General features: G+C 46.3%; 1 protein-coding gene and 2 long non-coding RNA genes across 7 annotated transcripts; 1 reads left to right on the plus strand and 2 right to left on the minus strand.

Annotated features, from left to right (window-relative positions):
• Positions 1-29,045: 29,045 nt before the first annotated feature.
• PMEPA1 (prostate transmembrane protein, androgen induced 1) lies at positions 29,046-81,235 on the minus strand. Of its 3 annotated transcripts, none has more exons than XM_032982499.2 (5): positions 80,699-81,235; positions 64,265-64,303; positions 41,144-41,298; positions 34,550-34,603; positions 29,046-34,408 (listed from the first exon to the last, which is right to left on the minus strand). In XM_032982499.2, the coding sequence occupies exons 1-5, from the start codon at positions 80,799-80,801 to the stop codon at positions 33,860-33,862; spliced, it is 900 nt and encodes a 299-aa protein (XP_032838390.2). In that variant the 5' UTR covers positions 80,802-81,235; the 3' UTR covers positions 29,046-33,859. The 3 variants fall into 3 exon arrangements, with proteins under 3 accessions (XP_032838390.2, XP_032838391.2, XP_032838392.2); XM_032982500.2 differs by having other exon boundaries at positions 29,046-34,405; positions 80,699-81,232; XM_032982501.2 differs by lacking the exon at positions 64,265-64,303 and having other exon boundaries at positions 80,699-81,232.
• Positions 81,236-81,346: 111 nt separating this feature from the next.
• Positions 81,347-84,116, plus strand: LOC116959018. 3 transcript variants are annotated; one of them, XR_006166103.1, is made up of 3 exons: positions 81,347-81,457; positions 82,345-83,563; positions 83,665-84,116. It is a non-coding gene; the product is annotated as an uncharacterized LOC116959018 (long non-coding RNA). The 3 variants fall into 3 exon arrangements; XR_006166104.1 differs by having other exon boundaries at positions 82,345-82,829; positions 83,307-84,116; XR_006166102.1 differs by having other exon boundaries at positions 82,345-84,116.
• LOC116959020 lies at positions 83,244-86,855 on the minus strand. Its single transcript, XR_004405603.2, has 3 exons — positions 86,646-86,855; positions 85,299-85,418; positions 83,244-84,079 (listed from the first exon to the last, which is right to left on the minus strand). It is a non-coding gene; the product is annotated as an uncharacterized LOC116959020 (long non-coding RNA).
• Positions 86,856-144,179: the final 57,324 nt, after the last annotated feature.

Here is a 144,179-nt window from a genome sequence, read left to right on the forward strand (position 1 = left end):
ATGATAATCTTTACTGGCAATCTCCCAGACCTACTAGGCTGCCTCACTCCAATTATTCCAAAGGTAGAATCCAGGCAGAGGGGGCTGGCAAGGCTGGAAGAGCAGAACCCCATGTCCTGCAATGCCAGGGACATGCCAAAGGACCATGGGCTACACCTGGGGAGGTTTGGGTTGAACATCAGGAAAGTTTCTCCTAGAGAGTTGGTGCAACGTAGTGAGGCTGCCCGAGAGGCCAAGGCATCTCTGTCCTTGGAGGTTTCCAGGCCAAGACACAGATGACCCAAACCAGCCCTAGCAACATCTCAGAGACCAAACCAGAGCCCTCCTGAGGTCCCTCTTGACCAACACTGAGCATGAAGGGAATCAGTGCAAAAGGAGGTGAACGCAAAATTAACCACAAAAATACAGCCAGCAGGTACAGAAAAGAAGCAGCTCTAAAATAGGTGGATTTATTCCTGTGTGTTAATTTACACTGAACCTGATAAAGCCTAACTACACATTTGTTTTAAGAGAAGGGGCATTTGGCAGCTCCCCCATCGGCTCCTCTATCCCAGGGACACCCACGCCAGGCAAAAACACTCAGGAATGCAGCTCCAGCTCACCCGCTGGCGTAACGTGTTTGTTCTCCGATGTGTTGGATTCCTGCTTGCAGCCGACTGCATTGGCTGTACTTTGGTCCAGGAACATTTCACCTGCATATATGAACCTCACGCTACAGCCACCAGGGTAAACACTGTATTTTCAGAGGGCAACACTCAGACCACTTTGTTCAGTAAACCAATGGACATATCGACTTTATTTGTGTTCAGCCTTTTTGGCAAATTACTAGGGCAGACTGTGCCAGTTTTGCAGAAATTGCAGGGATCGTGCTGGCATGGGGGGCTTTGCTGTGTGAGGAGGGGGCTGGCAGAGCAGTTATGGGGAAGCTGGAGGCCCAAAGGATCACAGCAGCCCAGGCCACCAGGCTTATGGGCTCCTACTCCCACAGAAACAAAACTAGTTGATTTTTGTGGTGGTCTGAGTTTGGAGGAAGCAGAGGAGAAGGGAAGAGGCAGGCCTGTGGTTAGCAGGGGCAGGCAGCCCAGGCTCTAAGCACAGTTTGATTCTTGGGAAGAAAGAAATCTGACCAGAGCCTGCAAGCATGGATTACAGTCTACACACTTAAGACACATTGGGAAATAATTCCTAGCCTACCACATCCTTCCCAGGGTTGTGGCCTATGAGCAGAGGGGTGGTACAGACCTCAGGGAGGGCGGCCCCAAAGGAAACCTGATCCAAATACCTGCACAACACTGCCACAGGTGTGTTTGGTGGTGCACAGGAGCATGCAGGATTTCAGGAAAGCTGCAAGGAGGTACATGCCTCCAGCAGAGACCAAAAGCACCCCATGCCCCAGGCCAGTGCTTCAGGGCTGGGATCAGGACAGGGAGGTTAATGCACCAGCTGCTTTGCTGGCTGATTCACATCTCCCAGTTACCCCACACTGCACTGCCCATATGACACCTTCTCTGCCCAAACCAGCTCCCTGGTGCTAAGGAAACCAGCCCTTAAGAGCCAGGCTGCTCTCTCCTACCCAGGGCCTCCATTAATACCGGCCACGGGTTGGTTGTGACACAGACCCCATCCTGCACAAAACAGCACAAAGTCCTTTCACAGGAGGCTGGGTGCCCACTCAGCTGAGACAGGCTGTTGCACGACCAGAGGGCAGGCTGCCTTGGGTCACTTAATCTCAGCACTGCATGAAAGAAAGCAGGATTTGGGGTTTTTGTAACTGGATGTTTTGTTTGTTTTAAAAGTACATCTTGTTTCAGAGAGTGTTTCAGGTAACTGCTAAAGGAAAATTCAACAATATTGGTGCAAAAAGTCCCCCCCCAATGAATACAGAAGTGTGCACTGGTTTAGGAGGGAGCATGCTGCCAGGATTTAGGTTGCCCCACTCTCAGCTGAACTGCAGTCCCAGGCCACAAACATGCTTTTAGCACAGACTGCCTAAACCTCTTTCACAGGAGTCTAAACTATCCCAGCACCCATGCTGAGGACCAACAGGCCAGTTTCTGTGGCTCAGCTAACATTACCACTGAGCTACAGTGCCTTGCCCATGCATTGGAGTCCTTTACTACAATCAATGTTTAACCCCAGTAACCTAAAATGACTCAGAAAGGTGCTTCACATCTGGATACCTGCCAGAGTTTAGAGCAGCCTGAACAAACTTCACCTCCAATGGCAAGGTGAAGCTGGCAGCATCTACTCTCCTAGTCAGGGATCTCCCCCCCACCCAGGCACTCTCCCAAGATAAAGCTTCTGTCCCAGCCTGGACCAATATTACCCCATATTGTCTGACTGTTAAGATAATATGGTGCTTGTCTTCATATACAAATAGAGAGTGCAGGGCAAAATAACCCGTCTCTCTAGTTGCCTCCTATCTTAAAAGGACAAAGTAGCCATTGCACTAAAAATAATAACAATAAAAAAAATCAGGATACTCCAGACTACCACAAATTGTAACTACTCAAACAGGTCTGCAGGTCAAAGCACTAATGGAGGAGTGCTAGCTGTGCGTATATTAGATTACTAATTCCCATTACAAAACAGCTGTCATAACCACCCTCATTTTTCTCAATAGCGTAGTAAAGTAATTGCTGCGATATTGAAAGGTAAGGGGGCTCGGATGCCCATCCCGTGCTGCACTGCCAGGATGGGGTTCTGGAGGTTGCAGTGCTGAACACGCGCCCGGTCCTTTCCCAGCACCCGGGCCAGGTTTCGCCTCCAAACCGCAGCCGTGCAAATGCCCACCCCGATCAGCAGCACCAGGGAAGCGTTTAGACAGCTCACATACAAATTCTGCGGGTGCACATATTTAACAAAAAGCACTTTTTGTTCCCGCAGACATCTTTCCCAGTGGAGGTGTGAGCTGGTTGTTGCTGCAGCAGAAATAGCCAGGGGGAAGGAGCTTAGCTGCCCCTTTTGCAAACTAGGGCAGAGAGGAACCTCTCCCACCCTGCATCACAAGGGACAGGCTGGTTTGGGGCTGGCCCAAGCCCTCCCACCAGGTCAAATCCCCCAGGAAAAGATCCACAGCCCAGCAGAGGATGGGGCTCTGTGCAGGAACAGGAGCAGAGCACCCAGAGGGTAGGGCAGGAGGCAGCCACAGCGATCTGATTGCTTGAGAGGAATAGAACCAGCTGAGCAAGACTTCAGCCCTGCTGCTCATCATCATCATCACCACCCCCACCACCACCATCACCCTTCAGAGCCTCCCCCCCTGCAACTTGCCTTCGTGCAGCCACATTCTTCCACCCAGCCCAGGCGAGGGGCTGCCCGCTGCCCCCAGCAGCACCTCGGGGCCGGGCCCTGCCCCTCCGCTCCTTTTTGTGGGGCCTCCCCCCTGCCCCCGGTGCCCCTCATCAGCGCCAGCGGGACTGCCGTTAACCCCCTCCTGCCCTGGCCCTGCTCCCGCTCATCCCGGCTGCCGGGGAGGTGGGGAAGCGACGGGTTATCCCGGCGGTAACAGGGATCGAGAGGGGAAGCGGGGAGGCAGCGTGGAGATGCAGCGTGGGTACAAGCGGCCACGGGACACGCCGCGATGTACTCCCAGATCCTGCTGGGATCATTTCAAGAATCCTTATTCTTACCCAGCCTGTCCGTGGGTGTCCCCATACTTGTTCCCCGCCCTCCTGTCATCCCTTGCTACGGAAAATCACGCCGAGGTAGCCCACGCAGCCGAGAGCGGAGCACCTTCCCCTCGGACAGCCCGCGAAGAGGCTCCTTCGCTCGCCATCTCGCGGTGGCAGCAGGCAGCCTGCCACGGCCCACGGCCCACGGCCCACGGCCCCACATCCCCCAGCCCCTCGCCAGGTGCCCAGATCACGCTGGGGACGGGGCAAGGTGAGGGCACATCTGTGTCGCGGGGTGCTGGGGACCTGCAGCACCCATCTGAGCTAGAGACTGCCCAGGTCCCACCTTGCTTGTCCCAAATCAAGCGTGACCGACCCCAGTGGTGTCAGTGGGTTTACACCCGCGTAACCAGGGCACGGATTTGACCCCGCACCTTCAGGTCCTCTCTGTGGAGTCACTTGCACTCAGGGCTCAGTCATACCCCAGAAATTTCCCCCAACTTCGATAGGAGATGAACCAGGAGATCAACACGATGGGGGTGATGATGTGTCGGCCACGCGGAGATGTCTTGTAACGGATTTTAAAAACTCATCTCTTCATGCCACCAGCACACCCGGTCTGGGGGGCCCACCCCTGGGGAGTCCCAAACTGCTGTGGGTGTCAGGGGTCGAGCAGCCTCGCATCTGCCCACAATGGGAAGGGACGTGCCACAAGAGCCTCTCCGTGACGAGAGGACTGTCAGGGCAGCGGGTGGGTATGCACTGGCACTGTACAATGCAGGGTGGTTGCAAAGCTCCAAAGGCAAAGCTCCTGCCTCAAACCCTTTTAGCATTTTTTTTTTCCAGGCCACCAATGCAGGACCCAGTATTGTCCCTTCAGCCTGCGCGGCCCCGGGGCTGGTGGTTGACCCCAGCAAGCTCTGCCACGGTGCCACCCCATGCCGGGCTGCGCCACTGCTGTGCACACACTCCAATTGCAGGCTCAGCCAAATGGTTTTCATTAAACCTACAAAGAGAAATTCGCCCCAGAAAGAGCAGATGCCTGGAAGCTTTTCCAGGCCTGGATACCAAAGCAATGGGCTTCTGCAATGTGCCCCCTCGGGCAGGGTCCTCCAGGACCTGCTGTGCAGCCCCAGCCCCTCCTCCAGCGTCCCTCACCCTTCCCGCCCCTGCAGTACTCCCAGTCCCCCCACCAGACTTACCCTTTTTCTGGTTTTCCCCTCTAATTTGGAATGAACAGCACAAAAGGAGCAATTTTGCTCTCCACCCCCCTTCCCATCCTCCCTCCTCCCCTGTCTGGCAGGTCTGTGTTATTATTAAGACACTTGAGATTATGGTTGTCTGAAAGTTGAAGAATGACAGCAAAGAACCAGATGCTGTACACTGATAAATTACAAGGGCATTATGCAGAGGCAGCTGTACCATATAAAAGCCTGGGTTTTATACCACACCATGATTTTCCATGTGGCATCGTATGGTTCCAGCATCTGGGCGTCACCGTCAATGTCTCCCGTATATTTTGCTGAGCACTGTCATTATGATAATGAAGAAATTGCAGCAGACGTTAATTGCAGTTCCCGCTGGCTATTGCAAGAACTCGAAGGCATCAGAGCAGGCTGGCAGGGCCTGTCTCATCTCATCTCATGGGGGGTTTCTTCACTATGTTGGCAGTGGGCGGGAGGGGTTTGGATGGCTCCGGGTGCTGTGAGCAGCATCCAGGCCCTGCTGTCCCAGTGGCTGGCCCTGACTGGGACAGGCTGTTACTGGTCAGCATGCTGAGATGAAGTCAGCAGGTCTCTGTTCACTTCCCACTGCAGAGATTTGTAAATTCACTTCCCCTCATCTGGTTTTCTCATTAATCTTAAGAGAGAGTAGCCATGGATTGCGTGTGGGAAGGAGGTCCCCATGCCCCCTTGTCTGTGTCCCCTTGCCGGGCAGTGCACAGCGGGGAGACACAGTGGAGGAGCAGGGCTGAAGCTCACGGCTCTTGGCTCATGTCTGGATGCAGCCCCACAGCAGCTAATCAGTTCAGACCCTGGAGCGAAGGCAAAAAAGGACTTTTAAAAGTTTATTCTCCATCTCTCTGTCGTGCACTTAGGGATGTCAAGGCCCCAGGGCTGGCAGTGCTGCGGGATGGGATCCCCTGGCAGTGCAGACCTCCGGCTGCAGTGGTGAGATCGCAGTGGCAGCAGCTTCGTTGCTCATGGTGGGGCGGTGGGTCTTGTGCTCAAAAATGCAGCTGTAAGGTACACAGGTATCCAGGGATCTACTGGCAGGATAAAACATCTTCATTTTTCTAATTAGTTCTGAGTTCAGAAACATTCAAATTCTGGTCTTCTTTGGGCCTAAATACCAAGGCTCACCTCTGTCTTCCTCCCCAGCCCCTTGCACTCTAGTGAACTCCAGCTGCATGAAAAGCTACTCATTTTCCAGACATTGCTATAGGATGTATGGAAACAATATGCCCCAAAATGCCCATAACATTACAAGGGCTTCAACAGGGACCAGGAACACTTGCTGCTTTGATGAGAAATTGCCTTTGTACTTGAGTTAATCCCTTTGCAGGACTGGCCTTGCCTGCCAGTGCTCGCCAGGGGCCACGAGACCCGCCCTGTCTTGGGCTTTGGTCTTTGAGCATCACGGTGATTCCTCAAACCAGGCGGGATCTCGGTGCTGTAACCACACAGCAGGTGACACCGGTGGCATGTTGGAGGGCAGCTATTGAGAGGCCCAGGGAGCACAGGGGCAGGAAGATTTGAGCCTCTGGTTTGTCACCCTATTGCTCGGTTCTCTGCACGCAGTGGCTGGCAGAGCCATCCTATGGGTGGTCCAGCCCTGGGCATGGGGACGCGGGACAACGTGACAACCCCTCACACCCTGGGCTGATTCACAGTGACAACCATCTCTGGGCGATGGTTTTGGTGTCATGCTGGGGGAGTCACGGGGAGGGTGGCACGCAAAGCCTCAGGAACCCACCACAGGTATGTCCTCGCTCGGCAGCAGCAGGGTGAGGGTGGGCAGAATTTCTGCCCTGTGAGTCACTGCAATAACCACTGGCAGACACGAAACCTTCCTGCTTTCTTGCTCCGCTGCCCAGTGGAACAGGGGCTTGTCTCACTGGTGTGACTCATGGCAGGGAGCAGGGTCTCGGGGTTTATTGCACCGGTATCACCAGCTCTGGTACCTGCCTCCTGTTTGCTCTGGTGAACATCAAGGGCAAGTAAAGCATTGCACCCGCCAAAAAGAGCTGCAGCAAGGTGGGGAGAGGAGGCAGCTCCTGCGCCCTGGAGCCAGTGAGTTGGATCAGGACAGTCTCAAAGCCTTCCCCCAGAACTCCAACAAAGCTTTTACGAGTTTCCAAAGCCCATAAAACCAGGTACCTCCACTTTCCCCTTCTCGACCCCTGCCAGACACATGTGTTTCTTTCCAAACAGCTCTGTAAATTCACAGGTGGGATTGATGCTCTGCCAGGGCGTTGCTGGTCTGACCAGCAGTAGCAAAGCCTGGGAAATCCTCACGTGTTTCACTTCCAGCTCTTGGCTGAGAAGCAGGAGCTGTGGCAGCAGTGTGTGCCTGGTGCTGTGCCTCCTGCCAGGGCCCGGCACCCCTGGGATGTCACCATCAACTGGGAGAGCTGACCTCTCATACAGCCAAAGAGGTGATATGAGAAATGAGCTCATTCTCTTTCTCATTGCTCACTGTGCCCCATGGCTTCACAAACCATCCCTTGGGGCAGCCCTGGGGCAGGAGGAGCTTCCTGCAGCACCCTCCACCTCGCTTGTGCCCAGGAAGATCTTTGCTTGCAAGCAACATCCAGACACACTGATGCAGCATTAAACCTCTACCTCTCTGAGGGCAGCGCTGGCAGTCGTAACACTAACATCTTTTTTTCCAATGGGCAGCGGAAAATATGATGAGTAAATGTATATGGCTGCAGCTTCAATGGAAAACTACTTTGGGTGCTTGTGCCTGGTCGGCAGGCTGTCCCATGAGATGGAGTGTGCCAGACTTTAACATAAACAAGGAGGATGTGGAATGACTCAAGCAGGTTGTAAAAAGAGGTGATTTTTTCCCTGTGAGGGGTATGATTTAGCTGCCTGCCAGCCAGAGCGCATGGCTCTGGGTATGTGGGCAGATGGGGATGGCAGGGAGGCACGTCGAGGTCTGGTACCAGCACCTAGACTGCACAGCATGGAAATCACCATCTCTGCAAGGGCAGGATGTCAGGCTCCAGATGGAAACCACCCTGGGGTGCAGTTTTCAGCAGGGGAGGGTACCAGTCAGGGATAACCTGAAGAGCTGATTGAAAGAGCACGAAATTACAAAGGATCCAAGAGGTGCCGTGAGTTTGTTGGGAAAGAGATGCAGGACTGTCATGTGCTACTGATACTGCCATAAAATAAGGGGAGGGAAGTGTCATGGAGCTTAAGCGAGCAGGGAACTTTGTTCACTAGACTCAAAAGCATTTAATATTACACTGAAACAAAAAAATAAAAACTTCTGTTAAGATCAAACAGCATTCATACCAGTTATTGTCAAACCCCACCTACCAGGAAAGGAGTAAAAAAATGAGATGACCACCAGGCATTAAACCCATGGAGAGTCAGAGCAGAACAAGCAGGAACCCTCCCGCGGGGGAGTGACGCTGACCCAGTGCTGCTGGGGAATTAGCTCACTGCTCAGGTATGGCTCAGCCACAAACCTTCCCCCGGCTGCTGCAGGCAAGGAGCCACAATTAGCAGCGATGCTCCAGCAGCTGCCTTGGGCGTGTCTCCGCGGGGTGGGACGAGGGTCTCGGTAACACGGGGTCTGACCGCCCAGCCCTCCCTCTGCCCCAGCACACGGGGCCTTCGGAGGTGCCATGGGCTGGTCCTTGGTGACTGGCACAGCTTCTACCTCTGGGCTGGAGGTCCCTGTCCCGGGGAGGGTGTCCACAGAACTTTCTCTGAAATTTGCTTTTTTCCTCTTTGCTGTAGGTCATAATGGGCTCCCACCAGAAACTTACCATTCAGCAGCACTGGCAGCATTAGAAATGGGCAATACTATGGGCATTCGTCTTTAAAAACTCCCCCACCCACATTAAATTAAATAAGACAGCTCCTCACTCAGCTTTCCCTTTCCACAGAGAGGAACTCTCGCTGGGGGAGGTGCAGCATCCCACCCTTCGAGCATCCAGAGCAGCGGCTGTGGGGGTCACCCACGGTCCCAGCACTGCCTGTGTGCCTCGGCACGGTTGGGGAGCACACAGCAGCCCCCATGGCACGGCTTCCTGCCTTAGCTGTGGGCACACAGAGGGGTGCCATGGGCAGCTCTGCAAGGATGGGTACTGCTGGGTGTGGGGAGCTCGAGCAATGCCAGGCCAGCAGCCCTGCACGGGGGCTCAGTACCCAGCAGTGCCAGGAGCCAGCCACACTGCCCATCGCGTGGGGCAGGCGCTTCCCACAGCCCCCGACAGAGACCTGCCACAGAACCATCGGCACGGGCCCCTTCTCATTCATGGCAGATGTCTTCAGCAGAAATAAAAGGCCTGGGGGTTTCAGGGGAGATTTTCCTGCATGGGGGAGGAAAAAAAAAAAAAAAAAAAAAAAAAAATAGAAAAAGAGAAAGAAGAAAGAGGGAGGCTGCCCATCTCGGCTCATTGCTGCCTGGCACCTGTGTCCCAGGGCAGGCGTCCAAGCGCGCCGAGAGCAGGCGCGGTGCCATCGCAGCAGATGGGCACGAAGGCAGGCAGCCCCGAGCCCGCAATCCTGCCGCAGCTCGGGGAGGGGGGCGGCTGTTTAGGGCAAATTTCCCAGCTGAGAATGTCAAAACAGCTGCCAGTCTGGAGTTTATACACCTATAATTAAGGGGGTATGTGATTACTAATCCAGCTCAAACGGAGCTGGATTAATTGGCAAACCTAAAAATAGCATCCGTGACCATGTAAGGCAAGCTTTTGTGTGCAGTTTAAATTAGGAAAGTGGGCTCTGGCTGTTTGGAGTGAGCTGAGAGAGACAGAGACATCCTTCTGCCTTTAGTCAGCCCACGGGGGCCTGATCCTGCTGAGAGACAGGAGATGCCCACAGTGCACCATGCTACTCAAGAGTAACAGCCTGGAGCCAGCTGGAGCCAGGGCAGGAAGGCAGCACCCTTGCCCCCACAGAGATGTGTCCCAGGGGACTGGGAGACTGCTCCCCTCAGTGCTGACCCCTTGGCAGACTCAGATGGAGCTGCTCTGCTTCCCCTCCCCACCTGCCAAAGACCCAACTGCTCACCCTTCTATCCTATTTAGAAGAGTCCACTGCAAGTTTGCCCACTCAGTTTGTGATTCCCAGCAGCTCTGCATGGTGGAAAGGGACTTTCTGAATTACTGGGTCCTCCCTATCCCGCACTCCCTGAGCCACCTCTGCTTTTCCATACTGCTCCAGGCCCGCTTTGCACCAATGCAGCCAACGGCAGAACCACCCCCATTGACTTGTGCTCTGTGATCCGCTCCCGTTCTCAAACACTCATCTACCCAAAGCCAGACTGCAAGGTTAAATTGCTTTTAATTTTTGTTTAATTATCTGCAGTGGCACAAATAACTAACAGCATAGATTTGAACTTGGCACACAAAGGCAGGTTCCAAATGGCAAAGCATATTATGAGATAGAATTATTAAACGTAGCTAATGAGAAAAATAATGATGTGGTGCCAAGCTATAAAAGGTTAGACTTTAAAGTTGTCACAGTTCATGAGCAAGAAAGATTTAATCGCATTCTTAATCAAATATTTATATGATAATGTGTTTTAATCAAAATAATAGCAATTAATTTGGAAAGCAATATATTGTACACTTCCTGTTCTTGCTTTACGGAGTTTTTTTGCAGTGGGGTTACAAAGCACATATTTCCTCATTCAATAATAAATCCTTCCCAGTTACAAGGTATTCCAGCTCTCTGTGCCTGGGGGACATGCTGGTGGGGCAACAAACTGCAGGAGCCATTCAAGACCTCCAGGTGCCCTTCACCCTGCACGGAGCCTCATTCCCTCCAGGGTCCCTTCATGGGGTCGGTGCTGGGTCCTGCTCCATCCTGCCATGGGGGTGGGCAACGCATGGGGCAGCGGGACCCACACTGGCACCCGCCAGTGAGCCAGGGCCCCTTGCTATGCCTTTGAAGCACTTAAAATTCACAAATGATTTAGCTGCTACCTCTTTCCCTCTGAATCCTGCCAAATCTCATAAGTCTCCTTGGCAGCTGATGCTATCGCAATGATTTCCAGCTGTGCAAGAAGCAGCTTAAAATGGCTGCTGTGCTGGAGCACCGATCCTCTCCTTCCCCTTCCTCCTCTTCTGGGCAGGGAGGCAAGGGGATGTGTGACCAGCGCTCACCCACTCCCATTCCTTCTCTGGGGCCCTGCAGCCCCCCTGCCCTGCTTGGCAGAGCTCAGGTCTGCAGCTGGATGCTGAGCACCAAGATGCAGTGAGTTTTGCTCTGGAATTTTAGTCTGATGTGGTAAAAATATAAAAATGGGCAATTTAAAGAAGCAACAGCCCCCACCAACACCAGGGTTCAATTCCAAGTGTCTGCAAAGTGTGCAGGTGACTGTCCTGTCCGTCCCCTTGCTGAGATACCACGTGTGAATGCTATGAAGGAAGGGCCATGGAGGATGAAGAGGTTGGACATGCGTAAACCTGACAGTTTAGGAAAAAAATATACATCTAAAACTTTGCACAAAAACTCAAAATGAAACTTGTTTGAAATTTAAAAAAGCCTGGAGGACAATTTCTAGCAGGCACTGCAACAGCCAGAACACCATGAGAAAACATCACCTCTTAAGGAATGAGGAGTGCATCAAAGTCCTTCCAACACAATTTGCTGAGGGAAGCATCCACACTATTCCAATATTTCCTTTAATGGAACCTTCAAACAACCAGCATTCACTAAACGTGGGGAAAGAGCCTCAAAACACCATGCCAAGCAAAACAGAGCCCACTGAAAAGGAGCATCACTTGCCCCAAACACTCGATAAGGATATTCCATTACTCTGTGCCTCGCTCCAATGAAACTTTTGAAAAGGAGGATTGAGACAAGGACCGTCAGGACCGCAGTAACCTTCCAGACAGCTCCTGCAGACCAGCCACGAGCTGCCCTCACAGCCCCACCGGCCCTATGGCCCCCAGAGGTGGGGGCACAGGGAGCAGCCGGTGCAGGAGGCACCGCTGGACGCGGGTACCAGGGCCTGGCAAGGCACCGTTCCGTGATCGGCCTTTGCAATAACGTGTCAGTCTTGGAGCCACACGGTTGCTGGGAATTCAATCAAAAACACTGTGACAGTGTCAAAACACTGGCCCTGAGACTGGGCCCTTGGCACACACCTCTGCGTATGCACAGCCCAATATTTTCTCTCCTCCTCCATTTAGCCTCTTGTGCTGGGTGGATGTATATATGCTTTTCACTGTCTGACTTTCTAACACTTCATCAGAAAGCTGGAATTTTTTTTTTTTTTTTTTTTTTAAGTGCTAAGTTTGCCGTTTCTGTTGGAGGGAAGATGAAAAGCTTTCAATGAACCACCTTTGATTGGAATCACTTCTGTCACCTTCAGTTTGGCCAGATGTTTCCTAATTACTTATCTGTCAAGCTTTATTTTTTTTTTTTTTTTTTTAAATGCACAGACATTTCCTTTAAGTGAGAAATAGTGTAAGGTTCTTGTTTAGTGTCTTTGCTGGAGTGAAATAAGCCAGGCTAAGCTTCATCATCAAGGCTGGATTTTATGCTTGAACATGCAACTTAACATCAAAAGCTTGATCATTTTTATTATTCAGTGCAGCCTTTTTAGACCAACTTCAGCAGGAGCCAAATGGCACATCATAACTTGGGATTTAAAACTTTTATTTTTAAAGCTAGATCTGAGTCATGCAGCTTTCTCCTGAGCTTGAGATGGTTTTGTGTAATAACTCAGGGCCAGAATCTGCCACCATCACTCACATCAGTGAAGGCTTACTTACATGAATAGACTTATTGAACTAGTGTTACTTGGGGTGAGTAATGGTTACAGAATCAGGTCTGATCCTTTTCGCATCAAAAAGTATTCCCACTGATTTGAGTCAATCGCTGGGTCCTGCAAGGATGTCCTGTCCATGACTCATGCAGCAATTACATTAGAGGTAGAAAGACAAAGGAGGGAACCTTGAAGACTTTATTTCCCCAAATTGTGCACTGCTAGCAGTGCAAGCCCACCTGGCAGAGAGCAGTGATCTGATCTAACGAGGCAGATGTCATTATGTGTCAGACATTTGAGACATTTGGCATCGATTTGCTATTTCGCTGCTGTCAGAAGTCTTTTACTTTGGGTAAGTGTCCCAAGGACCCCGACATTACCACAAAAAGAAAGGGGAAAACCATCAGAACTGAGCCCGGAACAACTCTGTGGGTGCTTTAAAGGTTTTGTTCTCTTCCATCTCCATTAAGAGAAAACAAAAATCCAGTGCCTGTCAAAGTGTCTGTGGATAATGTACCAATACACCATAAGGGGACTGAATTAACCAAAAATAAATCCATATAACAATTTTTCAATAGCTTTAGCTGTCTTCAAAGCCAAGTAGCATTCTTTAATGAAAGTAGGATCAGACCAGTAAAGCTTTAAGAGTTTAAAGTTATTTGATAGCTAGTTATTTTTCTTCAAAAGGGACTAAAGTAAACCTCTGCCTGTAGCCTTCATCACTCCACCAGAAACGCTTTGTCAGTGTATTTGTGACAAATTAATTATAGTGATGAAAAATCTCAGTAGAAATGAATATTCAAAAAAAAATTTTTTAGGCTGTTGACTTCAGGGAATGCACTACTGTTTCTAAAGATGTGTGTTTTCCTCATTAGCTTTCTCCCTTCCCCAGTTCTTTTCAGAAACTTTCAGAAGTGATTAGAAAGGGTTTTATTTTCAGCTCGCCTAGGGAATGGCATTAACAGTGGAACAAACCAATGACGTTAGTGTCTCGCTGCCAACAAGAAATGGCCCATCAGCAAACTTTTCAGAGAAAACATCCTGAAATTACCATATCAGTCCTGACTACCTGATGCTAACATGCAGTAGGATGCTTGCATGGGGCGCTCTCACAAAGCTTTAACACTGGGGGATCTTGTCTTCCCAGCTCTGGGGAGACACAGGAGCACAGCTTCATCCTCTAATAAATCCTGGCCTGATTCTCCAAACAGAAGAAGGAGCAGAGCTGGAGCAGACCACAGGTAGCTTTAAGTTACTGGAAAGAGATATGTGGCTCTTGCTCACTGCAAAGGCTCCTGTGAAGCAGAGGGCTCCTGTTTGTCTCTCGCTCTAGTTATCATCTGGAAATTGCAGATCTTTGTCTTGGGCAGAAGTCATTCCAAGAAGCAAAATTCCCATTTGTGAATCTCATTAAGGCTGACAAAAGCAGGAGGCCACCACTGCCTGTCACCTCATACACCTCCAAGTCATCTTCCTTACCTTCATCCCATGGTCATGTTGGTCCTGTCCCAACGCTTATGCAGCTTAGTCCTGCGTGAACCACTGAAATATTGGTCTGCAAGACCTGGAGTCTCTTCTTGACAGGTTGCTTGGGGCTGACAACAGGAATAAACAAGAATAAAGCTTCTCCCAAGCGGTCACTGCACAAACCAGTTCAGGAAGCTCCCATGACTGACTGCCCCACAAGGAGCCGTGTTCCTGACTCTGCCTCAGGAACCAGGCAGAGATCCTCCTCCCCTATCCTCAACTCTCCCTCCTCCCCCCCCAACAATTCAATTAACAAGCTGTCTCATTAGTGTCCTATACTTAATTAACAAGTTGAATTAAGAAATAGCCTGGGCTGCCGAATTAATAATTAATTAATCCTTAGTTAATAAGGACATCAGGAACTAGTTCATAAGGGAATTATTTCAATAGATTAAGGTGAAATAAGAATCTAAGGAGAAGGTGTTGAATGTCTGCATGGGGCTGGTATGGATCCCACCCTGAGACCAGGTGTCCCTCCCTGAGTCCAGCTGTGGGGTGCCACCTCACCTTGGAGGCTCGTCTGCCTCCTCTAGCCCCAAATCCAGGTTGAAAATGTCCAAAATGCTCATTTGGGTCTCATTTCCACTGATGATGTTCTCCAGAGCTACTCTTTGGTGGCTTCTCCCCAGGAGGTCCCTGTTCCTGCTGAAAAGGAGGAGCTGGGGCAGGCATCTCACCCACTGGCACTGCAGCAGTGCAGAATGGTGGTGTTACTTGAAATGACTGACAAAAAAAGGAGGGATAAGCACAAAATATAATCTAAACCATCCTTTCCCTGACACGCAATAGTACATTATTTTCCAGGGAAGGACTGTGAATGCATTTCAGTAGTTGAAGTATAAAGCTGCTCTGGACCAACCAACCAAAATTTTCTGGGGCTGGGTGAGAGACCTCACCAAGCCCTTGCCCAGGGTCCTCAAGCACAGGGAGGTGTGAGTGGTGCTGAGGGTCCTGGTTCCAGGAGGAATCACTGTTCCCTTGGGTTCAGGCAGCACTCAGCTCAATCAAACCCAACTCAATATGTTGCCCACAGTTTGACAACATAAAACATTTGGTATTTTTCAGTAGGAAAGCTGAAGAATTATGTTGATGTTTCCTTCTCATTTTGATACAGTGTCTTGTTTTCATATTAACATTGATCTCAAGGTGTACATACATATCTATACATACACACACTGCATTAAAAACACTCATATTATCATGTAACATTTCAAATTTAGCTAAATAGAAGCAGTTGATTTTTTCTGATGGTATTGGTTTGAAATTTCCCATCCACAAATCATTTTGAAATCCCAAACAAAACAAAAATCAGAGTTATTTCCCACACAACAGATGCAGTGCAACAATCTCTAGGAAAATGAATTTTTAGTGTATTGTTGCTTACGGTGACTTCTGTTCATGGCTCGTTTCAAAGATATTAGGTGTAGCAAAAAGCCATCTTTGCAGAGAGGTAATTGCCATTATTTTCAATTATAACGTTGTCATTTCTGTTCCAAGTATTTCAAGACTGGGAAATACAAACATTGTTATTGCCACATTGATAAATTATGTTGTTGGTTTATTCTGAGAACAACAATTAATGGTGTCCAGTTTTGTTCCAAAATTTGTTGGACAGCCTGAAATAAAACACAACATAAATTTGTTACTAACAATCACAGCAAGGAGGGGGTTGGGGAAAGGTATTTATTGACAAAACACTCCAGACACAGAATCTGTAAGCAAAATTGAACTGGAAATTCACCTTCCCAGTAGAAAGATGTGATAAGGTATTGTACTACTTTATATAGAGGACATCAGTGCTCCTCACACTTCTTCTTTAGCTCTTTTTGCTGTCTAATGTTTCACTAATGTCTTGGACTACCATTTGCCCAAGAATCAGTAGGAAGGAGCTGAAAGCAAGTGCAGCTTATCTGATGACAGAAGGAAGTTCTAGTTAATTTTGGAATCTTTTTTGACACAAATCTGTATTTTCATCATGTCTCATCCCTATATAGAGCAAAAAATGCATGGTGTCTCAGACTTAGCCCTGTTTTACAAAGGGTGGAAAGGAGGAGGAGCTCAGTGGTTTTTCAATCTCCTTTTACCCACTGTTGTCTTCCCTGACCCAGCCTCCCCACTCCTGACCATAAAGGTTAAAGATAAATCCAGCGATAACCATTATCATCAATAACTCAAGAAAAGCATCAGAAAACTGAAGAGTAGTCAGTGGTCTCTAGCCCAAAGAGAACTGCTAGGGAACTTTTTGTTGGCTAATTGAAAATATCAACAATCAAAAAGACAAAGTTCCTTTAAGCGTTACCCAACACAATGTAAGAAAAAATAAATCTTGGAACAATACCTTCTGCACAGTCATTAACTGGCTTCTTTGCACTTGATCAGAAGTCAAGACTCTTTCTTTGCACTTTGTATAACATGGGTTGTCATCCTTCTGCATTGTCTTTCCAGCAAGCAGCCCCTAAAGCCCTCTGAGGACTGTTTTAATGCAAAGGCACAGGCAGTTATTTTACCGGAGAAACAACATGAAGGTTATTGACTTCCAGAGCTTGACAATACAGCATAGACCCTGTTCCAGCAGATACAGGTCATGGTATGCTAGTATTCTATTGGCTTGAAACCATTCAGGGTTGACAACACTTTATAAATGGTAACTGAGTCATGATCCCTAACGAGCTTCATGTGACTGGGATGTAGCGCATGAATGTCTTCCATCACTTTCAAAATATGAGAAAGACCTGTGAAGCTCCTTGCTCAAGGTTTCTAGCGGGCCAGTAGCAAAGCAGACGTGCAGCCTATCCAGCAGGACATCTCTAATGCAGGACTCCACTGCTGGCTGTGGCTCTACAGAGCCCAAAAGGGGTTTCTGCTTCTTCTGCAGATCCCCCAAGACACTGTTAGGGCAAAACATGTCAAATGCAGAATGGGGTTTGTGCCTTTGTCATGTTTCAGCTCTTCATACACCAAGCAAGAAAGGACGGTAAGAAGAAAGAGGAAGAAAGAGACAATGGACTTCACCCCCACTGGACTCCAAATAACAAATGCAACTAATTGAGGTCAAGGACTCGTCAAGTCAGCATCACGGTTACAGTCTTGAGAACAAAAGCCTGCTCCTAGGTGCTTCTCACAGCCAATGTTGCAGTAACAACTTGGAAAGGTTTTTGAAGCATTTACCAGTTGCTGTGTCTATTGCCTGGCATGGAAGTTCCCACTCGGTTGTCTGCACAAATTCACTTGTGTTTCTCCGCTTGCTTTACCTGCTTTTCACTACATAGCATGTTTAATACTGTGCACTTCTGGCTTTGCAATGCAAACAGCAGTAGCAATCTGGATGGTCTTTGGGGAAGTTTTGACTATTCTCGGACAGTCCAAAATCCAGCAGTGATGTTAAAGACAAACAAAAAGCTATCTAATCCTCAAGGCAATTTAACAATATTTTTCTGTAGTGATTATTGCAGCCAGAGATTCTCCTGTTTCCTAATCACCCTCATCCTGAGTTTTGCCTTTGTGTAGTCATATAACAATGATTACAGATTTGGGAGGGAGCTGTAGTCAGGAGAAGCATAAAGTAGAGACTATGCACCACTCCCATCCCTCTGAGCAGCTGGGAATTGCAAGCATAACTACAGATTCCTGTCCAGTGAAAATTTATTTACTCATCCAAAACAAATTGATGTACGTTACCACTGCCAAGGGATCTTAGTCTTATTTTGGACCACAATGGACCACACTGATTCATATGCCTCCTAGGTCCCTAGCCAGAAGACTGGGCTTGCTGTGCATGACTGGCTCTGGCCTTGCAAAGTCTCAAGCTGCCTTAATTTCAAAGAGCAAGCAGGAAACTTGGCACATGTTCAGGAGGGAAGCCCTGAGCCTCCTGGCTGGTGCTGCGCCACGAGAAGGCCCAGAATTGCAGCTCCATCTCCCGTCAGTGACCTGCTCCCACAGGTCAGCACTATCACATGAAAACAAACCAGGAAAGGACCAGATGTCCCAGGTCTTCCTGAAAAAAACCCTCTTCCGGAACATGATATGCTATGTGGTCACACTATCTTGTGCAAGCTATATCAGCTTTGAAGCTGGGGACACACAGAAGAAGATTCTATCCTGTTTTCCATTGCTGAGCTCTGTCTGTTCCCTGTGGCAGTGGATGGACCTGCCTGGAGCTGCCAGCTCTCCTCTGGCAGCTGGATTTCATGTGATCAGCAACAATGCAGGAACTTTTGCTAGTGAATCCCTGTATCAACACATCCCCTCTGAGGTTGGAGTCCCTGATCCCAAGACTCCTGCCTTTGGGCCAGACATGGTGTGTTTTATCCAAATTTAACCTCCCCCTGGTGCAGCAGGGCATGCAGTGAAGCCTACAGATTGATTTTTAATCTTCTTGTCCTTCCTAGGCCTGTCTTAACACTTTTTTTTCCCCTCTTATTTTTCATGAAATCCAGGCCAGCAAGGAGGAAGAGAGAGTTCAGTGCATCTGTTCACCACCAACATTGACAAATAGCACAGAAAAGCTTTGCTAACCTGAAATGTATTGGCATATCTAACCAAAACGCACTTGATTTCCCCTGGAAAGCAAAAGCTGTGAAAGGCCATTACTAGCAGGTTGCCCTTGCATGTAAAGTAATTGAATCAGGAAATGGGAAATGTGAGGTGGGAGAGCTTAGCTGTCATTTTACAAAAACAATTAAATGCATGAAATGTATCTTAATGATATAATTAAGGCAAAATTCCAATCTGCCATTAGAAGTGGCATTAATTATTGCAAGCACATTACATTCAGTATTGCTGGAATGATGAAATCCTTTGTTATGCAGCTTTATTAACAGAAAAAACACCAACCCCCCCCCCCCCCAGATTATCTGCTCCTCAAGAGAAACACTAATGCAAAACTACTTTTGAACAAACCTTGATTACTTTTGTCTGTTCAAACTGATAGTAAGAGAAGTCAAAACAACAAGGGGCAAACTACAGTAAAATACTAAACAACTGCTAGAATCCGTCACGGACTGCTACTGAAGGTATACAGTGAGAAAGTTGTATGAAGCAAAGTTGACTAGTGCCATCATGGACATGGTAAGCTGTTGCCATACACTTGCAAGAGGTATATCCATCCCATGCATAGCCTGGGATGCTGGACAGCTGTCAGCACAACGCGCAGCCCAGTTTGCAAGCCCTCCCTGCCTGCAGCCACCAGATAGCTGGGACACTCACCCCGAGCCACCCCAGGCTGTGGTCTCGCTTTTCCCCATACTCCTGGATTTCAGCATTTCCAAGGCTCAGACATCAGAGATCAATGGCTGAGAAGTTGCTCCATGTAATCCCCAGCTTTCAAAGAAGCCAAAAACTGTGCATAGTCAATCCTGGTGCAAGCCAAGTCCCATAATCTCATGGCCACTTACAAAACTCATATGGATAGAATTTGACCCTCGAGCAGCCACTAAATATAATCATGTCATCCAGTGCTCCATCCCATCTAAGTACGCTTTCAGCAGCCTCTTAATTCCTGGATTTCACAGCACCTTTCACCAAGGGCCCCAAACATCTTGTAACCTTTTCCATCACACAAGAAGTTAAACCTAGGCTCATGTAAACAGCTGACTTCCCCAGTTGCAAACCCTGCTTTCCAAATTGCACTGGCCAGGTGCCATTCTGGTGGGGTGTTTTTTTGCTACAAGACCCTTTGGAAGGGCCAAGCCATCCGCTCAGCTCCCCGGGAGCTGCTGCTCCCCCTCCTGCAGGGAAATGTCAAAGCCAATTTGCTCCTTTTGACTCAGCTCCCTCCCCAGCCAGGCTTTCCTGCTTTTCCCTCTGCGTTTACAGACTGCAAAATGAAGCATAGTTCTTGCATTTTGACCATTTACTACACTTCCTAGAGGAAACCCCTCTCTGCTGGCAGGAGAGCTTCAAGCACTGCTGGGATAAGGCACTCAAAACAGCAAAGGGAGGCATGGGATGCTCCTGGATGGGACACTGACCCTGCAGCTCTCCTTTAACACACAAATTTACACATCAGCTATGTGCAGAACTTGCTTTTACCCTCCTAAAGCAACTGAAATCTGTTGTCACCTTCAAGACCTGGTTTGCAGCAGGGCAAGATCTCACCTGCATCATATGGGAGGCAATGAATTGCAACTTTTTAGGTTTACAACTTATTTTACACTTATTTTGCTCTCACTCACTCAGTCTGCCAGTTCTCTATGTTAGGTTTCTGGGGTTTTGGGGCAGTTGGTTTGGCACAGCAGCAGCAAGGGCTTTGGAGAAGAGTCCCTTCACTGCAGATGAGCCATTGATCAGTTGCTAAAACACCACTGGATGTTGCTCAAAACTGTTTTACACGTTGGGACAAATGGTGGAATTATTGATCTCAGAGGTGTGAAGACATCAAATACACCTTTCCAACCAAGAGAGGAAGCCATCAATAACATTCACCCTACAGGTACACTTATTTGCGACTATGAGCAAACTTAGACATGGAACCCTGCTTATAGTGATTTCCAACACTTAATTCAGATCAAGAAACAAAAATTAGAAAAATTAACCCCCTCCAGACAGCCATGCAGCTCCTAGGTGATAAGTGCCAGAGGACAAGCAAACACATCAGTTGAGTGATTATGTGGATACCTGCTGAAAGAGGGGGATTTTCAATTATGCATGGTTGGTTTTCTACACGTACATCTCCCATTATACAGGGAAAATCAATTAGCAGGAGTCATTTGTTTCCAAATGCATTGGTTGGAAAGAAACATTAGTTCAGAAACATTAATTTCTGGACAACTGCTTACAATTAAAATGCAATTTTGATTCCACTCAAGTCCTATACTACTACTCTGTATCTCAGCCAGATCTGGAGAAGAAACAAGCATCTCCAGTAAAGGCAGATTGGGGTCACAGTGGTGGCAAGTGCCACCCGTCAGTTTGCTGTGAGGATGTTGAAATGCACCAAAGGACAAGGCTGGGGGACAGGGCTGTTTCTGCAGCTGAACCTTGTTCCTCAAGTCATGAGCAAGTCCTGGGTTAATGGGAACCCAGAAGCAGAGAGGAGGACAGCACACACACATAGCACGTAGGGATGGAAGACAACATGATACAGTCCCTTAGGGTTTGGGTTTTTCTCTGTGTAGGACTGATAATGCATAATTTCTTTAAAAGCAACAGGTACCTGTGCTGGATGACATTTGTGCCATTTGCCCAAGTCCTAGAGTCAGTACAGAAGCTGAAGACCAAGACAGAAAGTGAGCAATGGGCATAGTCTTCTGGGGGTGGCAGAAACTCCCCCCCCATCCCGGCAGGATATGCAGAAGTAGCAACTCATGGCTGTGCTTTTACCCACACATGGTGATGAAAGCCAGAGCAGGAAAGTGAAACCAAGGCCTTTTCCCATAAACTAAAATTTTAAGAGAAAAGACAAAACCCATTTTCCAAACTCACAGTTGGTTCCAGCAATTACTCACAACTAGTTACATTTGCTCATGACTCACTCTGAGAAGACCTCGATTCAGGGCAGAAACCTCACTGAGGAGTTGGGCATTTTCTGACAAATCGGAAGAGTTGAGTCAACTTGAATAAATTTTTTAAAGTTGGTCTACTTCCTTAAAGCTCTGCCTCATACTGTGCTTTTCTATACCGCAAGGAGTCTCAATTATATTCCTTGATACTGTCCCTTTGTTCTCTAACACAGCTACTCAAACACCACGCACCCCGAAACGGAAGTTTCCTTTGAAGCATTGCCAGGCTATAAGCAATGGCAACCACATCCTTACATGCACATAAAGAGTGAGTGTGATGAAGGTGCCGTGCCTTCCTCAAGATCTGTTGCACATAAAGCACCTGCCTGCATCACCTTCCGTAGGTGTTTTCTTCAATAAATGTTGCTCTTCTGCCACAGGTTACTCATCGGATCCAAATTCTTAGCAGCCGGGTGCAAGTGCATCCGGGCACTGTGTAAGTTTGCAAAAATTGTATATATAAGTAGCACATCTACAATAAAATCTGGCCTGAAGAGGGTAAACAGAGTTCCAGTTTCATGCCACTCTTACAACATTACTATAAATCTAGTCATATTTAGCATTTTTTCCTTCAAGTGCAAGAATTATACACCCAGCTGACCTTGCACTGGCACAGGAGGAAAGGAAGCTTTCCAGACCTCCTGTTTGCAAAGCAATAAAACATAACAGGGCTCAGAGATCAGAGGGAAAATAAACAGATTCTCTCACTCACCCTCCCCCACTCCACTTTTCTCCCCCCCTCCTCAGCTTATATTTAGCTCCAGATCTTCCATGCCCACGGGAGGACGGCCCTGGGAGCGGGGAGGCAGGGCATCAGGGCCAGACTCTTGGGGAACTTCAAGCTTTCCTCCTCAGAACAGAAAATTTACAGACCTGCTCAGAACAGAGGGAAATAGCAGCTCTCAAGAAAAAAAGAGATGAGAAAAAGAAAGCAGTAGGGCCCATCAGGGTTGTGCATCTTTTGGCTTTTAACCTGATTGTGCTCATCTGAACCTTGCAGAGCCTTGATTTGAGATTCAAGGGAAAAAAATAAGTGTGCACTGTGATGGACAAGTATATTAATAAGTTGTCTGGAGTGAACATGTGCTTACAGCTAGTCATCTTCCCTGAGAAAGCCATCGGTGTGCACTCACCCCAAGTTAGAACCCAGCCCAGCTCCCTCCTCACACTCACACCAGCTCTGCTGACTACCCCAGACCTACACAGACTCTCCACAAAACACCACAGAGCATCCCAAAGGAGGTGGTCTTGCATGACTGCGTGCTTGCATGACTGTTTTAGAGCTCCTTAAGTGTTTTGGATGCCTAATTCTTATACATCTTAATGGCACCAAGTACCAAAACACTGCAAACATCTCTTGCAAAAAAGTATCTGACTGCACTTGGTACTGAAGATATTAATGCCACAATATAGGAGCAGGACCTGTGGCTGCAGCCTGTTCTCTGTTGGTAACACAACGGGGACACAGCGTGGCAAATTGAGAATACCTACCTGTGATACTACAGTGACTGTCTGGGACTTACAGCCACTGGCACATCCTGCTGATGAGAGACTCAGCAGAGCTGCTGCGGTCCCCAGGACAGCACAGCCATTCCCCTCCCTGGGTCAGGTATATCCATCTTAAAGGTCTTTTGAAGTAGCCCAGTAGCTTCTGCAGTATCAGAACCAAGATAGGACATCTGTGCCAATCTTCCAAATGCAGCAAAAGGCACCTTTTTCTTTCCATTTATGCCTTGACAATAGCAAGGGCACAGCAGAAAGGAGGAGGTGGGAGCCTGGTGCAAAGCCACCTGCCTTGGTGCAGAGCGTTGCTTGGTGAGCAATGTGGTAGAGGTGTTTTATACTGAAGTCTCCATTCTCTCTATTTTAAAGCCAGGTTCCTTATTAGCAATACACATCAATGCCAAAGCAAGAGCTTTGTACTTCAGAGTTACTCTCTTAATCAAATGCAACTTCACAGAGCCACGCTGATCTAATTGTTCAATGTCCAGCTTTCTTGCCTTCACAAGAGATAAATACTCTGAGGAGCTGCATTTTGACTGGCATCCAAAACTCACCACTGGCTGCTGTGATTGTGATTTATTGCTGCTGCTAACAATCAGTCTCAAGGCAACCGTAGGCATTTGAACTGAGTCAGGACTGCACAAGGTGGGGAACAAACACCCACCAAGAGCTGACAGCTGATGAATCCTGACCAGAAGTCAGTGCTCTCCCACATTTCTGCATTGCAAAACCCACTTCAAGCACACAGCATAGAGTGCTTCATGTCACCTCTCTTCTGCCTAGTCCAGAGCCATCAGTCTGATCAGCCAGAGTGCTAAATTTCATTTATGCACCTAATCTTACCTGACAGCAGGGTCTCCATCTGCAGATCCAGGGAGCAATCTGGGGAGCAGTACAGCCACCAACCCACCCTGCTGGGCAACACAGCCCAGCAGACAAGGGATGCTCTCCAGCAGGCAGCAAGCCCTGCTCACACAGGAAGCAACGGGTCATGTTCCCCCAGGGAGAAGGCCCCAGAGTTGCAGGGATCAATGCACTTTCAGCCACAAAAAGCATACCTGCAGCATGTGGCTGCAGGACCCCTTGAAACCCAGTTTTGGGTACCCTAAAATTGCCATAAAACTCAATCTTACCTCAAAAAGAGTAAGCACTGAAGTGGTAGAGTATTTGTCTTTCCTTCACATCACCCAGGCAGCTTGAGAAACCTGGGGCATCACTGAACCAAAACCCAGTCTCACCTCATGCAACCGTAAAAGGTGGTCAGTAAACACCCTCTTCAAAACCTCCTTTAATTCCCACTCAGCAGAATAGCACAGAAATCCTCACAACCAGCCCCCACCCTCCCTGGAGCTGCTTACATTTGCCTCCTGGGCCATGGCAGGATTGTGCCCACCTGGGTCAAAGCCTCCAGCTGCCCCTTCCCACCTGCTCACTGAGAAAAACCTGTAAATCTTCCTGTGCTGTGTTCAAAGGACAGGGATGAGCTGTCTGCAGAGCTCCGGAGAAGGGGAAAGAGGGAGAGGGAAGCACTTTTGACCCCATCAGACCTTAAATGAAATGAATCTTGAGCAGTGCTTTTCCAGCCTGATCATGTCTAGGAGCACAAAGCAGGAACTATTTTCTCTTTTCTCCTGTCCAGTCTTTTGCTTTTGCTACTAGCAGTGTTACACAGTCCTTTTTTATGTCAAAGCAGTAGTAATTTCTAGACCCTTTTTTTAAAGAAAAAACCCAAGGATAGCAATAAGTGTTTGGAGTAAATTCCCATTACAGCCAGGATAGTCAACAGCAAGGATTCCTGTGAGAGCACATTGCTTTCTTAATAAATCTCAGTGTAATGCATCAACTGTGACACTCACCATGAGGGAGAATTTGTATTTCCAGCCACCTCACTCTGGGGTTTCTGTCCCTGTTTGAGGCTTCCCCTCCCTCAACAGTAGTCTCAGCCTGTGCAGGGGTTTTGGGGCCAGCAGCATAGAGAAGAAACCCTCCAATAAATCAACTTGAGGGAAAAGCAGCCTAAGCGGGTTAAAAAGCAAGAGTCTGATTCCAGGTTTCACACTTTCCCCACCCCAAAGCACCCCAAGCCATCTCCTTCATCTTTACTGGGAGGGAATCATCTGTTGGGGGGAGCAGGAGCAAGGATTAATGTGGCTCCTGAGGAGGGTGATGGCAGAGAGGAGGCACTGGCAGAGAGAGGGGAAGAGTTTGGGCTAGAACAAGCAGATAAAATATGGAGACAAAAAGCAGAAAAAAACCCCAAACAAACAAACAAACAAGCAAAAACAAAACAAAAAAAAAAGCTGCTGTGAAGTTCAGATACTTTGAAGTTGGAATTTACGCCTTCCAGAGAGCACAGCCAGGGAGGACCAGAAGTGCTGCAAAAAAGGTTTCGATGCTAGATGCACAGGAGAAAGCTGAATCTGATTTTAAAAATCCTGTTCAATTTGCAGCACAGAAATCTGTTTAAAATGAAAGGCTGGATCAATGGGCCAAGGCCAATTGTACAAGGTTCAACAAGACTGAGTGCCGGGTCCTGTATGTGGGTCACAACAACCCCATACAGTGTTATAGGCTTGGGGCAGAGTGGCTGGAAAGCTGCCCAGAGGAAAAGGACCTGGGGGTGGTGGTCGACAGCCAGATGAATAGGAGCCAGCAGTGTGCCCAGGTGGCCAAGGAGGCCAATGGCATCCTGGCTTGTATCAGAAATAGTGTGGCCAGCAGGTCTAGGGGAGGGAATGTCCCCCTGTACCCGGCACTGGTGAGGCTGCACCTCGAATACTGTGTTCAGTTTTGGGCCCCTCGCTGCAAGAAAGACATTGAGGTGCTGGAGCGTGTCCAGAGAAGGGCAATGGAGCTGGTGAAGGGTCTGGAGCACAAGTCTGATGAGGAGCAGCTGAGGGAACTGGGGGTGCTTAGCCTGGAGAAAAGGAGGCTCAGGGGAGACCTAATCGCTCTCTACAACTACCTGAAGGGAGGGTGTAGCGAGGTGGGGGTCAGTCTCTTCTCCCAAGTAACAAGTGATAGGATGAGAGGAAATGGCGTCAAGCTGTGCCAGGGGAAAGTTTAGGTTGGATATTAGGAAAAATTTCTTCACCAAAAGGGTTATCAAATGTTGGAACAGGCTGCCCAGGGAGATGGTTGAGTCATCATCCCTGGAGGTATTTAAAAGACCCATAGATGTGGTGCTTAGGGACATGGTTTAGTGGTGGACTTGGCAGTGCGAGGTTAATAGTTGCACCTGACGATCTTAAAGGTCTTTTCCAACCTAAACGATTCTATGATTCTTTGCCATTTGTGGTTTCCAAAAGTCACAAAATTGTTTCTTCCACTGAGTTGCAAAAAGAAAAAAAGAGTTAAAAATAATCTTTTGCCAATCAGCTGTGCTGCAGTGTCCCCAGATCACCTCATTAGCGGTGGAAAGGTAGCTTAGTAACAATATTTCTCTGCCCATTCCCATACACTGAGCTGGTTGAACTTGGCTTTTTTTTTTTTTTTTTTTTTTTTTTTTTTTTTTTTAATTTAAAAAAAATCCCCTTTGGAAAATGTGGTTTCAGCTGAGTTTCCATTTTCTGTGGGAGGATGTTGGTTTCAGCCCTGAATCTGAAAATTAAAAATGTAATTTTGAAATAGTGATTCAAACCAAACCCTGCCCTTTCCCCCTCCTCGCCATGCCTGGAGCCAGGTGCATGTTTCCCACTTGGATACTTGTGATCCTGAGGCTGAGGCAGCGGCATTGCCCTGCTCTCAGAAATGTAGCATTTTGGTGTTTCTTTGCATGTGGGATAGGAAATCGGGTTTGGATCTGCTCGAGCCAAGGCTGGGGCCATCGGCATCCCACCATGGCCACCGAGCCCCTCACAGCCCATGGCGTTGCGTTCAGCAATCAAAGCACTGTGTTGGTAAAGCAAATCAACTCATCCCCGCTGTGGCTATTCGCCTTGTTTCTTCCTGCCAGCCCTGATCCCACAGTAACTCCTGTGCTCAGGCTTACACTGAGTAAGCCATATGAATTTTTATCTGTGTTATTTACAGGGCATAAAATGAGACATCTGTGTCTTTTCAGGATGGAGCCCTTGGTTTCCCCTAGCCGTGTCTGCTCATGGGAAGCTCCCACTATATCAAGGGTTATTCCTGGCCATGCTTGTACACGTGTGGAAGCTGAGGCAGTAGCAGGGCTAATGAAGATCACATTGAAGACAAAAACTCACCTCATTACCAGCTCGAACACGTGCATCAAGGGGAGTCACTTATTTTGTTCCAGGTACTCAGGCTGAAATGAAGATTTTTGCTTCCTAAAAGCTATCCCATAGCACAGCCCCCTGCCCTGGAGCTGCCACCAGCCACCTCGCAAGCCTTCTTGAGCTGCTAAGGTACCATCCCAACAAGAAATCCAGCCCTGGAGAGCCAAGCTTTGGGACAAATATCACTCTTGATTGCAAATGGGTTAAAAATTTTAGCTCCAAACATTCATTTGAAAGTTGGTCAGTCACTAAAATGGAGTGAGCAGGATTCTGCTCATTTAAAACATGATTTAGAGGTAAAAAGGCTTCCTGTCTGACAGCTGCTGGTTTGTAAATGGACTGGAAGGCACCGAATGCTGGTAGCACAGAGCAGCACTGCATATAGCAGTCTAAATGCAGAAGGGCTCCACACTGGACTCGGTTGGGTATTTGGCCCGTCAGAGCCTGTGATCAGTTACTGGTGAGCATTCTCTGAAGCCAGGAGAGCCTCACCAACGAGCCAGGCAACGGCACAGCGTTTAAAGCAGTCAACTGCTTACCATGGAGAAAAGTTCAAGTGTTCAAACCCAGGCCAGCTACTTTCCAGTGTTGTTATCACCCCACGTCATCTTTCCAGCAGCAATGCGCAGAGGACACCAGGAATCCCACAAAATAAACTGCAATTGGCAGGCAAGCGTCAGAGTTTCAGGATCAGAGCTGGAAGGTTGCATTTGGGTTTCTCCTTCCTGGGCTGCAATTAAGCTGCTTTCAGCCATTACTAGTGATATTTTCCCAACTGGCCATCAGCTCAGGACTGTGCTGCAAGTAACTGGCCATGCAGAGCATCCAGGCATCCCACTGAAGTCCACAGGAGCTCCTCGCGCTCATGGCTCCCACAAATTAAAGCCAAGTGTCCACTTGCCCATCCAACTCAGCTGGAGGGGACGTTTGCAAAAGCCAGGGACCACTTTCAAAAATGCTGCTACCTTATGCAGAGGTTTGTGGTCAGCCAGAGAGAAGGGCTGGGGAGACTGAGGGCTTAGGCAGAGCTGACAGCCTTCAGGCAAAACCTGGGGATTAATGACTACACACTCCTTACTCCCAAGAGGAAACCCAAGGTCTGGGTGAATCTACAGGACACCCTTCAGAAACACAAAAAGAAAACCCCCTGCAAACGGTTAAGTTTTCAATCATTTTAATGTGATCACTGCAATTTGACCACAGTCTCAGAAAGGAAAAAGTCACACAAATTATCTGTGCTTAGGATTTGAGTCAATCTACACAGTTCTTGTTGATTGACGGTTATTCAAGTTAAGACCTTCTGACCATCAGTGATGTTCTTGGCTGAAAGGCAGGATCGCAAGTGTTGGACATATTGGTGCAAACCAGGAATGCTTCTTCTGGGATTAAAGCTGCGACACCTGATCTACTCAAAAGAAAACAGAATTGTACACACACACACGCACACACGGACCGAGCATGCAAATACACTGGGAACCAGCTACAGCTTCACGGGAAAAAACACGTTGTGGCAATACAGAGGTTGGCCTGTTATTCAAGAAGGCTACTTAACAAGGAAGGGGGGAAACCCACACAAATATAAAAATCTGAAAATATTAATTTTCCAATATTCAAAAATAAAATAGGAAGAGCTTTTGAAATTACATTGTGTTGGCAAACTCTGATTTTTGGGTAACAAAGCAAAAGGTGAAGGCAAATTTTCCAAAGTATTGTAAAATTTATTGTATAAGTATTGCAGCTTTTAGAATGACATATAATTGCCACTATCGGTTACTGTTACACAATAAGCGTTTACAACAGATTTTTGTAAATTGGCATCAGAGTACATATTCATACTAAAACAGCAAAATATAGATAAGTACTGCATTGCATGTGCTGTCAATAGTTTACATAAGTTTAAACTTGAACAGAACTCAGGATACAGGACTGCCTATAACAAACTCCAAAGCCAAAGCAATGCAACTGGAAGTTTAAGAAAATATTAATACAATGAAATGTGTCTATAAGGCAGGCAAATTAGGACTTTAATGTTGTCCTTCATGAGCTTCTATAGTACAGCAAAAATTTGAAGCACGGTTTCTGGAAAACTTTTTTTTTTTGTTGCTTTGTGTTGTACATAGAAAATCTCTGAGCAATACAGAGACAGAAGAGATTAAAAATTCATTCTGTTCTCACCTAGCACTGTTGATGCTACACATCTGGATTCAGTCTTTTCCCGATCCTTAGTAAAAATGTTGGGCTTTTATTTATTTTTTAATATAGCAGTTAGTGCAATTTTATAGTTCAATACACATACAAAAGGGTGATTCTCCAGAAAAAAATTGAATTTCCTTATACCCCCACTTAAGATAGAATGAATTTCATAACACTTATGGAAACAACACACTAGATTAGTAAAGCTGAATCTTCAAACTGGTGAAATAGAAGGTTGTGAAGGGAACGCAAGTTTTACCAGTGTCAGCCCCAAATGAAATCGACCCTTCCTCACCATCCTGGTTGACAAAGCCACGTTCCCACTCTAGGCCATTAAGATTTGGGGGTACTTTAAGGATGCTGTTTGCCGTACTGTAAGCTAAGAAACTCTGTAAGATTAACAACCCCTTTAAAGCTAACGTGACTCTTAAAACTTTGAGCAAAAAGGCAGGCTAGGACAAGAGGTTGCTAAGCATTAGCAATGCCTTGTTTCTTCTGTATTTGTTTAAAAATAAATCATACTTAAGGGGCCTGAATCTCTCTGCTGGCAGCTGCAAGACGCTAGACTCCTATGGAGCAGGACTGCAGTGCAGCTTCTAGTACAGTTCTCTCCTGAGCTGCATGAAGGCCAGAAGGAAACGAGTAGAGACGTCAGCAAGGGTGTGCAAAGCAAATTCTCTGCCTTGGTGGCAATACAGGACACGGGAATTGGGAAGAAATGGACCCCGAGGCAAAAAAGTAATATTAAATAGTAATAATAATAATAACAATAACAACAACAACAACAATAATAATAAAAAAGAACAGACCATTATTTCTAAACACCCATTCAGAACTTGGAGTTGATCTGGGCCCCAGATCTGGTATCTGCACTTGAAATACACAGTTCTTGGGACTGCAAAGCAGAGGGATGGACAGAAGACAAAAGGTGACAACTTGGCTCCGCTGAGGTGAACTCGAGTTGCACCCACTGCCTGGGACTTGGGGCTCCCCTCCCCGGGGCTGCAGCTGCTCCCCAGGGACCTCCACTGGCAGTGGGAAAGGTGGCAGCTTGGTTTTTGTTTGTGCATGGCATGGGCTGAAAGGCATCATTTGCAATAGAATTTTGGTGTTGATGAGCCACCCCGTTTCACACTCATTAAGTTCCCCGAACTAGAGAAAGAGGTAAATGAAATTGGACCCAGGAACTCAACAAACTGATCACTCAACTGCAAATGCTTGGGGTGATGCTTGAGAAACAAAAGCTCACACTGGGAGTGGATGGGGGAAGAGCGAAAAAAAATAGGGAAAAAACCCAGAGAATTGGCTGAAATTTTGAGGACTTCAAAGCATGAGAGCTGGGTTCAATTGCACTGCATTTTTAGACCCACTCCCACTACCTCTCCGCGCCTTTCCAGACCCTACCCGCCTCCCTGACCTCCCTACGGGGTTTGGTGGCCAGGTGACACCACACGACAAGACAATCCTGTTACTTAACAACCTCCGATCCCCACACCACCTCCTCTGTCACTGCTCAGTTTTAAATGTGTGATGCATATTCCACCCAAAACCTGCTGAGGTAACCAGTTTTTTTGTAGCAAACAAACTAGTTCAGATCACAGAACAACACCCTCCCCTCCCACCCCCACCCCCCCAAAAAAACCCCCAAACAACAAACCCCAACACTATTCACGCATTTTGGCTCAAGAGGGCAGTAGATATTATATTTCAGTTTCTCTTTTGGTTGGTATCTCATTTACAATATCCACCACAGTTTCCTACCTCCCCGGGTAGGATAATGTGCATAAACGTGTTCAAGTTCCCTTACAGACAGTGGGGGAAGAGCAGCGGCAGCGGGAGCAGCCGGCGCTGCCCGGAAAGGAGGGACTGGAAAATGAATGCAAGGTCCAAAGGAGCAAAAGACCAGACGCTGGTTACTTGTGACGTTAAGGATGATTTTGTTTTCCCCTCTCTAAAAAGGGAGGGTCACTGTTTCTTTAATAAGGCACTAAATAGACATGTTACATAAAGGAAAGATACATTTTAAAAACTCGTATAAATTCATCAGTTTTGTACCTTTCATGACAAACTAGATTTATTCCTTTGCATTACCTTTTTTTTTTTTTGTGGCTTTTTTTTTTTTTTTAGGTCATCAAAATTTAGGTTACATGACTGTAAAGCTATGAAGATTTAAAGAGCTGTGGAAAAGCAGTTTGAAATATTGAGAAGGTACAGGACTATTTCTAGGCAAAAATTAAAAAAAAAAAGGCAAATAATAATGATCAAACTTCAAGTTCAGCTATTCATCGTCTTCTTTAAAATATATATAAATATTGTTCAAATGGTCAGAACTTCAAAACCGTTCTCATGGTGGTTTTTTTTTCAAGTAATAGAAAAGTTGCTTAAAAACAATAGTTATTGCCTTTATATCTTTCATTTATGTCACTCTACTAGATAGCATCCTGCAGAAAATGAAATCACACCTCCTTGTAAAATCTTCGCTCTCTGTGGTTCCCCTACCGACCCCTCCTTGCGCTCAGAGAGATGCTCTCCCAGCTGGGGAGACGGGACCCAGAACAGGTTTTTTCCCTTTTGCTTTCTCTCTCGCGCTCTCAGGTTTCTCACGCGCTCACTCCGTCACATACAAATTCACCGCGAGGGTAAAACACCTACCAGACACCTACGCAGTATAAAATTGTAAACAATAGCATAGTAAGACAAAATGCTTCCGAAACCAAGATAAATTAAAGACACACAACACCCGGCGAGCGGGAGGGCAGGTGGGACCGTGCTGCTGTGGATGAGGACATCTTCAGAAGAGGTAAAGGGGGTTTGCTTCTAAAGCATTACGCGTATTTCTTTAGCCGTTAATTAATACATCACAGGAGTAGATTAATTTCCATCTACTGTACCTGATGCCTCTTTAGCTAGGATAATAAAGTAAAACATAGCAATGACCAAAGGCAGCCTGGGGGACAGCGGAGCTGCGAGACACGGCTGCACCTGCTTATCCCACATAGAGGTTTGGGAGGTTAATACAAAAGGAAAACGGCTTTCACCACCACCACACTTCTCAGCTCCTACTTTCAATGAGATACTTAAACCCCAGCTGAAAGGCAGCCAGGGGTTACGTTACCATTTACTCACATAAACTTCCATAATCACCGCTTTAGCTCCAAATAGGGCCCTTCAGTTGAACATTGAAAGAAATAAACCAAAAAACACTTTGTTCCTTCAGACACAGAAGTTTATTCTCATCCCCACCACCCCCCTCCAAAAAAGTTAGAGGTTGTCCAAAAAAAAAAAAAAAAAAAAAAAAACCAAGTAATTTTTGTCTGCTTCAGTCATTACTGACTCTCAGAAGCAGGGATTTTTTAGTTTACCTTTTTACTCCAATAATCCTACTGGATGACATACAAACACACACCAACTCCTCTTGCTTTGTAGGGAATGTATAAAGCCGTGACTGTCGGCGGCCACGCGCAGGGACTCTGGAAATTAAGGATTTGCATAAGATGCAGTCTCGCTCACCGCTCCTCCCAGGGCTGGCATCTCCACTTCAGCGTTTTTCCACCCCCTTCCAGCTACTTTGTTCTTCACTTCAACATATATCCCTTAACAGGTTCATGGTAGACACGATAGAGGCTTTGACCAACACAAGCACTGACATATTTATATTAAAAAATAGTGCAAAATTTCAACATTTATATAAATAACTCTAAACCCCTGCTTTTGATTTTTTTTTGTTTTTTGTTTTTTTACAATGTAATACACGCTTTTTGAGTTGGCACTCAAAAAATTGCCATTTTTCTTCTAGTTCAGAAAACAACTTTTTTTTTTTTGAATAGGCCTCTTCTAATACAAAAATACTCCTGCTCCTTACACATACACTTTCTCTTATTTTTAATATATATTTATATATTTATATTGCAGATCTTTAAACAAAATGTTTTTTGTGCAAATATTTTGTCTTTAAAGATAAGTGAAATAATCAAACAAAAAAAAGCATTCACACACAGCTCAACTAGAAACAAAAAAAAAAAATGGGACTACAGTTGATTTTTTTTTTTTTTCCTTTTTAAACATCTAGACACAGCTCAATAAAGAAATGTTTTTGCAAGCTTGGTAGGCTTGTGCATTCAGACCAGACATAACAAGTAAATATTTATACATGGAGAGATGGGGAAGGGCTTTTTTTTTTTTTTCTTTGCTCATCTTCCTCAACTCTCTCTCTCCTTTTTCTTTTAACGAGAAGTGCAGAGTGTTCTTTACTTTCTTGCTTTTTTCTTTTTTTTTTTTTTTTTTCATTTTCTTTTTTTGATTTTTTAAATTTTTTTTTTTAAAAGGGGTGCCCTTTTTGTTTCTCTTTCTCTTTGTTCCACGCAGTTGTGCTCTCAAGGCCATTGATTTGTGAATGATGGAGTCTGCTGCCCTCCAAGATGGAGGGCATCCCGTTGTTGTTCTGCTGGTGCTGGTAAAACGTCGACCCGGGGTAGTGCCCTATCACCTCGCTGTACGTCGGCGGTGGTCCCTCCATCCTACCATTGCTCCCGTAGCAGGTCGCGCTGATGCCAGAGTTACTGCTGGGGGGGCACGGCCCCCCGTACACGGAGTTATCTATCAAGTCACTGTCGAAGATGGTTCTGTTGGGGGGTGCCCGGACCGACTCTCTGTTGAGCTCCATTTGCTGCTCGGGGTCTCGCAGCTGCAGCGTGCAGGGTCCCTGGTACGGGGGGGGCTCCTCGCCGTCCGACAGTGAGATGGTGGGTGGCAGGTCGATCTCGTGCTGCATGTAAGGGTAGGTTGGCTGGAATCTGTTAAAGCGGTCCCTCTGCAGAAAAGATGGCACTGCCAGGCGGTCGCTGGGTCTCGGGGTGTAGATTTGCTGCTGAAAGGGAGGTTTAAAAAAAAAGAAAAAAAAAAAAAAAAAAAAAAAAAAGAGGGAGAGAGAAAGATGGCGAGAAATGTGAGACGCTGCAGCCCGGGACAGCAGTAAAGGCAGCAGCACCCGCACCCGCGTCGCTCTCACCTCTGTTATTCCGTTCCCCGACACGGTGCTTTCCGAAGGCCACAGGCTTCCCTCCTGCATTGGAAAGGAGAAGAGAGCGTGGGGTGAGTCTGGCTGCCAGCGGTGCTAAACCTCCTCCCGTGAACGGCTCCTGCCAGTTCATCCTGCGCCAGAGCCCAGGTGAGTTGCGGCCGTCCACGCGTCCCTGCCCCAGCTGCAGAACGCACAGCGCGCACCCCCTTCTAAGCAGGACACCAGCTCCAGGAGGGCACGAGCGATCCTCATATGTGCTGGGCATCATATGGGTATACATGCTAAGGGTATTAGCATATTACCACTGAAAACAACACTTCTGATTGAAATTTCCCTCCATTTTCACCTCCATTTATATTTAATAGATCACTTGCAGAATGAATGATGAGAACGACACCAGCAAACAACGCTCTCCCATTTGCAGACTTCCCCCCTCCCACCCACACCCACCCAGCATGTTTCTCTCCCTGGTTCAAACATGCCAGAGGAGTATTTTTCAATTTGTGATCCATAAGCCGTGGGTGATTCACAAGACATCAGAAAATGCTCCATGAAATAATGACAGGATTTTTTTAAAAAGAAAAACCTCACACCCACATTCTGATGCACACAATCAAGGAAATCATGGGAAAATAAAGATAATAAGTGAATAACCAAATGTTAAGCCTAATTTTGATTCGGCTAAAAAAATTTAAAAAAAAATCTGTAGCAACAGGATAATTCTAGAGTATTTTTCCCCCAAAAGGATAAGTCATCCTTGGCTTAGACTGAGGAACTGTGGTCTAGAGGCTTCCTTACACTGCAAGCATCACCCTGATCCTGCAATCTGAACCCAGGCGCCAGCAACCCCAGGCATGATAAAGCCACAAGCCAATTTCCCCCAAACCATAAGATTAGTTTACAATTCATGATCAAAACAAACAAACAAAGGTTCTTCTAATTTTCTGGTGATACTCTGAACGTACACAGTTCACCCTAGACACTTTTGCCTTAAGAACTAAAATATTTAAATATTGCTAATATTCACACATAGCAACATCCATCCGGCAGGCAGGACTGGAGGAAAACAAGCCAGAAGGCTCATAATTATAACCTGGAATAGCTGGTACTTCTCAGTTCCTTGCAGGTGAATCTTCAGTTCTGGCACTAACAAGTTAGGCACAGGCGGAAGTATTTACCACCAGTAGAAGAAAAAAATGCCTAGTGGGTTTTTTTTCTGACCTTTTTCCCTTTAAGATGCCCCATCCAAAGGCCATTCTTGGGCGCAGCCTCTGCAGCAAGGCTCTCCAGATGAGCAAACCACAAGCTTTCCTACTATGAAAATACCTATTTCTAGAATAACTGCAGTGGTGGTCCGGGCAACCCAGTGCCACGGTGAAAGCCTGTAAAAAGCTGCAATGGCACCGCAGCAGCACAGACACCTTCGCTGATCAAGTTTGAAGGGATTTTGCCTGTCTGATGGTCCCTGGACCTCTGCCAGCTGTGAAGCACATCTGGCCTTATACCAGGCTGCAGCATGCAAGGGAAAACGTTGCTGCATACCTCTGCAGCTACCCCAGCAAGCGGCTGAGCAGCATCTCCGCTCCTGCGGGCTCAGAGCGACCAGGAACCCGGCCCCAAACCCTGCGCAGGAGCCGCAGCACCCGGCCATCCCGCAGCACACATCCGACTGCCCCAAATGCAGCACCAGTGTCGTGTTAAAATCTCCAAAGCAGCCACCCACTATATTCCTCCCTGCCTCTTCCCGCCCTGCCCCTTTTCTTCCTTATTTTCCCCAACTTTAAAATATAATTTTCTCTTGTGGCATCACATGTGGTATCAGATACGGAGAGGATCCCATCGGGTTCCTGTTTTTGAAGCACAGCTCTGCACATAAACCTCAAGGCAGTCCTGTTGCCAGTGCAAAGAAAACAGTGATTTATATGTAAATGAGATGGCCCAGATTCTTCTCACTTCTCCATGTTTTTCAGGGAGCATCTCCTTGGAGCAAAGGTTAAGTGCTGCAATACCAGTACCCTCCCCAGCTACAGCTGACGAATTCGCTGGCTGAGCTGTGTGCCGCAGAGCTGTTCCTGAGCAATGCAATGCCGTGTTTTAGACCATGTTTTATACAGACCTTGACACTTCAATATGCAACTGTTTACACAGGCATCGACTCTTTTGTTTGGTCCCTTTTACATGTATTTCTTGCCTGAAGGGATAGTTTACAGTCAAATTCCCCCAGCAGCCAAAAGACCCAAGAGGAACGCACCTGCCACAGATCAAATCCTCATCTCTAAGCCCCTGCTCAGCCACGGCGCTGACACCAAAGGGCACAGGGAGGGCTCCCAGTGCTGCCAGCCCTTCACCTCATCCCAAAGGACACCGAAGCAGCGGGCAGGAGCAGGAAGCGCTCCGAAAACTGTGTTTACTTTGCCATGCCCCTGTGGCAGACTTCCTGAGCAGCGAGTACCCCGCTACCTTCTGCTAGATGTTTTATATTTAACTTGGCAGTGGGCAGTGCCATGGCAATATCCCATCTGCTTCCCCCTTTCCCGGGAGTGATGTCAGCCGGCTCCCGCGAGGGCGGCTGCAGCCCGGCGCTTCCCGGCGCGCGGAGCATCGCAGCGCTCAGCTGGGGCTTCCCGCTGCGGCGGGCGATAGGGAGGGCACGTACGCACCCTGAAAGTGAGCTGCTACACCCCAAACATCCCCTACCCCTACGTACCCACTCACCCAAAGCCTGTGCCCGATATCCCAGCCAGGCGTTTAGAAGAAAAGCTCTGGCTCGGGCGTGAACTCATCCATTTGCACAGATGAGGTCCGGGAATGACGCTCCAGGCAACGTGAGGATGCAAGAGCAGCAAATCAGTAGAAACACCATTAAAATGGGAACCACAGAGAGATAAGGAGCAGACAGGAGACTCATTTTCTGTAGGAGCTGGATCTCTGCAGCTGTTATTAACCACTTCTCCCAGGACTCCCCAAGGGCTTGACCCGGACATGCTGACGTGCCCACAGCTGACCGACCACGAGCACACTCACCACTCGCCAGCACTGACCCTCTGCAGCCCACCTGGGTAACAGCTCATCTCTTCTAAAAACTCAATAGAGGGATTAAAATTGCTGGAAATGAGTAGTCAGAGGAGGGCAAAGCCGCAGAGACAGAACACAGACATACTTCTAGCCTTCGTGCTTCGGCCATGGGATGGCTGCACAGCCCCACCGAGCCAAGAAAAACTGCACTGCCCTGTGACGGAGCATCACCACTGTAAATCCTTGTTTTCAGGGCTCTCCTCACTCAGCCCTGATTTTCAGAATATTTAGGACTTGAATTTATCTCTACAATGGCTGTTTGGAAGGCTATGGTTTTCTGAAATGAAAGCTGAGATTCTGCTGTCAGATGAGCAATATGGCTGTAAAAGCCTCCACAAGTATTCCAGGGCTCACTGCAGAACCTAAAATTACTTTTTAATTTCTTTTTAGAGATCAATCTTTGACTTTTATAAAACTGCTTGTTTTAGTGATGTCAGAGAATTTTCTCTGTAAAGCTGTATGGTGCATATTAGGTCTCCAAGCTTTCAGAAGGACTTATATTCTCCATTTTGGGGGACAAAGATATGCTTAGAAATTGCTTTTAAACCACTTCTTCTTGGGGGAGCGGGATATCAGTGTTCCAAAGGTGCAGAGACAGTGTCATTATTATGCAAAAAACTTTTTAGTAGCATTTCTTAATTCTTAGTTCTGGAAAAATAAAAGGTACTTGTTACAAGGAGTCAGTTTAACTACAGCACGAACAGCGATGGAGAAACACATGACGTAATACAAGAATTCCTTGCTAGCAAGAACCACATTAAAAAAAAAAAACCTTTAGGGAAATTAATTTCTCCTTCAGTTGTAATTTTTGAGCTACAACAACAAAGGACAACTCCAGCAGACCTAGCAGCATCCTGACCATGGGATGAACTATTTTAATATTTCAAAAGATGAAAAGCATGTATGCAGCTCCAGTGCCTGTCTGCAGTCATGACAGCAAAATGAAGTTTGGGATTTAAAAAGCCCAACACCAGTTCGGTGCAAGTTTAATGGATTACATAAACCAGTATCCAGTTCATCGTAGCCTCTGCCTGTCAGCCCTCAGCACTCGTTTAGAGTGCTGGAGCTGCTTTCTACAAAAGGACATGCTGTGCTGAATCCAAAATGAGCTACCTTTAAGATCTTTATAATGATGGATCCCACTGTAACGAGCTCCCCACTTAGCACACGAGGGGCTTCTCTGTCCCATGAGGAGGGTGCTTGGGCCACAGGGAAGCTTGGCTGCTACTCCATCAATGTGGCAATCACAGCACAGACAGGGGCAGGGAGAAGGGGAAGAATTATAAAGAAGAGGGGGGGAAAAAAACAAACCAAAACGGCACATTTGCATTTCTTTCCTTAGCACCGAGAAAGGTTTTGAAGACTCTGCATCCTCACTGAGGTCTAGCAGAGGTGTGGAGGTAAACCTCTGCTGAAAAGCCGTTTAATTGCTGATGTGTCTGAGGCTGAATAAGTATCGGAGCTGTTTTAGTGTGGGGACTGGGACAAAAAATGGCTGGAAATTTTAGCCTGGTGAAATTGAAAAAATAAAACAAAATTTAAAAAAAGGAAAAAAGGGAGAAAAGGGCATTATTTTTTAAACAGACAACACTTTTTGATTAAACTTGAATTTCTTTTTCAATCTCCATGTGATTTTGTCTTCTCTTTCTGCGTTAGCCTTTTTTATTTTCTTTAAAAACAGAAAAGAACAGGCCACTTAATAAAACAGAAATTAGTATATTAAAATAAAAAACACTTGACCTGATATTTGCTTTGAAAATGAAAAATGAAACACTGGCATTGTTCAAGTAAAGCATTCTGGCCGTGATAAACCAGTAAAAAAATCTGAAAATGAGAAAACAGTCTTTCAGCTAATTTTAATAATTCATGTGCTCAGATGCCCACACTCTGCTACCATTGGGAGCGGGTGCACGGGAAGGTAAGAAGAGACATCTCATGCCTGTAACTCCAGGAGGAGTGGGGATACGTGTGGGGAGTGCAGCTCTGATCCCCACAGCAGGCAGGTGCTTGAGCGATCACCACCCTCGCACCGGCTGGTTTAACGCGGATCACGCGCTGCCGGCACTTTGATCTTGTTGCACAGCATCGATAGATGACCACGAGCTGAGCTCAGCACTGTGCCCCCCAGAGACTCGCTCCACAGCCCACAAAATGAAGGCTGGTTTAATTGAGCCTGGGGTTTGCACAGCTCTCCTTCCCATGGGGTGTCTTCCTCACTTCGGTACAGAGTGTCCGATAAGGGACCTTGGTCTGCTGTGGGTCTTGTGTGACAAAAAGTGCATCTATGGAGCAGAGGGACAGCCTGCACCCTGGGTGTCTGCTGGCTGGACAGCCTTCAACAGTGCTGAACTGAAGACTTATTAAATAAATGATGCTAGATATCTCTCTTAAAAAAAAAAAAAAAAAGGAAAAAATAGAAGACCAAAAAAAGAAAAAATATAGCAATGCCAGTATTTGATCTTTTTTCTGCAGTGAGCACGGATTTGATACAAGAGAGCATGGCCCCACACAGACCACCACAACACAGCACTGGTGTGCTCAGCCTGCCCTGGCAGCTGCAGAGGAGAGGGCGAAGCAGTGACCTTGAGGAAGCCCTATCGTTTAAAGAGCTTTAAGATCCTTCAGGATGAACGCTAAAAAGAAAAAGAATCAGTACGAGATATCCCTGCACTGAAGGCAGAGCCATATAGGCAGTAGTGAATAGTACATGCTCCCCCTCCAAGAAAAATGTGATGACCTTTCTCTATAGGTTCTTGTAAGTCTCTCCAAGCTGCTGCATTTGAGGAAACTGCATAAACTGACATCTGCCTCAAGGCTGGAGAGGCTCCCCCTTGAGTCCCTGTCAGACTTTCAATTAACACATTTCTCCTCGGCCTTTTATGAAGCCGGGAGACTGGGTTACACAGGGAACCTCTCAAGCATCCCCTGGAAACATTTCTGCTTGTCTGGCTGGCAAGTGTTTTCTGACCCCTCCACCACAGTAATGGCAGCACCACTGGTAAAATCTGGAAAAAGTTTTTTAGGATTTCCTATTCTCTTCAAGGCAGTCAGTAAGTTTTTATACAGTCATTTGAGACTCTCCAACTAGAGTTGCCAAGGGACTCAACAGTTTGGGGCTGTTAAAGGCAAGGCAAATGCACCCCAACCAGCTGAGAGTATGTGGTGGTTTCAGGAACAGGACAAGCCAAGAACAGCCTTGTGCCGTTACTTTACTGACATTGGAAAGCTCAGGGCAAAGGCAGAGGCTACAGCTGTCCATATATTACAACATACATCACCCTAAAGAGCCAGAGGTATCCCTAAAAGCCACCCCCTCATCCCCAGTAATGGAGAGGCAGAAGATTATGCCAAGACCCAACCTGGCGGGTGTCTCTTCATGCAGTGCCCAGTGGCACATGGGCAACCATGACCCAAACGAATGCCTTTGGCTTTAACTCTTCCCCAATGTCTCATCATGCGTCAAACGGCGCGGGACAACACGGGTTGCAAGAGCAGGGTGTGACTTACTGATGAGAGGTTCTCGTCTCTGCGCCTCCCCTGGCTGTGCCGGCTGATGAAGGATCGCGCAGAGAGTTTGTAGTGGTTCAGCAGACACGTGATCACCACCACCATCACCATCATCACCACCACGATTATGATTATCTGTACAAACTCCAACTCCGCTGCAAGAGAGACAGACAGACTTTAAGCCACCAGAAAATGCAGCATGTAATTGAGCACAAGAAGAATTAACGTGGCTGAGACACCTACAACACTGCTGCATCTTTCCCCCCTATAAAGTTCTCAAACATGCCTATGTGGGCTCTGCATGCTTTGAGACCAGCTACTTAATATAAAACTCATTAATTCACTTTTTCACTGCCACAGAAGAGTCTCTCAGAGGGATCGTTAAGCTACACTGCAGACAGGTCTTCCCAAAGCCCTCCCAGACACACTGTGCTGGATGCTTCCACTGCTGGGTACAACACCAGCAGCATCTTGGTGCTGAGCCTGCCTTGCTCGGGGCCACCGGGCCATCAGCCAACATAATTCATCCTAATCAAACAATTTAGCTAAATGCAAGTTAAATTTCTGCAATTCTCTTCCCATCACCCCCACTCTTTCCTCCAGGGAGACTGGACTGAAGTCTTCCTCAGCATACCCTCGCACCAGGCACACATCCCCGCTGTCGTGGGGGTCAGACAGCGGCACGAGGAGCCCGTGGTGTGGCACAGCACAGCAGGCACGGGTGCTGGCAGCCCCCCTCTCCCCGACACTGGCCCATCCGCCACAGGGCACGGGCAGGGAGACCTCCTGCTTTTCAGTGAGATGCCAGACGGGCGCAATGCAGCTGCCCACGGGGGCCACGTCCCAGAGCTCCAGACATCCCTCAGCTCAGGGCTCGGCCAGCTGACAGTGGCAGCTTGAGTGGCTTGAACTGGCATAAAGGAAAACTGCCAAAAATCCTCCAAACAAACAAGAACAAGCAAACAACAGACTATCCAGTTCACTCAGAGACACTTGGCAGGAGGTAGTAAGAAGCTGCTCCTAGGGTTTCCTAAGGAAATAATTCCTCACACCTCTCTGAGGCTAAGGAAAATTGAGCACTGAAGGCAAATGTAGCACTGCGGTCATTATTTCCATCCATTTGGCACCCAGAGAGCAGATGCCATCCCTGAACCTCTCGGTCGCTCCCCCCAAGCCCCCTCCTGCCAGCAGCACCCGGAGCTCGCCGTGCCCAGGACCACGCAGCAGCAACTCCAGTGATCATCGTAAAGGAGGGGCCAGACCAGCAAAATTCAATAATTCTGGGGATTTAAACTTTGTTTGCTTCTCAGTAGGGACAGCTATAAAATACAGTTTTGGAAAGCTGTGCCCTAAGCTATTGTGGATTTATCTATACAGACACATACATGTATATATCTGTAGATACACAGGAAGACCCATCATGCCTCAAAGGGCAGCATCACACCACTCATACCAGCTGGGGTGGCTTCTGCTGAGTCAGGCAAATTTAATTTTCCATTTAAAAAAGAAAAGTTTTCTCCTGGCAGGTGGCATTTAAGTGCCAGTAAAAGCAAATAAATGTCAAGAAAACAGTCCAGGTGGTGAGTGCTGCCAGTTACCTCGGAGCTCATTCTGCTAAACAGCAGCTATTTCTGCCATTGCCCAAAATGCTTAATCAGCTCTGCCCACCACCTTCAAAAAGCAGAATTATGCCTTGAAAGCAGTTAGATGTACGAGTGACTTGGAACCCCTATACTTACAGCACCCCTTCTCTACACCAGAAGATTGCGCATTGGGTGGAGAAGGATTAAAAGCCAAACATTGCAAAGGAGTTTCACCTTAAAAATGCTCTTTATCTAAAGGTATCTTCTTAAAAGAGCTCTGGATCTTTCACAGCAACCCCAGCAAGGTGCCTGAATGACATTGTGACGGGAAAAGACTGGAAAAAAAACACTTTCCCCAAAGAAGCAGCAGCACAGATCACCCGTGGGAATGATGGGTGACCAGACCCAAGAGCTGCCATGGGTGCCCTGGGCTGGAGGAACAGGCTGAAACAGGAGCTTGCTTCTTCTGAACACAAATCAGATTAAACCAGACTCTCAAACACACCAAAACACAAAGGGTTGAGAAAAGAGGATGATGCAAAACCATTAAAAAAAAAAAAAAAAAAAAAAAAAGGCACATCTCTTCCCATGTCATCCCCACTATGTAGGAAAGTGTCCCTACATAGCCCAAAGGCACGTCCTAGTGCCAGCAGCACCCCGAGGCACTGGGAACACCCCCGCCGACCTCCAGTACCCAACCAGCAGGGTAAAGCCCTGGCACCCCAGCCAGACACAGGATGCCCCACAGCTCCCCTGCATGTTCTCCAGGTCATCCATGAAGAGCCAGACCCCAGGGGGGCACCAACCCAGAGACCCTCTGCCTCACCTACAGGTGGGCAGCAGAGCTCAGGAGCTGGAGAGCAGCCATCCAGCTTGGGTGCAGAGCCCGTTTTTTGCAGAATTCATTATACAAAAGAAAAAACAAAACAAAAAATACTCCAAGGTTTTTAGGAAGATGAGTCAATTTAGCCTCAAAATGCAGCATGTGCTTTGGCCATGGTAAGAAAACACAAAAAAAATACGAGGCCAGTGATGGAAAACTTCATTTTCTGTTAAAAGAGGTTATATTTCTGAAGAAAAACAAGACCAAGGTAGTTGTAGAGGAAAGTTCCTTTCCTCTGATGAGAGGTCCCTTAAACAAACCAAACCTTGCTAAATTGGACATGGTTCTCTGGTGACACAGATGAAGTTTTGGGCATCAGGGAGGGCTGCCCTAATTCCTTCCTAGGAGGGAACAAACACAAGACATGTCATTTACAAGCAACCTAAGCCAAGCTTCCTGCACATACATACAGACATATAACAAGCAGAGCCTGCAGCAGAAGAAAGGGTGAGAATTCCATCAGGATCTGGGACAACACACCAGCATCTCAACCATCCCCATCCAGCCCTGAATGCTGTTTATTCTGGCTCTGGGACCCCTGCAATTGGGATATTACAAAACAGTTGTCAAGAGGTGCAATAGTGAGGCACAGTACAATTACCAGAATGAAGGGGATGCTGCTTTCTGGCAGGGATGCTCCTCCTGCCCCATTCCTCCCTCCCCATGTTCTCCCGAAACTGGTCATCTGGCTGGGCTGGACCCCCCCAGGGGTCACAGGGCAAGGCCAGGAGGTGCAGGCCCTGTTCGGCCACACATCGTGCCTTGCTCTTCAAACTCTAACTTGGGTTATTTCAATGTGTAGTCTAGTCTCATGTCACAAAAATCACACTGGTGTTATCAATAGAAGAGTGATTTTAGTACCTCATTTTATGGGAGGAGGGAGAAAAATTAAGCTTCAAATTAAGATTCTGTAAAAGGGTTTGGTGAAAGGTGTCTGAACGACAGAACCTGATCAGCTTCCCCTATTTGCACTTTGGCCTTTTCACAGCAATGGCCTTGCTCTTCTCCAATCTCCTTCGCTAGTGTGGAAAAGCAAACAGCTCAACTACTGCAGCAGAAGCACATCCACCCTTGTCCTGCAACACAGACAAGGGCTCCAACATTTAGGTAGCATATATGAGATATGTATCTGCCCCCATGTTGTCTTTGGTGGTGCTGCTGAAATTAAAATTTCTTCCCAATGCTGTATGTATACATGAGGAGGCCAAACCCAACCCAAACATCTTCCCCCTGCACCAGCAGCTCAGGGAAGAGTAAAGGGCACACAGTGCCCCGAGTTTCGCTTCAGCCCAAGTCCAGCCTGCGAGGAGCAGCAGAGCCTCACACTGACTAGGAGCAAACACACCAAGTACTTGAGATCAGCTTTAATCCCAAGAGCATTCACGTTGCCCGATCTGGCCTTTGGAAAAAATAAAATAAAAATCAAACCAAACCAAAAAAGTCCCACACTCAATTTGTGCTTTTCAAGTTTCAAGAGACTCATACCCACTCGAGGCACCAAAGTTTCTGCCAACTCTCCCTGTGTTTTAACTTGTCTTCATATGCTTCATTTGCAGAGAGGGGGGGAAACGCAACACACTGGAAAGCTGGGTATACTCGGCAAGATTTTATCCGAGCAGCTCAGTCAAGCTAATGAAGAAAGATCATTAAAAACCCAAACTTTGAGTTAATACATTATTATACAAGTGCAATTCAGCTGCTATGCTAATAAAAAGCCTTTGGGGAATGAAAAACAAGCCAAACTGCAAAGCACATAATTTATAATTCTATTGGTATTCTTAAAAAAGCACGCACAACAACACAAGGAAAAAAAAAAACTCAACACATTTTGTATTTGGCTTCCTAATCATTGTCACTTTTCAATTAGAAGAGACCTCATTCCATTTCTCTCTGTAATTTTCCCCAAGGGAAGTGTTATAAATGCACTAGGCTTTACAAGATGGGCATATTCAGCCTCCAAATGCAAAGTAAGGTCACACTAATTTAATTTTGCATAATTTTTATTCCAGAATACGTTTCAAACTAACAGGTTCAGACATCACATTTAAGTGACACAACCTGCTTTTCTGTATTTTCTGTCTAGACGCTGCAGCTTTGGGACTCAGTCAGCATGCGTGCAACTGTTTTGCAACTAAGCATTTTTCCCCCAGATTCTCACAATCCTAAAACTGAATATTCGTGATCAAGTAAAATCACTTGTCACATCCCACTCTTCAAGTTCATTACTCACTTGCCACTTTAAACCACATGTGGCCTTGAATAAGGGCTTTATAGTAGATTATAGCATTATACTAATGAATGATAGGACACTGCTTCCCAAAGCCCACGAACTCTGCAACATTCAAGCTGTGGCCGCCCTCCTGCTCAGTGGGCTTTTTGGAGGAAGGCAGCGTGTGCCCTTGCTGTCCACACTGGCCTGCTGCTTGGCCACTGAGATGAAAAGGCTCTAAAGTGTCTGAAATTTATAAAAATGGCAGCTGGTGCCAATGCAGAAGCACCTCACCAGCAAGGCTGCCGGGGCGCCTGGCCCCGCTCCTCTCACCAGAGACAACGCTCATGGCTCGACACAAGCAGCTGAGGAAAGGAGCATCTCAGGGCTTCCTCAAGTGCCTATGAACAAAAAATTTGGCACCCACAGGTTTAAAATCCATTAATATTTTTGCAAGAGAAGAGACCTATTTGAGTCAGCGGTGACACTGGGAGCACTGTGCCTCTGCACACGCACACACAGTTCAACGGCCGCAGGGGAGGTGAGGCTATGATATACTTTAAATGCATCTCCTTACTTTTTACAGCTATACTACAGTTCATAAAATGCTTACTATAAACTTTATTAATGCTTTTCCTTCCACATAGAGTATCACTGCTGAAGACAAACACTCGAAAGCACTGGCAAGTATAAAGAGGAAGAAAAAATAATACACCTGCGTTTTGCTGTAATGATTACAGGTACTCAAGTTATCATTTACAAATGGACAAAACAGTTTTCAGACAAGGTCTCAGTCAAGATGACGTTTATTTTCAGCTGGCTAGAATACCCATCTGCAGGTCAAAACAGTTATCTTTAAGCTTCGATTACAATTTCTACATATATTGGAATTGCTTATCACGTGAGAAGTGATGAGGAGAAGTGAAATTATTCAGGAGATAATGGCTAAACTGAACAAATGTAGCTGCACTAGCCACAATTCTGAAGAAAAAAACATTAAAAAAAATACACCAGTCATCATAAATTCTGTGGTACACTGTGGTAAAACCCAAGTCTGTTTTGCTGATACAAAATTAAAGCAAGCAGAGAATCCCCTGCAGAATACTACTGTGCTTCTCCTATGTTCACTTTCACTTCCTCTGGGGTATTTTTATCATTAAAACCCCCTTAGTTCTGTCTTGAAAGATGGCTGGGACAGTTCAAGCACAGTAAGTCCAATCACAAACTCACACAGACTATCAAAAATATGCTCTTAAGGGTGTGGAGAAAAAACTTCTGCTTCTGGTGGACATCAGCCCGGTGTGAGGCAACCCAGCACCCTGCTTCACACCAGACAGGATGAGATACCTCCTGAGCAAGCCTTGCTGTTGAAAGTTAATGGCCCATCAGTTAATTTTTTACCCAGGACACATGGAATATGTACCTCAGCTTCTGGATGCTCCTGTGACAGTCCCTCAGCATCAGAGCCCCATTATCCCTCATTTTATTTGCATTCTTTGGGAAAATACATCTGAAACTGCGTTTTGAGTTTGCTCCATGTGCCTGACAGAGAGGAGAGCTGGTAACAAGGGCAGGCAAAGCCAAAGCTTTCAGTGTTGGGCGCAGCCCCACCACTATGGGGAAACTTCCAACATTGTCCCAACATCTGCAATAGCACACATCACAGAAAAGGCAAAAAAGTGCGTTTAAAACAAAAGCTTAACTCCAGCAGTTTCCCCTAATCTAGAAACTGCGAATCTGAGTAGTAGAAGAATCCAAAAGGAAGTGAGTAAGAGTCAGGGAGGATAAAAAGCGGCTGAGAACAATACAAATTCTGCTATTTCAGAAGTTTCAAAGAACTGTGGAAATAGCATTTCCCCCTGAATCACCACTGTGCTGTCACTGCCCCATGCGGGTACCCGCTCCCAGCTGCCGGGCTCCTCGCAGGGCAGGAAGGTGTTTGACCCGGCCTCGGGTCCCAGCCCACCACAGCACAAGGACCATCTTCAGGAAGACCCTCCACAAACACCTGCAATCCGTGATAAGAGAGTCCTTGTCTATGCTGGGACATTACTCTGCAACCGAGCTGTAGGGAAATTTCCAGACTGGCCATTTTCCACCATACATAGGGACTATTTTTAATTAAATGTCACTTATGTTCCCAGAGAAGCATCCTGTAAGTGCCTAATGCAAAAATCAAAGAACCCCACACCACTGCATACTGTGCCTTCACCTCTGGTCTTCACTTTCTCTGACACACTTACAACTTTCACACCAAGACTGAATGCGATAGTTTTGCACAGAGATTCCTCCTGCTGCCTCAATAAAATGGGCAGAAACAGACTGATACTTTTCCAACTTTGCTGCTGAAGTGCAAAGAGATGTAATCAGCTCTTGTGCAAACCTGGGTAGCATCCCTCTAGCCTCCAGAAGATGTAGGCTAAGGATGAATTCCAATGGCAGGTAGCTTGAGCTCCCTGGCCCCATCCTGCCCCTGCAGCACCCCTGACCACCCCAGCAGCACCTGAAGGTGCCCATGCAGGGTTTTAGAGCAAGGCTTTGCCCACAGCAGTGGGCCTACCACAGCCTCCCTTCTCACTCAAGATGCAGAGACATAGCCTATGGATGAAGTCAATGCACAGATATAGGGGCTGGCGGTGAGGAATGATGTAATTAAGGTCCCTGGGAAGCTAAAAAGGGCAAGTAGCTGGAGCAAAGCTTGGCATGGGAGATGCACCACGGTGAGGCAGAGAAGCGCTCACCCTGACCCCAGGCACCTAGATCAGCTGCCAAGCAGTGAGCCCAGGCTCCCAGCCCACCCACTGCAGAGGAACAAAGTCTTTCCCTGGGTCACTGAGACCAGGAACGAGACCCAGCTCTGGCTGAGCCTCGCTGAGGAACCCCATCCCTCCTGGGACTGCAAGAGCACGGCCCTTGGTGCAGGCATGGAGACCTAGAGCTCAACAGCAACAGGATGCAATTACTGGGAACAAACATATTGACATGAACGGGAAACCCACTGCACAGGGCACCCGAGGCCTCTGCCACCAACCAACCCTTGGCCTCCTGTGGGGTGGCAGCAGGATACCCGTCGGCACCGTGCAAAGAGCTGGGCAATGCTTAGAGAAAGCAAAGCTGAGAAAAGCATCTTGCTTTCTGCCCCCAGACTTGCTCCAACTATGAAGCAGCACTTTCTGCTCCTCGCCATGCACAACCGCTCCATGGAATGCCTGTGGTTATTTACGGATCTTGGTTCACGCGGGTGACTCAGCACTGTGATTCAACAGATTCCGGCTGAGAGCCCACGACAACGTGGAGTAGAGCACCTTGGGGGGACTGTCCTGCACCAGCACCCAGTGAGTGGCACCAGGCTCCAGCACAGACCCCGGGGACTGGGGACAGTCAGGCCACGTATGGTCCTGAAGCTTATGAAATCTGTAAATGAATTGCTGCCTACCATTGGCTAAATATGGTGGCACTGTAATGTCACACCGCATGTCCCGGCTTCTTCCATAATCTTTGGGGATTTAGGGTAAATTCAACTGACTGCAATGCTCTGCCCTCCATGCACAGCCACCCCCTACACACCCCAGAAAGGAAGATCCCTACACACACATACATGCGAAGTCTTTTCAGCCATGGCAAAATTAACTGGATGAATTAATGAAAAGTGTTAGAAATCTGCAGCAAGCACTTTCATCCCTGATTTTCCATTAACACCTCCAATATCCACAGAGCTGCCCTGGCTGCGTGACTCAGAGCAAGACGCAGCAGAGATGTACACAGCCCTGACTGCAGTTCCCTCTCCTCCCAATTTTCTCATCTTTTCATCCACCCCCACCCTTGGGCATCTTCTGTTTGAACAGGTTCCTTGTAGCCCTTGATGGCAGACCTCTAGTTACATAAAAAAATCATGTAAAAGACAAATAAAGGTATAGCTATGTTTTGACTGAGCATGTGCAGATGAGGCTATTCAAGAGTAATCAGGAAGGTGGTAGGGAGAAATGGAAGTCAGATTCAGACTGGTGCTGGCAATGATTTGAAGCTTGGAGCTGAAGAGCATCCTGTTCAAAAGCATCCTTCCTTCCTGTCCATGATTCCCTGAATTCTGTACTTACAAGCTTCGTGGGACACCGAGTAGGGATGCTCAAGGATTTCAGCCAAGAACAGTTTCAGGCCAGTAACCTTAAGGGCTTTTCAAGAAGCCTGTGCAGCTCCTCAAAGAGCAAAGGGAAAACAAGTATTGGAATAGGGGCAGACCAAGGTCTCCCTCTTCCAGATTCAAGAGGTGTCTACCGGGATCCAAAACCTGGGCTGCTTCATTGGCATCCAACAGCAAACATCCTTCTCAGCTGCTGATCCAGAGGTCCCTGCCTGCTCCCCTGCGCACCCAGAGACTTTGACAGGCAGAAGGATATGACCCAGTATTTTCTCCAACAGACCTGGGCTGCCGTCTTTGCACGAAACTTATTGCTGATGGGTAAGCAGAGATACTGCCCTAAACTAGAAGTGATAGGTCTGACTTTCAGCTGTTCTCAGCAACCACATCTCCAGCCAAAGGCAGCAGCAAGGGCAGGGGCTTGGGCACCAGCAGGCTGCAGAGGAGGAAGAGGAGTTGTCAGCTACTTGACAGCCCAACCTGCTCCCCTCTCTAGCCTACGCTGACATTTCAGAGCACTAGAGCCTTAGCAGTGCCCAGAGGCACCATCGAGTACAAGGAGACACACAAGGACAGTCCTTGCCACAAACAGCTGAGAAGCTACCTTTCATGCCCCAATAATTAGGGCACAAAAGAAGTCCTAATCACTTTTGGAAAATGAAAGCTAGGGACACCCTGTACCGTCTTGCCTTACACATATCGACACGGCATCTTTTGCAAGCAGAGAACCTGAAAGGCCAGAGCTGACATTACTGAACTGGACTGCAGCAGGCCTGGACCAAAGCAGTGTTCACAGAGCTGGCCTGAGGTCTGCCCAGTGCTTGTGCTCAGTTTAGAGCCTTGCTTGCCCCAAGAGCTTGTGTTTGTGCCTGCTGGCTTAGAGCATGCTTCTGGAGTGCAAGTGATAGATGTTAAAGCAAAATTTGCGCACACTTTGGAGCAGCATGTGGCTCCCTGGACCCAGCCTCCTCAGGACCCGAGGGTTAAACTCGGCAGAATCGAGTGTAGCCGGTGTGGTTGTTATGCCAGATGCTCATCAAAGCCTCTGTAAAAGGATGTGGGTTAAGAGATGTAGCCAAAGAGTGGACCTCATTTTTTCTACTCAAGGCTAAAGAATGTGAATTAGAGAAGACCTATCTGAATCTAGTCACCCTTCCAAACTACAATTCCAGTAGGGAATAAACATACAACTCCTCAGTGAACAGCTGTGGGGGGCTCGGACTCTGCAGCACCCCGCAGGAGAAGCAGCAGGGTCAGCACTGGGACCATGTCTGACCACAGCCCCCTGCCCTCCCCTGTTCATACATACAGCATGGAGGAAAATACCCTGGCACAGCAGCAACACCGCCCAGCACGAGTGGTTCTGCCCTGGCCAATCCTTCCCAGCCGGGCTTGGAAAAGAGACATGCCCATTATGCTAAACATTACATTTGAACTGCTCTAATTTAAGCAAGAACCAAAACAGCTCCAGGCAACAGCTGGAATCCGAAGGCTGCCAGAGAGGGTGCAGCACTGAACACTGCTCCTAGTTTACAGAGGCCATTTCATCCACCAGATGCTGAGCTCCACTTGTTAAAGAGACCAATGTTCTCCCTCTCAGACTGTGGACAGGGAAGAAGAGATGAAAGAACAAGGAACTTCAGATGGCAGATTACTCACCCTCCACCACTCGTCTGTTAGGTCATCTTAGAAACAATCAGACCAGGCAAAGTCATTACCACTATATTCGTGCATTAGCATCTGCTACATTTATCTTTTAAATAATACCTCCATAAAACCACATACGAAGATCCCATCAGATTGTCAACAACTGTATTTATTTACAAGGCTACATGGGAAGTACTGGAGATATATACAGATTATGATCTTGATACTGTCACTGCTGGCACTAATCAGCAGCACCTTGAAGCTGGAGCTGCAGCAGCAACACCCAGGAATCAGAGAGCAGGATCAGGCCCCTGACAAGAGGCAGGACAGCTGGGAAGAACCTGCTGGATTTGGTCCTCCTTCATGCATCATCAGTACAGTTACCAGCTAAACTGCATTTCCAGAATCAACATGGCCTGTTCTGATGTAGCAAGCAGAGATACTGTCGTGTGAGCTAGTGACGGCAGGCTGAGAACGAGGCAGGAAGGCAGAGAGCTAGTGGGACTCAGAAAAGTAGACAGTTTTTTTTAAAAAAAAAACAACATTGCTGGAAAATGGGTGATGGTGCCCCAAGAAGTCATGTTCATAGTGTGAATCCCTGGGCTGTAACTGTGTGTTTAATATAATTTATTTTCTTCATTTGTCAACCCAAGTAATCAAGCATAACATCCTCTGAGTCACTGGCAAATGATGGCCTCATCCTGTACCCCCACCATGCTTTTTTTGTTTGTTTTAAAGGAAATGACCCCATTTCATGCTTATAGCCACAGAAGTATCAGACTTGTTGGGCCCCAGAAAATTTTTTTAGTCCTTAAAATACAGCAACTTTCCTGATCACAGCACTGTGCTTGTTCTTAAAAGGTGACCTTCCCAAGGTAGCATGGCCATGGTGGCAGCTGCGGGGAGCAGGACCTGCATTCAGGGGCCAGGAAAGGCAGGATCAGCACAGCAGCACTTGGCTTCTACATGGAAATTGCAAACGTGAGAGCTGGGATCAGCAGCTCTTTCAGCTGGGACACCTCCTGGCTCTGAGCAGAGACCTGTCAACTGCAGTCCTGTTTAGAGAAACTCCTAAAGACATTAACCAGCTCCCTCAGAGCAATGAGAACTAATGAGGTTCTTTGGGACACTCAGACTCTCTCAGATCTTGCATACACCAAGCCCTTCTCTGCTTTTTTGTGCCTATTTCTCTCATCCTCCTCTTCTCCAGGATTTTGAAACAACATATTTTATGCACAGTAAGCCTCAGCCTACTGAGATGACTGGAAGGAGTACCTTGCTTTTGAAGTTACTCCCAAGGGGAAGGACAGCTAAACTGGATTAAAAGCATAAAGTAATTTTGATTTTGCACTTATATTTTAAGTAAATTTGTTTGCTCACTAGAAAATGTTGAGCAAGGCTCACGGCCCCCACCAACATGAGAATGACCAGAGTATCTCCTGCTCCCTGGGAAGCAGCACGATGGCATCAGATCTGGACAATGTCTGGGGCTGGGGCAAGGGTAGCACATCACCCACCCTCCTGTACACAAGCATCCAGAGAGGGACATAGCAACAAGAGTTTACCATTTGCAATCATAAATAGCATGAACCAGGAAAAAAATCTACCAAAAAATGAGTGAAAAAAAATCAGTACACAACATCCAGATCAAACCCCGCCAGCCAACCCTGAAAGACCAAAGAGGTTTTGTTTGTCAGGGGTATTTCTACAGCTGGTAAAAATAAACACATTAATAAATAAGTATTTTCGTATACCCTGGAAACACTCCTGATCAATATGTGGCTTGCTACCGTAGAGGTTTTTTTCCTTCCACCCAGCAGAAACTCATGACAAAGGAAAGCACATCTCATTTATGAACTTAGCTATAAATACTTCTGCTAACTGCCATTTAGGAATTTCATTTCCTGCTTGAGCAAGTCCTGTTGAAAGAGGCAATTACCAAATTTGTTTCTAGTTATAGAAATAGATGTTTGTCGCTGCCCACATCTGTTTCGACAGACAAATTGCCAGTCGCGAACGCTCCAAGGACAGCAAGTGCTCCATCCAGGGAGGGATTTGCCACCTCTCCAGAAAGCTAACAGCAATTACAGGGATCACGTTTCCGATTCCAACTTCATTCGAGCCCTGTCTCCCACTGCAACGGAGCTGCCTCGCACCGACGGGGCCCCTGCAGCTTCACCCAGCCACAGCCGCCTGCACCACGTCGCCCGGTGCACACATCGAGCGCTGCCGGCAGCGCCGTAGCCTGCTCCCTCCTCCTGCTGCTGCTGCGGAGACACTAAAGAATATGTGTTTCATTAGTCACCAGGCCCATCAAAACGAGGCAACTTTAATCCTGCAGGTCACGAGGATCCAGGACGCTGCATCTCTTGTGTGCACAGAAAGGAAGGCAGCAGCAAAGCATTCTCCTCACCTGCAAAGCGGTGAGATGGCACAGGGTGTCTTGCTCTGTGTGGGACAGCAAAGCAGCCAGCAGTGACAGCACACGGGTGCGGAGATGGAGGTTTATGGCTGTCATCGGCATGGACCCAGCTGAATGCTGTATATAACAGGTTTTACCAGGTCTCCCTCCCTGACGTCCTCCCTTTCTGTTTCCCTTCATCCTGGCTGTCCTCTAGGAAGTTTCCTTTCCACTTATTCCTGGGAAAACCATTCATCAGCCAATTCCCAACACGCTCAGCCACAGCCTCGCCAGAGCCAGCTCAGGTGCCCCAGTGCCAGCACCCGACCACCAGCACGGTGCCCAGCAAGAGCTGTGCAAGAGCAGGCGCACCCCGAGAGGGACACAGGGACAAGCAGCAATGCCCCTGCCTCCCTGCCACAAGCACAACACCCATCGACTCGCACCCAGTGCCTGGCTCAGGGGCGCGGCAGAGGCGCAGAGAAGCCACAAAACACCACGAGCCGTGGCCAGGGAACCTCTGCTCCTCTGGCATCATTCCTGTGTGAATCAGCATGGCTCTCCCCAAGCTGCCCCGCTTATCAACCCGGCACAGCCCCGAGGAGCCCACTGGCATTTGGGAGCGATGCCGGGGACCCCGCCGTGCCCGCGGTGCTGCAGCTCCCCTGGGGGCTCCGGGACATGTGCCCCCGGGCAGCAGTGCCACAGGGGCTGCCCCGGCTCGCAGACGGGTGTCGAAACACGGATTGAGCAAGTTGGCCAAAGCCACACAGGTCATGACAGGGCTGTAACTGCCACCGGATTTCCTCAGCCCTGCCCAGGGCCCATCAGCAGAACACCACTCCCTCCTCTGCCTCTTCTTAAGCGCCATTATCATCTATATCATTTTGCAGCTTTTGCTTACAAAAGGAGTGACCTTTCACAGGGTAAGATACTCCCACGGAACAAGGACAATCTTAAATTACAGACATAACTATGCATTGCAGAAAAAAAAAATATGCAAAATGCATGCAAACACCCAGACACACACACTGCCTTTGGTCACTGCAATAAGTTCAGTTCTTGAACTGGTCTGAACACCACCAGATGGGAGTGAATGCATGTGCATACTCTCACATGGAGATGTGAAAAAAAAAAAAAAAAAAATTTCTATATGCACACACACCAGAGCGAATGGAGGAGGTGAGTATAAACGCCCCAAATCTGACAACATTAAAGGTAATAAATTTACTTCCACCTCAGCTGTAGCAACAGCCTGAGAAAGGTTTTAACTCCTACAGCAGATCTGCTGGAAAGTTTAAGTTTTGTTGTAGCGTTTTGCCTTTGTCACTTTTTAAGCACACACAGAAAGAGAAGCCGTCCTCCCATGTAAAGCCAGGCTCGCTCAGCACAGAGGGTTTTGGGGCTGGGTGTCCACAGCGTCCCGTGGCCCGGCTGCGGGAGGACAAGCAGAGCCTCCCCGTCCCCTGGCACATCTGCGTCCCTCCTGCCCCCCTCCTCGTCCCCAGCACCCCCGTCCAGTCCCCACACAGCTCCCGGCGGCAGATTGATGACACAGGGAAGCGCTGACCTCCGAGGTCAGCCCCGACAATAGGTTTTGGGGGCGGTTGGAGGGAAGAGGCCACGGGGGCCGGGACACCCCCCCCTTCCCATCCCCTCCACGGAGGGGATTTCTCCGCGGGCCACCCGCCACCTGCCCGTGGGGACCGGGATGCGTGGCGGCGGGTGGCGGCAGCTGCCCGTGCACCGGGGCGGGGGGCGGCTTCGGGAGGATGGGGAAGGGGGGGGAAGAGCACAGAGGGGAGGATTATCCATGGACACAGCCTGTCCCCCTTTTCACTGCATTTAACAATAAAGCGGTAGCTATAGCAACGGGGTTAATTCATGCATCCGATTTGCATAACTAAAACTCCGAATCCATTCAAACCTTGCTGATATTTTCATTCTTAAACCTGGCCTGCAAGGCTGTGCTCTGATGGCGAGGGGAACCCAAACATACACTGCCATACATATGTACTGCTGTCCTCGGGGGGAGATGCAGGTACGCACAGATCAAGCTGCAAAAAGCCACCCCTGGGCTGGGGCTTCTACAGCATGACCTGCCCTTGAAACTCCAAGAGCCATTTGCTCCTCATACCTTTATTCCCCCAGAAAGCATTACCATTTGCAAATAAGCACGGAAGAAAGAACAGAAAAATGGGGACTGAAGTGTCCTTCATAAAATAAAACAGGGGAAAAAGTGATTTTCAGAGATGGAGGAGAGTAAAGCGCATTCCAAGACAGAGGGGGTAAGGAGATAGGCAATGTAAAGGTTTCAGACTATCGTATAACCAGAGGGGGAAATGTCTTCTCACCACAAACATGCATCTGCATGATGTCTAGACAGTCATAAAAAGGGCAATTAAAGTACTGCAGGCTGCAGTAAGCTAATGTCTCCTCTCCCAGTCTAAACAGTTGAAACATACTGTACTAACTTCGAAAAAAAAAATATAGGCTAGAGAAAGACAAGTTTGTAAGGAAAAATGTTTTGAAATTCGGTTTTAAATAAGCCAGTAAATTAATTCAACCTTGTCAAATCTTTGCCTTATAACATATCAAATATTCCGCCTGCGTCCTGTCTAGACTGCGATAACAAAGGGCATTTAAAGCCCTGCAAGATGCGCTGACAGAGTAGCCATTTAAAGATGCAGTATTGCTTTCTCCATCTAAAACGATTTGTCAGATGGAGTTAAAATGAAAATGATAAGTAATCACTCTGGTTCACAACCATTTCAAAAGAAAAAAAAAAAAAAAAAACACAAAACCCCCACAGCTCATAGATATAAATCCCACTAAAATCATTTCAACGTATCATTCCAGTGGGATTTGTTGGGTCTTTTTTTTTAATGGCATTTCCCTTTTTTAATTTTTGTTTTGTTAATCTGAGATTCCACTAGCTTCCTGCAGCACAGGCATTTCTAAATAGGACTGTATTAAGTTTGAAAAAGCCAACTTCAAGTATTAATTGATTTATTGATATAAAATGATGACTTCAAGAGAGACACTATTTTAACTTCAAGGGTTAACATTGAAAATGAATTTTTTTTTTTTTAAATTTACTTAAAAGCAAAAAAATAAACTATCACACATGAGGTAAACTGGCCAGTTTCCATCACTGATACAGTTCAGCCTAGGCAGTCACCGTCCTCAGACGAAAAGCAAGAAAGAAAAGTTAAAGCAAACTATTTGAATGTGCACAGCATGGGTTTTTTTTACTGAGAAAGGACAGTTTTCTGGAAAAAAGCAAATCCAGATATAATCCTGACTAACACAAGAACCGTTCCCCTATCTTCCTGAGCTTTATCAGCTGTTGGAGAACCAAAATCTCCAAAAAATATATACACAAAATAGCTCATCTGGCTTAACAGGACAGCTAAGGCTGCCCACAATGGAGCAAGGGACCCGCAGGCCTACACCTACCTCCAGGCAGCCACTTTTCACGAAGTGCAAGACTGGCTTTTAAACAGTTTTGTTGTGACATGGCATCACCCCTGGCGAGGGAGGGGGACCGGGGTGTGCCCAGCCCTTGGTCCAACCACACCACACACTCGCTTCTGGAGGGGTCACAGTGAGGAGTCACCCTTGAAAGTTCAAAGCCAGGTTGACTGCAGTCTCTGCTCCTCACCCTGTAGCATCCCACCACCACCTTGTTTGCACCTCCCTCTGTCTCCCCACCCTTGTTTCTTAATTATTATTTTAATAAGACTTTTTCCAACTTTGCTGTTCATTCCGCAATAGCCCAAGGGCTACAACTGTTCATTAGACAGAATTTCTGCTTTAATTGCACTGACACAGATGTGTAGGTTATCTGGAAGAAATTACTAAAATGAGCAGTAAAGAACGGGGCTGGATGCTTTTCTTCCCTTACGGAGAGTTTAATTTAACATTATTTCCCCCCACACCCCATACAAGCAGCATCATTCAGTGCACTGTGGGTTCAGAGAGGAATTAACCCCGAATTGTTCCCGCTGCCATGGTGTATACAGGTGCACTTTGCTCCCCACACCGCACTAGCATTTCCACAGGGGCAAAAAGTGCAGGTTTCCCTCCAGGGGCCTGACACCCCTCAACCCACCGTGCTCCGAGCAGAGCCCCGGGGGCCTGGGAGAGGAGCGGGTAGCTGACACCATGCCCAGCTGACATGTCTCCACCACCACCAGCAGGATGGCCCATCTCCCTGCCGTCTGCCCCAGGCAGGACAAGTTGGTGATGTTCACCTGGGAGCAGAAGTATCCAAGACCCTGGATAAGGCTTTAGGGAAGAATTTCAAGCCTTGACCTGACCATAACTTGTGGGGTTTGCCATAAGGGTAACACAAGGTCCCTGATGAACGCTTGGCTGCGGTCAACCTGCGTGTCTGTGTTGTCACAGCTTTCAGAGACTCCAGAATCACAACCCGTCGGTAAGATGTGGGAGCGCCAAACCCTGGCAGTGCCATCACCGCCCAACAGCTCACGTCCATCCCTAGGGTGCAAAACAGGGCCCTTCTGTCCCCCCTCACCCTCTCCAAAGAGGTAAATCACCAGACACAGAAAAATGTCATCACTTCTGCTCAGCAGCGTCCAGGCTTTGAACCTGCCACGGTTGTGCAGCTGTCAAATCAGCCATGGAGTTTACATGAACTTCCTCTGCAATTCATGTTGGCAAGAGCCAGACTCATAATAGCCTTGGATCCACGGAGAAAGAGCTGCCAGTGTTATTTCTATTTAAAACCTCTATTTGAGCTTCATACACTCATTCTTCACACATAATACACATGCATATACACACAAAATGCAGAAGTGAGCCAGATCCAGAAGCATTTGACTTCACTAAGAGCACTGCCTAATAGCAATTTCAGGTTCTGGCTCAGTGTTATTATTTAATAGATTTTAATTCAATAATAAAAAGTATGAACCTGCCAATTTTTTGTTATGTCTTCTTGCCAGGAAGAAAGGAATAAAAAAAAAAGAAAAAGAAGCGATGCAAGAAACTTGCTACCAACTTATTTATTGAACTGTTCCCTTGCCCATGCCTCCCACCCCCCCTGGGCAAGGTGCTGTTCCCCTGGGCAGGAGCACAAAGGCACCAACCGAGCCAGGTAAAGCCTGAAGCTTCTCAGCCAGCCAGGGTGGGGGGAACAAGAAGATGCACATCAAGGGCTCAAGTCCTGTCTCTAAATATGTCTAAAAGCCATTAAAAATGTCTCCTTCAGCAAAACTCATCTTTGATTTAATGGGGGGGGGGGGAATTTCACAAGTGCTTCATGTCAAAAAAAGGTCTGCATTAAGGGAAAAAAAAAAAACATTTCCTTTGTTGCTACAGGACTTACTTGCTTTGTATCCACTGAAAACCTTTAAAATTCTACTACTGTATCTTAACAAAACCCTGAGACTGAAGCATCTCATGTGCTAAAAATCAAGAGACAGAGCACATCAGTTCCATCCTTCATTTGTAAGTACTTTGCTCAGGCCCAACTTCGTTTTGTATCTTGGTCCTCGATGCTTTTTGGCAGTTTACTCTAGACTTACTGGCAAGGGCTAAAAGGTTTCTATTTAGCTGGTGTCAGCTGAACATCTGTGCCTGCAAGAACTGGAGTGGGGGTGATCCCGACTGCATTTCAAAAGCACATTTCTTTTTGGGAGCTGACACAATAATTTTAAATTAAAGTATGTTTGGGTGGTGGGGTGACTCCATCCGGACAGGTCCCTTCTGCAATCCCAAGGGGAGTACTCAATTCTGGGAAGGTTTCCTGACCAGCGCAGGGAAAAGAAGCTGGGAATGCTCCCTAACCTGTGACCCTGATAACAAAAGGCAGGGAGAGCGTCTAGACCTCCAGTCTGACGGCGAGTGAAGGCGAGTATTGTGCTGGCTCAGACAAGGCAGGCACACACGCGCTGCGGGACAGGAGCAGCGATGCAAACCCCAGCTGCAGCCATCGACAGCATCGCCCCCAAAGCGCACCCGGCTGCTGAGGGAGGGAGGGAAGCCACGCACAGCCCACCCCTCCTCGCCGGCCCAGGGTTTGTGAGCGGCTTTCAGGGCAGTTCCCAGTTCCCAGCACAGCCGGACCCCGTGGAGATGAAGGAGCTCATCAGATTTCCAGCCCGACCAGCCCTGGGTTTCCCCTTGCCTCCATTTATTTCACACATACCACCCTCACACTCCCAAATGCAACCATCCCGCAATTCCAGCTCTGTGCAGATCCCAACAAGAGAGCAAAAAAATATGCTTCCTTCCACAGAGCCTTTATTTTCTGCTTTCCTTGTATGTCTCAGTTAAAAGGGCACAAACCAAGATGTTCCCTCTCCACCAAGCCTAGAGATCAGCTCAACATCCAGAAAAGCTGAAGTCGAGACTGAGCTCTACCATGTATTTCTTATGTGACCCCGAACAAGCCCCTTGGCTTCTCACCATTGTAGGTCCCCACATACAAAAATACAAATACCCTAAATAAATGCTAGAGCTAATGGCAGGTTACTGCCAAGGAACTGCATGACAAGAAAGCAAAAGACCTATTAAAAGCCCTCCTTCATCCCTGCCAGAAAGAAAACACTATTACCCAGTACTTAAAAAGATGCATTAAAGGAAAGAGAGCAGCCAGGGGTTTAAGGGCGCCCCTGGCCAGTCCCCACACACCCTCAGGACAAGGTTTTCCCTGGGGTGCTCCCACACACTGGCCGTGCCCTGACCAAGCCACCATGGGCAGCACCTGGCCCAAGTGCTCCCCGCACACATTCAGGGCTGCTCCTGCCCCAAAACACACCAACCTGCAGATCAGAACTTTTGGCAAAACAAAAATCATTACTTTTATGCTTCCCAAAGAAAAGATAACTTCCTCTTAGAACCTGGCTGTCTGCCAGAAGACATGCCCCAACCCAACTGTACAGACGGTGAAACCAGAGGGACCCACACACGCAGAGGTGGTGGCACTGGTGCAGAACCACCCTGGGCATCAGGGGCTCCCACTGGCCCAGGAGCACCACTCCACATGGGACCTGCAACCCTGGGCACAACCAGCAGCAGGAGACTCTCAATCCTTCTGCCATCCCTGGGCTGGACCTTTAGAGTTACAGCCTAAAAACAAGCAAAAACAGCCCCAGCAGCTGAGATAGTTTATATAGCCATTAAAAGCCCACCCCCCTTCTGATGAGAGGTAAAATATTAGCAACTGATGGTGAACACACTGAATTCAGAGCAAGAGAGGAGTGTTACTATCCTAGGAGCCACCCAATGCCACCAACACAACCTACCACATCCATACCTTTCTACATGAATAAAAAGTGAAGGACAGGGAGTTTCTTCTCTGCCTGCCTCCATCACTTCCTACCCCATTTCCAAAACATCATTCCTCCTGTGGCAACTCCTTCCCCAGGTGCTCCAGGTCCCCAGAGCCACCCAGGCACCAATACTGCCTGCAGAGCTGGGAATGATAGCAGGACACTGGTGGTGGCACCAGGGCAAGATGCCACACACCTGCAGCCTCAGCAAGGTCCCAAACTTCCTCGCAGCTTGGCACCTCCCATGGCAGCAGCTCATCTTCTGACAACTGCATGTGATTTATTTTTGGTACACATGCACTGAGAGATCCTACACTGGGATTTTATCAGCAGTATGCAGCTATGGAAACAAACCCATTTAGACTAATATAACAAAATGCCCAAACCCACAACAATAAAATAAAGAACGATGCATATGGGCATTTTCACAGGGGAGTGTTGCAGCAAATACAGAGAGTGACCCAGCTTTTGGGAAACAGGGGAAGTCTGAGTGTCCACTAGGACAGAATTCATGCAAACCTCTAAGAAATCAGTAGATTACACATTTCCATCTAGTTACATATTTTGGCTTGTGAATTTTGTTTTGTGTAAACCCTCCAGCCTGTTCTTTGATTTTAGAGTTCAAAAACTGCATCTGCTCCTAAATCAGATGAGTGGCTCCTTGGTGAGGGCATCTCCTCTTCACCCTCCATACCTATTCCCAGCCACCCTCCGTGAGAAGAGGGAGAGCCAACACAAAACCCATCAGAAATTGCAGCACCCCTTTTTGCTCCCCATGGGGAGGATGGCAGCGCCTGAGCATACCCTGGTGCACAGCTTTGGGCAGAAGCCACGGCTCAGCCAAACCAATCCTCTTTCAGCATGCCAGAGAGATCCACAAGTCATTTACAGAAATTCAAGAGTCTGGCATCCACATCGGAGACATCCAGGTCTTACCAGGAAGATGGTGGAACAGTTTAAAAACCCAGTGAAAGCTAAACTTCCCTTTAGTGGGTCTTGGGTGCTGCTGCCTGCCCAGGGTTTGTGTTTTGATCCCCTGTGCGGGGCTTAAAGCCCAGACAGCACAAGGATGGGCTCCGGCATCTGTATCCGAGGGCCCCGGCTCCGCAGGCAGCACCAGTGGTGGAGGTTGGTGATGTCTGGCAATACTGGCCCAGGCTGTAGCTGCAGACAAGGACGCAGACAACAAAGGCGAGGCAAAAAGCCATCGGATAGGGGCAGCCATGTCTGGCAGATCACGGCTTTCGGAAGCCCTGGGAGACTTTCTGTGCATGAACTGAAGTCTGCAAATACAGCTCCTTTCTGGGCTCACAATTAAGCTAGCAGCAATATTGCTAAAGTGTCCTACACCATACTCCAAATAGTATCCATCCAGTAAGATTAAAAACCCACAAAGAGTACAAGAGTGTGGCAAAGAAGCAAGCAACTGGAGACTGCAGAGAACAACTCTTCAGCACCAAAAAAATTACATTTAATTTTCTGTTATTTATATTCTAAGAAAACCATATGTTTTCACTTGCATCTTTGCCTCCCTCCCTGAGGCACAAACATACACACGAAATGGGACAGGGAAGACCAGGGAAAGCAGGAAGAGCAGCACAGCTAGAACACATCCCTGCTCACATGCTTTCCTAAATCACAGGACAAGAAAAAGGGTGCAAGTTTTACAACAGTCAAGCAACAGCAAACACCTTTTGCTACAGTGAAAACACCCTGAGCTAGCTGCTCAGAGCAGCGTGACACTGGGGTTCCCTCCGCTCGCCTGGCTTATCTGATGAAATCTGTCATTTAAGGCATTAATAAAAAATAAATATAAATACATCATTGACTGCTGCAGGACACTTTCCCTACGGACTTGTGTGAGTGTCCCAGCACTGGGGCTGTGTCTGCCCTGCATGTACGGGTGCTCCTGACCTCAGGCTCCTGCTGTTCCTTTGCATCATGATAACGCTGCTGGTGGGACCAGTAGTGTCTTACAACTTTTTTGCATAAGCAAGGACTATTTTGCTGTGCAAGCAAATTGTGCCATCAGGCTTGAAATAAAGCAACTGAAATAATTCTTTTTTGTCTCATTTTAGATCATGACTTTTACTAATAGATGCTTGATAAAAACCTAATGAATTATTTGTAGGTATTATAAGCATGTTAAAGATCTTAGTGTGGTCATAAGCCAAGGTCATAAACCCTATTGACTTCCCAGGCTCTGTAACAATTGATTATCTATTTATTAAAATCATTTATTCACCACTGCTTAACACATTATTTAGTCAGTTCTTCCCCAGTAGGCTTGGGACACCACATTTGAGCAAAGACACCTTCTTTTTGAGGTACTCTCATAAACTCAATTCTAAAGTGAAAGAGAGACCCATAAATGTTACAACAATGTCTTTTTAAACCAGCAAAGGCTCTTTTGCAAACAGGTTCATCTCACATTAAGCAGCCTGGTTCAACAGGGCTCCCGACGTTTGGTTTTGTCTGTCCTGAACATGGGCAGCTCCTGCCACACTCAACAGAAGTCCAATATGCCATGACTTAAAAAGATTCAGGCTGTCAAACTACTTTCACAAAATACAGTGAAAGTTTTTTTCCCTCAGTGTAATGCTGCTCATTAGTTTGCCACAGTAACAGCAAATGGAAGAGCACTCGTGCTTAAAAAGATATTTAGCTTTTGAAGATGTTTCTACATTGAACGGCAGAAGAAAAAAATCTCATCCAGGATTATTACCAAAGTGCAGCCAACTATTTAAAGACAAAAAATACCAGGTTTGCGCAATCAGCCTCTGAAGACACCGCTGCATCACCCTCTGCACCCTGAACAGCAAGAACCTGCTGCTGCCAGGGCAAAGCAACGTACCACCCGTTTCGTCAAGCGAGTAACCAGGGTGTTTATAGTACAGCAGCTGCAATCATGCAATCAGCCTTCATAATTAGATCTTGGCAACTCTTGAAATACTTCACTTACCCAGTTTACCTGGAAAGGTGCGACCTAAACATTCAGTGCCTGGAGACATTTGAAAGAAAAACAGAAAGCATCCGTCAGTGATGGGAGCCACCTCCGACTGGCTGCAACACACACCCCAGCTCCCCTCCTGGGGACTCATTCTTGAAGAGCTCCCCCAAAGCCAAACACGGTTGACATCTGCACCCAAGCCTACCACCTCCGCAGTAGCCAGGAGTACCGAAAGTGCTACGAGCCGGGTCTCACCACTCCTGGTAACGACCCCACATGCTTTTCCCACACCAGAAGTTGCAGCATGAGGTCCCGTTCCTCTCCAGCCATGCCACTGCACGGGCTTCCCTGGGTCTGCTCTCCTCCAGCCCTCATGGCCAACTCGTCTGATGACATGCTGAAGCCTTATGAAGGTTTGTGACATCTTTGGGATCACTCAGCCCACCCCATAGACCTTCCCACCACATCCAACAGTGCCAGACCGCCTGTTCGTGGCACCGGGCAGCACTGCGTGCTTCAAGGTGCCGGTGGGCTATCTGTCACGTACTGTCTCATCTGCAAACACATGTAGCTGAGCCCCACGTGCTGCTCAGCTTTGGTGTAAGCTCAGGATTTCCTAAAATCCCATCCCCAGTGTGGGGGCAGAGGATGCAGGGTACTGAACAGGAAGACCCACAGCAAAATCTTGCACAAACCCCCAGATGCAGAGCCTAGCAGATGTATTTTCAAGTGAGGAACAAAGCAACAGAAAGTTTGAAATAAAAGAAAACTCATGACTCCTCTCTCGTCCGTCAGTGAGCAGTGCATTAGTATCTGCAAAACCGACAGGATGATGGGGACATGGGTCCCCCCCCGACCCCACCAGCACAACCCCAGCACCTGACAAGCTGCCAGCCACCACAGGCTGGGCAACCCCTCCGCAGTCCCGCAGGGGATTTCACCAGCGAAAACCTGTGTCCCGGACTTCTTTATGAAGCCCATAAGAACTGTCTGTCACTGATAATAGTTAATTGGTACTAATTAGTACCTGCCACAGTCTGATGCCAAAGGAGTCCTACTGGCCTATAAAAGTGGCCTTTAACCCGAGAGCAAGGGAGGCTCCCAGCCGCCAGACACAGCAAGCCAAGGCTGCTGCACCTGGGGCGTTCACACACCGCCTGCTCCTCACCCCGCCGCCGCAACAGCTCCAGCTACAAATGCAGGAGAGCCGGCTGGGAGGTTCACGGGGGTTATATTAACACATCATTCCTCCCAAATAAAGCTTTAAAAAGTTACTTTCCATGCACCTGAGAGGACAGAGATAAGCAACCTTTTCACCCCAGGAAAAGATTAAGGGTCGGCGAGCCGCTGTAAATTACTGCAGCAGCTAAATAACTTGGGACCCGTGGCTCGGAGTCAGCTCACTGATTTTAAGTCAGGCTGATTTAGAGGAGCGAGTTCAGACGTATTGCAAATCAATGCTTGCGCACGGGAGGCATTCAAAAGCGACTGTGCAAACGTGCGGCGTCGCCCGCGTTTGCCCGGGCGGCTGAGAGCCTCCACGCGCCTGCACACCACGGCCGGCACCGGCACCGAGCACGGTGGGAAGGGAAAGGAAGGAATTCTGGCAAGCCAAACACCAGCGTGCGGCAACACGCTGTGACCTCCTCCTCCTCCTTGCTCCTCCCCAGCCAGCTTGCTGTACAGAGCCCGAAAAGGGGTGGGAGGCTGAAAAGGAGTGAATGGCCAAAAGACGAGTGGAGGCCAAGGGAAAAGTAGGGGCTGAGAAAAAGTAAAGGCCAAAACCAGGTGAGAGGCCAAAGGAAAAGCAGAGGCTGAGAAAAAGTAGAGGCTGAAAAGGGGTGGGAGGCCAGAGGGAAAAGTAGAGGCTGAGAGAAAGTGAAGAATGAAAAGGGGTGGGAGGCCAAAAATGGGTAGGAATCTAAGGGAAAAGTAGAGGTTGAGAATAAATGGAGACTGAAAACAGGTGGGAGGCCCAAAAGGGGTAAGTGGCCAAGGGAAAAGTAGATGTTGAAGAAAAGTGAAGGCAAAAAAGGGGGAGGAGGCCAAAAAGAGGTGGGAGACAAAAAAGAGGTGGGGGGGGCCAAGGGAAAAGTAGGGGCTGCAAAATAGTGGAGGCAGAAAAGAGGTGGGAGGGTGAAATGGGGTGCAGGACCAAAGGAAAAATAGAGGCTGAGGAAAAGTGGGTACTCAAAACATGTGGGAGGACAAAATGGTGTGTGAGGCCCTAAAGGGGTGAGTAGCCAAAAAGGGGTGGGAGACCAAAGGAAAAGTAGGAGCTAAGAAAAAGCCGAAAGGGGGTGGTAGGCCATAGGAAAAGTATAGGCTACAGAAAAGTAGAGGCCAAAAAGGGATGGGACGCTGAAAGAAAACGCAGAGGCTCTGAAAAAGTGGAGGCCCAAAAGCAGTGGGAGGTCAAGAATAGGTGGGAGGTGGAAAAGGGGTGGGAGGTCAGTGAAAAAGTTGAGCACCAAAAAGGGGTGGGAGGGTAAGGGAAAAGTAGAGGCTGAGAAAAAGTGCAGGTCAAAAATGGGTGAGAGGTTGAAAAGGTGTGGGAGTCCAAAGGAAAGCTAGAGGGTGAGAAAAAGAGCCTCGCTGCCTGCAGCTGCCGAGACCAGGCTCAGTTGTTCTCTAGTTAAATTTCCAAAAGGGCAGAAAGCAGCCGCTCTCCCCACACCCTGCTCTGCAGCACAGGCAATCCCCCGCCGGTGCTCGGCGCGGCGGCCCTGCACACACCCCACGTGCGACACCCTGTGCACACACGGGCACGCCGCCCAACACATGATGTCTCACCCAAGATGTTTTGGCAACGGCCTGGGATGTGTGGGAGAAGCGATCCTGAACCCTCTGAAGTCAGGCGGGATTTTAGGACGCTGCTTCTCACCTCTCTTTGAGCTTGCCTGGCTCTCACATGCTTACTTTTGGCCTTCTGGTTTAGCCATGCATTTTGTCAACTTCTAAAATGCAAATGAGAATTTGCACTTAAAGTCAGAGCTTTAGACTTGACCAGAGCCACCCTCAGCTCTCCGCCCTTCCTCCATACATAAGTAACTTTTTTGCTTTTTGCAATCAGCAGCAGGGAAGAGATTGAGGAGTGGCTGAGCAGTTGGTGCATATTCCCTGTGGATCAGTGCCCGCAGCCCTTCTGCAGCCACAGTCCTGCCAGACGACTCCATGTGAAGGGTGGCTCACACTGTCTGCCTACCCGCAGCAGCAGCAAGGAACCAGTAATTATACTGGCTGGACCAACACCTGCTAGTGGTTTTGTCTTACACTGTTTGTGCAACCAAATAGGCTGCCAAGAAAACAAAGATGTACTTAGTCTAAACAGGTGAAAACATGAAACAGGGAATGGAGCTGCTGTGTTTGTCCCATGATGCCCGTGTGCAACACGTGCTAGAAAATGATTTTTGGTTTAGTCTGCAAGAAGGCTCCAAAAGCAGGTAAAAAAAAGCATTGCATACACTGAAAAGACAAGTCTTTGCTGTGGGAGGAGGGAAGAGGACTGCCCATCCCCAGAGCCCAGCTCCTGGATTTGGCCTTACACCGTGGTGCAGGATGCTCTTTGCTGAGCCACAACACCAGCACCAGCACCAGCAAAGCCTGGCTTGCTGGAAGCACAGCCAGAAGAGTCCTGCTAAACCCGGCATCTCACGTGGGACGGCACGCAGGACATGGCAGCCCTTGGCCACCCAGGGATGCCTGCAGATCAGAGCAACTCCCAAAAAAGCACCGAGCCAGTTTAGAGCTGAAGTGCCCAATTCCCACACCTGGGTCCGCACAGGCAGGGGATCGGACCCCGCATGGCATTTCTCACTCACGGAGCACAAGGTCAGCAGGGAGGTGGGAAAGGGAGGGCAAATACCCCGAGGTAGCAAGGGCAATGACCCCAAAGGAGCACTTGGACCAGCCTCAGCCTTCACTGCCTTTCTGCAAGGCAGGAAAGCCAGGATCAGCTCCTAACTGCACCAAGTCACACCTAAGATACGCTTGGCAGATGGGATTTATTGCAGATGATTTGTCCTGGAGTAAAAATATCAGCCCCACCTCTCACAGCCTATTTACTGAAAGCCATTAAGCACTAAACAGATGCAAAAAAGTGTATCTCAACAGCATCTGGAATTTATCCCTTCCTCCTAAAAAAAAAAAAAAAAAAAAAAAAAGAAAAAAAAATCATGCCCTATTCTTTTTGAGAAAGAAAAATGATTATATAGAATTATAATGTTGGAAGAAGATAGAGAAAAGCAGAGATTTTCTTTGAAACACTGTTTGGACAATTAAAAAAAGGATAGTTTCAAAGAAGCAGCAAATCCTGTCTCAGCTTTTTCTGCCCTGTCTCACACTGCCAGGTTTTCCTCCCATGTGTTGGCTAAGACACTCTTAAGAAAGCAAGAGTTTTTTCACCCTTGCAAGACCTTTAGTAAGCTAGAAAGAAAACCAGCTCTAAGTCCTAAGTGGTTGAATGTATACTAAATAAAAAAATTATTATTCCAATTCCTGACAACAAGATTCAGAGCAGCCTTGTTTCTATGGATAAAAGCTACTTGGGGACCAGCTTTCCCAAAGAGGATGGGTCACTCTTTACCCAAGAGAGCTGATGCTCTGTCTCTCCAGACAGAAGAACGGAGAAATACGAAAGACTATCTGGATTAATATGAGGATGCAAGGTCAAAACGCGATATCCTCCACTTCCCCAGGCTGGGTGATGGCCCCACAGTATCACCTGGCCCCAGCCACAACCGGGGAAGCCTTGGTTCAGCGCGAAAGCCTCCCCAGCCTTCCCAGATAAGCCCACAGAAGTGCCTCCAGCTACTAAATTACCCAATGACTTAAACTAAATGCATTGATCAGGCTGGAAAACAAAGCTGCAGCTCTTGGCATGCATACAGTTAGGAGGGTACAGCTGCAAGAGTTTTGCATTTTTCACCTGCAAGTAGTTTCAATCTTACTTAGTAAGAGATGTCCCTTCCCCTGCCCAGCTCTGACGAGTGCTGCACTGAGAGACCAATGGGCAACACAGGCGAGAGGAACCCACTGCTCCAGACACTTTCCAAACAAAGCAGAGCCTCAGCACATGACAGGTATGTCCAATTTTGCAAATAAGGGCAAGGTTGTTCCTAGAACAAGTCCCATTACTCAGGCTCCTCAACCCCCATCTCCTCAGCTGTGCATGGACTGGATGCAGAATTTCATCAGGACATTAAACTCAGAAGCTGTAAAATCACTGTGCAAAAAACCAATTATACCTATTTTCGTAACAGCCGATTTAAGCTTGTATTTAGGTCCCCTCACATACCCCTATGTTACATAAAGCATTTCTTCCACTTGAAATGCAGCTTTCTAAAGGCCATTTTGCTTAATTTAATAGATGTTTAATGTGGGTCTGCAAATCTCTAGAAGCGTAACCAAGGAAGACACATGGCCGCAAGATACTGAGTGATCCCTTCCTAAGCAAACAGAAAGAACATGAGAGGATGAAAAGCGTCTCCAAACCCATGAACCTGCTGCGACTGGAGTGCACTTGTGGTCTGAAGAGCAGCAAAACCCCATGGTCAAGTCAAAAGAGAAATTCCTGAACATCTGCACGCGGCTGTTAACCCACTCGAGACCAGCCAGCACTCTGCAGGCTGCGCAGCAGGATGGATCCTTCCCTCACTGCACAACCGAATTAGACGAACTAAGCCCACTCAGGCACGCTTCCCTCAGATTTGAAAGAGCTACTTTCTGAACTTAAATTAAATAAATGCACTCATCTTTTTTCTTTATTTTTTTTTTAAGTTGCACTAATATAAAGCTCATAGTGAATCTATTAAATTGAGGCTGTCCATTACATTTATTGTTCCTTACAATTCAGGCCTGAATGGCAAGTCAGTAAATGTTGAGAAGTATTTATCAAGAAAATCCATGAGAATGATGAGGATTAAAAGCTATCAGCAAGACACGTGTGTCTGAGCACACTGGAAAGGGAGATACAGAACTCAAAAATGCATCTTTCAATTCAAGCGAAGTCCCATTACAGTAATGTAAGTGTAACAATAAAAGTGAGATTTCTGTTTATTATACAGGAAATTATTGTAATTTAAGATAATTTTACTCTGAATTGTGTGAAGCAAGTGTCCATAAATCATGTCGTTCCTTAAGTGTCCTAAAGGGAGCATCTAGCAGGCCAAGGTACTTTCAGAGCTCAGTGCTAAAGAGCCTAATCTGTATATGCTGATCGAAGTTATTGAAGCCAAGAGAACACCCTTGGTGAGGTGGAGTAATGGTGGAAAGAATGAAAAAAACACTGAAACACGGAAAGAGCAGGACCTGCTCCTCCAGGAAAGCAGCCAAGACACCCGCCTTCAGTGAAGGTGAGCCCTTGCAGCCCAGACCAATGCAGGGGACACCGATGCTCTCTGACTGAAGGAACTGGGTCTCACTGCACCAATACTTGTGAAGAGCACGAGGAAATCCAGCCTGGTTTCAAGTCTGGAGCGCGCAGCAAGAACAAGCCCAACCCTGGGTCATTTAAACTGCTGAGCTGTGGGTTTCATCCCTGTGGCTCTAACAGCCAGCTGATATCCTCAGAACTGGGAGAAACAGCATGGGAGGGTGCGAAAGGCTCAGGGCATGGCTTCGCTTTGGGGGGGCATTTTTGTTTTTATAGAAATAACAATATTAATCATCATAATATTAGAAACCACTAAGGGGGAGAATTTCCAAGCTCGCTCAGCAGAGCCCAGCCGGCAGCAGACCCGCTGCAGCCGCAGCAGGCAGCTTCCCTGGGACTCGTCCTCGGCAGCCGAAGCCACGGGTGCATCACACACGGATGGAGGCGGCGGTGAGCAAATTCAGGACAGTTGTAAGAACTTGGGCTTGGAAATGTTAGTCTTGACGCTCAGCGGTTAGACGTCTTTTGGGAATTCATCCAAATGGCACTGCTTCCTTCCCACTTGCCCTGCAGGTAAATCTAGCATGTGGCTTACACAATCTGTTGACTTAAATAAAGCAAGGGCAGAGGAAGAAAGCTGTTCAGACATCAGGAGAGGCTCATCAGTCCTTTGGGCAAAAGTCTGGGTCACTTCCCCCTCCGCTGTGTATTTGGTGTGTCGGCCAGGGCCCCGTCTCCCTCTGTGTGAGCGCATGCAGTGAGGGTGCAGCAGAAATGGTCACAGTGTTCAAAACGTCAGAAAAAGGACAACAATGACACATTGCCAAATTCTTCCATATTTTTGGCGAGCACCAATGCTTAAATTCAATTTACAGAAATTTGAGTCTGTGAGCTCTGTGCTCCAGTCAAGTCCTTTGAAATCAAACACAGCTGAGCAGTGACCGCACGAGTCTCCCGGGGCTGGGGGAGATGGGGCCACAGCCGCTTCCAAACGTCACGGTGCCGGTCCACCTGTGCCCCCAGCTCACCTCCAGAGCAACGCTCATCCATCCTGTGGACGTGGGATGTTTCTAAAGCCCTGTGAGACCACCACGTGCTCCGCAAGTGCAAGACCTTGTTGGATACACCTATCTCAGGTGCAAAACCAGCCACAGTGTGCAAGACTGAAGAGCAGGCAAGCACTGGCAGAGCGCGGGCCGGAGCGAGCCTGCCAGCTGCCCTCACCCATACACCTCGAGTGCTTCTTGCCCCTGCTGTTTTCTATCCCTAGTCGCAAACTCCCTCCTTCTCACGATCAACTCAGGCACCCACGTGCCTGCCCTAGGGCTGGTTCCTCCACTTGTCAGCACAGCAGGAGCAAACTGCCTCCCCCAAAGCAAAAGACTGAAATCTGAACAAAGCAATTCTAACGCGGCTGTAGCCACGGCTGTTTTGTTACCAGAGTTACAAAGGGGAAACTTAGTTCTCACAATTAGTGAAACGGGACAGAACTAGAGGAAGGCTACCTCATAAGATGCAGGTCATCTTCCCTCTGAGATTTTAAAGCACTGACGATGCATTTGGAAAGAAAACCAACTCACCTGACCACCACTGTGTCTACTAAGATGTGGCACAGCCATTCTGCTCAGTGTGCAAATGAGAAACCCTACCACTGATCATCAACAGCAAGTTAACTGAGTATTAGGCCAAATTCTGTATGTAAATCATACAGTGACTAAGGTCTGCAACAGTAGAGAGATGGACTTTGCTACTACAAATACTCATAGTGCATGTTAACGTCTAAATCTTAAGGAAGGTAGAAGAGACTACCATAGCAGTTACGATGGTGAGCTCCTTAAGAGGCGAGCTCGACACTCAATCCATCTCTCATATCAGACCCAAGTTAACATTTAAATAGGACCTACTGTCATGAGCAGATGTGGTTTTGAGTAATGGTTAACGTTACTTAACCGGTTATATTCACTAATGTAATTGACACCTATTCCATCATCCTTAATACACCCACTTCTTTCTCCGATACCATAAATAGATTAGAAAAGTTTCTGCAGATGGCCATGACCCCATTTGTTTGTGCACTTAGCCATGTATGAATCACTCTTGGCTTGTAGCAGCACTCTGGAATTACTGAAAGATAACTAGTCGGCACAGACACCAATAAATGAATCATGCTTTCCACAAGACCAAACCTTTGGGCTTTTACAGACTCCAATTACAAAGTAAGAAGAAAAGAACAAAGAAATTACTCAGTCTATTTGCACAAAGTCATGCAGAGTTGATTCATAGTTTTACAGAATTATTACTGACAATCATTTGTAGGGGGTTAGAGTAACAAACCAGCTACTTAACATATTGGATGGAAAGAAGAGATGAAAAAAAATCCCCAAACCACGTCCTGCATATATTCTTGAAAAGTAGTATTGATTTTTGTGCAAGTACCTCTTTTCATTCTTGATATGCTCCAAGCCTGGGGGTTAATCAGCTTTCATTCTCCAAGGCTAAATTCTGCTTTGCCGGGTTGTTCGGGCCAAGTCTGCAAATGTAGGAAATCCTGTTGCGCTTGCTGAAGTGCACAAACCTCACGCCAGCAAACCATCACAGGCACAACTCCCCAGCCCTGTGGGCATGAGCAGGGTCTCATGAACGGATCAGAGAGCTGCCATGTGCAAAAGCACTTGCCTTTCTATATGCACATTTTAAAATGTATACTGCAAGTGAAAAATTAGCCAGTCTGAGGCATTTTATTAAAGATATGTGCGAGACTGAATAGACCAAACACAAATGTGTGAACCATTTGAAAGCACTGTGGACATCCACCAACACTGACAACTTGTGAGGCAAGTTTCGAAAGATATGCAAGATATCTTTATGTAACGCCACAGCCTGTGACAACACTAACATACACTACACACAGAGAAAAACACACCCTCTTCTAGATAGAGCATAAGCCTAGTCTTGTATGGATGAGAAATCGGAAGTCTGGCTACTTGAAGAAAAAAGGGGATGCTGTATTGATTATGACCTTGGCAATGCTACCTTGCTGTATGCAGTGAAAAGTAGTGTTAAGTTAAAAAAATCTAAAGGTGATTGTGGACTCGGTGCCATCCTGAGCCTCCAATACGCACCAGCAGCCTCACATGCTCCAAATCAGCATCCTGTACCAGAGATATGCAGAATAAGAAGGATAACGTCCGACTGAACAAAGTCAGTGTCACTTTGGAAAAGGATGTAAGTTAACTGTATATAGTATGTTATTTGTATACAGTGTTCCAGTGATGCTACCCACTACATTTAACGGAAGACCCACTTCACTGGCTAATTTAGCTTGCAAATGAAACGTGTGCCCTCTTCTACACACCCAGCTGAACTTGGTCCACAAGCAGAGAGCTGCCAGTCTGGTACAGCTTACAGTCACAGTGCAGGAGGGGCCAAAACAGCACCAAAAGAGCTACCACACAGCTCTAAATCAATCTGGGAAAACTTGCTTATTTGTCCTCACCATTAAGGCTGCTGATTTCCTACAAGAGGTATAAATCCTACCTCAAACTGTCTACAAGAAGGAAAGATGCTATGCAAGATTTAAATGAAAATCTTAATAAACTATCTCAATTCCTACCCTCTTTCCTACTCTACCCATAGTACATAAATTAATGCAACAAGCTCTCTTGTATAAGAATACGTAGGCGACAAGAGTTTATCTGAGGATGTGCTGTAGATAGAAGGGGAAGAAAAAGGTTTCCAATAGTACCGCTGCAGCAGCACCAGGTTGTCTTTAGAAAGCTGAAGTCACTAGAATCAAGGTCTTTAGGTGCAACACAAGACTAAAAGGATGCATGCGTTAAACAGTAAGGTGTCCTTTAGAAGGAAAAAAGCTCTAAATCAGGAACCTGCAATATTAGGTGGATGCTTAGATAAATACTGTAAAACATACTGCAGCAAAAATGCTAATGCAAGTTTAGGTTTCACACTGGAGGTATTTCAAAAGATTTGCAAAGCTTTGCTAATATTTAACATCTCTACTAATTTCCTTTTTTGGTGTAATCACAAATTAACCATAGTAGCCAAAAGATCTGGGACGAACTACAAGTTCTAGCTGGCTCCGAAGCCAACAAGAATAATGTGTGCTGTTACTATTTTCTCTCAAAACATACCTCAGCAAAACTGACTTAAAATGAGAAAAGAAATTGTGAAGCTGTCATTACAAAGAAGCATTTAAAATGCAGATCAAAGTGCTGCCTTAGAAGCTGTATTCCTTGCCAAATCATCAAAGCTCTCTCTACTCTCAATAGCTCCCCAAATCCTCTGATTTGGATGATAAACTCCTACAGCTGAAATTTATCTGCTTTACAAAAAAAAAAAAAAAAAAAAAAAAAAAAAAAGCCCAAACCCCACAACGCCTTTCTCTGGTTACTAATTCATTAACCAGGTCATTTTGAACTACTTTCTTGTATTATTACACCAATTAACTTTCACAAATGTGTTTATGCCTGTATACACACACAGACAGTACCCCGATACTTTTTCCAAGTATTGAAAACTCGCCAGCTCTCAGGGGTGTAGAGGTATATGGTCTCATCCTGCAGGCACCGAGGTGCTCACAGCTCAGGTAGCTATTCCTGACGTGCTTAACGCTGGTATCGCTCTTACACCGCTCCACTACACCCTGCGCTCGTGCAGCGCTCTGCAAGGCGCTCCGAGACCACTATTATGTGTAGTGCAGCAAGGAAGCAGCAATGCAGCAGCCCACGTAATCAGCTCTGAAAGACAGGGATGACAGGTCAGATCCTGCTCTCGCAGAGGGGTAAGCCTCCTGCCGAAATCCTCCCCGTTCCTTGCTGGGGCCAGACTCGGCCAGGCTGCTTGCAGCCACAGCAGGTCTCTGATGTGTTTCCTCACCTGGGATCTGCCCAAGTGACCTACCTTCTGCCAACCAAAATAATTATAAAATAATCACCCAGCAACTTAGCCACACAGACAGGAAGAACACTGCAAAAAACATCCCTGTCACCATTAATGATTCCTTTGCTTTATCGACGTCTGGGAGTGTGCTCACAGTGTGAACCAAGTTTCCACTTAATTGCAGCAAAGTGGCCCTTGTACCTCTCTCCTCGCAAGCCTTCCAGCCAGGCGTTATTACTTTGATGAACCATGCCAACAGCAGATGCACAGTGTATCGGAGAACTTCAGGGATCTGATAAGACAAACCGCACACCATGCACGGGATCTCCTTCCAGGAAGCAAACTGGTAGTCAGTTTTTACATGAAACACCATTGCAATAAATGACCTTTTTTAGCTAATTAGGCTTACCAAATTCTGACGGTTGCTATTACCTGAAACAAGACCAACAGACATGACTGTACAGTGAGTTACTCAGGAAAGAAGCTGGATTGTAATTACTGTCTATTAGTGACACCATATATTTTGGTACTTCCCTTGGAAAGGTCTCCTCACGTCTATCCATTTATAACTCAAGTTTACAAATTCATTCTAAAACTGAATCTATTTTGCCACCAACTCTCAACCTGGGAAACCTAAAAATATTAGTATATTTGGTGAGCAACAGCAAATAAAAAAAAAAAAAAAAAAAGATATACTTGTAGATACTCTTCTCTCCATCTGCAAAGGAAGCAGCAGTAGTTCAGCTAATTCAATATCCTGAAAATTTAGAAGTGATCCTAGACCCTATCTTGGGAATTTCTGGCTTTAAGGAAAGGAATACAGTTGCTGTTTCCCACACACCCTTCAGTGCCGGTCCTCTCACAACCTGGATCTGAAAAGATATACTGAATAAAGTGAAGGCAAACCAAAGGCTTATTCAGTGGGTAGAGGATGCCTTCACAGCAGAAGGTAACAGGACTTACTGTGTCAAACACCTTCCTCTGAATATACCCTGACACTGACTGAAAAGGAAGAATTAGCCATGTCTTGCCTCCACTTTGTATTATATATGATCACCTCCAACTATATAGGATCACCTCTGGTGCCATGTGTGCTGGTTCTGCTGTGTAGCACAACGCAATCCAGGTGTTCACCCAGAGAAAAAAAAACAAAGTTTGACTATTTTCCCCCATTTACTCCTCTGTCTTTTTCACTCTCCCATTCAACATCAATTATAAAACATTAAGATTAAAATCACTGCCTGAGGGCACAAAATAAACCGTAATTTGAAGACCACTGTGCTCTCCAGGCTGAGGGAATTCGGACTTTCCCTGCTGCCCTGGGTATGAGAGGTAGGACCCACAGAGCTGGGACTGCAGAGTGCCAGGGTCCCCGGGGACGGCCAAGGGCACACACAGACAGTTTTTAGGCCACCGTAAGCAAAAGCCATCCGTGCTCTGCTTCTCCCGGCTCATACCTTGGGACGCTGATCTCGGCAAAAAGCTCAGCAAAAAGCAGTGCTTGTCACGGACACACGGCCAGGGTTAGACATTGGGAACTCCCCAGTTTGGCTGAAGTCAAACTGAGATGGCACAAACATACTCTGTGCAAACACTCGCTAGCTTGCTGAAACACTGGTAGCAGCTCTGGCTTCCCTCCATGTCTCTACCTCCTGGAGGAAAACTTGAAGTGGGGAATAAAGAAGTATATGGTTATTACCCACGCTGCCTTGGAAGAAGCCATAACTGCCGTTGACAGAGTGTCAGGAAAGAAATGTATTTGCCAAAAAAGCAGTCTGAAGTGGAAAGGAGACGTGATCCCTGGTTGAGCCATCTGCATTTGGTTTGTTATTAAACCAAAGAATGTGAAAACCTAGAAGTCCTCGCTTGGACAGAAACCCGCTCTCACGGTTCGCTCGCCCCAGCCCGCCACCGGCTGAGCGCGCCGCTCTGACACCGGTGTCCGAGCGCTGCTGCCAGCCGAGGGGAATGGCCTCACCCCCTCGGGGAGGTGTAACACCACCTCCTGAACTCCCAAACGCTTTGGCTAACGTTACTGCATGAGCAAATTCCAGAGCCACCCAGCCCAGAGAGAGACCTGCCCTCACGCCCCACGCCTGAAGCCATCCTCTCGCAGGGATGCCCAGGTGCCCACGGAGGCGGGATCCCCCAAACCCCTGGCACCCAAACCCTCTGGGAGAAGTCCCTGCGGGGCGTGAAGCAGCCCCGGCACAGGTGTGAGGCCCCCCCCGGCGCCGTGGCTGCCGCGTTGGCCACATTGGGTGGGCGCTGGCCGTTGGCACCGACCCCGCCGGTGGCGGGAGCCGAGCCGCCCCGGGCGAGCGAGCGGGGAAGCCGGGGAGGAGGCAGGCACGGCACCTCACTCCGCTCCCTGCGCCAAATAATTAGTTATTGACAGACTCTCCCGCCACGACCATCACCCCTGACCTCTTGCACCCAGCCGAAGCGATTAGAGACCGCTGCCGCAGATGTCTGGCTGCTTCACGCCACCCGGCATGTTGGCACTACAGCCACGGCGGCGGCGGGCGAGACTCCGCGCCCCCGCCCCCAAAAAACCCTTTTATAATCCTAATCTGGGAGCGCCACACACAGAAACCAGCTGCTTCCTCCACTGCAGCGCCGCAGCCTGCCATACGGAATAAAGCCTGCAAAGAAATATTTTGGGGGATCAGTTGTGCAGTTAACCTAATTAGAGGGTTAAATTAAAAAGAGTTTACAGTTATGTCACTTTCCTGAAGCATTCCTGCGTGGTAACTTTTGGCTAGAAAATTAAATAGCATCTGGTGGTCGCTGCTCTGAGATTCCCACAAAGTCATATGAGATAAATAAAATCATGCGACTGGAGGGGAAAAAAGCTGTATAATGAATTTATCTCAGGTAGGCTCAACTCTGTCCTTTCCACTGAGCCCAGGCGGAGGAAGTGATCAGGTAACAGCCCCCGCAGTGCAACCAAAGCCCTCCTGTAGCACAGAGGTGAGCTAACGCTGCCCGCCATCGACTGGAAATGAATAAATAACATTGGTGATAAAGAAACCTATCTGAAAACAAAGTAAGGAAGGGCAGCATTAAGGGAGCTCAATCCAAGGCCCCCGGGAGCTAATGGGAACGCAGTGCCTGAGTGTCAGGACCCCAGAGTCGAGAGGCTGACACAGGGGGACAAGCCGGCGAAGGACCCCGGGAGCCATACGGCATCAGGCACGAGGCTCCCCCAACACCCGTCCAAATTCAGCCAAGGTGTCCTCCAGCGCACTCACTGTCCCCAGCCTTTCACACACACACACACACCCCCATCCGTAACTGGCACCTGCCTCCTACCAAGCCTTTCATGTGCTGAAAAATAGGGGAAAAATTATAAAATATGCTATTTCTAAAAAGTCACGGAGTTGAATTAAAAGCCTGAGTTCTTCCAACAAAAGCTCATGCCAAGAGTTAGACTGGAAGAAAAGCTTTTTCTTCAAAAGATATTACACATTTTAATTCACAACTTTTATCATAACCATGAGCCTTGATCAGACACAAAGTAAAGTCTCTCATCCTTGCAATTCTGTGGGACACAGTTTATGTTCACCAACTGGCTGACACAAAAAAGAACTGTATCTTCATTATTTATACACCGCTATTGGTATGCACATCTAGCCCAGCCTGTTAAAGTCAAGAAAGAATAATGGTCTATTCAGTACCGGTAGTGTTAATAAAATCAGGCAAATCCAGCTTAGTTTTGTCTGAACACGAATGAGATTAAATCAAGATTAAATGTGCATACAGTACAAAGGGTATGGTTTATGCTAAAATTCAGAATGAACACATTTTAGCACCTGGTATACAAATGCCTACAGACCTTCTCCAGGACTCAAGACACCTGAATTAAACAACGATGAAACTGGAGAAGGCCAAGGCAGATGACACTGGACAAAAGCCATCCAAAATACCAAGGGACAGATGCTGGCTCTAAAATACTGCTCTGCAACCCTGCTGGAGGTAACAGGGCAAATCCTGTGCTAGCAGAAACAGGCACAGCTCAGCTGAGTTTCCCCTACACACACCGAGCGCGAGCCTGCCCCATCGCAGTGCCAGGAATATATGCAAAATCAAGACTCTTTCCCAAGTTTTCATTTTGGGCCATTTTGCATTAGGCTGTGTAGGGGTTTAGATTTCACAGCACAGAACTAGGTGTTAAGCGGGGTACAATCCTGACAACCCACCCAGCCTGGGATGCCTTGAAAACCTTCCCTTTACAGAAAACAGCATTCGCTTTCAATTGCCAGAGAAACCAACCCATTTCTCTTCCCTCAGCAAGAATACTCTTTCTCTCTCACATCCATGCACTTCATCTCCGAGAGGGAAAGAGAGAACAGAAAAGTAGTGGATATTTAGGTCAGGCGCTGTACTCGCTGCTACTTTGTGATGGTTGAAAAATATTAATAAAAAAAAAAAAGGCAAATAGCCCTTCATAACAAAAAGCCCCCAGGGGCTGGAGGCGGGGGAACAGGTTCCCAAATATAAGCCCTACTCGGGTGTCCGGACCGCAGGGCTCCCCCCGGCCCGGTACCGAGTGGAAGGGGCTAGGGAAGACCCCTGGAGCAGGGTCGGGGGCCCCCAGCATCGCCCCCCCGCAGAAGGGAAACGCGCGGGGCAGACCCGCGGGGCAGGGGCGGCTGCACCAGCCGAAGCATCGCCGGGGCTGATCCGCGGGGGAAAGGGCGAGATGCGAGTAGGGATGGAGCCGGGAGGGGGAAGAGCTGGGATTTCACCCACGCCGATGCCGGGAGAGGCGAGCGCGGGAGCGGCCGCGCTTCGCCCGCGGCCCGCGGAGGCTGCGCCCGGGGCCGCTCCGCCGCGACCCGCCCGCCCGCGGCCGCGCACTGTCACGCCGTGTCACACCCGCACTGGACACCCCAGAGCAGCAACAGATGAGCGAGCTGAGCTCGCACGGAGGGATGGGGGGGAGGGGGTGGGGGGGAAATAAAGGAAAAAAAAAAAAAAAAAAAACAAAAAAACACAAAAACCTGAGAGCGCATCGCAGCGAAGGGTCCCGGCGCTGCCGGGAGCCCCCGCGGAAACTTCCCTGCCCACGGAGCGCCAGAGCCGCCGCGCACACCCGCACCCTCGCACCCACTCGCACCCACGCCCGGGGAAGACGGAGCCGGCCCCGCGGCAGCAGCAGGACAAGTACTTACTGATCTCCATGCTCTGGAACAAAGACCTTTTGCAGTTGCATGTGCAGGACACATTGGGCTGAATAGCTACGGCCGTGCTGTTCAGACCCATTAAGTTATACATTTAAAAAAAAAAAAAAAAAAAAAAAAAAAAAAAGGGGAAAAAAAAAAAAAAAAAAAGGAAGGCGACGGCGACACAAAGAACTTCACGGCCGCCGAGCGCTCTCCGGGCAGCACCACATACAGCCGGGGCTCCTCCTCGGCGCGGGGGGGCGGGGGGAGGGAAATGCAGCTGCGATCAAAAATTGGAAATAAAAAACCCGGCGCGGCGCAGCGCCCCCCGCAGCGGCTCGGCGGCTGCTCCGCGCCCCCTCCGGCCCGGGAAGCGGCTGGGCTGGGCCGGGCCGCGGCAGCCCCCGCACTTTTTGTGGGGCGCGGCGCGGCGGGAGCGCGGTGGGAGCGCGGTGGGAGCGCGGTGGGAGCGCGGTGGGAGCGCGGCCCGCCCGCTCCCCGCTCCCCGCTCCGCTCCCGCCCCCCGCGCTCATTCACGGCCACGGGGACGCGGCCGCGCGCCGCCGCCAGCCGCGGGCGGGCTCCGTGACGTCAGCGCCAGACGGGGACTGCCCTTTCCCCCGCGCCGCGGGGGGGGGAGATGGGGGGGGGGGGGGGGGGGAAGAGCCGGGTGCGCGCGACCCGGGCGGCCCCGCGCGCCGCTCCGCGGGGCCTCGCGCGCGGCGGGCGGCACCGGCCCCCCCGGAACAGCAAAAAACACGCGGGCAGGTAACGGTCACACCCCCCCCCTTCCCACGGGTCTCGCCGCCCCTCCCCGTGCCGCGCGCGCGCTTGTTGTTTTTTTTTTTTTTTTGGTGTATTTTTTTCTTTGTATTTTTTTTCTTTTTATTTTTTATCCATTTTTTTTTTTTTTCTCTTATCGCCGTGCTGCGTGTGTTTCGCTGCGCCCACCGCCCCCCCCCCCCCCCCTTCCCGCCCCCCCATCCTCCTCCGCCGGCGGCGGTGGGACCTCGGCGGCGAATTGGCACATTGGCCCCGAAAGCGTCCGGATTTGGGCATCCCGCAGCAAAACTGCCCGGCAGCCGGGCTCAGGCCCACGCCGCCCACCCGAGTAACAGCGTCCCAGCCACGGAGCAGTCACAGACAGTTTCCAAATTCAGCAATTGAAAGAAAGATTGGGAAAAAAAAAAAAAAAGAAAAAATGTTGGGGGGAAAAAACGATAAGTGCTGATTTGTCCGCGGCTGAGCTTGGTGCAAATTCTGCCATGAGCCTCAGCACTAAGGCCAACCGTGCTGCTTTCTGCTGCGGAGCTCTGGAACTACTTCAGACAGAGAAATTACCATTTTCAAACCTCCCGCTTTAAAATGGAGTGACCCCATTCACTTTTTAGACAGGTAAAAGGAAAAAACAATCTCCTCTCTGAGTGCTCAGTGTGCTGAGTTTTAGTCAAGAGAGATTGATTTTTCTTTTTTTTTCTTTTTTCCTCTGGGAAATAAACCTGTGAAAACAGAGGTTTATAATGAAAATGATGAAATGAGCTTAACTATAGTGGTGCAAAGTAGCTGCTCTAATGCTTGGTGAATCCTGTTACTGGGCGATAAGGACAGCTTCAGTTACCTTCTAAGAAGGTATATTTTCCCCTAATTCTTGATAGCTCTGATTTATGGAAGTACCTGAAGAGCCCGGAGCTGGGCCCACGCTCCCGAGGGATGCTGCTGGGAAGCTCACCCCGAGAAGGGGACAGGCTACCCAAACCTTGGACAAAGCTGTAGAAATCACACAAGACAGATGGTGTCAAGAGTCAGGTCAGGCACGGTGGCACGCACTGGTAAGGTTTAACCTTTATTTCCCTCCCCAAAAATGGAATTTATTTCTACGTGACAACTTACAAACTGATGTTAAGTATGTGCCTGAGCTTTGCTCCTGCGGCCCCATCCACTCCTGTGAAAATGCCTGAAGAGGAGGAACAAGGAATTGCCAGGTTGTTTAATCTTTTACTCTTTGCCACTTGACAGATGGTAACTCCCAACAATTACTAATCCAAAAGAAACACGGAAGAGGATCTTGTGGCTCGGATAGAAACGAGTTTTTAAGAAGCTTGTGCTTCCCAGTGCTGAGCAGACGGGAATTATCGTGCAAGTACTGTTCCCTGAACACAGGGAATGATGCCAGGGATAGCACCAGAGGTGGGGGGGTTAGTGTGCAGGCCTGGGAGAGGAGGGACGATTACCTGAAAAAAATCTACACTAGAACTGGAAATCATTTCCAATCCTATTTTTAAATTTTGTTCCCAGCCTCAGTTACCTCATCTGTAACTCAGGAGTAGTAATTTTTACCTGCCTTTTGGCCAACTCCTTCAGGTTCATCCTAGAGTCTTAGTTTCTTTTGTGCCAGGCAGATTTCTAGAAAAGCTTTGTGGAAATAAAAAGCAGCATTACCCCTGTGACAGGGACATGGGCCTCAGGGGGGTGGGAGCCCACAAGCCCCAGAAAGGCCAGCTCGAAAGTTAAAGCAATGGTCAAAACTCTGAAAATAAATGCCAGTTCAGACAGCTTTATCAATCAACCCACTTTTATTATTATTTAGTTGGAAATACAGGGTTTTTTTTCTTTTTAGAACACTTGGCAGCTGAATATTAGCGACACTTTTCCAATCAACTTTGCTCGACTGGCCAGCAAAGGTGTCAGTAAGCTAAACTGAGTCCACCATCTTGCAACTAACACTCCTTTGCACTTCAAATACTGCCATAAATAAGTCCTGGAGAACCTCGTGTTGTGCGAGATACCAGCCAGCAGCAGCCTGCCAGCACCAGCCCTGCCACCGCTGCCGAGCCCCCCAAGTCCACCGGCTGCGTGGATGTGGTCATAGCTCAGGTTTGATTCAGAATTCTGGTATTTTAGGACACAGATGCGGTACATCCTGAAGTGGTCTTAGGCAAGTAAATGCAGCTTTAAGCATTATTCTTCTGTGGCAGGTCGGTTCCTTGACTGGTGGGTTACCGAGTCCTCCGCCGCACTCTCTCCTGCAAGAAGCACAGCTTTGCCTTTCATAGCCGGGCCCAGCGTCACCCACGGGCCCGGCTGGAGGCCTGTTCGCAGGCAGGACGTGCTGGGGATGGGCGCTGTGGCAAAAGGAGCCTTGGTGGAGGCATCTCAGAGACCTCAACCAGCACTGGTGGCTGAGCGAGCTCAGGCTGGGGGGACCTGGTGCCCAGTTGCGTCTGAGCTGTGAAAGAGCTGGCTCTGGCAGGGGAAAAGGCATCCACCCTCAGCCTGTGAATCAGCCAGCTTGTTCTAGGGGGAGTTTTTACAAGTTTGCAAAGCTCTGGTGGATAAAGGCTCCAGATTCAGATGCAGGCTGCTGCAAGTTCACACATCTTCCTAACCTTCCTTTTAAAAAAAAAAATAAAAGAAAAATGAAAAATAACTGTTTGCAAGTCGATGCTGGTTTAAAAATGCACTGTTTACCGCCATCGTGATTTCATCTGAACGACTCATGTGGCTTTAAGAACAATCAGCATTTTTCCACCATGATTTAAGAACAAATAATTAAAGTCATCCCAGATGGGCTTGTAAAAATTAAAAGTACATCAGCTAACTTAAATGCTTCACCCTGCTCTTTGTAGTAACACTATCCACCCTCCATCCCACTGCCGTTGGTCAGAGTTTCTTCTGTACCAGCAGCAAGAACTGCTTGGCTGGTGGGATACTTTCAGAATACACTTTTGTTGATTTTGGCTCCTGTATTCTGTCACTCATTAGCTTTTTTTCTGGTTTTTTTTTTTTTTTTTTTTAATGTTCTCCCTAGAGACACCTCTGATGACTCTGGCACTTCAAGATCTCCCTTCGCTTCCCAGTTTTGCCACAAAATTTCAGGGTGAGCCAGCTGCTCGCCAGGCCTTAGGCTCTTCAGCCATGGGAAGGGACACACAGGAGCCTCAGAAATATCTGAGGTCCTTGGACAAACTGAACAACATGGACACATCAGTCTGCTCTATATGATAGTTTTGGACTATGATATAATTTCACTCATTGCCAGACCAGAAGTCAGGCATTTGCCCGTGCAGTCACATTTAAATCTTTCCTTTTATTCCTCACTGCAACACTTCAGTGTTAAAGATTTGAGTGACCCTGCAGAATCATTCTAGTGCAGCACTAAGGGTAAATTAATAAAATATAATTGGAAAGAGAGATCCATGTGAGAAATAAGTAACCCTAAGAGTCAAATTATTTTCTTCCAAAAGTGGTTGAGGCTATCTAAGGAAAAACAAAACAAAAAACTCTACAACTCCCCAAAGCTTTGTTAACTAAACAGTTGTCCATTAAAGAGACCAAATATTTCGCAGCATTAGTCTTTGGATTAATGTTAAATCGATACGCACTAACGTAACAGGGCAATAGTTACCATGGTGAATAATTCTATATTTATTTTCAAGCAAGCCTTATTTCTAACAATTCCAGACATGGTTTCTACTTTCTGGTGGCTAACCTCTTAATTTTGTTTTTTTTTAACTGTTTGATACCAGAAACTTGAGTTTTCTCCCTGACAATTAGAACAAGATCTTTCCTGCAACAGAGAACAATGCCAGGCAAGGACACGGATGCTCACCAGTTTTAGCGAAGGGCTTGTTTGCCTTTGAGAGTCAGTACAGCTGCAGCTCAGGTGCCATTTGAAGTGTATGAGATACTGTGAGTTATGTCTTTGGTAGATAAGCCCTCGTATCCTTGTCTGGAACAGCAGAAGCATTTTCCTTCAGAGACTTCATCCCATTTCCCCGAGTGTTAATAACCTACCTCAAACAATATTCCACCCAAAAAGCACTGAAATACCCTCCCCTGCCCTTGCTCCCTCCCTTCTCTGCTGGGACCCTCCTTCCTCGGCCGTAGCCCGGGGCTGACAGATGACGATGGCTCTGGGGCAGGAGCTGCTGTCACCCACCCGACTCCACAGCCACCTCCCAAGCGCTTTTTTCCATCTCTGCACAGTGCTGGGTTGGGTCCCATTTAGGAGGTTTTGTTCCCAATCAGGAGAGCTAAAAAGTCAATGAGTATTTGTTGGTAATGAAAATTTTTACTGAAGCCACCAGAATGTTATTCCAACCCATTCTGTCTCATTTGGGGCCTGATATAACTCTGGCTGACATCACTGGAAAGACTCCACCCTACCTTTACATTTTATTGGAGGCACTGGTAGGAAATTTATCACTTCACTAACAAAAAATAATCACCCTCTGAATTCACAGCTCCCCAGCTGAAAACATTTCATTTTCTTGTGCTAGGAAAACCAGGATGGCATATGTAAAATAAAACAGCTCTAAAGAAGGCGTTTTAAATGCACAAACATAAAATAATCCCTAACTTTTCTTGATGGAAAATCAGGCATTTTGGAGAGGAATGGTGCTTTGGAAAGCAAAGAGAGGTGACCCTGAACTCCCCAACTGAGAGGTGACATACTGAAGACTTCGAGCTCATCCGAGGAAGCACTTGAGTAGTTCTGACAGGCAGCTTGGAACCACTGGTAGCGGCTTTGCTGCCCAGCTCCTTCTGTGGAGCCGCTTGGAGCAGCTGCACAGTCCGTGGATTGAATTGTCGTTACATGATGCCATATACACATACATGGTTAGAGACATACCCACACGTGAACATACTCATATTTGCCAAAACCCAATTGCTCTGTTTAGTTTCTCTCGGTTCTTGTGTGAAAGGTGCGATTGGACACCTGGGCTCTGTTCTGGATTTTCCCGCCTTGGCACGGGCAAACAGGCCGGAGCTCTGCAGCAGCCTGGCCCTGCCGGGGGACCCCCAGGACCGCTCGGCCAGCCCTGCCCCGCGCCCCCCAGCAGCCCCCCAGCCTGGCCCGGCCCTGTTACTGCCTCTGGGGTCGCCCCACGGGCCTGCTACCGGGAAAAGCTACAGCGGAGCTCAAGATGGAGGCTCTGCAAGTGCTCTTGCCTACCTACGCCACGCAGCGTTCGGCACGGGGTGAGTCGTCGCCCACGTGCCCTCGGGGGGGTGTGGCGTGCCCACGAGGGATTCATTGAGGGACCCGCTCCCACGCAGCTGTCCCAGCTCTCCCCCTCAACGCTTCCGCGGGGGGTCTCATCGCAAACCAGGCGGAACTCAGCGTCCTGGAACGCACGCCTGCCAGCCCGAGCCCACACCCACCCACGCGACTGCCCCACGCTGCGCGCCTGCCCGGGCTCTGCCCCTTTAAATATCCCCCAGACGCCGCGGGGGCGGCCCCAGACGGCGCCTGGTGTCACGGACAGGCGTTCCCCCGCCCCCCTGCATGTCAATGACGCGCGCTCTCAGCCAATCAGAAGCGGGAGACCCGGCCTCCAGGGGCAATGCAGCCAATCAGCGGATGGGGGTGGGGCGCGCCCGGCCATGTGGGCTCTAACTCCACGTGGGGCGGGGCCGTGACCGCGCGGTGACCCGGGGCCGTGACAAAGGCGCAGCTCGCGCCTTCCCGCGCCGCCGCCTTAAAGAGCCAAAGCCGGGGGCGGCGCGCGCCCGCGCCGTGCACCCACCGAGGGGTCCCGCGGACCCTGCGCGGGGTGCCCGGGCCTGGGGGCAGCGTGGGGGTGACGAGGGCTGTCACGACCTGCGGAGCTGGGGTGTCTGCGGCGCCCGTGCTGGGGGGAAAAGGGGGGAAGGGCGCAAGACAAATGCGCTGTGTGCGTGGGGTGCGTGTCATCGCACCCACGGCGTTTCCAACGCTTTCTGCACAGGTTAACGAGTCCGTCTTACACGGCCGTAGCACCCAGTAAGCACTACCACGCAGCATCGCCCCCCCCCCCCCGGGACTAGGGAGCCGCGCTCCGCCCTGCCGCGAGTGGGGCAGAGCCACCGTGGGTGGGACTCACACGGTCCCTTCGCAGGGCCCGGGCTGCTCGCCGGGTGCTGCTGAGGGGAGATACATCCGAGCAGCAAGACGAGCCGACGAGATACATGTGGGTGCGTGGTGTAGGCTGAGCGTGGGCTGGAGTGGCTGTGGGCAGGCTGTTGAACTTGTGCTCCAATTGCTCAGACCACGCGGCTGCGACGCAGGCGAGGGGCCGCGTGGATTGCCTAGCTGCACATTTGACATCATCATTGCTACCTAATAAACCTGTTAACTGGGAAGCTTCAACACCAAAGAGACAGAAAAACAAACAGGAGGAGTAGGGAAGAGGGAGGATCCCGGAACACAAATGCTCCCATAAATGCCTTTTCCGTAACTCTATTTACTCAGCTGCTGAAATGATTTCAACTGAGTGATTAGTCTTACATGCTAAAACCAAGCCTTCTATTCTCTTCTCTGATAGTCCAAAATCCTACATCTGGTACTTTTATCTGCAGTCTTTTTTTCCCCCCTTTTGTTTAAGAGAGAGAGTGTCTGCAGTATTTGATCCCCAGATGCACTATATCATCACAGTTTGGGCTCAGAGGTGAATCACAGATATTAAAATCAGTTGTTTCAATCCCACTCGACTGCAGAGAGCTGAATCCTCCCTCGCAAGGCTTTATTTTCTAATATGAAAGAGACAAATTCAATAATTTGAGAGCCTGATTTTCAAAGAGAATGAAAAGAAAATGTTTTAACTTCAGATGAGAACAACCTTAAAATGTACATTTGACCTCCTGTGGTGCCTTGGGGTGTTGTAGCCCCAAACCCAATATGCTGTCTCTGGGGATGAGGCTCTCTGGAGATACTCTGTTTCCTAAGACATACGCCAGGAAAAATAGAGGCATTGAAGACTTTGTGTGAGGCCAGATAGTTAGCAGCAGCTACAGCAGCTCTCTGAACTTGAGGCTGGCCAGAGTCCGTTGTATATTGTATATCCAGGTATCAGTGTTGTGTACAATAAAATATCTGAGTGTGGGATGTATATAAAACATCACCTACTGCTCCATTATCAATAATCTCTAGATTTTTTGGAACATATAAAAAACCAAATTTTTGTACTTCTTCCTTAAATCACGTGGAGCCTTGCCTGAGCCTTGTATTGCTTGGCACAAAGAGAAGTTACAGGCACATCTAATTAAATCGTATGAATCAGGGATATTGAATTGTTGAAGGGCTTTTTTTGTTGTTATTGCAGTTTTAGATTTCTAATGATTCTGATAATCTGTGAAACTATTAATTATAAGGTTTAAGAGAAAACACAAAAAAGACACCTTTTTGGGACTCCAGGGTCCACGTGTGAATCTGATTTTCCAAACGAAGAGAGTTATAATATCAGTTAAAACCCAAAGGCTTCACTTTTGCAAATCTTTTATGCTAGATTTTATACAGCTAATACATCTCCAGTGTTTCCAAGGAAACCAATATGCCCTGTTCTCACTGAAACAAATCTCACTATTAAAACAATTAAAAACTTAATCTGGGTTCCCTCCCTTCCTCCCCCTCTCTCCTTTCGGTATTATTGTATGCATTTTAATTAAAAACATGATTGTGATAATTTTTTTACACATATGTAGGCTACACTGTAAATTACCTAAAGGAAGCTTGACTCTAGAGCATAATAATTGGGAATCAAATACATTGGAACAATTGAGCAAAAACAAATAAACAGGAGTCTTGATGAATAGATTGTAGCCACTGCTCATGTCTGAAGGCTACTGGCCATAGCTGTCGGAGAGGAGTTTTAAACCTCCATCATGCTGTGAAAAATACAGGTTTAGTTATTAGGTGTAGCTTAGACAAATTCCTGAATCTCAGCTGACACAGTGAGGTGAGACAGTCCTGGCTGGCGGAAGCTCCAGCTAGCCAAAGAGGAAAAGCCAGCTCCCAAAGGGCATCAGCACTCGGCTGCTCGGAAGGAATTCTCCCGATTTTGTCTGCTGGGTGACCAAGCAATGGGTTTTAAGGTCACAGTGGCCACAGAAGGCATCCATTTCACAGCCTCACTTCCACAGAGCTGTCGCACAACATGCACTCCTGTACTAATGTTTAACTGAGCCGGCAGAAAGGTTGGATGCCACGGGATAGAGTTGCCTGAAAGCTGAACGCAGGCTCAGAGGCCTCTTCTGCCTTGTGCTCGGCAGGGGCATGCTTTTTTGTTGCCCTTTCAAACATCTGCCTGTGAACCGCTTGTTCGTACGTCTGCATCTGAAGGCCTAGCTGTGGAAATGAATCCAGTGAGAGGCCCCAACACCTCCACCTGCACCCACACACTCTGCAAGGCGAGTGTGCCTGGAGAAACAGGGGCTTGAAAATCCATCACTTACAGCAGGCTTTGAAAATCTGAGGGGGTTTTGCAGCAGCTGTGAAAGTGCCTCGCCCCAAAGCTGGGTGTCTCAGTGGCACAGATGGGGCAATTGATGCCCTTGTTTTGAGGAAGTTCCTTGTTCTTCCAGGTTTCTGTGTGTGATATTCTGGGGGTTCTGGCCTGAGGTAACAGCCCAAATCAGTTCCAGAGGCACCTTCCCCATGCCACAGCACAGCACAGTGCTGGGGATGACAGCACTCGGGTAAGCTCTGCCATGCTGCCTCAAGCCTCTCTTGGTTTGTTTGTATTGACTTAGAGAGCACCACTGCTGTCCTCAAGAGTTGGAAAACAAATAGGAACCCCGGGTGCCAGCGCCAAGGAGCTTAAAGCCTCGATGCAAACACACAGTTCAGGCTCTGTGTTCAAAGTGTTTTGCTGGTTTGATCTGAAGAGGCATAAAGATCCAGCCGTGGGGCTTTGGGGTCTGTCTGCCGAGGAGAGGGATCTGCAGGTCAAGAGGCTCATGAAAAGAGGAAACTGGCTCCAAGCACGAGAACTGAATGCCACCGGGAAGGCAGTAAATACAGCCCTGCTCTTTGTTTCACCCTCATTGTGTTCCCAGCTCTGCCTGCTGCATATTGACTCGGCTTTTCTGTTCCCCTTGTGTGTGTGCGACTTCCACTCCCGTGACAAGAGGCTGAGCACGAAGGAAGGGAGCAGTCGGCACAGAGGTGTTTCATGTGGATCCAAGAGCTAAATCTGGCCCTGGCTTGTGTGCTCCCCCGACTCCCCAGGGAGCAGAAGGGAAACTCAGCCAGAGCCGCTTCCTCCACCATTGTCTGAGCACTTGGACATCCTTCTGCCCACACTGGTGAAGGGCAGGGGATGAGTCTGGGGCATCTGAAAGAGCTTCCAGTTTGCCTCATGCCTCTGCACAGGGCTGGACGGAGAAACTGGACCATGGCCCAGGCTCTGTCCTCCCTCCCTGGGATTCCCTTAGGCATTGGGTTGCCCAGAAGATTTAGGGAAATGAATCTTGCTCACTCCTTCACACACATCTTCTAGGGTACTGCATGTTGCTGTGTGCTCTTTGCAAATGCAGTTTCCTGTGAAAAAAAAATCCCAGCCTTGCTAACATCCCACATGTAATGTGATACATTCCCATTCATACACACTTCCCACCACTCCGACACACACAGCACTGTACAACCAGAGAGACAGAAAGTGTACGGCACGTCTGCACTCAGAAATACCTAATTCTTCTAGTGTGCAGAGGGTGACTTGGGGTTATTTGGGTGTGTTTTTTCCCCCCTCTTCCAGAAGAGTTTGGAAAATTACTTTCTACCATCTGCCCTGCCAGAGCTAGGAAATATTTGGAATACATTCCATTCTCCTAATGAACACGCAGCAGCAGGGGTGCTGCAAATAAGAGAGAGAAAATCTTTCTAATGAACAACAAATGAACTAGAAATCACATCTACATAGCTTCAGCTTTTGTTGCCTATAGCTTTAGGGTGATTCATGGATACAAAAATCAATGAATGTGTTGAAGACTCAGGTTTAGCATGACATGCAGAAGTCTTGCCGTGACCCAAGCCATATTTGTTTTGGATACAAATACAGACTCTCACTAGCTTCCTTTTCTTTTAATTGAAGAAAAAAAAAAAAAAAAAAAAAAAGGCGGGGGGGGAAGAATTTAAGTATGGCTCCTACAACTCCTGTTAATGCTCTTCAAAACATGTTGAATTTATAGGATACTGTCAAATGCATATTAGTATTCATGACACAAATCATGTTGCTTCCAACTGGTGTACAGAGCTGTATCATGCTCTTTTGTTAAAAAAAAAAAATAATAATAATGTGCTCAAACTGAAGAAATTAGTGGTTCTTTCTCAGAGGAAAAGGGCCAAAAAGCTCCTCTCAATCCATGCTCTTCGGAGACTGGGGATAAATGTGGCTGAGCATGGCCAGAGGTGAATTTCCAGATTCACCACAGTAGAAATTAAGGGCTTCTCTCAACTACTGTATGTGCCATTATGAATATGCAATTAGCTGTTCGTTTAAGAGTTTTGCCTGCTGCAATCCATCCAGACATAAGCAAGTTTCCACTCAAGGCTTTTGGTGTCAGAAACTTCACATACCAAGTGGAAACCTCAGTTCAAGGCTCAGATGCTGTGCAAAGCACGGTGTGACCCATCACAGCTGGCCTTAGCACAGAAGTGTGAGGAATAATGCATTCATAGAGCTGCAACCCATCCCATCCTTCTTGGCAAAATCTCTGCTCAGATACCGGGACTTTCCTCATACCTCCTCACAGGGGGATTTATTTTCTTACACCAGTCCACAAGCTCTAGCCTGAAATACTCAAGAAGTGACAAGTGCCAACAGAGAACTCAAATCATCAGCTCCAAAGCTGAGGCATCTCTCAGCTCCTCCCTTAAAGGAAAAGCCATGGGAGTACAGGGAACATTTCTAGCCTGTACTGAATGTCAACACTCTGGCCATGGCAGGCCAACAGCAGCATTTCCAAGCCAGGCAGATGTGGGTACTAGAACAGGGAAGGTCTTAGTCCTACAGATGTAACCTTAGAAGATACTACTGACACTTTCTACGCTACTTTGAAATCCTAGACTGTTGCCACACATTTCCTAGTCCGCAGAGCACCAGTTCCCTCATAGGAAACATCACCAACAGGTGAGATGGGAAACTGGGTGGCAATAAATCCATCTCATCCTGCCCTTATGGGAGGTTTTTCAAAGTCTGGAGCCCTAGAGACGTGCACATAGTAACCCAATACATAGAGAATAAAAGTGATGGCCAGGTAGGCGTTGCTCTATACGTACAACAACACCTGGTCTTCTCTATGGAATCTCTGCATCCTTCATTGCATGCAGGAAGATTGGGATAGAAGGCATTGTACTGGCTTTCCTCTCTGCACCTGGTATTTTCACCTGTTTGTGTGCTGAGATGCTGATATTTTTGGTGTATGCCCTCATTTTCTTGCAGCCTGACTCTGCAATTCCTTCAAGCATTTAACCTGCAAGAAAGTCAGCAGTTTCCCCAACAAGACCTTACATGACCAGGCCTCCTTATTTAATACCATCTTCTGCCTACATGTTCACCTTTCTTGTCTTCCATTCCTTGCAGTTTCACCCACGTGAAAGAGCAGCTGCATTCAGCATCCCAGGCTCATTAAATAGCCACTTGGTTCCCCGTTGTTCTTGGTCTCTCACACTGAAGCATGCATTAAAAACAAAAATAAAAAAAGAAAAAGTAAAAGAGAGAAACAGAACGTTCCTACAAAAAAGCAATTTCTTGGCTGGCCATTTTTTTTTTTTTTTTTAAACTCCCCTCAATATGGCAGGAGATATTTATGTCTGAACAAATCTTTCTCCCTCCCAATCAGTCCAGCTCCCCTTGCTTCTGCAGTGCAGCCGCACTGTTTATATCAGTCTGTTGCTGTGAAAATTAATGTGACAACACAAAACGCAACATAATGACTAAAGGTGTGTGAAATAGTCCTGGAGAAATGCGAAATGACTTCAAATGCAAGGTATTTCCTCCTTCCCCTTTCTCCCATGCTACAAGCTGCTGCAGTTCTGAAAATGGGACAGTTTTCAAAGAGGCTATATTTGCAGAGCAAAGATGGATGCTATTTTTATTGCAAATTAGCAGATTTTTTAGCAGATCCAACCTCATTTGCAAGTGAAAGTGACTCTACTTACCATGCAGATATAGGTCTTATGTTGGAAACTCATGGAAATTCATGTTTTGAACATACTTACAGAAGAAAAAAAATAGACCCTGCCTTTATTTCTGGCTGAGACAAACTCCACTGAAGAAATACCAGTGGGGCAATGCATATTTGCTAAACTAGTACATTAAGTGAGCAAGTAGGAGTGAGCCCGAAGTAGATTTTAGCTGTGCTCCATGAATTTCTGTGGGCCTGGGGACTTCAAGGAATTCACAGAGATATGAGAAAAGGTATCCAGCTGTTAGCAGCCTGAAATTTGCTATCCAGGGATCCACATTTCTCCTGGAAAGTTCTGAATGGTCTGCGTATTGATGAGGACTGAAAAATCACTACCCTAATATATAGGGCTAGCTAGGGTTGTCCATGGTCTGCACTGATGTGAAAAATTCAATGTAGTAAACAGTAACAGGGAAAACCAATCAGTTAACAGTCAGTCCTGCAAAAGATGCCATTTCAGAATGCCAAAACTTTTCATTAAATTGGAAAAAAATCTGGTGAGTGGTTTAAGCCAAGAAAAACAGCTGAAAAAAATTAGGGAAATAAAGCACTGCATTTAAGTGCTACTGAATCGAAAGATTTTCAGGGGTTTTTGTTTAAAAATGAGATTTTTTTCAGTTAAAAGTCAATCTACAGCTTGAGGAAGGTGAGCAAATGGTTAAACACCTCCCAAATAAGCCAGAAGAATAAGTCATTACATCCTGAGCTCTGCCAGTTGTGTCAAGCCCAAACCCACTTCACAAAAATTACTGAGAAGGTAAAATTCGGGGGAGCAAGAGAAAAAAAAAACTGTGCACACCTTTAAAACATTCATACAACATTGGTGCTGGAGTCCCAGAAGCGTGATTTTGGATTTGGTTACAGCTCCACCATGAAAATGAACTAAAAAGATTAAAAAAAAAAATATATATATATATGTATATATATAAAAATAATCTTCATTTTAATAGGGACATTGCAAGAAGAAAGTGAAAAATAGAACAGCAGGCAGGGAAAGCAGAAAGCTCCATTTTCAAGTAGTGGAGGCTAACCTAAAGAGTGTAATTTCTACCTGCCAAATTTGCACATGCATTCCTTCAACCTGAAGCTATACAGCAGGTGTGAACCTGTTTGTACCTCTCCTGACAGGAGCACAACAGGGGGAAACCAGCAGTACAAGTATTCAGGTATGCTAACAAATTCTTTTGGCAGATGCCAGTTTTGCAGTTATCTGCTATGCTTGAAAAAGCAGAAGGTGAGCATCAGCCCTGCTGTTATGTTGCAGTGTGATGGGCTCAGCTACTTTTTCTCCCTATCCCATCCCTATGCATTTTTGCAGTATACAGCTCCCATTTCCATAATGTCCACTAAAATAGACAGATCACATTCCTGAACGCTGTTGCCATGGTCTTTAATGAGACTATATTCACCATAACCGCGTTTAAACTCAGAGGTAACATTTTAAAAACACCTAAATTCCTCTTACAAAAATAAGAAGAGCTGAAGTTGTTAAAAAAAAAAAAAACAAAAAAGTCTCAGACACACATCCCAAACCTCCACTGTTCTCCAAGTTGAGATCCTCTGTTCATACCCATTTAGCAGCAGGTATTTAACACTCCGTATACCTGTCCCAGACACCGATTCACTCCCCTCTGAGCGATGACACCCTTGGGTCGGTATCCTGGCAGTAGCACTTCACCAGCACAGGATGCGTCGCTACAACAGAAGTTACATTTTGGAAACTGGAAAGAACGTGCTTCACAATTTTTACAGGCCTTATTTTCCTTAATTTAGGTACAGACAATATATTTTCTTATTACTGACAAAAAGATCAGGGTATTCTTTTGTGAGCACGAGGCATCCTATCATTTGTAGCAGGCATGAATTATTGCAGTGTCTCCATCCAAACAAGTGAACATCTGTATCCCATTTTCACTGGCACCACGAGATACCTGGCGCAGCCCCAAAAGGGAATGTTTAGCTACAAGGGTTTAAAATATGCAGTAATTTGCTGTTGTGTTATCTTCTGGTATTTTCTGCTTTGGAAAAAAAAATACTTTATCAGTGAAGTCCTCCCACTGTCTATTTGCCTTGCTCCAGCCCAAAATGAAATGAATCAAGTAAAACAATTTTGAAAGCCTCATTTATTTTCCCTCCTGAAGAGCAATGCTTATGGAAGCCAGTTGGAGCAAGACTGTGAAAGATGGAACATTTCATGTCCCTCCCTCTGTTTCTGGTGAGGATGTTTTATACAGACATAGGGAGACTGTAAGTTTATTCAACCCTCCCAAGGACTGGGAGAACAATATTCAGCAATCCAATAGTGGGGGTTCACAGAAAGGAAATCTGGGAGCTCTTTTAGTCCAGTATTGCATCCTTGGCTTTTGAAAATATGTTTAAGACCATGTCTTTGTTGAAAACAAGGTGTGTTTTTACAGCAGATTGTTATCTACAATGATTAGCCAACTCCTGTAAAACTCCAGGGAAGAAAAGTTCACTTTCTACAGCTTTCCACTCAGCTATGACCTTATATCCAGTTTCTGCTTCTGCTGCTGAAAAGATGTTTTTCTTGACTGCTTATATTTACCTGGTCACCCATCACTGCAATCCCAGCTGGGTGTTCCCTGCCTCAGACAGAAACACCTATGGGATGATCCCCATTTCACTGGACTGGCACTGGAGGTGAGCGAAATGGGGATCACCCCAGAGTCATCAGTTGCTGCTTCCAGTCTGCCCAGCTCAGAAACCAGCCCTCACCCTCCACCATACCCCCAGCTTCCAAGAAATCACGTCTACCTCCTTTAAATCTTAAGACTTGTCTTCTCCAAAGATTTCTGTATGAAAGAGAAAAACAAAGCCTCAGCACCAGCATGTGCTGTGACTACTGCCCATGCAATATTACTCACATTTCAACTCATCTTCCTTGGCTGCTTACACCCATCTGTAGCTTCCCATCAGGACTACGGGGAAGGGGATGCCCATTTTCCCTGCATTTGTACAAGCACTGAGCAATTGGTCTTCACTCCTTTGAGCTGTTGGAACTCTTAGGTGCTTACTACTAGTTGTACTACTACTTTGGTCAGTCATGGTGGTTACACTACTGTCTGCCTTTCTACAGCCAGCAAGTGTTCACGTCAGAGCTCAGAGTCACCACACCGTTTGCTAGATGAACTCATGTAATCTAAGTCACTGTCACCTCAATACTCCGTTACAGTTTCATTAACAGCTTCTCTTCTGTGATTCCAGTTTAACCCCCTGGGATAGGTGAGCGGGGCAGATGGGAACATTTCCCCCAGTAGATTAAATTGTTCTGGGTCACTTTTTTCTAACATGTTGCTACAAGCAGAAGTCACCTAGTCCTTCAGCTACACTGAGAGTGACAAAATGTGGCTGGTATGGACTGCAGTGCAGAGGGGAGCAAGGTCCCAGCTGAGGCAGCCGTTCCTGCACACTCCTGCTCTCACCCCCTGTGCTAACCACACAGGAGAAGCCTGGAGCAAACTGCTCCAAATAGGAAGATGAGAAAAAGTCCTTGATTATCTGCTTGGCCTTTCTCCATAGCTGGGAAACTGAGGCATCCAAGGCAGATGACTGCATCTAAACCACAGACAGGCAGAGGGTTTCAGGCAAAGCTGGGTACTGAGTTTTGATCCAAGCTATTTAGACCACACATCATGTGTGATGACTAAAATGATGGCATTAATGCTCTGTTTCAAACTCCGCTTGGCTCTGGAATGAGAGACAATTAAAATTGTAGTAAAATTCCTGTTATTAAATGTCCACAAGGAAGCTCAACTGCCAAATACGAAACAAATTCACAAATATCAGCAAACAGTAGGTTGAGCTATAGAAAAAAATCAAAGAAGTAAATAAGGCCATGTCTCCCTAGAAAAATACACTGTTACAGTGATATAGCTATAACTGCCCTGGAAACCCTCTCATCTCAGGACGAGGAGGGCTTTTGGGCCATGGCTTCAGAAAAGCGACATTAGCCAATCTGCAAATAGTCTCACTTTCAAGTCTCTTCACTAAGGAAGTTATTTAAAAAGAAAAAAAAAAAAAAAGCATCAGTATCAATTTCAATTCACGCCTCACATTATACTGAGTGTTTTCATAGAACTGAAGTCTTATCACAGCTCCTGTTCAAATAAACTCTCAACAGCTTTGGAGGATTCTCCCTGCACCAGGAATGCAGGATCCATCTCTAATACTGCTCACCCGAGTGTTTGCTGGTTGTTAGCTGTGCTCCCTTGCAGCCTTCTATCTAGGAGAGCATCAAAGGGGAAGGAATGCCACTTGCCTAAACGTGATAGACTATTGCTGCAGGCAGGAGTAACTTGTGCTGTCAGTGTTCAATTAGCACCAAGTTAAACTAAATGTCTTGTGAATATTTCATAACGATCTGCCAGCATCATATCTGAACTCTCTGGCTTTTACCAAGCCATTTCCCTTCCAAAGTGACATGATGTGGAATTAAAGAGGAATGATGAGCCAATCTTGCTTGTTTGAGTATCTGCTAAAGAATCATGCTGTGTAACAAAAAAAGTGGTAATAATTAAAAAAACAACACAAAATACCCCAGCAACAACTGACACCTAAAATTATCCTTTGTTAATAAACTCTCTTTGAACAAAGTGAGAGTTATATAAAGCTCAGCTCTTCTTTTTCTGACTGTAAATTTATTGTAGCTTTCACATTTACTTTGTGAGTTACAGGGGTTGATGTAAGCTTTTATATTTCCTTTCTTGTTGTTCACAAAAAGCTCAGGAGTTAAATGGGTTGGAATAGACCTTAAAAGCTAGGGCTAACTTTAACTTGAAATGCTGACCTGTGGCAAGCACCAGGTGAGCTGCACAGGAGAGCCAGCCTCATTGGTGCTGCGTGCGAGACGCAGCAGTTCTGAGCAGAGCTCGCTGTGGGATCTGGGGCAGAAAAAAAGACACACTCAGAAATGCAAATACTTTGGTGCTGCAAACCAGCTACCAGACATGCAAATATCAGGCTGGAAAGTAGCTGTGGGATCTGCATCAGCAGCCTGGGGGTCCTGGGCAGTAAGTAACCAGGGAGCCAGCTTCTGGGCCTCACAGCAGGCAGTCTGGAGAGTCCACTGAGCCCTGGCATGAGTAGGGAAGGGCTCCAGAAAGTAGAGGCAAAGAAATCTCAAGGGTCACTGTGCAGATCACTCACAGTCCCCGCTGAAGTACAGAGGCTTCCTCCAAGTGGGGAAAAGGTGCCACAGGGCATGAAGAGTCTTTCCCAGACTTTCTGCTGAGGCTGCCAATAAGGAGATTGGTTGGTTCCAACAGTAATGGACCAAAGCCACCAATTCATATCACCTCATCCATCACACACCCAGGTGATAAATGACCCTGGGTTTGCACCAGCCTGGGCTAATACTCTGCAAAACACAGCCAAATTGTCTAGCTCTACTTGCTGAGGAGACAGTCCTCTCAACCAGTGAAGGACAGGCTAAACTAGAAACTTCTGCTGGCTTGACTACACAGTCTGGGATGAATGTCCCAGTGAAGTGCTCTTACACAAGCAGAACAAGTGCTGAGACAGGTTTTTAAGTTAACTCATCAGGTCAAGAGCAATAGGAGTCTGAAATAACCTCAGGGACTAAACCCTTTCACTTGCGCAATGCTAAGTGACCCATGGCTAGTCTCACCTAGCAACACTGTATTTAGGTCTTCAGTCTCATCTCCGCTGGATTTTACAGAAAAATAGTTAGTATATAATAGCTATCTGCCCATAAAATAAAAAATAAAAGTCACACCTCTTCTGGCAATGAAGGCTTAGTAGGAAAGTCCACATGGGAGCTATTCTATAGCATTGAATACAATACAATTACATGTTGCTGCAGCTGTATTGATATAACAGATAAAACTTGCTCACATAGTCAGGATCTGGGCTTTGCCATTTTAAGAATAGTACTATATAGCATAACATATATATATAGCAGCTCTTTGCCTCTGGTCTCCCTCCCCTTGGTGCCCAGTCCTTACCCACTTCAATCACTCACTCTGCCACTAGAGCCACTGCAAAAGCATCAGCCACGCTGACAAGCAAGAGCCGCTGTGGAGCCTGCAGACGTTCCTCTCTCCATCCACCTCAGCTGGCACAAGCTCATGGAGAGGGAAGCCATGGCAGGGAGACTTCAGACATGCAGGCAGCCACAGCCTCCCTCATCCCCAAGGTCCCGCAGCAAGCACAGCAGGTATGCACCCCATGGCCCTGGTCCCAAAGACACATCCCAGCTCCATCACCATTGTAGAGGGGAAGGAGGTCATACCAAAGCCAGCACTGTGAGAGGCTCAAGAAAACCCCCTGGCTGTGCAGAGACATTTATCAAAAGGGCCAAATCAAATATGAGCTCAAATCTCAGCAAAATCTACACAAATTTCTAAGCTGTTTTGAAAAATAAAGTCCCTTACACTCTTCTCTTGCTTCAGTCCATTTATTATCAAGAGCCTTCTAGTGAAGGCTGCTACAATAACCAAAAAAAACAGCCTTAGAAAAGGTGAGGGAGCTGCAGGAAGAAGGGGCAGGGAACTCCAGTGAGATTGGAGGCACCTGGGAGATAGGAACTAGATCTGGAGAAAACAAGACACAGCTCTATCCTCAGGGCCAGGGCACTGCTGTTAAACCCTACACTAATACATGCTAATTAACCCCCCACCTTTCCAGATAACGAGGGAGTTGTCTGTGCTGGAGAGGGGAATTGGCAGGAAGCCTTATTCACTTCTCTCTGCTCACACCTGAGCGATCTGTGTGCTAGCTGTGGGGGATAAAGCCCAGCTCATGATGTTTAAAGGCTTCCATAATTTGTTTAACAGACCTGAAGACCTACAAGCATATAAGCGCCACAGATATAGATGTAATACAAACAGCAAAACAAACCCAAGTGTGGCTGGACTGGAATATTAATCTATCCCTCCAAAGGCAATGGAAATAGGGGAGTGCCCACAGATCACGTACACAGTGGGGATTTGGCTGTGGACAGGCAGCCTCATTAACAGCAGAATGCCCTGACCCTTCTGAGTCACAAATACTGACATTTACTCTCCCCAAATGGCTGAACTAATATACTGATAGTGATGGTGGCATTCTTCCAGCAGATGGGACTGATATGTTTTGTACATAGACCTGTTGGGGTTTTTGACACAGTTGCTTGTCTGAGTGCCAGCATCTGAAAAACAACTCAGGAGGCCTTTTATGGCTCCAAACTTGATGCTTTTGGGACCTTTTCCATTTTTCTTTTCTGTTAGACAATCACAAAGAAAGGGATTGCTACTGAAGTCTGGGTAGATAAGTAATGGAATAGATTTGCCTGATTCTGTATTCAGCTGTAGAGCAGTTGCCAGAGTAAATTCAAGGAGGTGCTTTAAAATGCCAAAATATATTAGTAACGCTCATCTATGAAAATAATGATTATGGGAAAGGGATTTGCTTGTAAGACTTAAAGAGAAAACACAATTCATCCCATATTTTGCTGGGAAAAAGTCCCATATGAATTGAATCTTGCTCCTGGAGTTTCAGCTTGCGAGCTGAAAAGCAGGGGCTGGAATGTTCCCAAATGTCGCCAGCCCTTTTCCGACCCACCCAGTCCCACTGGCTTTTAGCAGGTTGTTAGAAATAATCAGGAGGCTGTAAAAATAATATTTCTGACTTGATTAACATGATGTTCCACTTAGCCACTCCATGGCTGTTGTTTTTTGTCCTTGATAATCAACGGGTAGAGGCTGATACTGAGTGCGTAATTGCTAACCACCAGATTGTACGTCAGCCTCAGCCCTCCCCAGCGAAAGGAGTAAGGGAAAAAAGAAAGGAAAGGGACCCAAGAAGAGGGTCACGGGAGAAATAATTTTAGAACTTTACAAGAGGGAGCAGTACATATGTAACAGCTCCTGTAAACAAGGGGACCCAGCAGGTCTGGAAATGAAGGGCTTTTATACTATTGCTCTGCTTATCTGTCAAAGTTACTCATCCATTACCTGACATAGATAGGAGTGCTACAGTCATTGATTAAGGCCTGAAGAGCCTGAGCCCAAGACATGGCATGGACACCAGGAGACAGCAAAGGTGCCACAACACCCACTGGGAGACAAAAGGGTTCCCAGGACTCATATTACAGCGGCAAGACCTGTGACCTTCAGCTGCGCTTGGGCACCAGAGAGGACTAAATTAGGATTAGCTCTCTGCACATGGAGATCCCAGTCAGTGCCTTGTGTTCCTCACCCACTGCAGATGCTCCTATACCAAACCCAGCTTTCCCGTCAGATGCATTGCACCAGCTCCCTCCCAGTTCTCCAGCAGCAGGCACTGCCTCCAGGGTGAGGTGGGAACCCCCTGGCACTCCTGGCAGCTTCTCTGTGGTTGAAAGTCATGAAAAACCCCAATTTTTGTGAAGCATTATAGATCACCTGGTGCCTGCAGGTTTCTGTGGGATGTTTTATTGCATTAGTGTTGTCAAATGGTGACATTTCTGAGTGTAAGTCATAGGGTTGTTGTTAATGCCAATTTAATGGTGCTAAAATGATTAAATATGGCAGGCTTTTAAATAATGAGGTACGTAAAAGGTGTTAATAACCTCTTAAGTGCTTTAATAATATTCTGTGCTATCATAAAATGTTAGTAATTGGACCTCTTAACTTTCATCTGCCATAAAGTAATGAAAGAAAAAATCTCAAAAGAGGCACTGAATGGCTGAAAATTTTGCTTAAATATAAGAAAAAATTGAACAATGGTAAAACTGAGCCCTATTTGTTAAAGAAAAAAAAAAAAGGAAAGAATTAACTGGAAAGCCCAACGGAACATGCATTTTAATATCATGCAAATTTTTAGCATTTCCAAAAAATGTCTTTGGTATAAGGTACTGCAAGAAAAAAGAAACCCAATAAAGGCATGATGGCTCAATGCTATACCCAACATCAGCTAGGCTGCTTAGTCTGACGTAAGACAAACCTGTATGTTACTTGGGTGAGTTAGAAATGGCATCTTACTTGTACGTAACAGAGCTAAGATGAGCCTGGGCTACTCTTGCAGACGGTGCAGTTGAACAGAGCTTTTTACACTGGTTAATAACAGTGGATCTGCTCCTTCTTTTCACAGAAGACATCTTCTGTGAAAGATCTTCTGGAACAGGCAGGGCTGTAAACCCCCAGAATTTCAGAGGAACCGATGGTGATAAAGGCTAAAGGATCATCCAGCATGCCTGTAGGTAATGAATTCCGAGTGTTGAAGAGCACACAGTGAAGCACAAAACTGGATTGGATGGGACGCAGAATAGCCAAATGTAATTAAAATTGTAAATAGGGAAGCCAAATAGGAATAAATAAAATTTGGTCAGAATCCTGGGTAAGCAGCAGCTTCAACAGAAAGGGCCAGAGGTCTGTAAAATCCCCTCCAGGCTACTGCTTGAATCTCACCCAGAAAATAGCTAAAGGAGCTGTAGCAGTGTCCATAAAATGTACTGACACTGGGCTGGTATTGCCTTAAGGCTCAGCAGGCTCCTCAGAATAATGTCAAGTAATGTTCTTTAGGTCCTTTCCTCCTAAGTACCAATCCAACCCAATCATATTATTGTGAAAAACCCGTATCAGCAAAATCATTTTAATTAATGGAGATTTGCAGGTTCCCGATTCAATGGCTCTCCCAGGAAAACCCTTTTAAGGTCTTCCTAGCTGCTGCCTTATAAGCTTTGCTTTTCTTCATCGCCTGTTAGCATGTGCACCCAGTTTATTTAAAGAACAGGTGCTTTGAAATTATTCTAAAGAAGAATCTCTGAATTTTGGGGCTAGCCATGTAACAAGTAGTGGAACAGAGAATTTTTTTTGAGCCATGCCAACCCAACTCTGTGAAATATGGGTAGCTGTGATTTTTACCAGCCCTCTATTTATAACGTTGCATCACACAGGCAGAGAGGAAGAGCAGACCCATGTGAGTCAGTCAACCAATTGCTCAGCAGGAATAACAATAGGAAACAGCAGAAGCCAAGAGTTTGCCCATAGGTATTGAAAAATTTTAACGAGCAAATCGATTTTGAGTAGTCTAAATTTGCTTGGAGATAAATCAGGAACAGAACAAATGGTCTATCTAACAGAGAAATGATTCACCAAGTACAGTGTTCCTAGATCCACGCAGAAGGCTCTTGGCTGCTGTTAATGCTGGCTCCTTTTTTTTTTTTGTTCATTTTTGGGGTTTTTTTTGGCTTTATATTGCAGACAAGACCACTATTTTCTTGTTAGGGGTCTAGTGCCGATCCCATTGAAGTCAATGACAAATTTTCCATTAGCTTCAATGAAGGACTTGGCCTCATAAAAGCAATTATTCATCCATACATAAAGTACTTCCTTGGCTCTTGTATTTAAGAGAGAGTCTGTTACCCACTCATTGGCATCTCTCTCCAACACAGTTACAATTTGCAAAGTTCTTCCATGTCCCGCTGCAGGCCCCAGCATCCCAGAACAGGATCATATTTCTTCTCACTGAGATGGTCTTTGGTTCATTTGATGTGCCCATTATTTGAGAACCGTCTCTCCTTTTGTCCATTAGGTAAATTCTGGATGAGCTTATTATTCTGGTTTGATTTGTAACAATCCCTCTGGATCCATCTTTATGCTTATTAGGATTTTAGAAATGCAATCTAATTTGTGCTAAAGCATACAAATTCAGCTCCCCTATGATCTATGCTGTTCAACATGCCATTACTATGTCTGCAACGCAGCTCTAATCTATACACATTAGTGGGAGTAGAAGTGGGGGGGATACAGGCCAAGCAGAGAACCCCACTGAGACAAATACCTGAGCTCCGGTGAGCCTCGGGACCACAAGTGAAACCAATTGGTTTATAGATAGTTCTTTTTAATTCCTTTTCAACTCCCCATGAAATACTCATTTTTTTCAGCTTGACTGGAAATCATCAACCTCCTTTTGTGGCCGTAAGTGCAATCTATATTTTGAACAATGTTCCTGGAATGTCAAAAGATGTGCAAAGCCAAAGAGATGCTTATGTGCCTTTTTAAACTCATTCTCGATGCTTTTTTTTTGTCTGCATGCTAGTTCAGATTGTAGCCAGTGCAAGCTTCTGCCTTGTTCTTGCTTGCAAAGCTCTGTGCACATCTTCAGCAATGTGGAGAAATGCAGCCAAACCAGACATGCCAACAGCTAGCAATGATTGGTTTCTGGTGTTGATTGGGTAAGTTAATTAAGACCAGAAGTTATTTTGCTAGGATAGATTAAAAAAAAAAAAAAAAAAAAAAAAACAAACCAAAACAAAAAAACCCAAAACCAAACAAAGAGAAAATGTTTTATTTTGTGATTCGGTCGCTTTGGTTTCTGGAGAAACAACTCCAGACATTATACCGTGCTTCAGTGTAGCCCCTGTGTTGCAAAGAAACGTTGCCGGGGCACAGATACTTCCAATTTCTTCCTGATTTCACCCCTGAATTTCGAACATGAGAAGTCGCTCACACTGACCCAATACCTGAAAAGAGTCACCACCCATCTGAGCTTTGTCTCCCACATATTACCAGACAGCAATCTTGACCCAAACACACAGGACGGGGTAAAGCCACCAGAAAGAAAATGCTTTTCACCCTTCGTTACGTCAGTTAGGAGCGGGCTGTGCAGCAGTGGGGACAGGAGAGCAGAGGGATGTCCACCCTGGGCCACCAGCAGCTCCAGGGCGGCTCTCTCGAGCCACGAGAGATGCCGAGGCAGGTCAGCAGCACTGCCACGCTGGCCACCGTCTTGAGAAGCTCAGGCTCTTTCTCATCAAGGGTGAGCATCAAGTATTTGGTTTCTCCAAACTCCATACTAACTTCAACCAAGCCTTGTCTTCTTAAAGATTCTTTGAGTACCATTTAATGTTTAATACACCGTGCTCTACATCATGTAAAAGAAGCAGATTAAAAAAATCAATAAAGTGCTTGCAAAGTTGCTTTGTACTGAGTTTCACATGCATATTTAGAAACCCTCTCTTCCCTGCCACTCACCTCATGAATCTATTCTTGGAGAATAAAAACTGGGATATACTTTGCAGCCAAAAGTAAAGTCATAAAGAAGTTTGCTCACGTTCCTCGACACATGAGATACAGAGTTAATTAAAAATTGTTCTCTGTACAACAGGTTTGTTTCACTGGAAAATGTCACTGATGTAAGGCTGTTCTACTCTTGTTGCCAACTACATTGAATTGACTCCATTATAAGCTTACTCCTCCCCCTCCCCATTACTTTTCTTCCAATAATAAACCAGAGAGATCTTAGATCCCACTTTTTCATTGGAAAAGGTGCATCAGGAGTAGCTGAGTTGGAGCAGCCATTTTATGCCCCTCCAGTCTCTGTTTATCTGTGTTTTTACAGAAGCAGCAAACACTTGCCCCAGCCCTGCACAGTACAAATGAGATATTCAATCCTACAGGCATGGTGCTGTTAAAAGATTTTTAATTAGATAAATACATTTTATAAAAAGCTTTTGCAGAATAGTTGCCTCTAGCAACTGTAACAATCTTGAAGCTTCATCTTCTAAAAGGAAAGAAAACTCTTGCAGGAGGCTAGTGGGTTATATAAAAATGAAAGATGGTATTACAGAATTAATAGGAAGGGTCCAATGGAAACGTAGTCCCACTCCTGGAAAAGGGAGTTTGTTTCATTACTGACTTCAAACAGCACATGGATTTGTGCTCTAATTTTTCCAGCCAGATTGCCAAGTCTCATCCATGGGCTGGAAGAATAGCTGGACCAGGCTGAAGGGAGATCCTGTGAGTGCTCTCTTTCCATAGCTGACGTGCTTCAGAAGGCATCATGCAAACGTCAGCCCTGAAGAAAGCACTTGGCTCTCCCTATACTGCCAGCCTTGGTGCTTCATGAACTAGCATTGTGAACTAGCATGAACATCCAAACACGGCTGAGTGTCACCCATACCCTGCCCTTTGCAGCGCAGTCATATCTCAGCAAGGTTGCCTGAGCTTGCTTTTCTTGCCAGCCAGCCATCCTGGAAGTATCCCTGAGATCAGGAAAAGATTTAGTAGCTATCCCTCACTGCCTGAGGATGGGCAGCTACTGGAGAACAAGCAGCATCCTGCAGGCCAGTGCATTCGCAGGGCACCCTGCCTGGCTAGTCACAGAGAGGAGGTGAACCCAAACCTCTAGATCCTACCATCAGCTGGGAGTCCTAGGAAGGAGCAATGTTAAGTTTAGACATGAGCCTGCTTCGTTCTGAGATGACCAGTGGCTACTTTGAATACCACTTCTGAATGCCACATCCCCAAGGGACCTCTCTGCTGCTGGGTTAGGAACACTGTAGGACTTTCCCTCTTCCCCTTGCAGATCCCAGTGAATGAAGCTTCCCAATGTGCCGGCAAAGTGGGGAGTTTTATCCCCGCAGACTCAGTGCAGGATAGCAGCTGGAATGGGAACTTTTCCATCCTCACCCCCATACTCAATATATTTAGCCCTGACCTAGAAAGACCATCCTTTCTAGGGCTGAGTTGTGATTCAGACAGTCTGCTTACTGAGCAGAGGCTGCCAACTGTGCCGAATCATAGCTGATTAGAGGTGGGAGAGAGCCTGAAAAACAATACACCCAGGCAAATGCAGTGGGTTTGGAGCACTTCATGCAAATTATATTTAACACCATTTTGGTGACTTAAAGAAAAATTAAAACAAACAACCCTCGCACCTTCCAAAATAACCCTACCTGTCTCTGGTGGGAGAGAAGAGACTGGCAAAGTGTTGCTATTTTAAATCACAGTGGAACAGGGTAAGAAAGAATGTACCTATAGATAGATAGATACATATATATATATATATATATAGGTATAGACACACACACATCTCCAGATGAAGCAGGGGACACTTTTTCTGAGAAAGGAAGGATGGACAGAGAAGCAGATACTTTCTTGAAATTCAGGGGAAATTCTATCTAGAAGCAAAACAAATCCTATAATGTCTAAGGGGAAAGAAGAGCAAAAGAAAAAAGTACAAGAAGATGTCTGGAGATATGTAAAATGCTCATACAGAAATGTCTGCTGTCAGGTCAAAAAGTGTCCCACCAGCACAGCGTGGGACTGGAGCTTGTATCCCACAGGCAGTTATCTTCCACCTGCAGACATGCTCAGGCTATCACCTGGGATCTGAAGGAGAAATCTTATCTGCAGGTCTGTGAGAAAATAGGAGGTGGTACACATTGTTCTTAAAACTAGTAATACAGTCGGGGAGTTAAACTGGAAAATACTGCATGGCCCAGTCTGGAGAGAGCAGAACAGGAGACTAAACACAACAGTTTAACAAATAATTACAGGTTCTTTATATGGACTAGAATTTGTAATCCGCCTTCATCCACTTCTCTTTGCACAGTTTAGAATTACAATGCCAAAGGGATCACAGGGAATCATGAAATAATGTCCTGCATTTGAGTGCAGAGCAGACAGTCTCTGAGGGTTTTAGACAGTCCATTTGATACTCTTTTCATGAAACATTTACCATGTTGTACTGAAGTGTTCACTCCATTGTACCTTAGCAAACACAGCGGACACGCTGTTACAGTCACTCACATGTGCAGGATGTTTGCAGCCATTAAAAGTGATGAGAAAAAAACCTGACCTGGATACGTTCTCCTGGATTTAAATTCAGTTAAGTGTGGGCATTGAATATTATCTCCATAATAAATTTGCCACACCATAAAACATAGTGGGGAATCAGGAAGTAATATCTTGCATTTCAACAAATGCTCAGTCTCTTGAGGACCTCCACCATCCATTTGATACACTTGGTATGTAGGAGTACAATTTCTAGTCATCTATATTTTTTTATCTCAACTGCATGGAGAAGATAATATTATGACAGTGGTGTTGGATTGATATTTGGGGGACTGTGGATCACTTACCAGCCCTGCAACAGACTCCCTGGCTCCCCTGATAAGTCACAGCCATTTGGTCTCCCATCTGTGGAACCAGCCACTAATGCCTCTGCTCCTCTGCCCCCAGCCCATTCACAGCCCTGCTGCCAGGACAGGGACCTCCTTGTTTCCCTGAAGGACAATAGCGTATCTGATGACACGGAGATGGGGCTTATCTTTTAACCGAATTGCAAACAAAAAAATCAGTCTGTGTTCCCACTTTAATTCTAACGTAGAGACAACTCTATTCTTTTTGGTTTAGTGTCTTCTAGAAGTAGCTCCCCTCTTCTCCCTTTTTTCTTTGGAAAATACTGTTGGAGGCTTGCTGGAGGTGTAGCTGGGAAGCTGTAGGATTCCTGGCCTCAAATAAAGGCTGAAGCATCTCCCTGGCTTGGAGAGATGCAGCTCTGGGCTCACACGCTGCACACGACGAGCTCATATTGCAGATCCTCCACAGCTGCCAGCAGTTGGAAAGCTCACCTGGGCTGGCCACCCCCAAGGGGCAAGGGGGGAAAGATGCACAGACACTGTTCCTGCTTCAGTATGTCCACCGGCACTTTTAAATTGTTTTTTAAGGGAACACTTAACTAAAGAAACAAAGTCTTGTCTGGTAGTCAAGAAAAAATATTAATAATAATACATGTTGATAAATATTAGTCTAAAAACAACTCAGTGTTTCTGTTTTAGAGGAACTTGAATGTTTGTCAAAAACCTTTGAGGAGTTAAAAAGGAAAAAGAAAATATCTGAAATAAAATAAAATATACTGTTTGACTATAAATAGAAGGCACTTTTTTTTTTTTTTTTTTTTTTTTACATTATAAGTGGGTTTTAAACATTTCTGAAGAATGCTGGAAAATATTACAAAATGACAGTTCGCAAAAAATCAAAATATGTTCCTTAGAAACACTTTCACAAATATTTCACCTTTTTTATTATTTTTTTTTCCTTACACAAATATTTTGGTAAACTGACACTGCAGTATTACCTACTCTGCATTTTTTGCCCCCTTCTAAAAATGACCAAAACCATTCATTCAGTCCTAATTGGGAAGTTTCTTTTAACAAATTATATAATAAAACCCTTTACTTTAAGCACAAGCTTAAATCCGTTTGATTTTAGTGAGTTAAGCACAGACTGAAATTAAGGAATTGCCAAGTGCTTTGCTGAGTGAGCCTGCAGTCAAGCACCGAGCGAGCGCCTGGCTGAGTGGGGTCCTGGAGCACATGATGAAAAGTGAAAATAAATCATGAAGAAATAAACAGTAAATAAGCATGGCACTTGGGGATTTTGAGCTTTGTTTGCACAGTATTTCTGAGGTGTGTTTTGTATGTTTGAAAAAATCCCGTTATTCAGGAGCCCAGAATCGCTCTTCCATCTCCAGCTCTGATGAATAGCAGAGGCGCAGCATGCAGTCCTTTATTCGGAGAGAGCCTTAATCACTCCCCTCCCGAAACTGCTGCTCCATTTGACTGACAGAATTAGAAGCAATCCACATATTGGAGGGGGAAAAAAGAAAGGCAGACCCATTTGGTTGTCAGACTGTGGGTACATACACAAAGCTTTTAGCAAAAAAAGAAAGAAGAAAAAAGAAGAAAAAGTTGTTGCCCTCCTAAATCACATCTATATTAATGACATGAATGACAGGCTTAAGGGGAAAATTATAAATCTTTCTTTCCAGCTTTTCTTTTATTGCCCAACCATATATTTCATCTTTCCAGAGAGCAGTGCCATTAAACATGCAGCTGACAGACGCGAGCGCTGTAGATAAGCTGCAGCTAGGCTCGTCTGAGGCAAGGTTAAGCACTTTGGGCGCACTCGCCCAGCGGTCGCGGCTGTGAGCCCTTTGGCACCGGGCTGCATCATGCAATACCAAAGCAACCCTTACAGCACTTTGCTTCTGCAGCCCCCAGAGCGCCCGGGCACCATCCCTGCGTGGCAAAGGAGAGGACTGAGAGACCGGAGCGCTGCAGTGGGGCTGTGCAGTTGGGATATAACCCAAGAGTCCCGAGACTCCAGTCATTTGGGTCCCCCCCTGCCCTCGATACCCTGTTTCAGAGGGAATAAGCAGCCCTGTTCTTGGGGCAGAACAACTCTCTGGGGCTGCAACCTGCCAGCAACAGCGTCCAGGGTGACTCCAAAGCCTCAGAGCCCTCAAAGGATGTCCTCTGCTTTGGCAGAGCAACAGCATATCTGTCTTTATAAAGGAGCTTCGGACTCCTGATCGAAAGAAGTGTTGGCTCTCCTCTCCCATGCCATACAAGAGGCTCCAGAGCAGCCACAGATCCCTGCATTTCTGCTTTGTTCATTTTCCTACATAGTCTCCAGGGAAAACACAAAGGAAGACAGAGAAACCCCAATGTCTTGCTGGATCACAGATGTAGATGTAATTATCTTCAGTTAAAAACAATTCTCCTAAATTTCCCCAAACCCAAATTCCATTCTCTCTGGAGGTGATACATAACCAATATGACCGATAGAACTACTCTCTGTAGTGTGTGTATGCTTGTGTATATATACATTTATATACACGCATACATGTTATTCTTTTTCTGTATGAGTCTTCTGTGAAAGACTGTTACAGTCACTTATAACTGCCTGTGCTCAGGCATACTGCAAAGATACTTCCTTGGGTTTTATTGTCTGTGACCACTATACTTATGTTTTATAGCAGCCTAATTACAGACGATCCACTTTAAATGCTGACATGCAGTGAGTTATTCTGCAGGTGAATGAGTAGATATAACGTTTCTCTGTGTTCTCTAAAATTGTGTAGTATTATTAACTGGATTTGTCAACTGCAGGACTGTCTGGAGAAATGACTCCTTGATTTCCCATCACCAGTGGCACTGAATGCAGAGTGTTTGGGGAATGTTATTTTTCATGAAGGAAGTGGAGGATTAAAAAATTAAATAGTTTAATTTGAAACCTCCTGCACATCTTAGTTTATAACAATAGAAGGCAATGATGGTTCCTTACAAATCAATTGAGGGGAAAAATAGAATTAACAAAAAATCAAAATGAATAATCCAGGTGCTGCCATGTCCTGCTCTCTGGCTCTACCTGTGCTACACAGCCCGAACAAATACAGCTCCCACCTTTTCACTAGCACTGCTACCATAGATAATAAAACTAATTTAATTTTCTGGCACTCTTTTCATCTTAATGGACACCCAGGGATTTCACAACTGTAGGAGGACAGTATGCAAAACCACACCGCACAGAAAAAAAGAGAAATTTTGGGTGGAAATGCCAGAAGAAACACTGTCATGAAAAGCAGGCTTTAAATATTGAAAACACATAAAGGACAACATACAGCACAGAGGAAACAGGCTGAATAAAACATGCTGCTATTGAAGCCCGGGAGCTCAGTCCTGAAGGGATTTGCATTTTTCTGATGCAGACTGATTTTTCAGGGATTCTGAGCGCCACTGGAAGGCCGTGGGTCTGCAGAGACGCTGTGACTGCGAGTGGTCCCCGTGCTGTGACAGGTAGCTATTCCCTCCCAGGCTCAGTCTAGCACATTAAAAACCTAACAGTATCTTTCTTTTTTCAGCTCTCTGCTTCAAAGGCTCTCTAATGCGTTACCGTTACCCCATGCTCATCCTCACCACAGCGATAAGCGCAGTATAAATAGCTACCAGTAGATGACAGATAGAACATGGACATGACAACAGTGTCCTCCCCCTGTTCCCACAGTCGGCACAGCAATATCTGTCGTGATCCACTCAGCGGTGGGACTGCAGGAACGCAGTGGAGAGGAAGAGGTGCTGGCAGGACTCGAGCTGAAGCAAGGCAAACTTTCCATGCTGTCCCCAAAACCCCACTGGAGGTGAATGTACAGGTGAATATTTATCTGAGCAAAGTAATAACCTCAGGGTTAATTAGGACTTGGCATAATTTAAGAGTTGGTCATAACTAGGAATTGATGTAATTTGATGTTCAGTGCTTCAGTGAGCTCCCACTTTGGCTCTTTTTTTCTCCTAAAACCCTGCAGCAGTGCTATCCAGCTCAGGGATAATGGACAGGATTAAAAATCAACTCCTCATCTCATGCTAATTCTGTTTGCCTCACTGTCCTCCTATATCCCAAGCAGCAAAATATGAGCAGGATATCCAGCTTTGGGCACCATAATTTGAGAAAAACAGATCAACTGGCAGGAGGCCAGACAAGAGCAAACAGGAATGATAAGAGATTTGGAAAACATGACCTGTAAGGAAAGGTTGTAGGAATTGGGTTTGTTTAGTCTAGTCTAGAAAAGAATGAGTAAAGATATGATAAAAGTCTTCCAATATGCAGAAGTTTGTTATAAAGAGGACAATTATCAACAGCTCTTCTTGTTCCTTAAGAAATCACCTTATTTACAGCAAAAATGACTGAGGTTAGGCATTAGGAAAACATCTCAACTACATACATGAGTAGGGAAACCCTGGACCAGACTGTGTCAGTTCTGGTGCCTTCTCTGCACCGGTGGCTTTCACAACAGGTTAATGAGGCAGAGGCCACAAACCTCGGAAACCCTCTTCTGGCCCCGTCTCCTATTGCTTTGTGCTCAGCTCCTGCAGCCAGACGCTGCTGGTGACACCCACTGTGTGCGTGTCCGTCACCCCCCAGCCCCGAGCAGTCCCTGTCCTCTTGCTGATAGGGTTAGGGAAAAACCTGGAGCTCGCTGCTGGGAAACACCAACCACTGGCATGCGGTTAGCATCTGGAGGTAACTCTGGCCTCAGAAGGTACCCGTGTACCCCCAAGCTCCCACGCGGGCTGCAGTTATCGCCGGCCTATTTGGCACGTGCAGAGGCAGAAGACAGCTCAGTCTGTCTTTCCAGCTCAGTGCTTCATCACAGCTTGGACCTTCATTTGCAGCGGAGGCGTTTCTTCCGCTCAGGGTACTGTTATTTATTGGTATTAGCCCCTCACAGCTCGCAGGGAAGCCCCACTGCGTCGGGCTTTGTACAAAGTGAGACTCGTGGGCACAGCACAAACAATCTGAGCAGCAGGCGAGGGGGGGAGGGAGAGCAAGGCAGGGACGCGCTGGAGGAGAGACTTGGTCCAGGTTGTGGCTTTGGGGAAGCGCACCCCTGTGCAGATGCTTCATTTCGACCACTGCCTTGATGTGCACGTGCACACAGAGACCCAGACAAAACAGTAGTGTCCTGATAAAGAGGTGAGTCCTGACATGAAGTCAGACAAGAACTGGCTTGCAAACGTCAATCACGTTCTGCAAAGCTAGTAAATATTTCACGAGATTTACAAAGCCTCAAACTCCACAAGCTTGGCAAAGCCTGACCCGCCACTCTCCTCAAGAGCTATGAAGAGTCTGGATTCAACACTTAGCTGGCAATTTGCTGAAGACACATGGGGCAGAAAAGAAACCAAATTTTCTCTGTTTAGACTGACATTGGCTCCCCACTGTTGACAACAGTCCAGATTTGGGGTCTGGTCTTTCTCCCACTGAATTCAACAGGGAATTTTTCTGTTGACTTCAATGGGGGCAGTAATAAGCCATTGTATCTGTCAGTGCAGATTGCCAATGGAAGACAAACCAGAATGGCTAAGTGCTGTCTGTAATGAGAGATCATTTTTTCCCTTCCTCCTCCTCTCCCCCAAGTCCATTTTCAGACCATAACCACATTTTAATGAATAAAAAGTTGTTGTTTCAAATCCTTGCAGAACTGCAGTCCCTGCCAAGCCTGTTTTTCTTCTGGAAAGACAGATGGATGTGCTCACATTATGGTAGTTGTTTTTTGCGTGCCATATATTTTCAGTGATGTTCATGAAACTAGAATTAGTGACACTAATAATGACAAATCAGAGGGCTAATATTGTTTAACCCTGTTAAAGAGTGTTATTACATTTACATGTTCCCACAGAGTAAATGCTGTTTGGCTCAGACATATGTCTTGCTATCTGTTTATTTTTATGAATCAGAAATGAATCAGCAGTCAGTCTAAGAGTGTCCTGTAGATTTACTTGTCACATATACCATTTTAAAAGGGGAACCCCTCCACCACCAGGGTTTATAGAATCATTTTGTAGAGGCATAATAGTATTATTAAATTAATTCTAATCAATAAGACAGAATACTGCAGGTCTGCATGGACTTATCCCAAAATGCTGAGCCGTTGAGGAGGCTAGACTGTGCTCTTGCTGACGTAATACTCATTCCTATTCAGACGGTGAAGACAAAACTAAACCTTCAAATTAGATCTTAGGTCTGTTTTTCACTGTTTATGAGCAGATACACAACTGCCTTTGTCTCAAGCCAATGGGTCTTTCAGAATGCAAAGAGCAAACACACAATGTAGTCTGCAGCACTTAGGTCCTATTTGTGGACAAAAGCTACAGTAATTTAATGCTGGGAAATGATTCCCTCTCTGCACTGCACTCAGCAGATAAATAAAACAAAACAATAGTTACTAATATGATGCTTCCATCCATATCTTCGATACTCAGGGACTTTTGAGAAGAGGGTTAGGATCCTTGGACAAGACTTTGAGAAGAATCCCCTACTCTTTGAATTGTTGAATCTATTCCTTATGCCTAGCCCTTGCAACTTATTTGTAAGCAGCTTATAACAGGCTTGATAATCTCTGCCTTAAAAAAATAAAATCAATACAGTGCTTCAGAAATTTGACCAAAAAAAAGTTATGTAAGAGGTAAGAAAACATCACACTTTCTTAGAGCATTAGACATTCCAAGAATTACAGAAGGTAATTTAAATTCAACTCAGCCGCTACTGTTGCAATATTGAGGTTTTAAAGTCAGTTTATTTATATTTTAACTTTGCAGTTTCCCATAAGGCATGGTCAAAGTCTTTAACAGAATCACTGACATTAGGAATTCTCGTCCTCCTTTTCCCTTGCTCTTTATCTAGTGTACTTTGTTTCCTGCAATGGTTTATTGGGACCATCTGCATCTCCTCCTGTTTTCTCTCAGGCATGGAGATAAGATTTCACCTTTGGATGTCTGGTTGAAGTCCAGCTGGCAGTCTGGATGTGTTTGGTGGCTGTGGCTCAGTGCCGCTTGCATGCACGCGCTAGTCTCACATGGTGGCGACAGAAAAACCCACGTGAGAACCACCCTCTGTGTTCAGGACCAGCTTCATTTTCCTCTTCAAGGACAGGACCAAGAGATTCAAACCTGGCTGCCTGAAATTTAAACTCCCCCAAGTCCTTATCTGAGTGACTCAATAAGTGGCTGGGTTTTACAAACACTGTGAAGCCCTCAGTGATGTAGGAAGAGAATGGCAAGGCCTGCTAGGATGACTAGTGCACTGTTTGCCAAACCAACACCCAAACTCCTTTCCAGACTTTTTCAAACTGCTTTTGGGCTGAATTATGTCTTTGCAACTGCCTCCCTTTCTGGTCACTGCTTTCGTCATTTCTGATTCCACTGTCCAACTTGAGAGCAGCGCAATGTCTCTCTGTATCCTCTCAGGATTTAGAGTGCTCACTCCTACAGCAGTCATCACTTTGGTGGCAGTAAAAGCAAACAGGGCGCTTCCACCCAAAGTTGCCTAAGACGGGGAAATTGCCATACCATTTATCCCATGCAGCTTGGAGCGCTTTTGGATGTCTGGCCATCTTACTATTCTCCCCTCTTACTGGTTTCTGCCTTATTCAGTACTTGAACATGAAGCGAAAAGCCTTGATTTCAAGTTTTTGGAAGTGGTAATACTCTCTGCTGAGGCCAGCCCAGCTGGGTAATCTGGTTTGATTGCAGCTGAGGCCTGGTAAAACACAATGCAGCAAATGGTTAGAAAGTGAAATCAGCCCTCCACCAGACGGGGCGGAGGATGATGTCTCCCAGAGCAGTGGGAAGGATGGGAGAGCTCTCCTTCACAGTTTATCTAGAAACCCTGCAGAAATGTCGCAGTCTTTGAAGATAATAGGAGCAAAGACAGTTCTTTTCTTCTTCCTTGACTCCTCCTTTCCTCCCTTCATTTTGGAGACACATTACCCACACAGAGGGTCAAGTATCTAGTTAAATGAAACATTTTTCAAAAGCTCACTGTGAAGGTTTGCAATGCAGACAAACAATCTTGAGCCTCACTGCACATTTTCCCAAGAAACCCAAAGAACACCTTGTGTACTGAATCTTTTCTTTGTTTCTTTCTTTTTTTATCTGGTGAATATTTTTATTTTTTTTTTTTTTTTTTTTTTTTTTAATATCTCATCAAGTAGAAGAAACCGCTAATCTTTGCTCTGCCTATTTGATGTTTTAGAAAAGCCAGAGAGACAAATCTGTAAAAGCACTTTCTCTGTTAGATTTTTTTTTTTCTTCTTAAACACAGGCTGCAAGTCTCAGAAGAAGTCAAGGACTCGATTTTCTCTTTGTTTTTAGTGCCTGGCTGCTTCTACTGTGTTAAAGTGTCAGCTCCAGATAAATAAGGGAATGAAAACAGAGAAGGTCTATTTAAGAGAAAATGTCTGTCCTTCAAAGTCTGGAGAGATAGAAGTGGATTTATAGTCCCCTGGGCAACATTCAGGGAATGTTTTGGAGCCTTGAGGCAAATTGTGGACACTGGAGCCACAGTCCTCACTGGTTTTGTGTGTCCTTAATTTGCACTGAGACCCGAGCTGCTTCACATCCAGAAAAGCAAAAAGCAGATTAACCTGGAAAGGGAGGGGGAAAGAGGAGGTCCTTGCACTGTGGGACACTGCAGCAGTGTCGGCATGAGCCTTGCTGGAGGGCTCTGTGCATGACCCCCCTGATTTCCAGCTCCCTCCCCTAAATTTTTTGGGGTATACTGAGGAGGGTCTGGCATGGGTGTAGAATCTCTGGCCTTTGACAGACTTGGGTGAAAGTGGGCTTTTCTAAAGCACCTCTGTGTAAGTATCCCAGGTTATATAATAATTTCAATTAGTACAGTACAGTCTTGCTTATTTGGACTCTTGATTACCTGAGGACCAAGGCTGAATCAATTTAAAAGGAAAAATAAAGTAGGTGTCTGTTTTACAGCTGTGGAGAAAAGTTCAAGGGAAATGTGGACTTTTCCATTGATTTTCCTCAGAAATATTTCTGATGTATTGTTTTCCCTCATCAACTTTTTATTCTAACAACATATGGTAAAGCAGCTCTGTCTCAGTGTGGATGTGCAGGTCTTACTGAGCAACGCTGGTGCCCTGGACTGGAGACAGCTTGGATTATTTTAAAACAACAGCATTCATAATTGCACTACATGCAGAATCAAGACTAATACAGAAGAGTTACCATAACAACAGCACCTCGACATGGTGCTTGCACAAATACCTAACACATCCTAGGGAAAGGATTCAATACCTTGTTGGGTGAAAAACATTCTTCCTTTGAAGAACGGACCACTGAAAATGGTGGTGCCAGAGTCATAATTCTGTAGCAGGAAATCTGACCATGAGAAAAGGTTTTAGCAAATTAATTACTAGAATTTTATTGCTATTTTACCTAACCAGTGGCTATGTTAGCTACTGTAGAGACTGTCATCCACTTTCTGGCTGATGAGTCTTACAAGCCAGCACATGCAGGAACGGTTCATCATGGAGTTTATGGCAACAGAATAGAGCTCTGTGGTGCTAGGCACTGCACAAGCACAGGGTAACAAGAAAAGAAGCTCTTCCAGAGGTAAAGCTAAAGATGACCCCAACACACAGTAGGAAAGGAAACAAAACATACAAAGTCATAGTGGCAAATGACAGATTATCTTCATGAGTATGTGATTTTCTTGAGGAAAAAGTGTATCTATCAAAAATAATTCAACTGGAACGAGAGGTAATGGGAGCAAAGATAAGGGGAGAATAGGGCAGGGAGGGGAGGGCAGAAGGGATGTATGGAAAATGATCAGGGTGGACAAAGAGAGGTGAATCCAGCAGATCAGCTAACAGAGATCTGATCTTCAATCCTCACACCCAGCAGTTGCAACTGCCTTCAGAAACCCCTTACTGACTTCCACGCTCCATTGTTATTGTATTTCTCAGATAAAATACTGCATTTCAAAAGACCATCTGGCCTATTGAGAGGTTTAGGGGTAGGGTTCTTTATTTTTTTTTTTTAAGTGAGACTTCTTGTTGGTGTTCAGCATTTTGCTATCTTAATTCCACAAATTTTTAATTTAGAAGCCAGGAAGCTGAACACCATGCAGTTCCTTTCCCCTTCAAAGTAATTCTTCCACCTAGATCGGCTATAACAAGGCAGTCTGCTCATCATGCAGAGCTACACAGAATATTCGCTTCCACTAAAGAATGATCCAACAGGGCAAAATCCCCACTCCAATCACTGCATCTTCATTATTTTTCTTCACCTTGCAAATGAACTATCAGGCCTGAAGTTTCCTCTAAGTTTCCATAAGGGTTGCTCTAACACAGATCCCAGCTCTTTTATTTATTCTCAGAAGAACAGTGCTTGATTTTGCTTACAGTCCTTCACAGCTATTACAAAAAAGAGCTCAAGTTGTTTCTGTTCTGCTTGCTTTGATAGCAATATTCAGAAATGAGATTCTTTGTGTGAAAGAAACCCAGGAAGGGTAGCTTTTCCTAGCATTATAATTTGTTATAGTTAGGTGTTAAAGTTTTCAGCTGAGCTGCTTGTGACAAACACTGCATATGCTCCAGCCTGCGTAGGTTCCCACTAGCTTTTCTTTGTCCAGGTTAGCAACATAGTAGTTTTAGGTTCCCACTGCAGCTAATAGGGAGTAAAAGGCTTTTTAAGAGCTGTGATTTATCCCACTTAAGATCTGAATCATTGTGAGGTGTCTCTCTTCCCCACTGAGTGCAAAAGGATCACAGGGCAGGTGCTTTGCTAGCTGACACAGGTACTTTCTAGGTTGGATGGTGCCTGCTCTAAGCTGCTCGCCACCACAACAGATAAGAAAGTAAGTGAACAGGAAAGGAAAGCAAGACACAATAGGAGGAGGTAGGCAGGGAGACTTAAAGAGATCAGGCACTGGCTGGAAATCACACAAGGCACTGGGATGGGAAGAGAATCCAGATCTCTTGATGAAAGCCATTTTTGTGTATTTTGTACTACAGGGCTCTCCTCTCTGTCAAACAAAAAGAATGTGATTGTGTATTTCCTTTTTCTCTTCCCTTCTAGTAGCTGCATGTTAATTAAGCACTTAAATTTTTCCAGAGTAATTGTAAAACCAGAAACCTCTAAGTCAGATGGAAGGAACTAAACATTTCAGCCAGTGTGAAGTAGTCCAAAAAATAAGTGTGTGGGGGGAAAAAAAAAAAAAAAAGAAGTGCAAATAATATTGCTGAGGAAAATACAAAAATTACATGAGAAGGGCAGACAGGGGCATTGTGCAACAGATAGGAAGGAGAGTTAGGAACAAGGGAGGGCTGCTAATTTTGCTTTGTAAGCACAGTTGGTGAACAATTATCATTCCCATTCCTGTCCCCACTCCCCAAGGTTTTTGACCCCCGGAACACAGCCACACAAACACTTCGTTTCGCACTCTGCACAACCGTGAGGGTCCCACGACCTTCAGCAGCCAGGCAGTGGGGACAGGAGGGAAGATGGGAATCAGGGGTGGGAACCTTGCCAAACGGATCTGCCACAGACAAAGAAAGGAGCTATCCTGCCCATGGCTGACTTACCTCAAGAGTTTTTTACCTCTGTCTTGCTTTTGCTCTGGATCTGGAAATTTCTGCCTAATTCATTGCGCCAAAAGGCAGTTTAGCTCTTTTTGTGGCTACAGAGGCAGAAACCTCTAAAAATTATAATCAAGAGCTAAACTGATTATTTTATATGATCTGATTTTGAAAATAGCCCTTCCCTGAGCAGACAGTCAGACTAGATGGCCCCCAGATGTCCCTTCCAACCTAGTCTTCTGATTTTGTCACAGGTTACCAGTAAAATCTGCGAAGATTCAGGAAAACTCTTCTACTCTATAGACTACAAAAACGGCACTTCCAACAGTTGTTTCTTTTCATTATCAGAAAAAAACTATACCTCAGGGGCTCAACACTCCTGAAATCCTGGCAGAAAGAGAGGGTCTCTACAGACAGATCGCCAAGTTACTCGGTGACAGGTAAGCCTTTCATTCTCTGCTTTTGCTGTGGGATGGCATACTAGCCTTTTCCCTCCAGTTTATTTGCCTCTTAAGAAAAAAGCCAAAGCCAAGTGAAAGGTAAGCTGCAAATGCTGCAGATCTTGCTTCTGCTGGTGTCCCAGGGCAGTCAAGGGGTGATGATTGTAACATTAGACCAGTAGAGTTTCTTTTGTTTTGAAACCGTCTCAGCTGGGACACACACCCCAGCTTTCCATGTAATTTCTTGGATGTGTTTATAACCGCAGTACACTGGACCTGCAGGTGCTCAGCATCTCTAGAAATACAGCTGAAATACTGTATATGCATTCCAGTTTGTGCACTTCAGATTGTTTTCCACCAGAATTTGGGCACATGGAGTCAAAGGCAAAGTGTAGGAGGAATGGGGCTGGTGGTCAAAGCTGAGGCCACAGGGCACAGCCCAGCTCTGGGTTAGGCTGAAGCCAGCAGCCCCATGTCCACAGAGAGCCACCACGGGTTTGGATCCGAGTGGCACAACAGCCATTTTTCTGTGGTGGTGGTCCCTGGTTCTTCCAGTGCTGATCTACACTGCCGCAAGTGCCAACTCGTGAGGGTACCTGCATCTCAGCCTGCACCGCCCAGCATGGGGTACACATTGCGGTAACGACCTCCCAGCTCTGACAGTGCTCCTGGGACACAGGTCAAGTGACATGACTTCTGGAGCTGTGCTCAGATTATTAGACCAGCGTATTTTGGAGGCATTAAGACTTTATTATACCCCCTTACAAGCTTAACAGCACTTGGCACTATGCCTCTGTAACAATTTTAATCAGTGTGGTTAGAGGGGGCTCTTATTCCAGCTGTTGTGTTTTAAACCAAACCAAGATGGCAATTCACAAACCCCGTCACAGTGGGGTTAGATCAAGCTGCCCCCTTTAATGCTGGCTAGTGAGTTAAGTGCTTAATAACACCTGGAAAAGGATCTCTGCATCATACGAGAACAAACTTTACTCAAAAGAGGTTATCAGTGGGACCCCAGGAGACCAGTCACTGTGAAGCTTTACTTCATTCCAGAAATGTTTTGGAAGCAATTACTTCATCTTGTTCTTTATTCACGGGATTCACTTAACTGATGACATTATAGCTCAGTCCATTAAGTAAATGGGTTATATATTTTCTCCAAGTTTTGAGGAAGTAATGTTGCAGCCTATGTCACTATCATTGTCAGCAGTCAATGGGGACAGATCTTAATTTTTTTAGTGAAGTTTACCTCTGCTGAGATCTCAAATAGGATATATCTGGCTCTGGGTCTTTTATAACATTTGAGCAGGATTTGGGAAAAAAAAAAAAAAAAAAAAAAAAAAAAAAAAAAGAGAAGAAAGCAAGTGTTATTTTCACAAAAATTCCTGGCAGCTGTACCGTTTATTATGAGAGGAAAACGGAGCAAGAAAAATTGGCATGTCATTTCTTAAATGAATTTATATCCTCATTTCCTTTAGAAAATGAATCCATGCTCCATCTAGCCATTTTCCATCAGTCTGCAGGGGCAAAGTTTGCAGAGCACAATTGAAATACACAGTTATAGCATAGGCCAGTGTGCCATATATGGCTTTCATAATAAGATCCTCCCCCACCCTTGCTGCCGGTAGCGCTTATAAAGGTTTTATTTTCCATCAGTTAGCCATGCAGTAGGTCTTAAAAGTCAGCAGCAGCTCAGAAAATAATCAGGGACACATGATCAAAATTCTGGTCACTGGGGCCAAAATGACTCTGAAGGCTGCAGAAGCTGTCACTCCGCTGCAAGCCCATCTGCTGAGAACTGACTCTTGAGCTGTATTCATCCCACGTCCCTGTGCTACAGGCGCAGCGTACCAGGTGTTTCTTTTGTTGTTTCTTTACAATGTCTCAGTATCCCAAGGAGGAGAGGCAGCAGGCTGGGGGAGGAGATTTGCCAAAAGATAAGCGAATTCAGGAGCCAGTAAAAAGCACTGCTTTTGGGAACTGTCACAGAATGCTGTCAGTCAAAAGAAGTTTCACACAAAATCTCCAAAACAACCTCTTCCTCCTCCACATTCTTCCGCCTCCTCTGAGGGGTGGTGGTTAATATACCAAATACAACATAACCACTTGGAAAGCACTTTTCATTTTGAGTCACCACCTTACTATTTTTGCAGCCGCAAATACAGAGTGGTGGAGTTGATGTCATTAATCTGGTACATACAGAAACAACCTGGGGAGCTGGGGTTGGAGTTTCTAAGGAAAAAGAGGCTCCCAGGAAGTGTCTTCTGGGGAAGTCAGGATGCAGGCAATACAATGCATCAGTGCCAAGAAAAGGAAGGAAAAAGAGAATAATAGCATCGTAACATAATTTCTGGTTGACTACAGTTTGTGTTTTAAACCATTATCAAATTAGGAAAAAGGAAAAGGGGGGGGGGGAGGGAGAAGAAAAAAGGGGAAACATTTCATTGGCCCCCAACATAAAAGGTTTTGTTTTGGATACAGCCTTTTTATTCATTTAATCCAAAATGTTAAAAAACACCCAGGAAAGAAATTTCAACCCCCAAAGTTATTTCAAAATGAAAAATCAAAGGCTCCTGTTCCAGCGAAAAGCTCACTGGGACTGGGTGGCAGACAGGGTGGGAACGCCAGACATCAGTCCCTGGAAGCCTGACAAACACAAGGGAGGGCCTGAACGCAACAAAGCTGGGACATGAAACCCACAGAATCTCCTGATGATTTGGGTCAACATATGGCTCAACGCACCATCTTTGGCCAACCTCAATGTGTTTCAGTCTCCAGGGTAGCGTATGTGATTTTCTCACATCAGAAGTGGAGAGCACTGATGGCACTATGGAAGGAAAAGCTACTCTCATCGTACCTCATACATGTTCCTGTATAAATGGGGTGCTAAAGTGCTGTTTACTTATGCAACATCTGATCTACAGCTCTCCTGGATCTCCTTAAAGCTCAGAGGAAGTGTCCTGATTGGTATTTCGGCGGTTGCATGAGAAAGCAGCACAACTGGTGTTAGCCAGGGTCCCTCAGTCGTAACACAGTGTCAGTGCGAGTGTGAGACATTTTCCCTGACAGGGTGTTGGGTCTGCACGTCCGCTGAGCACGGGCTGATGTCAATGGGACTATTATGATTTCACCCAGCCTTGCTGCTCCGGCTGCAGTTTCCCTCATTCCCTGAACAGCAGGGAAGGTCTAGACTGGAGCTACAAAGACTTCCACATACACAGACAAACGCTTTTTTTTTTTTCCTGTCCTGCCAGTTTCACCAACCATGAGAGCAATCCACAAAGCATACGAAGACTTTCTTTTCTCTGACCTGCTTGGCTAGCTTTTCTTAGCCTGTCTGAATGGCTGTGCTAGCTTAACTATGAACATACAGAAAACACATTTTGAGCCTCTGTTGTAGAAGTGTTAAACTTTGGGAGAGAAGAAATGCAGGTATTGAAGGACCAGTGAAAAACAAATACATCCACGCTAAGGGAGAAGATAACTCTGCGGGACAGAGAGGGACAGTTCAACGCTGTGACTAAATAAGCAAGAAGAGAAATTTCCCCAAACAGCAGTTTTTTCTTTACGCAGGAGACTAGCATCTGCATTTGGATCTGAGCTCCACTCCTGTCCCTCTCAGGACAGACAAACACACTGGGTGCAAAGCCTCCAAATGTAGGGCATTTGGCACCCAACTCTGTGCAGAGGTGCTCTATGGCACAGAGTTTGCCTGAGCGCTGTGCTGCTGCCCTACCAGCTGCAGAGCAAAGGCTTCCTCCAGGATGGGAAGGAGCTGTACTCGGGGGTAATTCATTCAGCCAGAAGAGAATCCAGCATCTGACTCTGCTAAGTGCTGGGTTGGGATCTGTCCATTTTGCACTAGAGGAGCAGACAAAATGATTCAAGCATTACAAGCCCTCCACAGTACTCCCTGTAGGCAGATGTTCTCCTGCTGTGTACTTTGTGTCTGCGCTGGTAAACCCAGAAGCATTTGAGAGTTCTGAGATGTGCTCTCAGCTCTCTCCTTACCCAGGGTCAGGACAAGCCTCGACCCTGCCCAGCAGCTGCCTTCCCCAGGGAGGGAACTACGGGAAGACAAGCCGCAAGGGAGAGGTGGGTCGGGTGGGAGGAGAACTGCTGCACTCGGGTCCTTTTGCAAACCACCTCTCAGTTTGGTGAGATTTAATTTGCCTCTGCGCAGAGAGTGCCCTTATACAGAGAATTAAACAGAGAAAGACCAACGATGCAATAACCTGAGCAGGGATTTGCCCTGGCACTGTTAGTCAGGATGCTCAGGCTAAACCATTAGTGACTGTACAGCAGAGACCACGCTTGAGGTTGCTGCAGCTTCGGAGAGCTTGCAGCCTCACCTGGCACGCAGGCGAGAGGCCACAGAGCTGCTCTGCAAGCAGGAACAGCAATCACAGGAACGTGAACTCTAACGGGGTCTGGAGCAGCCACGGCACTCAACGCTCTCTGTGCAAGGTGTGGAATGAAGAGCTGCTTGGCAGCCCAGGTTAATGCTGCGACAGCTCCTGCGTGACTCTGCTCTGTGAATCTGCTCAAAAAACCCAAAAGACAAACAGAAAAAAAGCAAGGTCAGAGAAAGCAAGAATAAAATCCTGCAATGATTCATGTACCTGTAACCAATCTGAGAAAAGCAGCCATGACCAGAGGCATTTTCAACAGATGATGCCATGTCAGCAGACTTGGCTGCTTTTAAGTTAATTTCCTTGAAGAGGGCTGTTTTTAGTGTAGGCAACAATATAAACAATTTGATAATAATCCGACTTTTATCAACCTCAGGGTTTAAAAAGAAACTAAAATGGGGGAAAGGGACAATCACCCACATGTACAGGAGAGAGGAGCTTCAGGAGGAACACAACAGCTGGATTTGCTTGTATTTGATTTCCAAATTTTCTTAAGAAAAAGTAAAAAGGCATGTGAGAGTGAATTGTATTAATGAAATATTGATTCAAAATATTAATATACTATAAGAAGAATAAACCATTCATTCCCCTGCTGCCCCTATTTTTAATGAAGTTTCTGTTTTCAGACTCTGCAATACAAAAGGAGAAATCAAAGATTTCTTCTCTCTGCCCTTACTTGGTGTACACTTCCAGTCCAGTGCAGTTGTTCCAGTTATTCTTAAAAAACCCCAAACAAATCAAAAACTCTTCAGGAAATGAAAGTTAAAAGAACACTTGTTTCATTTAATGATCCCTCCTTCTCTGATACGTTTAACATATTTGCGTCAGGTGTTACAGTTGGCATGAGCTGCTATTGTACTGGTGAATATTTGCTTTTCTATTTGAGTTTGCACAATCTCTATCTCACAATGGTGCATGCCAACAATTTCCGTGCTGGAAAACACAGAAATAAACACAGGAACAACTGTTCTGCATTACTGCATAGCGACCAGAGAAAATTATTTTCTTCCCTCCTCTTCTTTCCTAATGACTCACACCTTCCAAAATCACATAATCTAAAGTCCATGTAACCTGCTTTTCCTCTTGAAGTCACTTCTCTCTCTCCCTCTTCAACAAACCAACTTTGTAAGAAAAAAATTTGCATCTCAGTCCTTTAACTCTCTTTGATAAAAGCGATCTGATCTCCATAAAAAGCAACGGGGAAACCTCCAAAGGTTTCAATTAATTTATCTGAATCTTAGCTGAACCTTTAAACGTCCCACCCTTCTGCTTAATCCCTCAACAAACTCACATTTCCCCTTTACCTTCCATGGGCTTGACTACAGGGAAATACCTTCCCAGAACAGCTGTACTAGAATAATTAATCCACGATATATGGGCCATTAAAATATCCTGGCTGAATATTATTCTGGAATAAAATTTTTTTTTTTTTTCTGGAAGCATTTCTCTGTGCAGTCATGGCTTTCATTCCAGAACCCATATAGGGATTTATCGTGGTGCAGTTTGCACAGAGCACTTACTGTGACAGAACTATGCAAGGAAATTTCTCTGCACAGGCACACTAGGAAGGACAATCTGCCCAGTAAGGACCTGAGAGAGAATGAACTGCAAAAAGAGATTTGGATTAGAATTGGGGCCGTTCTCTTCCTCCCTGACCTGTTTCACTCATCACTATCATTAACCTTGCTTAACATCAGCCCGGGACAGTGAGGTCTTTGGAGCACTGAGCAAATGCTTGAAATATGGAACAAATCTGGTTCCACTGAGGTTAAAGACCACCACCTTTGCTTGCATTAGGTGTACAGATCTGTAGGCTTTTCAGACATATGGCTACGTTTTGAGATAATATAAGAGAAGTTTTCAGTGGTCTGAGGTTTTATTTCTAGTGCCTGGCCACCCCCCTCTGGCCCCCTCCTGTTGAAAGCTCAGCAATGGACAGGGACTGGCAGGCCTTGGTGAGATACCTCTTCTAGAGACAGGTGATATTCCAAGCTTTTTTGTTTTTCTGAACCATCACCTAGTTCCTAAAATCCAGAGGAACTCAGATCCCACTGTGGGACCTTTCCAGGACCCCCGGGTGATGTTTTGCGTGATCACAGCATAGTCAGGAAAGGGTGGCTGGGGAGAGTCAAGGAAGGACCCAGGCTCCTGCGTTGATAGTGTCAGCACCAACTCTGTCACCTCTGACTTTTGGCAAGTTCTTCTCACCCTCATGCTTTGGTTTCCCATTTTTCTAGAGGGAATGTAATCCTGCTTCAGGGATTAATTAATTGATGAATATAGAGAGCCTGGAAAGTTTAAAGCACTACACAGGAGTTAAGTGTTATAATTAGGAGCAATTCTGATCTTGATTACAATGAGGTAAAGCTGGAAGTCCTACACCATAGAAAGATTTAAACTGATAAAAAAAAAAAGATCAGAATCAGGGTCTTATGATTTTAAATGTAAACTCAGGCAGATTCCCTGCTGAGTTACATCTGCAACTGTAATAAGATCATGGAACATGACAACTTGTCATTTCAGTAAGAGATATAGGGAAAATGCCCTTTAAAAAAAATTAAACAGGAAGGAAATTTTTAAAGTGTTTTCTTTGGCTCTGAAACATATGCCCGGGGAGAAACTGTTCTCAGCAATGCAGTGGATCTTGAAATATTTACTGGGTCTGGCATTTAACATAATCTTTCTTGTATAAACGATATAGAAAAAACACATATTATCTTAGACTGCAATCTAGTGTGAGGATGAGATGATATTTTAATAGGGCTGCATTCATCAACTGTAACAAGAGAGGAAATGTGCTCCAATCCAACATGCCCTGTGGGCAATGTAAATAAGAGTAAGTGACTTCGACCATCAGATAAGTACAGCAATGGGAGGCAGACAGACGGACAGACAGACTGCTAGTGAAGGAAGGCAGTTTGGGGAGGGTGATCTAACCGGGACAGGTATGGCACCCATTGCCTGTCTTCATGGGATCCCATTCTCTCACTCCACTCTCATAAGTGTACTCATCAAGGGTCCTCCTGGAAACCTGATTTTTTTAACTTGGCTTGCAGTGGGATTTGCATGTCTAGCCAGTGACACTACTATTTTCAGAAGTAATTACATTTTTAATTATGCTTTTTAATAGCCAGTAGCTATTGCTCTGCAGTTTTGTTTCTGTCCCTGATGGACGCACCATGGAGCTGCGCCATGAATCTCCAACTGTTCTTCCAGCAAGATTTGAGAATTTGACCACATGGCTAGCAAGGGGGTCAGGATGTGCGCAGCTGAGCTTAGAGTCACACGTCACAGTTCCAGACTGAAATCAGAACTGGGCAGTACATTTCAGAGCTGTAAGAACATCCCTTCGGGATTTTCCAACACAAGTTTGGAGAAAAAACAGTGAAGACAGAAAGGCCCAGATCCTTATCCATTATCAATTTTGCAGACAGATTTATTCCCAGGAACAATATACCAGCTTTCCTTCAAACTGGGCTTTCAGGCTGAGCACTGGTAATTGTACAAAATAGGGAAAGTCATCATATACAGGTAGCCACAGTAGAACTGAAATACAAACTCTCCAGAGAGGACTTGTGCTAGAGAACAAGCTGTATTGAAAATCGTCACGGAAAGTCAGTGAATTATTTGTGACCTTGGGCAAGTTGCTTAATCTCTTACTAGTTCAGACAGGCAGAGTCACACTCACAGTAAAACCACAACAACCTCCCCATTCCTCCTCTCTGTGGGACAGGAGCATGGAAGAATGACTGAGTGTACATTTTTCTAAACAGATCTGAAGGAATAAGAGGTCTAAATAAAACATGAAGAAATTAAAAAGCAGCTCATTGTTTGCCTTGTCTTCAGACAGGGACATCTGAGTGAGATCCAGGTGGATTGCTCAAGCTTTTGACATTTAAAGGACCCCTGACCTTCCCAAAGCAGTCCCCAAACTCCCTTACACCCCTTTGCACAGAAAACAAAAGACCCTAAACACTAACTGCTCATTAATTTGCATTACTTTTCCTGCAGTTTGTTTTCTAGCTTGTCTGTGTGGGAAGATAGAGCAGGTTTTTATTATTTTCTAGTCATTGGTTGATCCACCTGTTGCAGGGACCATTGGCAGACGATGGAGCACAAGTTGAACACCACTGAAGTGTAATGTCCATAAGCACGGTGTCAGGACATGAGCCTGTTCCCAGACACTTCAATATCACTCCCTCACAGACACACTTTACTCAGCGTGTTTCAGCTGCACAGCAAACACTGAACATCTACAGTATAGGGGTGATACTGTACTGAAACCCTCAACAACTTAAATCTCCACTAGGCATCAAAAATGTGCCATGAGAGTAGCTGCCACTGGTGTGGCTATCTGTGCTGTGGGCAGGGCTAACACACGCTTCAAAACACAGGAGGCACATTCACAGCCATCAGTGAAGCAAGCTCACATCCACAACGAAGACAACCAAACAGCTTGCACAAGGAAGACCTGCTTGCACAGCCAGGCCTGTGACTCTGCATCTTCTGGCTCAGTGGGCTCAAAGGCATCTTTCCATTTTCCCTCCCCTGTGATGCTCAGCAGCCAGACGGGTGCTGAACATGATTTAGCTTTAGCTTGAACACCGACCATCCTATTGAGACTGTCCTGCCCACCTGGCACTGCCAGAGGGCAAACTGCTCTGCCCACGTGCCCTGCCTCTCCTGACCTGTCCCCAGACAGTGCCATCCATCTGCAGCTGGGACCCAGCCCCTGAAGCGGTCCCACCACGCGAGCCACGTCCCAGCGCCTCCCCATCGATCTGCAGTGCCAACCGGGTACAAAACCGCAGCACCAAGCGGTTGCGATTTGGCTTCTAATTATCACCGTGACTCCAGCAATTCAGGTAACCATTTTCAAATTGTTGCTAATTGCTATTAATTTGTGTATACAGCAGCCCAACTGGATATACAGCTGGGGTGGCAGAGGGCAATGCCTGGGTTTTAGGTCCTAATTTTATCTTGCTTTTTAAAGCTGGGTCTGAACCTCCAAAGTTTTGACTTCTTCAGATCCCCTTGTTACGAAGTTATGAGACAACATTTGTGGTCTGGTGATTTCCTTTTGCCCTAGACAGCTGTCAAGAGCAGCAGAATGGCCCAAGGCAAAATGTGATGTGGGTGTAAGGAGTGTCTTAAGCCAATAAGTTAAAGCGACGGGTTAGAAAGCCTGAGGAAAAAATGAGCCAGTAATTGCTGAAAATCTTCCTATTCTGCTAAGTTTATTTAGTCAAATTCAGTGGCCCCTCTCCAGGCCTTCATCCTTCCCCACGCCTTAGAAAGGAACCATATTAATCATTTTGCTTCTATTGTTTAATTATCCTCAGCATCAGCAGTACAGATCAACACTTGGCTCTTGCAGAACAAATCCCAGCCATCTCACAGGCTGCAGCATCCCAGCGGCTCCTGCTGCAGGAAGAGCAGGAGCAGCTTTACAGAGAGCAGAGGCCAAAGAGGATTTGGGTCTCGGCGAGCACCAGCCGGTGCAGCACTCACCCCTCCGTCTCACCACGCACAATGGCACAGTCCCCCGTCCCAGCCAGATCAGGGCTGCCTTTCTCTCTGACTACAAGTTGGCAGTCAAGAGCCTTTTAGGAAGTTTAAGCATCTTGAAAGCATTGTCACAAATTGCTTTTTAGAAACGGAAAGATCAGCTGCTGCTTAAAATCTAATGAGTAGATTTGAGAAATGCAACCAGATTCTTAAGAGCCCCCACAACAACTCCAGGTGAATCAAACTGAACATATCTGTTGCCTGTATGTTGTTTGGAGTAAAAAGGGATTAAAAATCTCTTTATTACACACTGCCAGTTCTGCTAGAAGACTCATTTAATGAGTAGTCTCTATTGAGAATGGATGAAAACTCTCCATCAAATTTTAAAGGAGAAGGACGTGGAAAAATGGATTAGCAGCTCAGAGACAATTGTCACAAATAGTGTTTGCTCTTCTTGAAAAAATGTTAATGAACAAAGGCACATCTCCTCACCTCCAAAAAATATTACTAACTGAAAGAAAATCTCTTTGTCACTATTATTTTCAGTGGTATTGGAGGGGAGGGGGCAGAGAGGGACTTTCATCTGCCAAATTGAAAAGTTCAGGAGACAGGAAAAGAGTGAAGGGGCAGTTGTATTTGGTTCAACATTTTTGCAAGTAGTAGTCACACTGGATGTGTCCTTGGATCTAGACACTAGCAGCATCCATTGCTGTGCTCAAATATGAGTCAACACAGTTTGCAAATTGCTGCTTTTTGATTTATGCTTGCTGTTCAGCGTGGCACTGAGGCCTGGGGGCTCAGGCAGCGCCTGCCCACACAGGATGGGGTTCCTAGCTGCACCCCTGTACCGAGCTGCCTGCATCCGCTTTCACCCTCTGTGCTACGACCTGAAGAAGCTTCCCTGGAAGTTTGGGCCCCTGTCACAGCACGCTTCATTCTGCTAAGCAAACATTTGCAACACAAATATAATTACCTCTCTCTCTGGTAGCCTTTGCGCTCCAAATAACTTTACTAGAGTGCTCAGTCTCATTCAATTAAAAACTTAAATTATGTTTATAATAAGATTCTTTATAAATAAAAAATAAAAATCTGCTATTAAAATACAGCTTTTACTTCTAAATGATTATACACAGAGCTGTCTCTCTTTGGAGGTGTCAGACTGAGTCTTTCATGAGGCGTTCACTGAATATAGACTGGCTGGTTATCAGGTAATACTTTATACAATGACTGAATCTTTATTTAATAGTCAGAGTCTTATGGATTTATGCAGCCAGTAATGGTGACTAAGAGAGCTCCAATTCATTGGCACCTGTTGGTATTGGGGGTTTGAGGTTTAACTCTTTACAACCTCTTCCTTCTGCTTCACCTAAACACACACTTTTTTTTTTTTCTTCTTTTTTTTTTTTTTAATACAAATGACTAAAACAAGGCTTTTAGCAACAGCTCTACAACTGTAGTAAAATTCATACCTTACTATGTGTTATACTTGCAGCTATTTCAGACCCATCTTCAAGTTCCTAAAACCTCTCAAATTTACCTACCATGCTATTCGTCTTTATTTTTTTCATCAGATGAGAAATATGAGGTGAAGTCAAACACATGGGCTATAAGAAAAGTTTATGATTCATGACAGCTACAATGCTCAAAAATTACTGGTTCCTTGACCATTTTATACATGTACATACATAGTAACCTCCCTAGAAGGGATCCATTTCTCATTGATTAAAAAAAATTTTTTAATCAATCATCATGTTCATATGTAGCTGGTAATTGTACCTTTTAATCAGTCAGCAAACAGAATTAGCAAGGCAGGCATCTCCAAAATTCTGAAAAAAAAAAAGACCCACCGCAAAAAATCCCATACATTTTCAGAACAGTTCAATAGTACTAAGTTATAAACACAAACAGGTCATGTGGGCTGCAGTATTGAAGCTTTGGAGGCATCCCAGTTCCTATAAAGTTACTTCAGAATTTCCTAGCAAGGAGCAAGACCCTTCAGCAGTGCCATCAACAGGCACGAGCTGACTCCAAACTCAGTGTTCAGTTTTGCAGAGAGATGACTGCATCTCCAGGAGAGCATGGCCCAGGACCTGGAACAGGGCCACCCAAGCCATTTTTGGTGAATGAACCTTTGCCAAATCCTTTTGGTTATGCTCTCAAAGATGCAGACACTAATGGTCTCAAGCTTTGCTCTTAGTGGTCTGAAATCATTACCTTTAATGGTGGGTGTCTCACCCTTTGATGATTCTTTAAGGGGTGTGTATGGCAGGCGATGAAACCCTAGACCATCTTCCCCCTGGGGAGCTCCCCCAGTTCCTCAAACCAGCTTTGTACTCCCACGTCCCCTAATCATCCTCCTGCCCAACAAGATTATGAGCGTCAGGCATGAAGTCTTGGCCTCATTAAATCAAGTCTGGCTTTTACCATTGGTGTCAGTGGGGCCAGGATTTCATTACAGGCCCTATTTCCCCAGGCCTAACTAATGGCAGACAGAGCTTCACCTGGGGTAAAGCTGAGTTATTACAGGATTTAATTCATTAGTGGGTCATGATTTGACACTTGCAGACACACCATTGATTGCTTCTGTGGAACTGTGAGCCCAATAAAACCCAAATATTTGAAATTCAAGCTCGAAGGCCGCTCAGACCAAAACCGCTATTTATTTATTTATTTTTTTTTCCCTCTTCATCCTTTGCTTCACAATCCACCTTTAAAATCTTTTTTTCCCTGGAAGCCTGTCAAAGCTCCCTCCCTAGGGCTCTCCCCTATTGTGCATGTCCTCATGCAGTCCCTTTGTAATACCCAAGCTGTGCAGTTGATGCTCAGACTGAATTAGAAAACAGGCCTGCGTCTGATCTGCAAACATACCTCCAGCCTTATTTTCCTTCCCTTAATGTATTCCAGTCTATGCCTGGGTAGTTAAAATCTTCAATTCCTACCACTCTCTCCTTTTTACATGCCTGTTTTATTTGCACAGTCATTTCACAGTCCAGTTGTTCTTTCTGGTCAGGTGGCCTATAAAATATTTCTATTACTAGTTTACTCTCTGAAACATCTCCAACTGCAGCCCTTAATGACATAGCAGCCCCATTCCAGCCTCTCTCAGATCCCCACTTTCAAAAGCTAATAAATCCTTTTCCTTCTCAAACAGCTCTCTCTTCTCTCATTCCCTTCTCTTCCTCCCCAACCAATCTAAACAATCTCTACTCTTTAATGTTAATACCTCTGTTATCTTCTAAGGAAACTGCAGCTCCATCCATACCTATTTCCCAATGGGCAATGCCTACGCATACAGCTAAACTCCTAGCATCCACATCGAGACACAACAATAAGCATCCTCCTCCTCCTCCCATTCCCTGTACAAATATAACCTCTCCCTGACCACATCTGGGACTGATGGCTTTGCCACTCCTGATCAGGGTTAGCAGGGCTGGTTCTTATTTCTGTCCATCACACTTCAAGTCTCCACTTCACCAACTGCTTACAATTTTTCTGGAAGGAAGGATCTAGTTAGAGTCAAGGATTTCTACTTTTTAATGCATTTCTTCCACTGTATCCCATAAATACATTTAACTAGTTTTTCCCACTCACATTTTATGAACCATCCTTCCATCTGTGTTGTGGTGTAGGCCAGATAAGACGAACCTAGTGCTTGGGGTTGAAACTGTCCTTGAGGTTTTCACTGCGTACCTTGACCTCCAGTGCTTTAAATTCCTACAACTGCACTTTCTTAGCACATGTTACTGCTGCAGTGGGCAAGTGACTAGTAGCTCATGAGGTTCTTCTGCCCAGCCAGGTCTCTGCAGCTGTTTCAGGTACTTGTAGTCCTATGGGCACTCCCTTGCAAAGCCTTGGACTCTCCCTTGCCATACCCCAACCACCTCACAGGTGCCCCATGGAGAGGGGTGACCAAATGCCTTCCCATCTCCTGTACTAAATCTGTGTAAGGATGCTGCAGCATAGACTCAACGTGAGCTGTGGAATGCCCTCCTGTGTTTAGCCTGTCAGAAGCTTCACGCAGGGTGTCCTGAGCAAGATTTTCTGAAGTAGCCAAGTGAGTCCATGAACATCTCAAAGTCCAGAGCTTCCCAAATGATTCCCAGAACATCCCTGGAAGCTGGGATACCCACATTCTTTTGTCATCATTGATATGAGAAACTGTAAGAAACAGCAAATTGTTTCACACTGGGGAAAACATCAGAGGAGATGGGAGTGGCTTAGGATTTGCTCTCATGTGCCAAGGGTTACTAGTATGTTTTTAAGCACCAGGACAACGTCTGAGGAAATTTACTCTACACTAAACTTAACTATGCTAAAAAGGAAATTTGGCCCCAAAATGGTTTGGTCCTATGGTGACTGTAAAATGGAATTTAAATGTATTTGTATTAGTGATCTGGAGAGGAGCTTGGGAGGGATGCAGAGGGATATAGCCAGCATGGTTCACAGCACCCAGCTATCCACCCTGCTCACTGCTCCAAATTCTTATTTGCCAAACAGGAAGAGAAAACCAATTTTCTTCTTTACCTCTTTTGCAGCACTGTGACCAGAGTCTCTACATAGCCCCATGGGGCTCCCTGTAATCCAGGGTATCAGCTGTATTCTGCACCATAGGAAAGCTCCGTTAATACTGTGGTTACCACTGATGCAGGCACCCACACCCACAAACACCACTACCGTGCTACATACATCCAGCCAAGCAGCCAGATGGTTTTGAGCCAGGCCATGGTCTGAGAGCCAGTAACATACAGCTCTGGGAAATGCTTGAGAAGACCAAATGCTGCAACTGTCCACTGTTATCCTCTGTCTCACAGGCTCTTCCAGTTTCCCAGCTATAATCGGTGATGGTTTTGTCAACTGGGCCACACCTGAACCTGTCAGGCTGCCTACGAATGGACCACAGACCCAAATCCCAGTAGCTGCACATCTGGCTGTGTGATGATAGAACTGCTGGTAGTGATGGAATCTCCATCTACTCTTCTGGCCCCAAGGAGCTTGTGATATTTCTTGCAAGCACACACCTAGGTGGCACCCCTAGAGCACAGCCCTCCAGGAGATCTCTGTGACATCCTGAGCAGGACTTGGCTGGAGCAGCTGTACTCCAGTGCTGCAACTGGAGAGAGGAGTGGAATTACAACCTCTTAGCCCACTTGTGTGAAGCTGGGAAGATCCAGAGCACACTGTCTTCTTATAAATCCCAGAAAAGCTCCCACTGTGGCTTCCCCATCTCTGTTGTTGACACATTTTGTTGGGCCTTATAATGCAGCAGTTGGACTTGGTCTTAACAGGGTCAAATGGATCCTACTATTACCGTGAGTCCATCAGCATAACATTTTAGTGCCTTTCACTTCTCTTTCAACTTCCAGTTGAGGTTCCGAAAAATCTGGTAATCTGATTTTCTTTGCAATCCCCCAAAAATAAAAAAAACAAAGGCTTGGACAAAGCTTCAGGAGTTATCCTGAAAAAGGACTGATTCATGCCTCCCATTGGCACACATCTTGCATTAGAGGTCAAATGTAAGACTTAGAGTCAAGAGCTTTTAAGGGTTTGATCTTGCCACTGTTTTTATATGTTACCAAAATAAATTAATTTTACCTCTTTATCTATAAGTTTTCTCATCTGGAAAATTGGCTACTAAAAATAATCCAAACCCATACATTTTCTGCTATCAAATTTGCTGACAGTCATGGAGTAGTCTCAGGCAGAAGGGTGAGTTTATTAGTAGTTATCTTGTCACCCAATAAAATAAAATTATTAAAATCTGTTTTTTCTCTTCCAAACAGAAATTTCTACCATCATTTACAAGAACAGAGGCAATACATCAGGACAGGTCATGAAGCTCCAGTGCCTTGTAGCATCCCCACAGCTACGCATGACACAAGGATGTGAACTTGGGCTATTACACGGACACACCATCTACTTTCCCAGCTCCTTGGACATACTATCTCCATTCCAGAGTGCTGAACCACATCTCAGCTGCTGGAAGAAATCGCCCTAGGACACTGCCAGGAAGAGGTGAGGTAGTGCAGGGCTGAGTATCTCTGCCCATTCTGTGCCCGGCTATTTGCCCTTGTCTTGTGCAAGTGGTAGTTTGCTAAAAAGCACATCAGAGTAATGCTGGGCAGCTGTAATGTTGTGCACAGACCCCAGAACTTATGATGTACAGCATATGGACACAGCTTTACTAAGTAAATGATACAGTTAAACAAGGTAAATCAACAATGAGGGAGAGGATGAGAAAATTATATTGACTGTAATGTTTATAAACACTCGTCAGCTTCCAACTCACTGATGAATTGGTGATTTTTTTTGCTGGAAGAAAAGATCTCTTTTGCTTTAAAGACTGCTATTTGATGAGGCACAGGGAGACAATTAAACATTTAATTCAGTTTGACCTGCTCTGTCATTACAGCTCTTTGTTTCCCCATCTCTTTCTTTGACCTTTAGGATGTGGTACTTCGTGGGTTGTTTTTATTTTTTTTTTTTTTTGACCAGATCAGATCAAACAGATCCTGTTTCCCAAAGATAACATGAATGCGGAATATTAATGCAGACTTCCCCTATTGTGTCCCTTTGCCTCCCTTCCCCCAATTTCCAGCGCACCCCACATCCCCCTCCCCCCCCACCCGCCTGCAAGCTCATTTGCACAAAAGCACACCGAGTCCCCACTCAGCAGCCCACCTTGAACAAAACACTCCAGGACTCTTGAAACAGCAGAAGTGCTAATCAAGCAGGGCCCTGTGCTGTGTGCTTCTGCAGTGGTTGCCTGGCATAGAAATGGGCTGTCTGGCCGCAGCTATGAGGTAACGTCTGGCTTTTTTGCCAAGCTGCAGAACTAGTCAGACACTCCCTGGAACAACATTTCTTCAGGAAAAAAAAAAAAAAAAAAAGTTAGGCAAGAAATGATCTTCCAGAAACTTCCTTGCATCTTTCTGTGTATGTGTTTTTTTTTTTTTCCCCTGTGGTTTTTTTTTTTTTTTTGAAAGTTATATAACCAAATTACTTAGAATGCAATGGTTTTCATCAGCTGATTTTGGGCAGTAATCTTATGAAACTGATTTCTCACACTTACTAGGCAAACGGGAAATTTGGAAAGGGGATGGAACACACACACACACAAAATATATACACACACAGATGTACCCCACTCTTCTTCCTGCAACACTGTCTAGATCTATCAGCTATTTTTGGATGCAAACTGAAATAGAGCAATACAAATTCAAGCAAGGCAGAGCTAACCTGCATCTGCAGCATCTTTTTTGCAGCGCCACCGATTAATCTAATTAACCAGTTAGAGGAATTTTTTGTTACACTGCAGCAGCAGCAGCAGCAGCCGCCCTTCTCCTTCCCTTAAAAATTCCTTATTTACTGAGGTTGCATAGTATTCTTGATTCAGCATATTCTGATTTTTATACCACTAACATCTTGATTTTTTTTTTTTTTTCTGAAGGACAGAAAATATATAGTTCATTTTTCTGCAGTGGAGAATGAAAAATAATCAGAACTGCAGAAACATGGCTGTTCTTTGGAGTTTTGAGCTGTGGCTAACAAAACCTTTTGTATTAAGAACATGTATATATGTATCAGTCAAAAATTTAGACTTGTCCCTAAGTGACACCGTTCAAAGAGTTAATTCCTGAGAAGCAGCAGCTATGAAAAGGTGCAAGAAGGAATGTCTTGTCCTCGGGGTAGGACCAGCCAATGAAGCTGGGTGCCGGTGATGTAATGCCTCAAACTAGTGCATCATTGGTTCCGGAGATATTAGACTTGATATGATTTTGGAGAGTTTGGTGAGAGGAATTTTTGCAGAAGAGCCTGTAAATTTCCCTGCACCAAGGACATTTCACTTCAATTCTCTAGAGTTCTTCAGCCAGGGCATGTCTAGCTGGTAGATGTTTGCTCTAATGATAATACTTCTGTCTTGTGTCTTCGTGGTACTATTCAGCTGTTCTGTATCCTGCTATCTGGGAGGCATTTCTCTGAAGTCAGACTGTGCTAGAATTACTTCTCCAGCCTGCCCGTGAAATTGAAATGAATTTTTAATAAAAAGCAGTTGTTTTTTCTCTGACTCACCTCTGAACTCTTAATTGTTTCAGGCACCAACTTCCATTCCCCCAGCTTCTATTACCTTCCCAGGTTTTCATCTGCCCAGTCTTATTTCTTTAGCTGATTACTTCATGAGGAGATGGCTGATGATGTCTTAAATGAGCCTCTCCAGTCTGGGCTTGCTCTGGAGGAATCTGCTTAAACCACCGCAATGTCAGTCAGCTCAGGAACACGACGCCTTTTGCCCGCCAAGGTCTCACGCTGCCGGACTTGCAGGAATGCAGCTGCAGCTGCAGTCTCTGAAGCTGTTTGGCCACTCCAGTGCACAAAGTAGTTTGTTTGGACTTCAGCCATGATTCAGTCACAGAATCCTCTGAGATTCCCATCCCTTTCTCTCGTCCCCCCTAAATGAAATAAATTGCCTAGCAGAACCTACAGGGATGATTAAAGCATTTGTCAAACCAGGGAAGAGGAAACAGGAACTGCAGAAGATGTTCACAGGCTGTCTTCCACAGGTCCCCCGGAGATGTGGGCACTGGCGATGCTGAGGTCAAGGCAGCAGCGCAGGAAGCCCAGTCCAGCCCACAAATCTCTGGAAGCTCTGAGCAGTGCAGTTTCCAGTACTTCCCCTGGGCACCCTGAGGAGCCCTGCCAGTTGCCGGAGGCCAAAGATCACACAAGTGCTGTGGAGAGTAGAGCCGTTCCAAGATACAAACAACTCAGCACTTCTGAGGTTTGCTTCTTTTCCAAACAAGAACAAGAACCTAAAATCCTGAAATTCCCTGAAAACTATGGGTAAATATAATTTTTGCTTAGGCTTTTAACTTTATTACAGTAAAACCTAAATGTATGTTTTGATGCAGACTTTTGGAAAGAAATAGAAAAATATATTATTTACTATAAAGTGAAATAATTCATTCCAGAAATGGAAATTTTCCTATCACCTCCCATTTTTGTATGAAATAAAAATTTCAGTGAAACTGGGTCAGGTTAGTGGCATGTTTGAATAGCTATACACACCTTCCTTAGGCCAATCTACCTCCACCACTTCTGATAAGGAGAGCACAAATATGGACCGAAGCAAACTGCACGTCTTCTCCTTGTGCTGTACAGTCTAAGTTACTTCTACACATGGTTTGTCCCTGGCATACTACTTCCTCTTTGTGTAATACAGTCTTAAAAGCCTTTCAGAGAATGCGATCTGAAACTAACCTAGAGAGTCTGTTCCACTACCTAACTCTCCTAATAAGCAGAAAGCTTTTCCTAATATCCAATCTAAATCTTTTTTTGCTGAAAATTAAGCTGATTTCTTCTTAAGCTGATGTCCTACCTCCAGTGGAGAAGGGAAATAACTAACCATCACCCTCTTTAAATCAACCTTCCCCACAGTACTAGACTATTATTGTGCCCTTCCTTAATCTTTTTTCCCCAGACAAAATCAATCCAATTTTTTCAATCTTTTTTTCGCACTCATGGTATTAAATTTCTCATAGTTCTTGTTGTCCCTCCCCTGGGATTCTGTCTCTGTTTATTTGAAAGTTTCTAAAACTGGACCTAGTATATTGTGCTCCTGACCGATGTATTGCTGCATTGTCTCACACTGCTCATCAACACAGGCAAGGAGAGCAGTGATTTCTTCTCTGAACATGGGCCAATAAAAAATAGGAAGGGGAATGTCATCCATGTAGGTCTCCTGCTTTGTGACATTTTGTTGAAAAAGTGTCCATGTTTGAGACACTTTACACAAAGAAAAAATAGTCACATACTATACCTCCTCAGCTTGCTGGAGGAGTAATGATGCACAGTGTACCCTGAAGGAAATATTTCTGTTAACTTTTCCCAGTGTTTGCACAGCTCAGCAGTTTTCTGCGCTTTCCATGTGCTACCAGCTACCTACTAATTTGTACTGACATTCCAGTATGGTGAGGGCAGAATATCTCTTAAATATTGATCAGATTATTGTCATTACATGGTAAAGAAAGGACTTAGTAGCAACCCATTGAAACATATGGGAAATGAAGACCACAGTTGAGCACTGTTCCAATGATGTGAATACTGTGGTTGTGTGAAGTGTTACCAGTTAATTTATTTCTTCTGAGTGCATAGGATGCAGTCTGTCCTCGGTCATCTTGGTCACCCTTCTCAGTTGAAACCTATGTTTGTCATCTGTATCAAGTTGATAGAAATTTGTTGCCACCAGAGAAAAATAACTTCTGATTTCTTTCTTTGATTTATTGAACAAAATGAGGTTTTGTTTGCTACCTTGATGGAAACAGTGCATCATTTCACTACTACCTAAGCAGAGGTATTAGTATGAAGCTACTCTACAATCACACAAGATTGAATCTAAAAAGCCCCACTGTGTAATTTACTTTAACACTGTGTTTATGGACTTTGACAATGAAGCTTGTGATGTCAGAGTATAATGACAATGAAATCCAGATTCCGTGATTCTACAGTTATCTTTCCAAGCAACAGTAAGAATACCTTTTCTCTTCCAGACCCTTCTAGCTCTTAAAGAGACATTTTGTGTTGGCTTTGGAAAATTACTGTTGCAACAAATAATGTGCTGTGCTGAAGCCCCTGCCCTCCCCACACACATTCTGTACAGAGAATTCAGGTGTGGCTGTACACGGTGTTTGCTGTGTGGTTTATAGAAATACATTTCACTTGTGACCAGCTAGCTGAGCTTCTCAACATTGCAGTAATAACAATGACAGCTGTGTTTGGAGGGGGGTTTTGTGCTGCTTTGCTACATAGAGTCTTTCCATTTACTTCAGGCAGTTTGAGAAAGAGCCTTTGGTCTAGCAAATATCTTCTGCAGCACGGGCTTTCATATAAGCAAGCCAGCAAACCAGAGGGAATATACATGAACACAGGGAATAAAAATTGAAATATGACCATTTTCAGATACCCTTCTGATGTGACAGGGAAGTCCGGTGGACAATTCAAAATGCACTACCAAGTACTTGTTCTACAGTGTATTTGGAAATGAGGGTGGAAGCAAAGACAGGTATTCCTGGAAGGAATACAAAGAAACTGTCTGGGTAGCCAGGGATCAGGTTAGGAAGGCCAAAGCCCTGATAGAATTAAATCTGGCCAGGAACACCAAGGGCAACAAAAAAATCTTTTACAGGTACATTGGTGATGAAAGGAAGACAAGGGAAAAGGTGGGCCCTCTGTGGAAGGAAAAGGGAGACTTGGTCACCTGGGATATGGAGAAGGCTGAGGTACTCAATGACTTTTTTGCCTCAGTCTCACCAACAAGTGCTCCACCCACACTGGCCAAGACACGGAAGGAAAAGGTGGGTACGGGGAGAATGAAGAACCACCCACTGTAGGAGATCAGGTTTGAGACCATCTAAGGAACATGAAGGTGCACAGGTCCATAGGACCCAATAAGATGCATCTGTGGGTCCTGAGGGAACCAGTGGATGAAGTGGCTAAGCCACTATCCATCATATTTGAGAAGTTGTGGCAATTCAGCGAAGTTCCTGCTCACTGGAAGAGGGGAAACATAACCCCCATTTTTAAAAAGAGGAAAAAGGAACACCCAGGAAACTACAGGCCAGTCAGTCTCACCTCTGTGCCTAGCAAGATCATAGAGCGGATCCTCCTGGAAACTCTTCTGGGTCAAGTGGAAAATAAGGAGGTGATTGTTGACAGCCAACATGGCTTAACAAAGGGCGAGTCGTGCCTGACAAATTTGGTGGCCTTCTACAATGAGGTTACAGTGTTGGTGGAAAAGGGAAGAGTAACTGACACCATCTACCTGGACTTGTGCAAAGTGTTTGACACTGTCCCGCACGGCATCCTTGACTCTAAATTGGAGAGACGTGGATTTGATGGATGGACCACTCGGTGGATAAGGAATTGGCTGGATGGTCACACTCAGAGAGTTGCAGTCAATGGGTCAGTGTCCAAGTGGAGAGCAGTGATGAGTGCTGTTCCTCAGGGATTGGGGCTGGGACCGGTGCTGTGTAACATCTTTGTTGGAGACATGGACAGTGGGATTGAGTGCACCCTCAGCAAGTTTGCCAAAAACACTGTGTGTTGCAGTGACACACTGGAGGGCAGGGATGCCATCCAGAGGGACCTGGGCAGGCTGGAGAGGTGGGCCCGTGCAAACCTCATGAAGTTCAACAAGGCCAAGTGCAAGGTCCTGCCCATGGGTCAGGGTAATCCCAAGCACAAATCCAGGCTGGGCAAGGAGTGGATTGAGAGCAGCCCTGTGGAGAAGGACTTGGGAGTATTAGTGGATGGAAAACTGACTGTGGGCCAGCACCATGTGCTCACAGCCCAGAACCCACCCGTGCCCTGGGCTGCAGCCAGAGCAGGGGGGGCAGCAGGGCCAGGGAGGGGATTGTCCCCCTCTGCTCCGCTCTGGGGAGACCCCCCTGCAGTGCTGGGGCCAGCTCAGGGGCCCCCAACAGCAGAAGGACACGGAGCTGCTCGAGCGGGGCCAGAGGAGGCCACGGAGATGCTGGGGGGGCTGGAGCAGCTCCTGTGGGAGGCCGGGCTGAGAGAGTTGGTGGGGTTCAGCCTGGAGAAGAGAAGGCTCCTGGGAGCCCTTCGAGCGGCCTCCCAGGGCTTAAAGGGGGGACAGGGAAGGTGGGGAGGGACTCTTGATCAGGGGGTACAGTGATAGGATGAAGGGTAATGGTTTTAAACTGAAAGAGGGTAGATTTAGATTAGGTATAAGGAAGAAATTCTTCCCTGTGAGTGTGGTGAGACCCTGGCCCAGGGTGCCCAGAGCAGCTGTGGCTGCCCCCTCCCTGGAAGGGTTCAAGGCCAGGTTGGACGGGGCTAGGAGCAACCTGGACTGGTGGAATGTGTCCCTGCCTGTGGCAGGGGAGATGGAACTAGATAAAGTTTAAGGTCCCTTCCAACCCAAACCATTCTATGTTGATTCTATGATGAAAGCAACGGAAACTAACCATGCAAAAGTGTTAGCCTGCTCACAGCCACTCTCCAGCCTTGTCCCCAAAGCGCCTTATGTAGGTGCTTAAAAAGTATCTGCAGATGACTTGCTGCAGGTTGACACACAAACCCTTTCTGTGGCAGCCCCTGGAGCCTGGGCATTCAGCCTTCCCACCAGCCCCATCTGATAAACTGTTCCTGCTCCTCCAGGTGCAGGCAGGCCCAAAGAGAACTACTCAGGCAAATCAAATTAGTCATCCATGCCAGTGGCTCCTGGAGGAGGACACCCCAATTTAAGATGTTTAGAAGTTTTACTGCCCCCATGTTTCTTTACAAATTGCTCACATTTGAGAGCAGAAAAATTCCACTCCACAGGACATAAAGTGTCAATTTAAGTGTTAATTATATTTTCATATCAGAACATAAACTTCAGTTTGTAAGAACATGGGTGTCCCTAACATACATCGTAATAAAAAATTGAAAACAGCTAGTGTTCTTGAATCAATTTTCACATTTATAACTTTAAAGAATAGTTCCCTTTTTCTATCTCATTTTGTCAACTCTGTATGTCTTTGTGCTTGCCTTGTCATTTCATCAAAAATATGTCAGTCTGTAATTTGCAGTGTTTCTTTCAATTAAAAACAAAATGCAAAATAACAACAACATCAAAACAACCAGAAGCAAAGTCCGAACAATGTATTAAACTATGTGGGCATGGTAGTTTGAAAGAATATGTATAATTTATTTTATCAACTATAGAGAAAACTGCTAAGATTC

The sequence above is a fragment of the Tyto alba genome, unplaced genomic scaffold (assembly GCF_018691265.1).
Source record: "Tyto alba isolate M040663 unplaced genomic scaffold, T.alba_DEE_v4.0 Super-Scaffold_33, whole genome shotgun sequence".
NCBI classification, from domain to species: domain Eukaryota; kingdom Metazoa; phylum Chordata; class Aves; order Strigiformes; family Tytonidae; genus Tyto; species Tyto alba.

Coding starts and splice junctions, on each gene's coding strand:
- PMEPA1 (XM_032982499.2), bottom strand. CDS start 80,801: ATGTATAACTTAATGGGTCTGAACAGCACGGCCGTAGCTATTCAGCCC. Junction 34,604..41,143: donor GAGACGAGAACCTCTCATCA/GTAAGTCACACC, acceptor TTTCCAATGCAG/GAGGGAAGCCTGTGGCCTTC. Junction 34,409..34,549: donor CGGGGAACGGAATAACAGAG/GTGAGAGCGACG, acceptor CCTCCCTTTCAG/CAGCAAATCTACACCCCGAG.